Here is a 144,179-nt window from a genome sequence, read left to right as displayed (position 1 = left end):
CTCCAGCGCACGACTGCATCATTTAAGATTTTTAGTGTGGTTGTTCTGCCAGGGTTAAAGTGGTCTGGGTCGAATGCTGCGTGTGGTTAGGGGTGCTAAGGAGTCTAAGGCAGCTGACAGCGAGTTGTTATAAGCAGTAGTGGCCAGGTCAGGGCAGGATAGTGGAAGGATGCTGTCGTAAAGTTGGTCAGCTGAAGAGTGGAGAGTGGCTGGGTTCAGGTTGCGGAGGTTACGGCTGGTGATGGTTTGACGTTTGGGGGGGGTGTTTGAGGACGGGGAGACGGAGAACGTAATGAGGTTGTGGTCAAAGAGAGGGAAAGGGGTGTTTGTGAGGTTGTGGGGGGTGCAGAGATGAGGTAAAACGAGGTCCAGGTTGTTCCCGTCGATGTGGGTGGAGGACTGTGTACACTGTGTGAGTGCAAAAGAAGAGGTTAGGTGGAGGAGTTGGGATGTAGCCGGGTTGTTGACGTTGATAGGGATATTGAAGTTACCAAGGATGATGGTGGGTAGCTCAGAGGAGAGGAAGAGGGGTAGCCAGGTGGAAAAATCGCCAAGGAAGCGGGATACGGGTCCAGGAGGCCGATAGATTACTGCAATCCTCAGAGGGGTGGGAGAGAAGAGCTGGATGCAGTGGGCCTCGAAGGAGGAGAAGGATAGAGAGGGGGCTTTGGGAGGACCTGGAAGGTGCTCAGCGGTGACAAGAGCATGCCGACCCACCACCTCGGTCTGGGTGAATGGGTCCAGACGAGACCTTCATAGGAGAGTGCCGCGGGGGGGTGGAGTCAGTGGCTTGGATCCACATTTCGGTGACCGCTAGGAGGTTGAGGGAGTGGGAGATAAAGAGGTCATGGATGGCGGTGAGCTTGTTGCAAATCGATCGGGCGTTCAGGAGTGCAACCGAGAATGGAGGGGTGGATGTGGGGAGGAGGGGGACAGGTATTAGGTTGAGGGGGTTGTGGCAGTTTGTGGGAGTAGGAGGGTGCCTAGTGGGTGAGTGAAGTGGTGAGGGACCAGGGTTCGGGCAGATGTCCCCGGCGGTTAGGAGAAGAAGAAGGGTGAGAAAGGTGGCATGGGAGCGGGATGTGCAAGAGCGTGTGAGTCTGTTAGTGGTGGCGTGTGGGTCGGTGGGAGAGTGGAGTATTAGGAGGAGGTGGTGAGAGCCGTAGAGGGGAGATGGAAGTAGTGAGGGTGTGATGTATAGTTGTTTTGGGGGAGTAGAGGGAGGAGATTTTGGGAATGGAGGAGAGGAGTATGAGGAGGAGGAGTACAGGTGGCATATTAGGAGGGAGAGCGAAGTGCTGGTCAGGTTAGGGAGGTGAAAGGTTTCACCTCAGGGCATATTGATACGGAAAGTCCGTCGTGCAGTGGCGGATCACGTTAAAGTTCTAGTGAGTAGGATCTGGGTGGATAGGGGGGATATGTGCAAAGAGGAGGAATTAGGGGGGATATGTGCAAGGAGGAGGGATTGTGAGTGGCTGATATGTCCAAGGAGGAGGATTAGGGGGGATATGTGCAAGGTTGAGGGATTGGGGGGTATGTGCAAGGAGGAGGGATTGGGGGGTGATATATGCAAGGAGGAGGGATATTTTCAAGGAGGAGGGATTAGGGGGGATATGTGCAAGGAGGGGAGATGTGTGCAAGGAGGAAGGATTGGGGTGATACATGCAAGGAGGAGGAATTAGGGGGGATATCTGCAAGGAGGGATTTGGGGAGATATGTACAAGAAGGAGGGATTGGTGGGATATGTGTAAGGAGGAGGGATTGGGGGGATATGTGCAAGGAGAAGGGATTGGGGGGGATATGTGCAAGGAGGAAGGATTGGGGGGATACGTGCAAGGAGGAGGAATTAGGGGGGGTATGTGCAAGGAGAAGGGATTGGGGGGAATATGTGCAAGGAGGAAGGATTGGGGGGATACGTGCAAGGAGGAGGAATTAGGGGGGATATGTGCAAGGAGGGGGGATATGTGCAGGGAGGAGGGATTAGGGAACAAATGTGCAAGGAGGGGTGTTGGGGGAGATTTGTGTAAAGAGGAGAGATTAGGGGAGATATGTGCAAGCAAGAAGGATTAGAGGGGATATGTGCAAGGCCAGCTACATAGATAAAATAAAAATAACGGTCAGGACAAAGGTCATAACTCTTCATTACCATTTCTGCTTACTAATGTTCACAGACAGGTGACCCGGCTTGCATGCTTAGTCTGTAAATCTGTAGACAAGACATTTCGGAACAGATTGGTATCTGTACGTCTGTATGATTGTCAAACAGTTGTTAATGTTTCTGTTTTCTTATTAAAGAAGTTTTTGAAAAAAATACTGAAAGTCTTCTACAAGATCCTGGATGACGTATTCACTTATGGAGTAGCTGGGACATATAGTTCCACAGCCCGTCAGTCTTTCTCCATCCTGGACTCCTATATTGCTCTTGAGATTAATATCTGTAGCCAATTCTGATTATTGTAAATACTGACATAAATTTCCCATAGTGTTCTGTATTAGCAGAGACTTTGTAGCATGACCTTGGCTTAAGGCTCGTACACACGTTGAGAATATTGGAGGAAAAATACCGCTTTCAGAGTGATCATCCGATAATTTGATTGTTAGTACACAGCATTCGAGAGCCAATCGTGGCAGGTAATGATGCAAAATTATCTGAAGGGACAAGCACTAATATTTTTCTCATATGATACCAGAATGAACGATTTTTGTTTAATCGGTACAGTATTCGTCCATAAACAATCGAGTCACCAAGACCGTGCATGCTTGTAAACAAAAGAATAAATTGTAACACAATATTATTATTATTATATTACAGGTACTTATATAGCGCTGTCAATTTACACAGCGCTTTACATATATATTGTACATTCACATCAGTGCCTAACCCTCAAGGGGCGTACAATCTAAAGTACAATACAATACATCACTTCAGAAGTTGTACCCTGTCATAGGAGAATTTTCATAACTTTAGTAACCTCTTCATTTTCTGAGACTAGCATCCCAAAAAAATGGACAATCAATTGTCCAATATTCTCATTTTGTGCACTAGGTTTTATTCAAAAACTCATTTTCTATATGCCACATCAAAAGCACCTGATTTTTTTTTTTATTTTTTTGTCTTGCCTATATTTTTTTTTTGGCTTTTGTTCTAGTTTAATCTAAATCTTTCCACCCTGCATAGACTGTATCTGTAAAGAGGAGTAACTGTGGGAGTGTCAGGAAGAGGCTGAGATTTTGAGGAGTGGCTGAGTATTTATAACTCCCTTATACTTCTACTTTCTCATTAGACATTACTGCGCACACAATGAATTCTGCTGTGCTTCTCTTTTCCTTGTTCTTTGTGTGTGCATCAGCACAGCACAAATGTCAGCATCCTCCAAGTCAATGGTGTACTTCCTGGGAAATTGCTAAAGCCTGCCAGGTAAGCAAAAAACTTTCTTTTGGAAACTTTATTTTTTACGTTTTGTAGATATTTCCATGTTATTGACTGTTTACTGCATTAGTTGCACTTACTCTCTTGCTGTAAATAATCCACCCAGTTTGGTTTTGAAATAGATGACATTTATTAGCAGGACCTGTAATTCCAGTAAGTGTTTGTGGACTTTCTTGTCTGCTTTGTTCATTTAAAAGAAACCTGGCTCTTATTAGAGCTTTGTTTCCTTACACACATTTACACAATAGTACTTGTTTGTTTACAAAATGATTGTTTAAAATGGTACATTAAAGACATTTTCCAAATCATATAAAGTTAAAAACGACACACTGGTTCCTCAATTTATGAGGAAGTCTATGCTACAAAATTTCAGGATTTACCATTTAGACCAGTCTTTTGCAACTAGGGTGCCTTCTGGGTCCTTCAGTGGTACCTCAGCAAAATGCCTAAAAATTGTCCCATATTGCCCAAAAATTGTCAACATGCAAGTGAGAGGATCAAGCCTGCCTTTTTGATACACAAAGCCATAGGTTTGTATTGTGCAGCATCACAAACTTGGGAATTGTGCAGGCCAGGCACTGGCATCCTAACAACCAATTACGTCATTGGTTGATGTGGAAGACGTCAAGTGCCTACACAGCATCCATATTTGCCCCACACCTACCCCTCTCTATCATCACTGGGGTCACGTTAGCCAACTGAGAGAGTTTTGGTTTGATATGATCTGAGAGGTACGGACCACAACATTTCTATAAACACATAGGCAAGTAGGCCTTACCTAAAACAGTGGTGGGCAACCAGTTAGATTTTCTAAGGGTCACTAAGGGGGTACACATTATCTGCTGCTGACGTTGTTCCTCTGCGGTGCACTTCTATCACAGCACAGCTACACTGAAACCAGCAACACTAGTACTAAGGCCTCTTGCGCACTGCAGCTTGAAAAAACTCTGTACAACATTTGTTTACTGCTATAAAATGCAGCCCGAATGTGCCTAAACACACATATTTTTAAGTAAAAAAAAAATTTGCAAAGTCTGCGTTGCTGGACAGTATTTTGCACCAGTATGCACAAATGCTCACAAATACGCGCATATGAATGTACTCTGCTCACTTTTAGGCAATCTCTGAAAACCTATCTCTCCAGGGAAGTCTATCCTGCCCTTAGCTAATAATGGAATCTTCTACTCTTCCAACCAGTCCATCCCCCACAGTTACTACCTTTTGTACCACTAGCCCCTCCCTCCTAGATTGTAAGCTCCAAGGAGCAGGGCCGTCAAATCCCTCTTTTATTGAACTGTATTGTTGCTGTATTGTCTCCCTTTATATTGTAATGCGCTGAGCAAACTGTTGGCGCTATATAAATCCTGTATAATAATAATAATGTATTTACTAATGGATTTTGCATAGAGGTGTATTGTATGTGTGAATGCGCATACACACAAATACACGCAAAAAAACATCTGAAGTTACATCCAGCAATGCTGTTGCTGAAACATTAGTGCCAAGTGTAAGAGGCCTGATAAATGAGAGCCACCAAACAGAACCAACAGTGCTAATATGTACAGTCAGTCAGAAACAGTCAGAAAATGTTGTATTTGTGAAATGATACTTTTTTTAATTAGGGTGTTTAACATTTGACACACATTTATAGGTTCACTTTTATGGCCAAATGTGAAAGTGATATGATGGATGATGCAAAAGTCCATAGCCCAAAGTTGAAGGCGGATAATTTGAATAATGCTAGCATGTTACTGGTTTTAAGGTGTACCTGCCAAAAGTACTTAACACTTGTGATTTGTTTCAGTTGACATGTGAGGTACAGTGTGAGAATGGAAACTTTTGCTGTGCTACATGAGATTTTTGCACATTCCTGTCCTCCCAGCTTATAATCATGGCACACTTTTTCACTGTAGAGTATGCTGCATCAGAGTCCTGTAAGGTTTAGCCTTGGTGCATGAAGCTATGGCATTTAGCTGCGGGCGATGGGCACAGGAGCACCACCTCGCTGCCGGCAGCTTGTCAATCTCCATGAGAGGCTGACAGCTCCTGTGATTGAAGGGCTGGACTAGCCCATCTAGTGGTACTTCGGTTAGGGCAGTATACTCCCAGGTATGAACACTTGCCAACAGTCCATAAATTTACAGACAGTCCATAAATTTTAATGCATTGAAGAACTGTCTGTACTGTCTATAAATGTCCATAACGGGCGATGACCATCTGTAAAAAAAAAAATATCACCGCGGATCGACTGTGGAACTGCGCATGTGCAGTTCCAAAGCTAGCCGGAGTTATCGTACATTACAGGCTGTTGTGAATAGCCTTGTACCATGTGACCTCTGTGATCATTCACAGATGTCACAAGTGACATCTTGCTTACTATTTTGCATGTGATCACTGATTGGCCAATCAGTGATCACATGATCGGGACCTCGTACAGAGGTCCCTTCTGACGATCGGTGTTTCACTGTGTCCGGAGGACACAGCGGGCACCCGATCACGGTGTTGCGTGCTCCCAGGCAGCGCACACAGCTAGAAATGGCGGGTGCCATTTTTATGAACAGCAACCCGTCCCTGGAGTGCCACCGTCCTGCTGTTTATAAACAGCAGGCGGACGGCAAGTGGTTAATATACAGATTTTAGCCATTCAGTAAAATGTCAGTGATTGTAGCCATATTAGTGCACATGGGACAGAAACAATAGAGTACTGTCCATGATACTTTTTTAATTTGCACTAACATACAATTTTCAGAACAAGCTTTTGGGGTATGTCCCCTTTTTCAAGGTCCAAGCAGTACTACTTAACAAAGTTTTATCAGAATGTTAAAAGAAACAATTGCTGGCCATAGATGGGTCGTTTATCGGCCAAATTGTCAGCCGAAAAATGAAAAATCGGTCGTTCTGTTGCCACCAATGCTTACGAAAATTGGTTTTTCATAGATTTTCCAGCATGACCGATAAAAGAAACGAGAAGGAACCACGAAAATCGGCCGAAGACATTGCCCACTAACGGTGCGAATATTGGCCAATTATTCTTTTGGACGAAAATTCGGATGATAAACGACCCGTCTATGGCCTGCAAATCTCTGAGGGGGAGAAAAAACCCAGAAAAAAACACACACAAACAAATGTAGCAATGGTTATAAAACTAGGATTAGACTAGAGATAAGACACAGCAAAAGAAAAGACTGGGGGGAGGGGGGTTTGGGATGACACTCAGAGAGGGGGTTGTAAAACTGTTGGATAATGAGTGAGGAATCCCATGTCCAAATTAAGGCCTTTGTCTCTTGTGTCAAATAGAAATATCATTCTTATTTCAAATGTCAAGTGTTAGTCTTTGTTCAAATGTTAGTAAAGTGTTCAAATGTTAGTAAAATGGCAAGCACTCTGACTGGCCAGTTTTAGTAGCCCCTTTGATCTTCTAGGTGACAGATTAATGACTATTGGCCTTGGACAGCTGCAGTCATAAGATCTAATTCAAGTTGTCCAGATATTTCCTAAATTGCATTCTTTTACTATTAATTATATAAATAATTTACCTTTTGAAGAATGCTATTTACCATTAACCATTAGTCTACTCAATAAATACCTTAGACCCCTTTTCATGTCATTATTACATAATTAGATACTGGCCAAGTCCTTTTAAGTCTGACTGAGCAATCTGCATTTTATCACCATTGAAAGCTCTTTTGAAATGTAACAAACTGCCAGCCCAAGTGCTAAGGTGATTTTGCATAAAATTAACATAGCAAAGAGTCATTAGCTATCCTTTAGTTGTGTAAAATACATCTAGCTCAGCCAGATCCTGGCCTGGTCAATATATCAGCCCCTGACATGGATACACACTCTCTCTCTCTATATATATATACACACACACACATATATATACAGTCATGGCCGAAATTGTTGGCACCCTTGATATTTTTCCTGAAAATCATGTATTTCTCACGAAACGTATTGCATTAACACATGTTTTGCTATACACATGTTTATTCCCTTTGTGTGTATTGGGACAAAACAAAAAAAGGGAGGAAAGAAAGCAAATTCGACATAATGTCACACAAACCTCCAAAAATGGGCTGGACAAAAGTATTGGCACCCTTTCACAACTGCGGATAAATAAGAATGTTACAAGCATGTGATGCTCCTGTAAACTCACCTGGGGCAAGTAACAGGTGTGGGCAATATAGAAATCACACCTGAAAGCAGATAAAAAGGAGAGACGTTCACTTAACCTTTGCATTGTGTGTCTGTCTGTGCCACACTAAGCATGGACAACAGAAAGAGGAGACGAGAACTGTCTGAGGACCTGAGAACCAAAATTGTGGCAAAATATCAACAATCTCAAGGTTACAAGTCCATCTCCAGAGAACTAGATTTGCCTTTGTCCACAGTGCGCAACATTATCAAGAAGTTTGCAACCCATGGCACTGTAGCTAATCTCCCTGGTCGTGGACGGATGAGGAAAATTGATGAAAGATTGCAACGCAGAATAGTCCGGATGGTGGATAAGCAGCCCCAAACATGTTCCAAAGACATTCAAGCTGTCCTGCAGGCTCAGGGAGCATCAGTGTCAGCGCGAACTATCCGTCGACATTTAAATGAAATGAAACGCTATGGCAGGAGACCCAGGAGGACCCCACTGCTGACACAGAGACATAAAAAAGCAAGACTACAGTTTGCCAAAATGTACTTGAGTAAGCCAAAAGCCTTCTGGGAAAACGTCTTGTGGACAGATGAGACCAAGATAGAGCTTTTCGGTAAAGCACATCATTCTACTGTTTACCGAAAACGGAATGAGGCCTACAAAGAACAAAACACAGTACCTACGGTAAAATATGGTGGAGGTTCAATGATGTTTTGGGGTTGTTTTGCTGCCTCTGGCACTGGGTGCCTTGACTGTGTGCAAGGCATCATGAAATCTGAGGATTACCAAAGGATTTTGGGTCGCACTGTAGGGCCCAGTGTCAGAAAGCTGGGTTTGCGTCCAAGATCCTGGGTCTTCCAGCAGGACAATGACCCCAAACATACGTCAAAAAGCACTCAGAAATGGATGGCAAAGAAGCGCTGGAGAGTTCTGAAGTGGCCAGCAATGAGCCCAGATCTAAATCCCATTGAACACCTGTGGAGAGATCTTAAAATTGCTGTTGGGAAAAGGTGTCCTTCCAATAAGAGAGACCTGGAGCTGTTTGCAAAGGAAGAGTGGTCCAAAATTCCGGGTGAGAGGTGTCAGAAGCTTATTGATGGTTATAGGAAGCGACTGATTTCAGTTATGTTTTCCAAAGGGTGTGCAACCAAATATTAAGTTAAGGGTGCCAATACTTTTGTCCAGCCCATTTTTGGGGTTTTGTGTGACATTATGTCATATTTGCTTTTCTGCCTCTGTTTTATATTTGTTCCAATACATACAAAGGGAATAAACATGTGTATAGCAAAACATGTGTTAATGCAATACCTTTTTTGTGTGAAATACTTGATTTTCAGGAAAAATATCAAGGGTGCCAACAATTTCGGCCATGACTGTATATATATATATATATATATATATATATAAAATATATGTGTATGTATGTGTATATATACATATATATTTATGTGTGTGTATATATATATATATATATATATAACAAATTTTGACAGGCTGCTGGCAGTGGGACCGGAAGGTGCATTTGTGCCCTTCACCCACAGCTAAATGCCAGAGCCTCATGCACCAGATCTAAATGCCCAATGTGCATGAGGCATCAAAGTGATCCCCATGAATGCCTTTTGGGCTTAATTTTTTTCATCTAATATTAGATAACTGCACAATACTCAACTTCCTCGATTCAAACGCTATCATGTTGGCCTACAAACTTTTGGATTACCCCAAAAATTAATTTGGTAACTTCAGATATATTGCAGTGCTTTCAGACAGATGATAGAGCTTTACTAGCCCTCAGTCAGATAAATGAAAAATATCTATATGTCTGTTTGTGTCATTCTACTTTTCTGGGGGAAAAATAGTGGTTGCATTTCAAAAACATAGGTAAAGTTCATCAGCTTAAAAAAGATATTGTAGGAATTAATAAAAAGTGTCTGAGACAAGTTCTATCTCATTTGGTGCAACTGACCAGCCAATCACTTTTTATCTTTCATTTTTTCTACACATCTTGGCAAATGAAATATAAAAGCTAATTGGCTGCACTCCACTTGAGACAATTTTGTTGATATACTAAAGAAAAGTAGGTTTTTCACTTTGCAAGGGATTTTACTCCTGAGCTTGGTAAATGTTAGATTTCACTTTGCAAAGAATTCCCAATCTCATGCAAGGAAAATATAAAAAAAAAACAAATGCTAATTTGGCTTGCACATGTTTGGATGTTGGACATTCTCAGAGCTTCACCTCATTCATTACGCTCTGGGGAAAATTACCTTGCAAAGTGCAACTGCAATTGTAAAGTGGACAGCTTATTTGCCTTTAGTAAATCAACCCCAGAGTTTGTTCTAGACATTGTTTATTAATTCTTTTCATTGTTTGCAAGAGGAACTTTTCCCACCAATGGTCTACACTACAATGGGGAATAGGTTCTAAATGTACTACATCTTGCCTCTGATGAGTGATCATTGAATGAGATCCTTCCAAAAGGGTCCATGCATACTAGGAGCAAAAAAAAATGCCACAACCTCTGGCAGAAAAAAGCAGAGTAAAAATACTCATAGAACAAGAGTTTATGGGCATTTGCTTTTATAAACATTTTTCCAAAACATTCCCCTCTGCTCATTTTTCAATGTACACCTAAAAATGCTCAACGTTATGCTAAATACTGCGTTTAGGCATGTTTATGAGCGTTAAGTGTTTTTTTTATGCCCAAAATCTCTCAAAAACGTTTGAAGGGTTTTTTTTCTGCCTCTAAACCGTTAAGTGGTTTTTTTATGCCCGAAATCTCTCAAAAAAGTTTGAAGGGTTTTTTTCTGCCTCTAAACCCCCTCTGAAAATGTGCCTGTAAATTCCCTAATGTACATAGACACATAGGCTAACATAGAGCTGCTTATATAGAGCCTATAGAGGCTGAAGAAAAAAATGGAAAACATTTGTATAAGCAACATTTTTTTATGCCCAGTGTGCATGGATCCTAAACATGCACAGTTCATGTGAAAATGTATTCTCTCATTACTATACATGTTAAATAAAGAACAAACATTAAAGCTAATTTTAAATCTAATACGTGTTACTTTATCTACTTTAAGAAAAAGAAAAACAGACAAGAAATGTAACTAATATAACTATCAGAGGAAATATAAACGCAGATGGGCAATTTACAGTTATGAAGCAATAGAAAAAATCCCCAGCACTCAGTCTAGCCAACCAACATGGAGAGCCTAACTATAAATTGTTTTGCAGATTTTATAAAATACAGGTCTTTGTTGCATATATTGTAAGTATATATGAAGCCATGCCACTACATCAATGTGCCTTTGAAATGCATGATCCTACCCTAATCTGTGTGTATGTGTACACCCAAATGGTATCATACAGTACAGTATGCAATATATAGCAAATAATATCAATAGTAATTGAAATCCTTTGTAATACAGAATTAGAAAAATACACATTCCCTTTAAATTTCATTTATTCTCAGTGAAAAAAAGGTGGTTGCAGAAGAAATTGTGATCAGGCTAACATATATAGATACCAAGTAAATACAAACAATTTTTTTCAGTTCCCATTTTGAATTCCCTAAGGTGCACCAAATAAAAAAGTGCTCGGTAGGCAAGTACCACCTTCCAGTCAGATGTCCAGCAGTGCATACATTTATTAATGGGAATAAATAGAAATAGGAGTAAATTTAAACACAGTCAGTGTATGGTGTTATCAGATGAAGAATGTGATAAACTTGCTAACAGAAAAATGAATTTGTTTTTCTGTTGCAATGATTTTTTTTAGGTGCAAAAGTTATACAGACATATGTATGGTGGTTATTCAGTCATATTGCAGATTATCGTGAACTAATTCCAAGAGCCTTACCACAAATCCAGAATTCCAGTCCAAATATTAAAGGTTCCAGTATCATCAGAGTGTCAATCCTGAATGAATCAGGACAGTAAATATATAAAAAGACTTCCAAGAGAGGGGCTTTAGTAGGAAATGTAATATTATAATGCTACACCAGTGCCTGCAGCCCCTTTCCCCCTACCCTTTGAAGGTGATAGGTCCTCTGACTTCATCAAACCCTACATTGGACATGAGGAGGTCAAGAGATAGTCCACTGCTGGAGCATAGGGGAGTAGAGGAAAGCACCAGTGCCTTGGGAGCGAGGGATCAGGTAAGTAAAGATCCTTTTTCCAGTGTCCTAGACCTAACCAGTGCCCTAGACATTTTGGGGTTTATTTACTAAAGCTGGAGAGTCCAAAATCAGACTCCCTTCTGCATAGAAACCAATCAGCTTCCAGGTTTCATTGCCAAAGCTTCATTGAACAAGCTGAGGTTAGAAGCTGATTGGTTTCTATGCAGAAGGGAGTCTGATTTTGGACTCTCCAGCTTTAGTAAATAAACCCCTTTGGGTCTTGTGTTTAGATAACCTTTAATGGAGAATACAGCCAAAACTCATTTGGGTGTACTTCTCCTGTGGATCACAGGAGCGACTTTCATTCTGCACTCCTGTGACCCATTTTCAGCTGACAGTGGGCTAAAGTCCAAAATTACGAAATATGGTGCAGCGCTATAATTAACCCCTTCAGCATAATACAAAATGTGAATGTTATACAGTGTAAACATAAAGTCCTTTTTTTTATAACACCATGTTGTGCTTTTCACTTGTTACATCCAACAATTATAAAGTGACCACACCACCACCAGATGTTTGCTCACCTCCTGTAAATGACCTCACACTTAATGTTCAGTCATAAAATGCTTTTTGTCCCTTCCATGAACATAATGGATATTGCTTATGTCTAGCACTGCCACTCCTTTCCACAATCCTTCCAAGGACCACCACCAAATGTCTGCTCACCTCCTGTAAATGACCTCACACTTAATGTTTGGTCATAAAATGCTTTTTGTCCCTTCCATGAACATAATGGATGTTACTTATGTCTGGCACTGCCACTCCTTTCCACAATCCTTCCAAGGACCACCACCAAATGTCTGCTCACCTCCTGTAAATGACCTCACACTTAATGTTTGGTCATAAAATGCTTTTTGTCCCTTCAGCCATGATGTCCATGGAAGGGGCAAAAAGCATTTTATGACCAAACATTAAGTGTGAGGTCATTTACAGGAATGAGCAGACATCTGGTGGTGGTCCTTGGAAGGATTGTGGAAAGGAAGGGCAGTGTCAGATACAAACAACATCCATGATGTCCATGCAAGGGACAAAAAGCGTTTTACGACTGAACATTAAGTGTGAGGTCATTTACAGGAAGTGAGCAGACATCTGGTGGCGGTGTGGTCACTCTATAATTGTTGGATGCAGCATGGATGGTGATTTTGTAGTGAAAAGCACAACATGGTGTTATAAAAAAGGACTTTAGTTTACACTGTATAACGTTCGCATTTTGCATTGTTTTATGCTAAAGGGGTTAATTATAGTGCTGCACAGTATTTTGTAATTTAGATTTTTGTTGAATTATATGAGATTTGCATGTGTGCACAGTGGCTTTATTTTGATAATTATCTAACATTCACAGGGTAGATTAGAGTGGTAATTTTATTTTCACTAACAACATAGCATCTCACATGATTGGTTGTGTATGTGGGCTAAAGTCCGCTGTTGGCTGATGTCACAAAGCTGGTCCAGGCTGAGGAAAGGTCATAACCATATGGCCGGGATCCACCCAGGAGCCTGGACTGACACCTGGCTCAGCCTCTCAGTGAGCTGCTGAGAGCCTGCACCAGCCACTCCCGCCCCCCTCCACAGCCCAGTGCTCCAGTGAGCGCTAGGGGAGCAGAGCAGACAGCAGTAGGGAGAACTGATCGATCAGAGGGGTCTGATCACTCATTTCTCACCCTTAGTGCAAACAGGGGAAAGTATGCATGATTAAAAAAACAAAACAAAAAACACCATACTGCTCTTTTAATATTAGCTGGAAAGTTCACCATACTTCTCTTTTAATACTAGCTGGAAAGTTCCCCTTATCTGCATCCGGAAGCAAAAAATTACCCTTTACGCTGGTGTTTATTCAAAGGAATAACGTCATTCACATTGGTTTTTGATTGAAGACATATTCCATTGGCATTCATTGGAAGCAATATATTTACACTTGTGTTGAGTGTGGGAGTAAAGTGTTTGCATTGGTGTTCAGTGGGAAATATGTTATTCAATAAATGTTATTAAATAACATATTTGCATTGGTGTTTAGCAAGAAATATGTTATTGATACATAATTGATTATTATTGCACATATTTGCAGAAGAAATATGAAATAGGTTATTCATAAAATGCTATAATTCAATAACATAGTTACACATGGTTGCATTCGTGTTCAGTGGAAAATGTTATTCAGTAACATATTTGTATTGGGGTTCAGTGGAATTGTTGCTTAATTAAGAGGCCAAAGCAGCTCTACGTCATCCAGTGACTCGAATGCCAGAACTCCAAGGGTTGGCTGAGAAGGTACTGTGAAGGTCAGAATCAGGTGCCCAAACAGTAACGGCACCATTGCAGCAGATTTGAATCCACTCCATTGGTGGACAGTGGTGGAACCCTGAGGAACCTCCCAGAACCCCACTTGGGAAACCTTGATATACAATTATCTTTTTATATTGTATATAATTATTAGAGATGAGCGAATCGAAGTATCCGAAGTGGAATTCGAGTCGAATATCGGAAAAATTTCGATTCGTGCCGAATCCGAAAAACAGCCTAATTCGGACGCGCGAATCGAAATTTTTCCGAAAATGGCGGCTGACATGTGCGGCGACGGAGCGGGGATGTCGGGGAAGGCGCGCAGACAAGGCGCGCTGCCCCATAATGCATTCCTCAACAACATGTGATCGCATCAGCCAATCAGCAGCCAGCCAGCCAGCACTGTGTAATGGTCGAGGTATATATAGCGGCCATTTTGGAAATCTTCATTTGCCTGCAGTCATTGAACAGAGGCAGACCGCTCTGTACTAGGGACAGGGACAGAGTTAGGGCCACAGAAACGAGAATTGGGGACAGAGAGAAGTTACTTAGGGACAGAGAACCATTACTCAGGGACACAGACTTGTTAATGAGGGCCACAGAATCGTTATTTAGGGACAAAGAAACGCTAGTTAGGGCCACAGAATTCATACTCAGGGACAGACAGAATTGTTACTCAGTGCCAGAGAATTGTTACTTAGGGCCACAGAAACGTTATTAGGGCCACAGAATTTTTACTCAGGGACAGACAGAATTGTTACTGAGTGCCAGAGAATTGTTACTCAGGGACAGACAGAATTGTTACTGAGTGCCAGAGAATTGTTACTCAGGGACACAGAATTCATTCTCAGGGACAGACAGAATTGTTACTCAGGGACAGACAGAATTGTTACTGAGTGCCAGAGAATTGTTACTCAGGGACAGACAGAATTGTTACTGAGTGCCAGAGAATTGTTACTCAGGGACAGACAGAATTGTTACTGAGTGCCAGAGAATTGTTACTCAGGGACAGACAGAATTGTTACTGAGTGCCAGAGAATTGTTACTCAGGGACAGACAGAATTGTTACTGAGTGCCAGAGAATTGTTACTCAGGGACAGACAGAATTGTTACTGAGTGCCAGAGAATTGTTACTCAGGGACAGACAGAATTGTTACTGAGTGCCAGAGAATTGTTACTCAGGGACAGACAGAATTGTTACTGAGTGCCAGAGAATTGTTACTCAGGGACAGACAGAATTGTTACTGAGTGCCAGAGAATTGTTACTCGCACAGACACAAAATTGTTACTTGCACAGACACAGAATTGTTACTCGCACAGACACAGAATTGTTACTCAGGGCCACAAAATTCATACTCAGGGACAGACAGAATTGTTACTGAGTGCCAGAGAATTGTTACTCAGGGACAGACAGAATTGTTACTGAGTGCCAGAGAATTGTTACTCAGGGACAGACAGAATTGTTACTGAGTGCCAGAGAATTGTTACTCGCACAGACACAAAATTGTTACTTGCACAGACACAGAATTGTTACTCGCACAGACACAGAATTGTTACTCAGGGCCACAGAATTCATACTCAGGGACAGACAGAATTGTTACTGAGTGCCAGAGAATTGTTACTCAGGGACAGACAGAATTGTTACTGAGTGCCAGAGAATTGTTACTCAGGGACAGACAGAATTGTTACTGAGTGCCAGAGAATTGTTACTCGCACAGACACAAAATTGTTACTTGCACAGACACAGAATTGTTACTCGCACAGACACAGAATTGTTACTCAGGGCCACAGAATTCATACTCAGGGATAGACAGAATTGTTACTGAGTGCCAGAGAATTGTTACTCAGGGACAGACAGAATTGTTACTGAGTGCCAGAGAATTGTTACTCAGGGACAGACAGAATTGTTACTGAGTGCCAGAGAATTGTTACTCGCACAGACACAAAATTGTTACTTGCACAGACACAGAATTGTTACTCGCACAGACACAGAATTGTTACTCAGGGCCACAGAATTCATACTCAGGGACAGACAGAATTGTTACTGAGTGCCAGAGAATTGTTACTCAGGGACAGACAGAATTGTTACTGAGTGCCAGAGAATTGTTACTCAGGGACAGACAGAATTGTTACTGAGTGCCAGAGATTTGTTACTCGCACAGACACAAAATTGTTACTTGCACAGACACAGAATTGTTACTCGCACAGACACAGAATTGTTACTCAGGGCCACAGAATTCATACTCAGGGACAGACAGAATTGTTACTGAGTGCCAGAGAATTGTTACTCAGGGACAGACAGAATTGTTACTGAGTGCCAGAGAATTGTTACTCAGGGACAGACAGAATTGTTACTGAGTGCCAGAGAATTGTTACTCAGGGACAGACAGAATTGTTACTGAGTGCCAGAGAATTGTTACTCAGGGACAGACAGAATTGTTACTGAGTGCCAGAGAATTGTTACTCGCACAGACACAAAATTGTTACTTGCACAGACACAGAATTGTTACTCGCACAGACACAGAATTGTTACTCAGGGCCACAGAATTCATACTCAGGGATAGACAGAATTGTTACTGAGTGCCAGAGAATTGTTACTCAGGGACAGACAGAATTGTTACTGAGTGCCAGAGAATTGTTACTCAGGGACAGACAGAATTGTTACTGAGTGCCAGAGAATTGTTACTCGCACAGACACAAAATTGTTACTTGCACAGACACAGAATTGTTACTCGCACAGACACAGAATTGTTACTCAGGGCCACAGAATTCATACTCAGGGATAGACAGAATTGTTACTGAGTGCCAGAGAATTGTTACTCAGGGACAGACAGAATTGTTACTGAGTGCCAGAGAATTGTTACTCAGGGACAGACAGAATTGTTACTGAGTGCCAGAGAATTGTTACTCGCACAGACACAAAATTGTTACTTGCACAGACACAGAATTGTTACTCGCACAGACACAGAATTGTTACTCAGGGCCACAGAATTCATACTCAGGGACAGACAGAATTGTTACTGAGTGCCAGAGAATTGTTACTCAGGGACAGACAGAATTGTTACTGAGTGCCAGAGAATTGTTACTCAGGGACAGACAGAATTGTTACTGAGTGCCAGAGAATTGTTACTCGCACAGACACAAAATTGTTACTTGCACAGACACAGAATTGTTACTCGCACAGACACAGAATTGTTACTCAGGGCCACAGAATTCATACTCAGGGATAGACAGAATTGTTACTGAGTGCCAGAGAATTGTTACTCAGGGACAGACAGAATTGTTACTGAGTGTCAGAGAATTGTTACTCAGGGACAGACAGAATTGTTACTGAGTGCCAGAGAATTGTTACTCGCACAGACACAAAATTGTTACTTGCACAGACACAGAATTGTTACTCGCACAGACACAGAATTGTTACTCAGGGCCACAGAATTCATACTCAGGGACAGACAGAATTGTTACTGAGTGCCAGAGAATTGTTACTCAGGGACAGACAGAATTGTTACTGAGTGCCAGAGAATTGTTACTCGCACAGACACAAAATTGTTACTTGCACAGACACAGAATTGTTACTCGCACAGACACAGAATTGTTACTCAGGGCCACAGAATTCATACTCAGGGACAGACAGAATTGTTACTGAGTGCCAGAGAATTGTTACTCAGGGACAGACAGAATTGTTACTGAGTGCCAGAGAATTGTTACTCGCACAGACACAAAATTGTTACTTGCACAGACACAGAATTGTTACTCGCACAGACACAGAATTGTTACTCGCACAGACACATAATTGTTACTCAGGGCCACAGAATTCATACTCAGGGACAGACAGAATTGTTACTGAGTGCCAGAGAATTGTTACTCAGGGACACCTAATCGTTGAATTAAATAGTATGTCAGACAACATGCAGAGGAGTGGCAGAGGAGGCAATGTTTTAGGAGCGAGCAGACGTGGCAGCAGAGGAAGGGGTCGAGGCAGCAGTATTCGCAGCCAGAGGCCAGTGCTCCCGGTGTCATCCAGCGGTCGTGTCTCCACCGACAACCCTGCCGTCATTGATTGGTTGGCTCGGTCGTCTTCCTCTTCCCAGGTCACCTCTGACACCTACAGCCAACGGTCGGTGGGTACGTCAGACACAACCGTTAGTTGGCATGGCCCGGGACCAAGCCCACTGAAATCACGTGTCCTCTACCTGCCCCTGTCCTTTGCTGTTCCCTCACCAAGCGAAGTATCGCATGCTGTGGGCTCAGCCCCACTGTACAGTGAGGAAGAGCTAACAGAGGGCGGTCAGGAACGGGGGGAGACATCGGCCTTTTCAGCAGCCAAGCGAACAAGTACTGGCGAGGAGAGTGGCTCGGTAGCCGGTCTAGAGACAGGTCTGTCTCCTGACCCAGACGCAGCCGAGGGGGCTAGTAGTGAGGCGGAGACCCTACTTGATGATGAGGAGGTTGATCGCACTTGGCAGCCTCGTCGTCATCAGGCAATTTCTTCCGCATCATCAGGAGAAGAGGGTGGCAGCTTGGCAGCGAGCAAAACAGTCGGTGGGTTGCCCAGGAGACAGCAGCAGGGTCGCATCAGTGTCAGTGGAGCCAAACGTCCACGGAGTAGAGCACCAGCTCCACTGCAGCCTACCACCACGGCCAGTAGTGGTGCCGTTGCGCACGGAGGAAGTAGCAGTCAGCCAGTGAAGAGTAGCGGGGGCAAAGTTTCCTACTCGGTGGTGTGGCAATTTTTCCTCAAGCCGCCCGAGGAAGTAAACGTAGCCGTATGTCGACTATGTGGCCAGAAATGCAAGCGTGGCCAGGGGGCCCATGTTGGGACTACAGCGTTGCGTCAGCATATGCAGCGTCACCATTCGGTGGCCTGGGAAAACCGTGATAAACATACGGCGGTTCTGCCTGCCCCAGCCCCCGCTCCATCACCCGCTCCGTTACTTGCTCCGTCACCCGACGTCGTCAATCGCCCTCTATCAGCCAGTCAAGGCTCCAACACCTCTGCTGAGGGGAGTTGTCGCTCATTGGCATCTTCCGCTCGTTCAGATGCTCCTTCTCCTGCTACTCCTCTTCTCGGATTCCGTCAACAGTCTTTCTTGGAATCCGTATCCAAGAGACAACAGTTTGCGAGCACGCACCCGACGGTGCAAAAGCTGAACGTCCTCCTGTCCAAGTTGCTGGTGCTGCAGTCCCTCCCTTTCCAACTGGTGGACTCAGCACCTTTCCGAGAAATGATGGCTTGTGCCGCGCCGCGGTGGAGAGTGCCAAGCCGTCATTTCTTTGCCCAAAAGGCAGTGCCAGCCCTGCATTCACATGTAGAAGAGATGGTGGGCCAGTCTTTGAGCATGTCGGTCTCTGCCAAAGTGCACGGCAGCGCCGACGTGTGGAGCTGTAACTACGGTCAGGGACAGTACATGTCATTTACGGCCCACTGGGTGAACGTGGTGCCGGCACAGCCGCACCAGCAACTTGGACAGGTCACGACGCTTTTGCCTCCACGTTTGCACGTCCTTGGTCCAGCAAGCATGTCCGCCTCTACCACCTCTTTTTCCGCCGTGTCCTCAGCCGCCACCCCCGTGCCAAGTCCCATTACCCGACCGGCATATCACATGTGCAGGGCGCAACGGTGTCACGCTGTGCTGCACCTGGTATGCCTTGGCGAACGTAGTCACACAGGGGAGGAACTGCTGAGTGTAATGAACAGAGAAATCGACAGATGGCTGTCTCCGCGCAAACTAAAAATCGGAACCATGTTGACTGACAACGGAAAGAACATGGTGTCTGCTCTGCGTCAAGGAAGGTTGTGCCATGCGCCATGCATGGCTCACGTGTTCAATCTGGTTGTCAAGCGGTTCCTAAAATCCACCATCCCACTGCAAGACATCCTTAAAATGTCACGTAAACTGTGCATGCATTTCAGCCATTCCTACACCGCAAAGAACACCCTCATTGAGCTGCAGCGGCAGAACGGAATTCCACAGCATTGCCTGATCTGCGACGTTGCAACAAGGTGGAATTCAACCCTACACATGTTAGACCGCCTTTACGAGCAGCGAAAGGCCATCACCGATTTCCTGATGTTACAAGCGGATAAAGGTACTCCCCTGTGTAACTTAGATGTCAGCCATTGGCAGCTCATGCGTGACACCTGCCGCTTGCTCAGGCCCTTTGAGGAGGCCACGCTATTCGTGAGTCGGCAGGACTATGGGATGAACGACGTCATTCCTCTGTTGCACGTCCTGGAACAAATGCTGTTAACAATGGCTGGTCAGGGTGCGGTAGACGTGGCGCACAGATCTCAACGCCACATGACCCCTGTGGGGGCAGGACAGGAAGAAGAGGAGGAGGTAGAGGAGGACATTTGTGCTCAGGAATTATTGAGTGAAATGGGTGGTTTTTCCACTCAGCGGACAGGAGTGGAGGAGCAGGAGCATCTGGTAGAGGAGGAGGAGGAGGAGACAGAGGACCCAGACGCACCGTGGCAGTATGCTGTGGAGATGGAGGCAAGGAGTCCCTCGCATTCCTTGGCACAAATGGCCCATAGCATGCTCGGTTGCTTGCGTAGCGACAGCCGAATAATAACCATCAGACAGAGGGATGACTTTTGGCTGTCCACCTTGTTGGACCCTCGCTACCGGTCCAAAATGGTGGCCTTTTTCACACCTGCTGAGAGGGAGGCCAAAATTACGTACTATAAAAACCACCTATGTAGTCAGTTGGTCTCTGCCTTTGTGCGCCAACGTCCATCCTCAGACACTGTGGGCCCTGTGCGCTCGCGTTCCGCTGGCATGGCAGCAGGGGAGGGGTGGGGTGGTAGGAGCAGTGGCAGCTCCACCAGCAGCGGCTGCCTCAGTCTGCAGTCGATGATGAGTAGCTTTCTTCACCAGCGCAGTGAGGAAACTACTAACCAGCCGCAGCAGCAGCAGCAGCATCAGGTGGACCTGGAGCAGGAGCTCAAACAACAGGCTTGGGCCTACTTGGACAGCACCCTGCCAACCGAGGTAGACAATCCCCTTGACTACTGGGCAACGAAACTTGACCTTTGGCCCCAACTAGCTGAATTTGCCCTTGAAAGGCTGTCATGCCCGGCCAGTAGCGTGGCATCGGAGCGCGTGTTTAGTGCGGCAGGAGGTATTGTAACTCCGCGGAGGACACGACTGTCCACCCAAAGTGTGGAGAGACTCACGTTTGTGAAAATGAATCAGGCGTGGATTAGTCTGGATTTCAAACCACCAGTTCCTGACACAACTGACTAAATCCGCCATGAATCATGCCTCAAACATGTGCCACTTTCAGGTCTCCTCACACTGCTGGTGTGTTTAATTTTTTGACATAGGGTGCTGGCAGATTACGGGCCTCCTATAGCTGCTGCCAGGCCCCTAATCTGCCATAGGCCCCTATATACCGCCTCCTCATGCTGCTGCTAGGTCCAGAGTCTCTCATGGGTCCCTGTACGGCCTCCCATTGCTGCTGTCTCCATCGCCACACTCTGCTGCCATGTGCCACTTTCAGGTCTCTTCACACTGCTGGTGTGTTTAATTTTTTGACATAGGGTGCAGGCAGATTACGGGCCTCACATAGCTGCTGCCAGGCCCCTAATCTGCCATGGGCCCCTATATACCGCCTCCTCATGCTGCTGCCAAGTCTAGAGTCTGTCATGGGTCCCTGTACGGCCTCCCATTGCTGCTGTCTCCATCGCCACACTCTGCTGCCATGTGCCACTTTCAGGTCTCTTCACACTGCTGGTGTGTTAAATTTTTTGACATAGGGTGCAGGCAGATTACGGGCCTCACATAGCTGCTGCCAGACATGTAATCTGCCATGGGCCCCCGTACCGACTCCTCATGCTGTGACGTTGCAACAAGGTGGAATTCAACCCTACATATGTTAGACCGCCTTTACGAACAGCTAAAGGCCATCACAGATTTCCTGATGTTAAAAGCGGATAAAGGTACTCCCTGTGTAACTTAGATGTCAGCCATTGGCAGCTCATGTGTGACACCTGCGCTTGCTCAGGCCCTTTGAGGAGGCCACGCTATTCGTGAGTCGGCAGGACTATGGGATGAATGAGGTCAAATCGGCCATGGGCCCCCGTACCGCCTGTTCACGCTGATGCTGGTCCCACAGTGTGACCTGGGTCCCTGTACGGCCTCCCATTGCTTCCACTCTGCCATGTGCCACTTTGAAATCTCCTCACACTCCTGCGGTTGTCCATTTTGTCATAGGTTGCTGGCAGATTACAGGCCTTCCATAGGTGCCACCAAGCCCCATATCGGCCATGGGCCCCCGTACCGCCTGGTCACGCTGCTGCTGGGCCCATAGTGTGACCTGGGTCCCTGTACCGCCTCCCATTGCTCCCACTCTGCCATGTGCCACTTTCAGGTCTCCTCACGCTCCTGCTGGTTTCCATTTTGTCATAGGTTGCTGTATGGCCTCCCATTGCTGCTGCCTCCACCGCCACACTGTGGCTCCAAACGCTGGTTTTGGCCCCGTGACTGGCCAAAGGAGTGAAGTGTGCAGTGATTCTAAGATCGACGGCACTCATCTGCATGTCATACTGACAGACAGTATTATTTCTCTTCCCCAGCAGACTCCAAGGGCATTTAAATTAAAGGTACAGTGTTCTGCACTAATATTAAGTCTCTCTGAAGCCTAGAAACACCCTTTTTTAAGTTAAATTCACAGCGAATTTATTCGACTCGAATCGAATATTGTCCACGAATTCGCCGAATCAGTCGAATCGAATTTTTCATTTCTTCGCTCATCTCTAATAATTATTATAGAATTAGCTTTTTTGTAAAAAAAAAAAAAGAACACTTTGTAAAACAGTAGTGAAACTGAAGGTATAACCTTTTATTAAAGACTAGCTCACTGTCAAAGTAAAATAAGGGTGGTTATGTATGATTAAACAAAGATAGCGTAATATCTCAGGCAAGCTTTGTCCTTATCCCAAATATATTCACTGTAAATTCCCTATCATGTGTTTTATGATTCATCTCTTTTAGGTTTCACAAGAATAATGTTAACTTTTGCTGCATCAGCTTACAACACAGGAATTATTACAATATATGAGCATTTATATGAGCTTCAGGGACCTTCATGATTATTACCCTAGTTTGTTTAGCATTTGCCGGACAATTGAAGTACAGTTTTAGGAAACTATCTTTATAACTTCTTTAACCCCCTGATGCTGGCTAACAATAGGTTCTTCAGTACTAACAATACTGCATTTATGCAATAGGTGATTTAAACCCTAAATTTAGCTATTGTTTTTTAAATTGGCACAAAATTTATAATTAATGAGAAATGGTGCTTGTGCTGCTGGCTGCTTGATTAATTGAAATCCAAAGTCCACTACACCTCCCAACCTCATACACCCATAGTCTTATACTTTCAGGTTTGTGGGGTTAATACAGGCTGAATCTGTCATGGGTGCCAACTATGCCTACCCTTTCCACCCCCTCCTCCATTCATAGCAGCCTTGTTGTAGCTTCCATCAATGAAAGCTAATCTACAAATGGAGGAGGAGGACCTTTCTGTTCATCCTAAGTGGATGAAACGCATCAATGTGACCAGCCATATCAGGCGCTCCTCACCATGTTCTCTTGGCTGGATGATTTATGTATATAGGTGGACACATTCCAATTCTGAATAAACCAGGAAGTGTAAAGCCAGGAATTATATCATCATGTTGTGTTTATTACCAGTCACCAAGGTTATTCAGATGGCTATATAATCTGTTGAACTATTGGAAGATACGGATGTGAAGGAAGTACTTACATAGTTACATAATTGGTCAGGTTGAAGAAAGACACCTAGTTCAACCAATACAAAAAATAAATACATAGGAATAGAAAACCTCCATATACAGAATTCTTTACCCACAGTTTATCCAGAGCTATATTGATACACAGAACTGGGGAGGACTATTTATTTCTGGATAGGTTCTGAGAAAAGTACCTTTTTTTAAGGACTGTGGTTTGTTATACATTAAAATATTGTGACGGCTTCAGTATTTCTTTTCTCTATGCTAGCTGATTTATAATTTTGAAGGATGCATTCCACATGTTGCCAGGGAAATAAAAGTATGAAGGTAAAATCATTCATATTGGTGACCATATTCATGTGCCAGAGTGTTTTTGAAAGACAGGAGAAGAGGTGGTGTTTAAATTTAATTGAACGGTGAGATCTGGGGGATGGATTTACTAAAGGCAATTAGACAGAGTACTTTAGAAAGTGCATTTGCACTCTTCAAGTGCAGTTGCCCCACAACTTATTAAATGAGGGGGAGCTCTGCAGGGCAGCACGGGTGCACAAAATCACGTATATATACACGTGATTTTGCAGTTCTGGGTAGGGGCCACGCTGCCATTCACGGCCTTAGCTATCAATCACTGGGTTCTGGCCAGTGATTCCCCGCCAGGACCCGGTGATCGCTGTGTATTACTGATGGGGGAGAGACCTGTGTATAAACAGCACAGATCTCTCTCCTGTCAGCTCCTGCACACTGCTTTGGATGGCTCTGCAAAAAAGGATGTAAATTTAATTTGGGTGCAGCGTTGCATGACAGTGCAATTGTCAGTTAAATTAACGCAGTGCCGTAACACAAAAAAATGGCCTGGTCAGGACAGGGGGTAAATCCTCTGGAGGGCAAGTGGTTAATTTACATGCATTGGTTTTTTTTTTAGACATTTAGCAGAATACCTTTTGGCCTAAATGTGATGAAATTTGATTCTTTTAATTTTTTTTACTGGACATGTTTAATAACAAAAAGTCAAAAATATTGTTTTTTTTTCTCAAAATTGTCGGTCTTTTTTTGTTTATATTGCAAAAAATAAAATCCACACAGGTGATCAAATACCACCAAAAGAAAGCTCTATTTTTGGGGAAAAAAGGACTTAAATTTCATTTGGGTGCAGCGTTGTATGACCGCTCAATTTTCAGTTAAAATAACACTGGGCTGTATCGCAAAAAATGGCTTGGTCAGGAAAGGGGGTAAATCCTCTGGAGGGCGCACAAATAATAATAATAATACTGTGTTAAGAACTGTTCACCCATATATCATGGTATATAAAAACATCAGTGTGCAACACTTGGATCCTATGAATATAGAAATGTTACTATCTAATGTAATTATTGTGTTTTATATTCAGGTGGAGGAGCAGTGTCTGGATTACTATAACCATAAAGACGTCAAAAAGACCAATGACGAAAAAGTGAATTTGGAACTTTATTATGAGAGTCTTTGTGGGGGCTGCCGGAGCTTTATTGCTCTTCAGCTGTACCCCACATTTCTAATGTTACCTGACATTATGAATGTTACACTGGTGCCTTTCGGGAATGCACAGGTATGAGTCTACATTTACATTTAACAGACTGGCTAATTTAAATGTGGGAAGAATAGGTCAGATAGTGTGCCACAGTTTTCTGCTGAACTCACCTTAATATTCATGAGCACATCTTAATATTTTTATGACTTTCAGACAGGTGGTAATGCTTACTGTGCTCTGAGAAGTAATCTGCGGTGCAGCGCTATTCAAACCTTTTTACTGTCCTCTGAGAAATAATCTGTGGTGCAGCGCTATTCAAACCTTTTTACTGTCCTCTGAGAAATAATCTGTGGTGCAGCGCTATTCAAACCTTTTTACTGTCCTCTGAGAAGTAATCTGCGCTGCAGCGCTTTTTAAACCTTTTTACTGTCCTCTGAGAAATAATCTGTGGTGCAGCGCTATTCAAACCTTTTTACTGTCCTCTGAGAAGTAATCTGCGCTGCAGCGCTTTTTAAACCTTTTTACTGTCCTCTGAGAAGTAATCTGCGCTGCAGCGCTTTTCAAACCTTTTTACTGTCCTCTGAGAAGTAATCTGTGGTGCAGCGCTTTTTAAACCTTTTTACTGTCCTCTGAAAAGTAATCTGCGGTGCAGCGCTTTCTAAACCTTTTTACTGTCCTCTGAAAAGTAATCTGCGGTGCAGCGCTTTTTAAACCTTTTTACTGTCCTCTGAGAAGTAAACTGCGGTGCAGCGCTTTTCAAACCCTTTTACTGTCCTCTGAGAAGTAATCTGCGGTGCAGCGCTTTTCAAACCTTTTTACTGTCCTCTGAGAAGTAATCTGCGGTGCAGCGCTTTTTAAACCTTTTTACTGTCCTCTGAGAAGTAATCTGCGGTGCAGCGCTTTTTAAACCTTTTTACTGTCCTCTGAGAAGTAATCTGCGGTGCAGCGCTTTTCAAACCCTTTTACTGTCCTCTGAGAAGTAATCTGCGGTGCAGCGCTTTTTAAACCTTTTTACTGTCCTCTGAGAAGTAATCTGCGGTGCAGCGCTTTTCAAACCTTTTTACTGTCCTCTGAGAAGTAATTTGCGGTGCAGCGCTTTTCAAACCTTTTTACTGTCCTCTGAGAAGTAATCTGCGGTGCAGCGCTTTTTAAACCTTTTTACTGTCCTCTGAAAAGTAATCTGCGGTGCAGCGCTTTTCAAACCCTTTTACTGTCCTCTGCGAAGTAATCTGCGGTGCAGTGCTATTCAAACCTTTTTAGTGTCCTCTGAGAAGTAATCTGCGGTGCAGTGCTAATCAAACCTTTTTACTGTCCTCTGAGAAGTAATCTGCGGTGCAGCGCTTTTTAAACCTTTTTACTGTCCTCTGAGAAGTAATCTGCGGTGCAACGCTTTTTAAACCTTTTTACTGTCCTCTGAGAAGTAATCTGCGGTGCAGCGCTTTTTATGTTTCAATATTTTTATTGAGAAACAAGCATATTAAAGCGTAAATCAAGATGGCAAACAATACAAGAGAAAAAAAAAAGGGCCCACCCGCATGGTGGAACAAGATGTAGAATCATAATCATAACACTGGTAGGTACATAAAAAGATTAGCAGATAATAGCATTACAATTCACATAAAAAATGTCAAAGCCATCAAAACATACAGGTTTCATAGAGCAATAAACAAAAATTAAACCAAAATGAACCAAAAATAACAGAAAGAAAAAAAAATGTTTCAACAAATAGTAGAAAAAAAGAGGAAGAGAGAGACGAAAAGGAAAGTACTCTTAAGTGAAAGAAAGATAAAAAAAAAATATATATAAGAAAGGGGGGGGGGGTCAGCTGCCAGACACTCACGATACAGTAATATATTTAATCCAAGGATCCCAAGTCCTCTCAAATCTAGACACATCATCAGTGACGATACTCGTCAGTTTATCATTAACCATTATCCAGTTGAGTTTTTGTTTCACTCTTTCCAGTGGGATCAAGGATTGTTTCCAACTCCTAGCTATGGTAATGCGAGCTGCCAATATGATATATAAAATTAATTTAATCGATTTTTTGGGAACATCAGAGGGTAGTATATTAAACAAGGCCACTTCCGGTGATCTATGGATATTAATTCCTGTTACTGAGGAAAGAAAATTAAATATGCGAATCCAGAATCTACTCACGACTGGACATTTCCACCAGACGTGGAACATGGTACCCTCTGGACCACAGCGTCGGAAACAGCCAGATGAAACAGAAGGATACATTATGGCTAGGCGAGCAGGAACCAAATACCATCGAAGTAGCGTTTTGTAGTTAGATTCAACAAGATCAGTGTTAATCAAAATCTTCGATAGGGCATGGGCCGCAGTCCGCCAGGTATCCAAATCTAATGACCTATTTAAATCCCGTTCCCAGAGAATCATGTAAGATAATTTAGTTAGGGGATCAACCAACAAAGCATAAACAATGGACAAGCGACCTCGCATCATCCCACTTGCCCCACAGGAGACCTCAAGGGAAGTAAGCGCACAGGGTTCTGCGAGTAGTCTAAGTTTGCTATCAATAAAAGAGTGAAGTTGATAATAACGAAATATCTCTCCACGAGGTATCCCACAAAAATTCACAAAATAATGAAGAGACCGAGGGCGAACCCCATCCAAGTAATCCCCAATATGTAGCAACCCCTTATTAATCCACCATTGGAACCTCGCGAAAGATAAACCCAGGGCAAACTCAGGATTACCAAACACCGGAGCCAACGGGGTATGCGGAGAGAAGAATGGTTTACAAGCTCGCCATCTATCCCACACTGACAATGAATAGGATAGAGTAGGACACAAAATAGGAGGGCGCAATCTACTGGGAAGCAACATAAGAGTACCAAGAGCATATGGACGGCACGAAAGAGCCTCAATCCCAACCCATTGGGGTACATACCCCCTGGCCGTAGTACAAGATAGTTGTGCTATTTGGGCCGCCTGAAAGTATGCGAAAAGATTAGGGAGTCCCAAACCGCCATGCCTCTTCAGAGAAAACAAGGTAGATTTGTTCAGCCTAGGGCGCCTTCCCCTCCATACAAATCTGGAGACTGCAGCCTGTAATAAGACTAGTTCTCGTTTGGGAATCAGAATTGGTAACGTCCTGAAATAGTATAATAATCTAGGTAGGAAGGTCATTTTAATAGAATTAATTCTACCAAACCAGGAAAGTGAAAGATCCTGCCAGGCTAATAAGTCATTTTTAAGTCGTTTGAAAAGCGGGAGATAGTTGGCCTGGTATAGCGTCGATAAAGATTTCGTAAGGAGAATCCCCAGATAGGGGAGAGAATCAGGGGCCCACTGAAAATCAAAGTTTTCCCGGCAGTAGCGAACCTCTGAATCGGGTAACGAGATATTTAAAGCAACAGTTTTTGAGGAGTTGAGCGTAAGACCGGAGGCCTCAGAAAACCGATGAAACAGATGGAATAAACCAGGCAGAGACGTGCGAGGATTAGATATGTACATAAGAACATCGTCGGCAAATAGGGCGCATTTATGAACCCTTTGACCACAGGTAACACCCGATATAGTGGAATCAGCGCGAATAGCAATCGCAAGAGGTTCCATCCAACGCAAAGAGCAACGGAGAAAGAGGACATCCCTGTCTAGTTCCTCGTTCTATCAAAAAAGGGACTGATTTATGTCCACGAATAGAAACTTGAGCTGACGGAGTAGAGGTGCAGCGCTTTTTAAACCTTTTTACTGTCCTCTGAGAAGTAACCTGCGGTGCAGTACTTTTCAGACCTTTTTACTGTCCTTTGAGAAGTAATCTGCGGTGCAGCGCTTTTACATTTTTTAAATTGCAGAATGGCAATTTTACCTTGTGGAATCACACCACAACTGCCAGCCAAGCATTTGGCTCACAGTTGCGGTGTGGCTCTGTTGATCTCAATGGGCGAGTTCGCCTGTCAAACTTTGCAGTTGGAGTCAAGATTGCCGTGGCTGCAGCAGCCACCAGTGGGAAAGAGCTCTTAACGTTTACTCCTCCAAGCACTAAAAGCAGAATGTATTTTTTAACATCTTTAAAGGTATATAAAGATATCTCTTCCCTAAAGTCACCACAAGATACGTAAATTGAGCAAGTGCTTTACTCAACCATGCTCACTCAAGACTGAAATATCACTTTTCTGTTGACTCATCTTGCAAAACATTCCAACACGGTGTCTGATGATAAGTCTTTAAAACAGTGTATCAGCATCATTTTTGTGGTTATCTTCTAATTACAAATGAACAATTTTGCAAGAAAGTACAGAAAGCATGAAAGCATGTGAAGAATACATTAATCGTAAGGAGGAAGGATATACGATGCAATCATATGGGAGTATATAGGGTCCACCTACAGTTTACATAACCTACAGTTGCAAGAAAAAGTATGTGAACCCCTTGGGATTACGTGGAGTTTTGCATGAATTGGGCATAAAATGTGCTCTGAACGGCATCTAAGTCACAACAATAGAAGAACACAGTCTGCTGAACATAATACTACACAAACATTAGATGTTGCCATGGTTTAATTGCACATAACATGTAAACATTCACAGTGCACGGAGGAAAAAGTATGTGAAGCCCTAGCTTAATGACTTCTCCCAGAGATAATTGGAGCCAGGAGCGAGCCAACTTTGACTCCAATCAGTGTGATGATATTGGATGTGTTGCTGACACCTGTCCTGCCCTTAAAAAACACACACCTGTTTTGTGTTTACTGGTTTCAAGAAGCACTGTCTGATGTGAACCATGCCTCGCAGAAAAGAGCTATCAGAAGGCCTACGATCAAGAATTGCTGACTTGCATGAAGCTGGAAAGGGTTACAAAAGTATCTCCAAAAGCCTTGATGTTCATGTATCCACGGTAAGACAGACTGTCTACAAATGGAGAAAGTTTAGCACTGTTGCTACTCTCCCTAGGCGTGGTCGTCCTGTAAAAATGACTGCAAGAGCACAGCGCAGAATGCTGCATGAGGTAAAGAAGAATCCCAGAGTGTCAGCTAAAGACCTACAGAAATCTCTGGCACATGCTAACATTTTTGTTGACACATCTACAATAAGGAAAACATTAAACAAGAATGGAGTACATGGGAGGACACCACGGAGGAAGCCATTGCTGTCCAAAAAGAATATTGCAGTACGTTTGAAGTATGCAAAAGAGCACCTGGATGTTCCACAGCACTACTGGCAAAATATACTGTGGACAGATGAAACCAAGATTGAGTTGTTTGGGAAGAACACACAACACTATGTGTGGAGAAAAAAAGGCACAGCACACCAACATCAAAACCTCATCCCCATTGTAAAACATGGCGGAGGGAGCATCATGGTTTGGGGCTGCTTTGCTGCCTCAGGGCCTGGATGGATTGTTGTCATTGATGGGAAAATGAATTCCAGAGTTTATCAAGACATTTTGCAGGAAAACGTACGACCATCTGTCCGCCAACTGAAGCTCTGCAGAGGATGGGTGAGGCAACAGGACAATGACCCAAAGCATACAAGTAATTCAACAAAACAATGGCTGCAACAGCACAGAATACGCCTTCTGGAGTGGCCCAGTCAGAGTCCTGACCTCAACCCGATTGAAATGCTGTGGCATGACCTTAAGAGAGTGATTCACACCAGACATCCCAAGAATATTGCTACACTGAAACAGTTTTGTGAAGAGGAGTGGTCCAAAATTACTCCAGATCGTTGTGCAGGTCTGATCTGCAACTACAGGAAACGTTTGGTTGAGGTTATTGCTGCCAAAGGAGGGTCAACCAGTTATTAAGTCCAAAGGTTCACATACTTTTTCCTCCCTGCACTGTGAATGTTTACATGTTATGTGCAATTAAACCATGGCAACATGTAATGTTTGTGTAGTATTATGTTCAGCAGACAGTGTTCTTCTATTGTTGTGACTTAGATGACGTTCAGAGCACATTTTATGCCCAATTCATGCAAAACTCCACGTAATCCCAAGGGGTTCACATACTTTTTCTTGCAACTGTATGTAATTCAGGTCAATGTGTAATGTTCCTCTTCCTATCTCAAGGCTCATTTCAATCTATAACAGTATAAACAATATGTAAACTTTACCAATAGCCATAAGGGTAGTCTGCCTGGCTTTAGAGTTAAAAAGTCAAAACTGTATGACAGAATGTGAGCAAGACTAAGATTAAAGACCAGTGGCACCCTGTTATAGAAGACAGAAATAAGTTTAATACATGCTGTGGCAAATGGTGGCTGTGGTAAGATTGAGTATAACAGTTAGGGCTCATTCGCACTAGGAACCGCATGTGAACGTTGTGCGGTTCCTGTGCGATTCACATGCAGTTCTGTGCAGTGCCATTTCATCCCTATTCATCTTAAATGAGCTGAAATCGCACCACACCAAAAGTAATGCATGTACTATTTCTTGAAACGCATGACAACCGCATTGGACGATACTTTTGTACCATGCGATCTGGTGCGGCCAACTCGCATTTGGGATGTATTTAACTTTGAACTGACACCCACAGCAGATCGCAATCGGAATGCGGTGTGGGAAGCCACATGGGAATGCAGCTCTCCCATGTGGCATTCTAGTGTGAAAAGGCCCTTACAGTGGGGATGATTAGCCCTTTGCCAACCGCTCTATAGCTGAATGATGGCTACAGTGCGGTTGTCCGGTTCTGGGAGTGGGTCATATGACGTCCTCCCAGAACGTGCCCTGCCGCGCGCACCCGGCTCTCTCCATGATCGCTGTGTTCTGCGGACACAGCTGATCACATGATGAGGTAAAAGGTCAATCAAAACAGCCTTTTACCATGTGATTATCTGTGCCCAATGACACAGCAGATCACAATGTAAATACAGTTGCCAGTTATCGGCTGAGGACAGTACTACCAATAACCGGCAAATGACACAGTGCCCTGATGAGCAGTGCCTCACACCAGTGCCATCCATTAGTGCTGCCCAGCAGTTGCACCCAGCAGTGCTGCCCATCAGTGCCCAGCAGTGCTGCCAGTCAGTTCCATCAATCAGTGCTGTCAGTCAATGCCACCAGTCAACACCACCCATCAGTGCTGCCTATCAGTGTCCATCAGTGCCGCCTATCAGTGCTCATCATTGCTGCATATTAGTGCAGCATCATCAATGCCTCCTCATCAATGCCCACCAGTGCCACCTCATCAGTGCAGCCTGTCTGTGCCCATCAGTGCTGCCTATCCATGCCACCTCATCACTGCCTATCAGTGCAGCCTCATCAACGTACATCAGTGAAGGATAAAAATTACATTTTATAATAGAAACAAAGAAAAACTTTTTTTTTTTTTTGCTATTTTTTTTTTTATAGTGCAAAAAATAAAACACCCAGTGGCGATTAAATATCACCAAAAGAAAGATCTATGTGTGTGAAAATAATTATAAAAATTTCATATGGGTACAATGTTGCATGACCACGTAATTGTCATTCAAAATGCGACAGCGCTGAAAGCTGAAAATTGGCCTGGGTAGGAAGGGGGTATAAGTGGTTAAACAGAGCCTGTGCCTATTGACAGTATATACCGCACACATATGCAGCAGTCCTTGTATCCACTGCTGCACACACTAGGGATAGGGACAAATCTGCCTGTATATATGCATGCAAAATATTTACAGCTTATGGGTTTGCTAGGATTGCAACTTGATTTCACTCATGCCCCATTATATGTTAATTTCCATTGCCTAACAATGTATTTGTTTTGTAGAGTTATGTTTTTCCTTTTTTGTCAGGAAAAAAATGTTTCAGGAAAGTGGGAATATGAATGCCAGCATGGGCCTGAGGAATGTTATGGAAACACCATAGAGGTATGTAGTAATTACCACCTGAAATGTAGATATTTCATATAAGACTCTGAAAGTATCTGTGCAATTACATCAATTACTGGATCTTTTTTTCTTAAAAGGTTAAAACTCTACGAAAAGAGACTTTGTGATAAATAGGTGGGAAAAGATATAGTCTTTTTTTTCATTTTGTATTTCAATGGTTTTTATTAATTTAGTAAACATTTCAAGATGTGTCATTTTTAACACTTTCCAAGACTTTAACCCAAAGGGGACTGTGTGTGGGACCATTAAATCACAGTCCAAAATAATGTCAGTAGCTTTGTCTAGTAGCACCGTACATACAGCTACTGCTTTGATATATCTGACCTTTGATTACTGACTCCAGCTCACATAAAACATTTTACAATGACTTACTACTTTACAATTTTCTTTTGTAAGACCCCTAGCTTCATGCTCTAAGAAGACACCCTTTTCCTAAAAAAAATTATAACTTCTCTTTGTTTGCTCTTTAGTTAGTTTTAGCTAGAGAACACAACAAACACTTTAGTTTTCGTCTTATATATTTTCCTGATGTCACACCATAATGTATAATACCAATACAGTGTGCTTGTACAGAGATACCTGTAAATTCCAGTTTTCTCTTAAGGCTACCACTGTACTTTGGGGTCTGTCTCTTGCTGGATATTGGGGCTGTCTCTTGCTGGATATTGGGGCTGTCTTTTGCTGGATATTGGGGACTGTCTCTTGATGGATATTGCGAATGTCTCTTGGTGGATGTGGGAGCTGTCTCTTGCTAGATATGGGGTCTGTTTCTTGCTGGATATTGGGGCTGTCTCTTGCTGGATATGGGGACTGTCTCTTGCTGGATATGGGCTCGAAGTGCCTCTGAGCTTACTTTGTTACATGATGGATTTCTAATGTTTTCCACATTCTCTTACATTGCTTTTTATTAACAAATTCCGTACAAACACCATACTTGTATAGCCCCCAAATTATACTTGGTTCCCTGTTCTCTAAAAGGGTGGTGGTAGGAGGTATGTAGGGGTGGTGACAAGGGGCGGTCCTGGGGGACGGGAACAGGCATGACCTGGGGGGGGGGGGGGGTTGAGTTCTTGCACCTTTTCTCTGAGAAAAAAAGCCCTGCAGAGACCATACATCAAGTTTTTATCAGACCTTCAGATTTCCTTTTTGTAGAAAGACAAGTTCTCATTTATCCCATCCTTCCAGGCTCCACCTCATCTTAATCTAAAATAACCCCTTTTTACAGATTTTTCCTAATCACTTGTATTCCATTTCCTATAGACCCAAAAGTTGTATAAACCTATCACAGTCTGGCTTTCACTCACTACACTCCACTGAAACTGCCCTACTAAAACTCACTAATGATCTACTAACTGCTAAAACCAATGGCCACTACTCTGTACTCTTACTACTTGACCTCTCCGTGGCTTTTGATACTGTTGACCATCCCCTCCTCCTCAAAAAAGTCCACTCTCTTGGCCTCCGAGACTCATCTCTTCTGGTTCTCCTCCTACCTATCGCAGCGCTCCTTCAGCATTACCTATAACTCTGGCTCCTATTCTTCACTCCCTCTTTCTGTAGGGTCACTCAAGGTTCTGTCCTTGGACCCCTACTCTTCTCCATCTACACCTCCTCCCTTGATCACTTGTTAAACTCCCATGGCTTTAAGTACCATCTCTATGCTGATGACACACAAATCTATCTTTCTACTCCTCACCTCACCCCTTCAGTCTCCTCTTGCATTACTAACCTACTAAGTGACTTATCAGCATGGATGTCACTCCACTTCCTCAAGCTTTCCAAAACTGAGCTTTTAGTATTCCCCCCAGCCCGTGCCCCCTCCCCTGACTTCTCCATCAAGATCAATAACACAAACATCAGTCCCTCCCCTCATGCCAGGGTACTAGGTGTAATCCTAGACTCCCAGCTGTCTTTTCAGCCCCAAATCCAATCACTGTCCAAATCTTGTAGACTTCACCTCCACAACATCTCCAAGATACGCCCGTTATTAACCTCCGAAACTACTAAGCAACTTATTCACTCCCTTGTAATCTCTCGCCTTGACTATTGTAACTCCCTCCTCACTGGCCTACCTCATCGCAGACTATCCCGTCTTCAGTCTATCATGAATGCTGCTGCCAGACTCATCCACCTTACCAGCTGTTCCATATCTGCCACCGCTCTCTGCCAATCCCTCCACTGGCTTCCCATTGCCCAACGGATAAAATTCAAAACATTAACAATAACATATAAAGCCATTTATAACTCTGCCCCAAATTACATCACCAATCTTGTCTGCAAGTATCACCCAAACCGTACTCTCCGCTCCTTGCACGACCTCCTGCTCTCTAGCTCCCTTGTCTCCTCCTCTCATGCTAGTCTTCAGGACTTCTCCAGAGCTTCCCCGATCCTCTGGAACTCTCTACCCCAATTTATCAGACTATCGCCTACTCTGCTCACTTTTAGGTGATCTCTGAAAACCAATCTCTTCAGGGAAGCCTATCCTGCCCTCAGCTAATAATGGAATCTTCTACTCCTCCTACCAGTCCATCCCCCACAGTTACTACCTTTTGTACCACTAGCCCCTCCCTCTTAGATTGTAAGCTCCAAGGAGCAGGGCCTTCCTAACTCTTTTGTATTGAACTGTATTGTTGCTGTATTGTCTCCCGTTATATTGTAAAGCACTGAGCAAACTGTTGGCGCTATATAAATCCTGTATAATAAATCTTGTATAATAATAATATATCTATGTTTTTAAATAAATTGTCAATACCATATCAGAAATTAATACCCGAGTGATAATCTCAGCATAATTACAATCACACAGATACATCTCCTTAAAGGAGGATGCTTTACCTCATAACAACAGTTTTTCATTTTGTGACAGCTAGCAGGGAGGAGAAGCTCCCCCGCAAGCTGTCACAGCAGGGATGGGGGCGGGGGCGGATGTGTGGTGTGGGGGTCAGTCCATGGGGCAGTCAGATGGAAATGTACCGCCTGTCTGGTTCCATCCCACTGTCATCTGATCCACCAGAAGGATGGGGGACAGATCGTAAGTGAGGGGATAGCTTTGCAGTGAAGCACCCGAGAAGACCCCAAAAAGCAGAGAGAAGGTAAGCAATAAAAAGTATGTTTACCCAGGTGCCTTGTTTCTGTGATGTGAGGATTCACTGGATGGTCTGTGCAGCTGCTGGGCAATCATTTCACACTCCAGGCTTTTCTGTTAAAGCTATTAACAGAAAGTTAAAGAAAGGCCATTTCTGCTAAAGCTAAAAGCAATCTGTATATACTGTGAAAAATATATTAACCCCTTACTGTGCACGAGAGAACTCACTGCATTTGGCTGCTGCTCGAGTCCCTGTGTGAAGCGGAAGAGAAGGGAGAGGAGATTCAGCCATGCACAGTGCTGATCTCTTCTCCCCTCTCTTCCCCTTCACACAGGGAGGGGGGAGGGGGGAGGACAGAAAGACATAAAACATTTTTTAACTTAATGAAAGGAATGCATTAAGGTAAAAACATTTTTATCTTTAGAATCACTTTAAAGTATACTGTATGTATAGCAAAAACTTTTTTTCCTGTTTTTAGATAGAGTTGGGTAGGGTTAATAGCTCTGCAAGTTTGTTTTTTTCTTTGTTTTTTGCTGTCTGCATACCATTGGAGAAATTTCACTTCCTGTACCAGAGATGCAACAGTAAGTTGAAATCTCCCTAAGATAGTGGAATTTTGCTCTTGAGATGGCAATACATGAATCAAAATGCTTCCATTTGACGTCTGTACAACTGCCCTGTTGGACTTTTGCCGCAGCAGTAAGCCTTCCTTCTGTCAGAATACAATGACACAGCTGGGACGATTCTCCCATCCACCTCGAATATGTGGACTGGGAAATCAAGTCATTTTTTTTTCATTCAACCTGCTGCTTGAATTTAAAAAATGACTCATCTATTGTCTGCTTTAGACAATTGTTCCAGTAACAGGTGTTCCAATTGGAAGGCTTCCCCTTATCTCTTGTTCTTGGGACAACTCTAATTGGATTTCCCCTAAATTCCTAGTTACCATGTCCACCAGTACAAAGAGAGGGGTGATTGTCCCCAATGGAGACACAGACATCAATAAAAACTGTCTTTCCCACTCTAGGTTTTCCTAGAGAATTTAATTGATATAACCATTGCTAAAAAACCTATTGTGTGACAATCTAATGAGGTTTAAAAAACATACTATATAAGCATGATTTTTTGTACACAATAACAAATGTTCAGCAGAATTTAGCAAAAACAAAAAACAAAAGAAGAAACGGGCAAATATAATGTAAACCTTTTTTTTTACTTGGTATTGATGCATGCATGATGTTTTGTAGTGTAATTTTATTTTTCTTTTATATGCCTAGGCATGTCTTATTCACCTCCTGCCAGGTATCGCTAGCTACTTTCCTATCATTGATTGTATGGAAATGTCTCCCAACTGCACAGCAGCACTACAACCAGTAAGTCAGTGATGTGTTAAGTGATGTAACATATTCAGATAAATACATACAGAAGATATAAAAAGTCTACACTCCTTGCCGTGCCTTTTCAAACCCTGACTGATACCTTCTAACAATAAGATCCCTTTGATGTTTTGTACATACTAGAAGATCAAAGTTTTGGGATGGACCAGCCAGAACCTGAACCTCAGGCCAATTTGATTTTGCAAGGAAGAGAAGGCAACAATTCCCAAGGCAAGATGTCCAATGCTGATAGACTCTTACAAGTTTATGTAAAGTTTTTTTATTTTTATTTTTTCCCCTTTTAAAAATTATAGGCTGTTTTTAATTGAATTGCACAGATTATAAGTCACATAAAAGTTGAAAAAATTAGAATTAATTATTCTTGCTCTGGAATTTTTACAGCAGTGTGTAGACTTTTTATATTCACTGTATGTTCTTTGCAGAATATACCTAACCACTGCAAAAAGGTCTAAACATCTAGAATTATTTGAAAATGGAAATATTATTACTATTGTATTACACAGTATTTTTAAGGGTATATGCATATAGTATTTCAAAGCATTTTTTTGTTTACGGATCTGAATGCAGATGTATTGTTTACAAAGGGGCAATGCCCTGTGTTCAGATCCCTAACCAAAAATCGAAAAATCTGCACATAAGAATATGTGCGTACATGTATATACATATACATAGATGAAAATACTGCATTCTGGGATTGAAAAGAGAGCAGGAGGATAAAGATTTTGAAGTCTACACATCTAAATGCATATGTGTCTTTGCGCTTTTAAAAACATCTTAATGCAACTATTTTACTGATCATTTACTTTGGAACTTTTGCGCCAGATAAACCATGTGTATATGATCAGTAAAATTCTTATAGCCATGTGCATATAGCCTAAGGTGACAAATGATAGCAAGTTTTACCTTTAAGGAGAAAATGCTACTTGTGTAATCAAAAGCCTAGATATTTGGTCATTAATAAAATGGAATTGCAGGCTATTCCTAACTATGCCTAAACCTGCTCCCACCCACTTCTAAATCCTATTCTAACCACCCTGTAGAAGGATGATGCTTATACTTATCTATTCTGAGGGCATGTAGCTGGCCAGCTAAGACCAGTCCTAGGTTGTTAATATGGTTCACATATATGTCTATACCAAACCTGCCAATAACATCAGTATAGTATATATGTGCATATGTTAAAGCCAAAAGCAGAATCATTGCTGTGATTTATGTCTTTGATTGTTATATGACATTTGTATATTCATTGTGTTAGCAGAAGCAAAAAAGGAAAATATGTCTTTAAGATTTAGTTAAAGGTGAGCCAATCACAGACAGCCTCACACTGTACAGAGCCTTAACCAATCCCAGCCAGTTTCACATCTATGCCTGTGTAAAACTCCCTGCTAGGATTTTCTAGAGACACATGCTCACCAGACAGAAGAGGAAACAGACAGTTCCAATCAGAAAAGCTTTATGGAAGCAGAGCAGGCCAAATAGGTATTTAATGCACTTGTGTGTTCCTCTGTTGTTTAGCAGTGCAGGTAGATCTGTATGTAAAAACTGTTGTGTGTGTGTTTACTTGTAGTTCCACCGAACTTACCGAATTTACGAATTAAACGAATCAAATCACTGTAGAGTAATCATAATCGAATCCAAGCGAATTTATCAATCTATCGAAATATACAGAACAAATTTATCGAATCTATTGAACCTATTGAGATAAGCTATTGAATCAAACCACTGTAATATGAAAGAAATAAGCTACTGTATGATAAATGAAACAAGCCATTGTAAGCAGTGTTATATGAAGAAGATTGAAGTTATTAAAGAAGTTAACTAAAGTATTCGGTGTGCTCTTTAAACCTACTGCATCCATAGAGCGGCATTGGAGGAATTACAGAGTAAAGTCAGTCTAATCAAACAAAGAAACAGCAATTGCATAATTTTTCTAATGCCACAGCGCACAAGGCACCAAAGGGTGCTGCGCCTGCCACAGGGCACTCCGGTCTGATCATGAGATTGACTCCCAGCGTCGGCATTGCACTTGTCAGCAATATATTCTACAGGGTACAATAGGAGTTAGAAGGGAGGTGGGTGCAGGTTTAAAGGATAAGTTCACCTTTTAACATTAAAATAATACATGCACATTTTTTTTGCAGGTAAAAAAATGTGCATTTATTTTTTTTTGTTTGTGGAGCCTTTAAAACATTGCAGCAGATGGCTGGTGCCATGCAGGTCTCTGCTTGCTGGTACATCCTGTATGAACAAGGAAGATACTACTGACAGGAAGGCTCAATGAACAGCGCCGTGGTAGTTTATTGAAAACTACAAGCCAACAGCTGCAAAGGCTGCCAGGACTTGTAGCTTTCCCATTCACAGAATACTTTGAATGAGTGACGTGGTCCAGTGGGCGGTAACAGCTAGCAGGGAGGAGAATATCCCCCGCAAGCTGTCACAGGAGGGATGTTGGGGTGGGGGGTGGTGCGGGGGTTGGCCAGATCATAACATATTACATTTTACACCCTGAATATGGGTCTAACATGTTACGAAAGGTGAACTTATCCCTTAAGCTTAGTTATGAAAAGCCTGGAATTCCACTTTAAGAAGAACTTCTGAAGAGGAACAGCAAAGTTCAGATTGACTGATTCTGCCAAAAGTGCATGTGATCGCTTGCCTAAGCTTTTGATGACGTGAACAGCATTTGTTCCAGTAAATGTGAATATTACAGGCATTCTGTGTACTTGTTATTTATTAATCCCAGCAAGAAGGCTAACATAGCTAAAGTCAACCATTTCTTCTCTCCGAACACTATGAATTAGCAGCTGAGGGGAACACAGGCACACTACAGTAGCATACCCTCTATAGCATCTTCAGCCACCCGAACAAACAAGTCTGGGCACTTGCTAAGAAAATGTTTCTAGGGCATATCTGCTACACCAGGGGTCTCCAAACTACACAAAGAGCCAGTTTACTGTCCCTCAGATCTTAGGGGGGCTGGACTGTAGCCAGTGGGAGTAGAAAATTCCCTGGCATCAGTGCCCCATTGATTTTAAAGGGAGGGATAGTGCCCCATTTTGATGTCAGTGAGAAGAAAAGTTCTCCATTGTTGATATCAGTGAGAACTATAATGCCCCATTGATGGTGTCAGTAGGGTGAATGGTGCTCCATTATTGGTGACAGTTGGTGGAATAGTGCCCCGAGGGCCAGATAAGCTCAAGCGAGGGGCCACATCCGGCCCCCGGGCAGCAGTTTGGAGACCACTGTCCTACACCATTCTCATACCTGTTGCTGCCATTCTCTTGACACTGTAATAAACCATTGGCAGCTCTCAAAATGACAGCCAAGAACTGATTTGTATTACAGAAGAATGAACAGCTGTCAAAATGCAGGCACTTCTTTGTAGAAAAAAAGAAACAAAAAAAAAACTTGCAGTTAACATTTAGGGTGGGTTTACACTACACAAGTGGAGAATGGTGCCCTGTGTTTTTATGATCCAAGGTACTGTTTCCCCTTTTCGCCACCTAAACTTTAAAGGAATGTCATTAATTTCTATGCAAGGCAGTTCATAGCTGTAGAAACACAAGATTGCACAGAGATCTGCAGAGTGGTGAGGAAAAATGCACCACCCTGCCCCACAGTGTGGAAGTGCAAATGGGGCAAACAGAAAAACATTGTTTTCTGTATGCCCTTGCTGAGAACTGCATTTTTCAATAGTGTGAACCTGCCCATACACTTTTTATTGTTTTGTTTTCATTCAGTTTATTTTTTTCAGCTTTGCATAAACAAAGTGAACATTTTTTGCAAAACAACATTATCAAGAAATACAAGGCTTCTTCTGATTGGATGGGGTGAAGAGGTGGACCGTTGGTGTCTTAATCTCCACTTCAGCCAATCAGAGGAAGACTTGTATTGACTGATATATATACAAGGCTCCCTGGAAATGGCTGAGAAGCACTTAGCCTGACTCAGTTTGTTTTAGGACATATTCACACTTGGTGATTTTCAATCATGGTAAAACACACCATGCATGTTTGGGCGCCATTCATTCTTAATGGCACCTCAAACGCTGTGTGATTTTGCCATACAACAGAATTGCGTTGCAATCATGGCAAAACACATAGGGGTTGATTTGCAAATAGGCTGTGCACTCCAAGTATATTTCGATGTGTACTGCTAGTGCACTGAAATTGCAATTGCTCTAGATCTGAGGGGAACATTCAAGGAAAATAAAAAACAGCCTTTTTGGTTGCACATGATTGAATGAAAGAAATCGCCTCATTTCAGAGCTTTCAGAGCTTCCCCTCGGATATAAAGCAACTGCACTTGCAGTAAACTTGCAGTGCACAGTATACTTGCCTTTAGTAAATCAACCCCATAGTGTGAAGTTTGTCGCCCATAAAGGAGCAGGAGCTTCTTTGGGGAGACCACATAGTGCAATGCATATTGCTGCAATTGCAGCATGATCCTGTCACATGACAATCGTGGCAAAATCGCACCGCGATTAAGAATGAATGGCTCCCAAACATGCTAGGTGCATTTTACTATGATTGCAGTGCAATTTGGAATTGTGGGCAGAATTGCAGAGATTCTGCGTGCAATTCACAATCGCAAATTGTGAATGCAGCCTTAACAGCAGGCGGGAAGTCCCTGTACTGCTGCTGGAACATATCACTGCATTCTATATGTAGCTGATGCTGCATACAGCATGGTATAATGCTTATACCAGCTGCATCACCTAGTAAAGAAAATGGTTCATTTGTGCCAGCTTGGATTTAGGCTTTAACGTATACCTATCTTAATGGACACTGGACAATATAGAAAATGATACTGTTTTTCATGTTTTATATCTTTTTGTCTTTAGATTATGTACAAAATAAAATAATTTTTATTTTTCTAAAATATTTACCAGATATTACCAAATGAAAGCCTGGCCCCTAAAAATAATGTATGTGTTACTATGTGTTAAACAGGCTCATAACAAAATGTAAAAATTGTTTAAAGTAGTTGTAAACCTCAGACATGAAATATCAAAACATATCAAACTATAGTGTGTACTTATCTCTATTCAGAGCACTAGGTGTCATTTCTGCCTGCTGCTTTGTTCCTCTACCAGCATGAATAATTTCTGAAAAGTATTCCTGACACCAAGAGAAATATGGTGATGGGAGCCCAGCTGATTGACAGTCTCAGCCTGTTCCTGTGTACTGTGTGGAAGGTAGTGTGTCTATTCCATCCAATCAACTCTCAGAACTCTCCTCACTGAGCTCTGCAGAGTGTAATTTCAGTTCTCCTCCCCCTTTTTTCTGAATTGTAAGACAAACCTAATAAATTCAGCACTTTGGATGCAAAGAACATAATACTTCAAATATACAGGTACACCTTATGTAGGAGAGTTTGTTTAATATCTATGTATCTTCTGAGGCCAATCACTTCACTTGTAAAGTAGTTCACTGGCAAATGTAAAGGTTTACAACCACTTTAAGAGGTATAAAAGTACAAGAGCTGAAGTGGTTAAGGTTAGTAAATGAATAGCAGTGAATGTGGTCTATGTTCAATTCATTTTTATGTCTTTTGTTTATTCTTTGGCAGTGCCTCCAAGCTCTTAAGCCGGACCTCCCAGTCAAAACAGTATTGGACTGTGTGAATGGGGACCTGGGTAACAAACTTATGCACGCTAATGCTCAGCAAACCCAGGCACTTGACCCTCCACATCAATATGTGCCATGGCTAGTCATCAATGGAGTGAGTACATGCTATAAAACAAACATATGTTGCCATCTTGTTTGTATTGAGTATTGCTTGCATGATTACATTTTCCTCATGTCCTTAGACTAAGAGTTATGAAGCAAACGATTTAACAAGAGGTCATGATCATTTCTGTTTTTTTTTTTCCTACGGAGCTCCGCAGGTGTGAAGCTAAGTCAGTTGCCTGTATACGAAAAAAAAAATGAACCCGTGAAATCACAGCACAAACAAAATTGAACAAAGGGTACAGAATAGGACCATCCTCCAAAGAGGAAGTGCCTCAACCCCTAAACCATCAGAATGCAAGGCTCCTGACAGGAGCAAGGCATACCATGATCTATCTAGGCCAAAGCCAGGTGAACCCTGATCCTTAAGGACGTAACGTGGTTGGTTTTCCAAGTTCTTGGTGAGGACTCTCCTGAAGAGACACCCCCAGTTGGAAAGAGCAAGAAGAACAAAGGGGCACAGATCCTCTCCCTGACATCAGGGCAGGCCCCGACAAACCTTCATCCTACATTTCTGTGCAAAAAAAAAAACAAACAAACATGCGTGCCATGCTAGTGACCATGATAAATGGTGAAAAATATATAAAAAGTGCCAAGTGCAGTTACACAAGACAGGCCTTACGGCCTGTATAAAATTTCTCCTGGACTAGCCATAAAGCCTCGTCTTAAGAGGTGAGTGCAAGGAAACAATAAGTGACATGACTAAGTGCCACTGATACTCAGTGGTATCCCAAACCCAAAGTGTTTTTCTGGCACCCCTGGGATGCTGCCTCCAAGAGCTCCTTGTTCCTCCCAGGGTCATTATTATTATTATAGGTATTTATAGAATCAACAATTTACACAGTGCTCCAGGAGTATAAAAGGCTCTCATGTAGCCTTTAGAGGGAGAAGAGATGGCTCTTATTGCTGGCAAAATAAACATATAGATCGGGATAAAAGGTGTCCATCAAAGAACTTGGGAGGAATTTCAGTTTCCCGTTAAATTGCACCTTTCAATAAATTAATTTCCCCTCCTGTCCTCCCCATTACATAGCTTCATGGAATTTTTTTTGTTAGTAAAGCAAGTACCTTATTTTTGGTGGTGCTTCCATCCACTTCCTCATTCCTTGACTTGGTGAGGATTGTGTAACCATCAGGGACTCTCAGCCTTCTAGGATATCTATATTACATATCCCCGGAGGCTTCACTACAGTCGGTACATAATCTCCTGATCTCGCACATGTGAAGAGGCGATTTAACAAGGGGCCAGCTCTGAAAAATATTAAGGGATAGCCAGATACTAAATCCAACATGACAGGGCAGATGAAAACACATTGGATGCAAAGTCAACAATGCTGGACTCCATGGACTGGTAAGTATATGTTTTTTTTAATTAACTTGGAGCTTCTGGCTTTGGTTTTGGATAGCCAGCTGGAAGGTTCTCTTTAAGAGGACATCAGATACTCTGTGATATGGATACATAGGTGTCATCTGCCTGTGAGACAGTTTAATCGGCCATACAGGGTTGCAGAAAGTATGAAGGAGCACACCACTGATTGTCTAGCAACAGGAGGCAATGAAAAGAGTTGTGGAGACATTAAAACAATGGTGACAGGTGTTGGTGCTACTTACTTTGAAAGGGATTATTATTAATATTATTCATGATAATTCATGATGAGATCCCCAGTGTCAAGCTTCCTCCTCTAACCAACATACCAGGCTCAACACCAAACTCTACACTCTCCTCCTTTGACCCTGTTACCACCAAGGAAGGTACCAAACTCCTTTCCAAGGCCCACTTCACCACCTGTCCCCTGGATCCTGTCCCCTCACGACTGTTGCAGCCTCCTTCCTGCTCTATCCTAAACTCTCTAACCCACATCTTCAACCTCTCACTCTCCATGGGCACCTTTCCCTCCCCACTCAAACATGCACTGGTTACCCCCATCCTCAAAAAACCCTCGCTGGACCCCACCTGTTTGAATAACTTAAGACCCATCTCCCTGCTCCTGTTTGCCTCCAAGCTTCTCGAGCGCCTTGTTCACAACCGTATGAACTGCTACCTCACCGACAACAACCTTCTTGATCCCCAATAGTCTGGCTTCCGCCCACAACATTCCACAGAAACTGCCCTACAAAAACTCACTAATGACCTACTAACTGCTAAAACCAACGGCCATTACTCCATACTCATACTCCTTGACCTTTCCGCTGCCTTTGACACAGTCGACCACCCGCTCCTCCTCAGTAAACTCCACTCCATCGGCCTCCGTGACTCTGCTCTCTCCTGGTTCTCCTCTTACCTTTCTCAGTGCACTTTCAGTGTCACATACAACTCCTCCTCCTCCGCTCCGCTTCCTCTTTCTGTTGGGGTACCCCAAGGTTCTGTTCTTGAGCCCCTCCTTTTCTTTCTCTATACCTCCTCCCTGGGCCAACTGATAACCTCCCATGGCTTCCAATACCACCTCTATGCTGATAACACCCAGATCTATCTCTCCACTCCCCAGCCCACCCCCTCAATCTCTTCACGTATCACAAATCTACTAAGTAACATATCAGCATGGATGTCACATCACTACCTTAAACTCAATCTTTCAAAAACTGAGCTTGTAATATTTCCTCCTCCCCGATCCCCCACTCATGACTTTACCATTAAGATCAACAGCACTACCATTGGTCCTTCCCCTCATGCCAGGGTGCTAGGTGTAATCCTAGACTCTGACCTCTCCTCTGGGGCCCCACATCCACTCACTGGCTAAATCCTGCCGCCTCAACCTCCGGAACATTTCCAAAATCTGCCCCTTCCTGACCAATGACACCACAAAACAACTCATCCATGCCTTGGTTATATCCCACCTCGATTACTGCAACTCCCTCCTCACTGGTCTACCATTACACAGGCTATCCCCCCTTCAGTCTACTATGAATGCTGCTGCTAGACTCATACACCTTACCAACCGATCAGCGACTGCTGCCCCTCTCTGCCAATCCCTCCACTGGCTTCCACTAACCCAACCTATAAAATTCAAAATACTAACCACAGCTTACAAAGCCATCCACAACACTGCCCCTAGCTACATCACCAACCTCATCCACAGATACCGCCCAAATCGCCCACTCCGCTCCTCCCATGATATCCTCCTCTCTAGCTCCCTCATCACCTCTTCCCATGCTCACCTCCAGGACTTCTCCAGAGCCTCTCCCATCCTCTGGAACTCCCTACCACAGCATGTCCGGTCAGCCCCCACCCTGTCTGCCTTTAGGTGATCTTTGAAAACTCATTTCTTCACGGAAGTCTTCCCTACCTCCGCCTAAGAACTGTACTTGAATCACCTCCGCCAGATCATCCCCCGCAGTTATCACCTTTTGTATCATCTCCCCCTTCCTTTAGATTGTAAGCTCCACGAGCAGGGCCCTCCTATTCCTTCTGTACTGAAATGTATTGTAATTGTACTGTCTCCCGTTATATTGTAAAGCGCTGCGCAAACTGTTGGCGCTATATAAATCCTGTATAATAATAATAATAATATCAATGTTCACAGTGAGTCTGAATGGGAATGGCTAATTTATTATTAATCAACCAATGTACTCGCTGTGTTCTAATAAGGATAGTTGCAGGGTCTGAATCCCTTTAGTCAAAATCTGACTTGTATATTGATGCAGACGTCTGGGAAAATCAACCAATCACACACCAGTTTTGTACAAAAGTCCCCCAGGTTGCCAAATTACATTGAAGTTTACAGAAAATTACAATGCTGCAAACTGGTAAAGAAAGCTACAGTACAGTGCATCAGTCTGGTGGGGTAGCAAAATCCCTGAGCATCTGGAAGCACTAGGGTGATATTATGCTGATAATATTACTGAAATGTAATAACAATGACCTTTATTCCTGCTACTCCATACCTTTTAACTACTATACAAGTTTCAATAAGTTCTATTTGAAATGATTGATTGCAAGATAAAGTGACAATAAACCTTAATGACAAAAAACACATTTTGTTGTAGACCATAGCACTTTCCTTGCTGGTGTGTCCATTCCCCTTGGAATGCTGTGTTTGCTTTGAAGTTCTTGGGTATAATTTCCCCCATTTCTGGATTCTTTCTTTGGGTGACTCCATCCCCTCATAGGGAACTCTGGAGTGTCCCATACCTGCACCCACCCATCTGGCTACTTGGATTAGCCTCCTTCTCCCTCTAGCTGCTGATTGACAGCGGATGGAGTCTGCTGTTCTGCTTTAGACCTCATTTCACTAGCATTTGGGATCGGTAAAACCACACAGATGAGCCATGGTTTTGCCGTCCCCACCCTTCCCCTCAACAATCACCAACCCCTTTTAGCTGCAAAGGCAGTAAAGGGGCATGTATATAAGATGCAGTGATGAAGCTTTGCAATTATCCCCGCTGTTGCATCCAGTGGGCAGTACTGCCCACTGATCGCAACCAATTCAACTGAATAGAGGAACCTCACAACTGCCTGCAATGCTCAAGGTTGAGGTGTAGGGTTCAAGGGGTTAAAGCAGGCAGTGAGGAGGCAATACAATGCCTCATCACAGCCTGTCAAATGCTCTCTGAAGAGTGAGCCAAACACAGATTTCTTTTCTGAGAGCAACACTAGTGTAAACTAGCCCTTACTGGGTATTTGAATGACACAGGGGCACATTCCATTGCCCAGCAGTTTGGAGCAGCTAGTGGTTTTACGCAGGTAGGGAAAGTCTGTTTGCGTACACATATTTTAAAAAAATATTATATTGAACTGCTCGATATTACCCAGTACATTTGAAAAAACTGAAGGTTTAGTACTGCTTTGGCCTCATGCACTTGGGCATATTGAAATACTGTTATTTACGCTGGATCTTTCTGCCAGGAGATGGCAGAAAAATCAAGCATAAAAAAATGCTCATTTTGATGTGTAATTATGTGTGTTTATGCACATTTACAAGTATGTGGCGTTGAGCGCAACATCATTCTATTGGCCACAATATTAATTTATTCTGGCCACTGGAATAAATTTGCCTGCATGTTTAATGTGCATTTAGTTACATACACTCATAAGTTATGCTCCTCTTTGAACACAACATTGGGGCCTTTTTTATGCCTCTAAATGCTGCTCTCAAAATACAGATCTACATGCGTAATATGCTTGACCACATAGGCTAACACTGAACTGCGTTTAAAGGTTGAAAGGCATAAAAAAAATGCTGGGCGGCTGTAAACACAGCAGTTTTTTTTTATGCCCAATTGCATGAGTCCTAAAGCACAGTTGCAGACTGAAGCATATCCATATGGATTCATAAATGATATAGAGCCACATCTAAAACAATATAATTCTATAAAAAAAAATCACATTATTCTAATTAGTGCTCACTGTTTTTTAGTGTAACTTTCTGAAAGTTTATATCATTAATATTTTTTAGACAGTTACCGTATATTCTTTTTTTTGACCATTCATATTAATGTTACCCTTTAAAGTCATTCTTTTATTGTGTTGACAATAAGACAATTGTTACCCAATTGTTGCCCATGCGGTAGGCAAGTGATAATTTATGACTACACTGCATTCAATTCAGATTCACCTTCCTTAACAAACAGGATAGAAAAATCAATTAATGGAATTGGCTTTTAATTACTGATCAGAGGTGAAAGCACAGATCACAATACAGAAATATACTATGTGCAGTTGCTCAGTGTGAGAATTCATATTATATCACGGTCATTCTAAAGAGTTCATTATCCTATCAAATGGAGCCCTTTTTTTAAATTAACTTTTTAAAATTATTTTTCAGAAACATGATGATGATCTGCAGACTCGAGCTCAAAAGGCATTATTTAATCTTGTCTGTGAACTTTACAAGGTAAGTGCTGTATGTACCAATGTCACTTTACTTATATATTAGGCTGGATTGATTTGACATAGTTCAAAAGGGTTCCCAATGTGTTGATAATTACACTTCATTATTTACTTCGAATTTGACACAATATTTAAAAGGGCAGGTAAAGGCTTTGTTGTATTCCATTGCTTTATCAGTTGATTGCTGTTCCATATGAAGAACGTTAAACTTTAAATACTATACCAAAAGGGTTTGACACCACAAAGTATATTTAAGTCAGTTCAACAGGACAGATTGGGAGAAGAGGAGAATGGATACATTTATTTTTTCTTTAACAACAAGCCTCACATGTTCAGATTTGCAAATTCATTAGTCAGATGACCCTTCAAATTACTTCATTCTTCACATCTTCAGAAGATTTCATTACCACAGCTAAACATTCCTAAAAAACAGCATGAACAACATAGGAAAGATATCTGGGATTAACAAGACAGTTCTATGTTATTCACAAATATTTGGTGTTTTAAAAGAGTAGTATAGCCAAAGCTTTTTCGCCCGTACTTCTCTTCTTGGTCACAGGAGTGCAATTATTTGTGCTTACCTGTGACCCAGAATCAGTCAACGGCAAGCTGTCAGCTAATATCACAGAGCCGCTCCAGGTTCTGGAAGAATCCTGACCATATTGTCCTGATCCCCTCAAATGCCCGATCAGCAGCTGGCTCAGCTTCTTAGCATTCCACTCAGTGGCTCAGCAGGATGCTCCTTTCTTTCCCCCCAGCCCAGCACTCCAATGAGCGCTGGAGGGGCAGAGCAGAGAGCAGTGACTGACAGTCACTGCTCTTTGCTCTGGGAAGACCGAGAACTGAGCAATCAGTGGTTATGTGATTGCTCAGTTCTCGGGTATAGAGCTGGCAGGGGACAGATGCAGCAGAATGGAGGTGAGCATATATGTTTGTATTTTTTAAAACCCCATACATCTTAAATATTTTTGATGCACTTTAGTAGATGTATAGGCATTATTCTTTTATGTGGTTGCATACAACATACATTTCTGTTTTCTGCAATTTATAGCTTTGTGAGAGGTTACTGTTTGCCCTTTGCTTTGTCATTTTACAGACTCAAGTAGAAACATATATCACTACCACACCATAAATCTTCAAAATAGTGTCCAACATCACAGCAGTATATTGCAATGTTTTAGTGCCACATAGGATCCCTTCATCAAGCATGCCTGATAAAAGGATCCTGCGTGGCCTCCATATGTCACATTTACTACTGTGATGTGATCCCTGTAATAAATCTTTGGACAAGATTTTGAAGATCCACAATGCGCTGTGATATATGCTTTGATTTGAGTTGACATTTGTTTCAAACTGGTAGTTACTAAAGCACCCACTTGCTTGGAGCCATCTCCAGGAACACTTGAGATAGGAATATCCTATTTGTTTTATCTTACAGACTCAAACACATGATCACCAAGGAGCTCCCTACAGACTAGTGTGCACAGGTGTACTGATCCTTGTAGTACAGTATATCCAGGAATGTAGAAAAGTATACACAATATGCTGTGTTGCCATCAGTAAAATGAAATCTGTAGAATCAGTGCTCACTGACGATCCTCATTTTTCAGAATGGCACCCAGTAGGACCCCCTAATCATAAAGCAAGTGATGCAAAATGTCCTTTGTACATGAGCTAGCACTCAGCATGCCTGTTTGCAAATACAAACTTTCCTAATGGTACCAGCTGAGAAATAAACTCATTGTGAATATTCTTTCTAAACAGGGAGAAAAGCCAGAAGCTTGTACAGGAAAAGGTGTGACACCTTTGAAAAAGGAATCTGTATGTTTAAATTAAATCAGCAACTACTGTGAAGAAAAAAAAAACGTTCAAGATGGTAAATGTGGAAATGATAATAATTCTCTGAACATGATTTTTCTAACAATAAAGTTTAAATTGTGAATAAAAATGTTGGTGCTAATTACTTGATTCAGTAAAAAGTATGATGATCAACTAATTTATATGAGTAAAAATGTTTGAGAATGAAGGTAGTCTGAAACAGGACTATGACTGGACATTACTAAAGGGGTGATCCAGAGACAAAACAACGAAGATACAGCACACCAAAATACAAAGTAACAATATTTTTTATAGCAATATTAGGTATTGTGCATTTTGTTATTTGTAGCACAACATATTTTCATTGATATAATTAAATATTTTTTAGAGATATTGCTGGTTGTTGTCTGGACTTGTCATACGACAAACATGGGAGTTGCCATTGATCACCTCTGAAAATGCAAAAACCCCTGATGTTATATTTGGATACTGGCTTTAGTGCTTAAAAATGAAACAAAAGTCCTTATCAACACACATTTTCTGAATCAACATACTGAAGCAAGAGGGTTAGCAGGACAACCAGGAGAGGTCAGCAATGGTGTCCTTTTATGTTTCTATCTTGACTTTAAATGCTGAACTCCATGCAAGAAGCTACATACACATTTTAAATACATATAGGGGCCATAATATCTGCCAAAGGATTTGTAATTGTGTGCAGCGAGGATTGTGAACTAGATACAAGATAACCCTATCGGACAGGACAGCCACATCCTTGACTTCCATTGCAGCATCAGCAGAGCATAGTCAAGGGCACCAACCTTGGCCTCCAGATTGAGAAACAAAGGAGCAGCAGCACACTGCAGAGGCTATCTATACACTTTTCTTTGTTTTGCTTACATTAAATGTAATTTGTTGGGAACTTTATGAATGCTACGTTTAGCTCACACATGTACATAAAGATGCATACACCCACAGGAGGAGCTCACAGCTAACTTTCTCTTTTTTTCTAATGCTAGTTACACACAGGTTGATTTCTCAAGAATATTAGGCAAGGAGATAATTTTATGATCAAAAGTTTGTGGCCACCTGACCATCACACCTAGATGAGCTTGTTGGACATCCCATTCTAAAACCATGACCATAGGGTGTTTGCCTCCCAACCTTTATGGCTATAAAAATCCTCTACACTTCTGTGATGGCCTTCCACAAGACTTTGGATTGTGTCAGTGGGAATGTGTACCTATTCAGCCAAAAGAGCATTTGAACCTACTTGTGAGCAGGTGATGTGGGTTTCCCTAAAACAGGGGTCTCCAACTTTTTAAACAAAGGGCTAGTTTACTGTCCTTCAGGTTTTAGGGGGGCCGAACTGAGGTCATCGGGAATAAAAATTGCCCTAGCATCAGAGGGAGTAAACAATCTTTGGAATTAGAGGGAGGAATAGCACCCCATCATTGGTGTCACTGGGAGGAATAGTGCCCTATCGTTGGTATTAGTGGGAGGAATAGTGCCCCATAGTTGGCGTCAGTTACAGGAATAGTGCCCAATAATTTGTGTCAGCAGAAGGAATAGTGCCCTTTCATTAGAGTCTGTGGGAGGAATATTGCTCTATTGATGGTGTCAGTGGAAGGAATAGTGCTCTATGATTAGTGTCAATGGGAGGAATACAGCCCCATGATTGGTGTCAGTGGGAGGAATAGTGTCCCTTTGTTGGTGTCAGTGGGAGGAATAGTGTCCCATTGTTGGTGTCAGTGGGAGGAATAGTGCCCTATCATTGGTGTCACTGGAAGGAATAGTGGCCTACCATTGGTGTCAGTGGGAGGAATAGGGGCCTACCATTGGTGTCAGTGGGAGGAATAGTGCCCTATCATTGGTGTCAGTGGAAGGAATAGAGCTCTATTGTTGGTGCCAATGGGAGGAATAGTGCCCCATCATTGTTGTCAGTGGGAGGAATAGTGCCCCATCATTGCTGTCAGTGGGAGGAATAGTGCTCCATGATTGGTGTCAGTGGGAGGAATAGTGCCCTATCATTGGTGTCAGTGGGAGGAATAGTGCTCTATTGTTGGTGCCAATGGGAGGAATAGTGCCCCATCATTGTTGTCAGTGGGAGGAATAGTGCCCCATCATTGGTGTCAGTGGGAGGAATAGTGCTCCATAATTGGTGCCAATGGGAGGAATAGTGCTCCATGATTGGTGTCAGTGGGAGGAATAGTGCCCCATCATTGGTGTCAGTGGTAGGAATAGTGCTCCATGATTGGTGTCAGTGGGAGGAATAGTGCCTTATCATTGGTGTCAGTGGGAGGAATAGTGCTCTATTGTTGGTGCCAATGGGAGGAATAGTGCCCCATCATTGTTGTCAGTAGGAGGAATAGTGTCCCATCATTGTTGTCAGTGGGAGGAATAGAGCCCCATCATTGTCAGTGGGAGGAATAGTGCCCCATCATTGGTGTCAGTGGGAGGAAAAGTGCCTCATCGATGGTGTCAATGAGATGAATAGTGCCCGGTTGTTGATGTCAGTTGCAGGAATTATGCCCCATTGTCGGTATCAATGAGAGGAATAGTGTCTTGTATCAGTGGGGGGAAAAGTGCCCTAGGGGCCAGATAAAAGCAAGCAAATCCGGCCCCCGGGCCGCAGCTTGGAGACCACTGCCCTAGAACATAGATTATAAGGACCAACAGGTGTTCCATCAGGGACCCCATCAAAAAGGTTTGGACTTAGCTGTGTGCTTACCCCAGGTTGTGACCCACAAATTCACCCTGCTCTACATGTACAGACTAAGCCAGATGCAGGAAACTAGTACTTTCAAAATAGAATGAGTAATTGCAGCCCCCATAGTTTTCTCATGACGTCAGTCACTTTGATTGTAACATCATCATGACTCACACACACTTAGGTTAAATTCAGTGTAGCCATCCCTGAAAAAAAAAACACAGAGAAGGGCAGCTAAGCATGCACCCTATGTGTTCAGGATGTGACCCAGCTGCCTCCTTGAATGTCTGTTTTTTTGTTGCTTTTATTCTTTGCTGAGCAGTAATTTAAAATCCACAAGACAAGCATTTGGCTCTTGATTTGCACAGCCCTGTTAACTTGAATAGACAAGGCGGTGTCTCCTGTCAACTCCACAAGCCATGTTAAATTTGTCACAGTTGCAAGGTGAAGCATCGCATCCTCCACTTGGTATAAAATGTATAACAGTACATTTGCAGCGGGCGACACGGGCAGGCTGGACATGTACGCCACCAGCTCATGGATGTGCAGCATGCAGCTCCCATGACTGCTGTGTCCCCTGGGTTTCATTCATAACAGCTGCACTAAATATTATGATTCTGTAATTGGCCCACAGCTTTCACATGGTGCCTAGGCCAATCACATCACCCTGTACCATGTGATAGCTATGGGCCAATCACAGCACACAATAGCAATCACAGCTGTTATGAATGTAACCCATTCATGACAGTTCAAAACATTGCTATTACAGTGATTATCACTGTAACACCAATCAAAGTGAAAAAATAAATAAATCCCTGATTACCCCCCTCGAGTAGTACAGCACTATTCTGATGAACGTGTGTGAAAAAAACTGTGAAAATTAAACAAGATAAACACACAGGGCTGCCACGCCTCACCATATCATCAGCCATGATATGTGTAAAAGCAACATCTGATAAACACACCAACTATGTTCGCTAAACATCTAGATTGCTACCATATCATAACATTTCAAATCTATTAGTGGCACATTAGATACAATTCAAGTTGTACATTAATACATTTAGGAGTTGTTTAACCACTTCCCAACCGGCCATTGTATATAAACGGCCGGATGGTGGCACTGCAGGGTCGGGTGGCCGTTTATAAATGGCCTCCCCGCACCCTGCTTGTGCGTGCTCCCTGGGAGTGCGCAGCACCGCGATCCGGTGCCCGCTGTGTCCTCCGGACACATTGAAACACCGATCATCGGACGGACTGTCACGATCGCACAATGGCCGCCACCAACATGCGACAATCGCACGACCGCGACCAACAATAATACGTCACGTCCGCAGCGTCAGACCCCAGACCTTCTCTCCAAACTCGTGACCGAAGGACCGGCCGATCTAAAACCGCGGTGTGACGCGCGTAACAAGGCCACACCCAGCTGCTCCCTGCACAGCGATTGTCCAGCTAATGGGCTACAATCTGTACCTGCAGCCTGAATGCGCTTGTTACTGGGTCGGGTTAATTACGGAACTAACCCTCTACTGCCACCACCACTTTTGTCGGAGACTGGGAAACTCCCATTATCAAATATACACTATAATGATTGAAATATTGATCTATATAACACGGTCCGCAGGCCTGTTATACAGAGATTATAACAAACAATAGCGTCTCTTCAAAGGCAGGAATTCGTGAATTGCAAGTAAGCGCTTAAAAACAGTTTAACACTTTCAGAAAGAAAGATTTATTACTAAAAGAGTCAAACAGGGGCAATAAAATATGTACAAAGAGATGTCACTAGGATATATATATATATATATATATATATATATATATATATATATATATATGTATATAAAGATCCACAACACAGCAAAGAGATAATAAGGAGGGAGTTAAAGGGTTTAGTTACTTGCCAATACGCCTTGGTTTGTAAGCAGATCCAAGTTGCAGAGCAGGAAGGAACTTTGATCTCCTCCATTACGATGTTAAGATCAGGAGATGTGTTTTGCTTAAACTTTAGGCTTGCCAGCCTGTCTGTTTTTAAAATCCCCCAGCAAGGGGGGTGGCTCTGAATACTGTCCACTACGCTATTTTGGGAGGGGTCAGTCGGGAGAACTCTGAATTAGAACTAACATCTGTCATAATCCATCACATGAAACATAGGGGAAAAAACCTGACTTGTCATCTTTAACTGTTAGATTACAATCTCTTTCAATTCCGGGGAGAAGCTGCCTTATCTGTTTTATGATGGGTGAGCCTACACAAGTTCTGGGGCAGTGCTTCCCAATGCTCTGATGAGCTGGCCTTATCATGACTTAGGTGAGGAAGGCTACACTTTCGCAGACTGCTCGGCACCGGACTAAGGATGCCTTAACCTGCGGCTGACCCACACCATCTGTCACTGTGCCTCTCAGGAAGGGAGGGGGTAGGGAATGAAGGATTGAGGAATACTTCTTAAAAAAAAAAAAAAAAGGGAACTCCGCGTCCAACTCTGATGAGCAAGTTTGCTACAGGGACCTCTGTACGAGGTCCCAATCATGTGATCACTGATTTGCCAATCAGTGATCACACGCAAAGTAATAAGCAAGATGTCACTTCTGACATCATTGCTTACTACGTGTGAAATCTGTGAATGATCACAGAGGTCACATGGTACAAGGCTATTCACAACAGCTTTGTACCATATGACAAGCTGTGACCAATCACAGCTCACTCAGTAGTTCTCAATGGTTGCAAGAATGCAGAGAGAGAGAAAGAGAAATTATTGCTTTTACTTTCTATATGGGTGTAAAAGCAATCAGTGTAAAAAAAGAAAAATCTTCATCACCCCCCACAAGTAGTACAGTGTCCCTATGGTGACACTGTCCTGCTAGGGTGACAGTATATATACAAAAAAAAAACAAAATAAATAATAATATAAAAAAAAAATGTAAAAAAAAATGATTAAAAATTATAATTTTTGATTAGAAACTAATTTGGCTTATTTTTTTTTTACTAAAAAGATAACGGAATAAATAATGGCCAATATTTATGATGAAATATTATTTATTTGCAAAATTTTATAAGAAAAACACTTTTTTTTCAAAATTTGTGGACATTTTCATTTACATAGCAAAAAAAATAAAAATCCCAACAGTGAATAAATACCACCAAAATAAAGTTTTATCTGTCTCAAAAAAATGGTAAAACATTCACATGGGTACAGTGTTGCATGACCGCGCAATTGTCATTCAAAGTGTGATAGCGCTGAAAGCTGAAAATTGCCCTGGTCAGGAAGGGGGTAAAAGTGTCCGGACTGGAAGTGGTTAATAATGAAAGCATGCATAGCTTCCTTGGACAGAAACAAATACATGAGCTGGACAGAAACACATCTAAATTAATGCAATTAAAGTACATCCAAGAATATGTTTAGGCTGGAGTTTCACAGTATCAATAATGATGGGCATAGCTTCATACGGAGGCATTGGCGGATTTTTTTCGTTTTTAGCATGTCCATTAACGTTACTAGAGACTATTAAAAACGGTCTGTGTTACAAGAGACATCATGACATTTTGTTAGATGCTAAAATAGACTGCGGCCATCATGGTGTTGGTTGCTGACATATTTTTATAAACTACTTCAAACCTTTGACACATTATTAAAAACTTACTGTAATATTAGGCTGCTGTCTCCCTGATATGGATGGATGAGGTGACAACTTGCCTTGAAGGGAATCTGCACATGCGCTGTTTTCCATTAATGGTAGGATCGCTGTATTTACAATGATCCCTTCATCCTCTGCAGTTAGGCAGGTGGCTTAGAACATAGGCATTCTGCCTATAGAGCATGTCTGATCTGTCCGGTCAGTGGTGCTAAGGAGTGGTGTTTCGACCCTATGATCACTAAATCACTTCCTCTTTCTTCATCATTACATGTCCACAGTTTAATGGAGGTGCTAGGGGGAGCCCTGCATTGGATTAATTTATTTTCTGCTTTGGGTTCCAGGAGCTTTCTTGGACACCTGGGGGATTTGGGCAACCATTGGATGCAGGAGGGCTATATAAAGCACATTCTGCATCACAGATGCACCCTTTGTTAGAGAGTACAAGAGGCAAGGACAGGAATGTCTTGTCAGTTAGGTCTCAGTTGGGAGCGTTTTTGCAGCCCTGGATCTGACATCAGTCAGAGTGATAAACATTAATTCCAAATGCATAATTAGGCACTTATATTATATTGATGGCAAACTTGCAAAATATTTGTTTTTTATGATTAATCATAAGTTAATATTAAAATGTGTGATTGGCCTTGAACAAGTGATAGTGTTAAATCCTTTAGTTATAGCTGAGACAGAAAAATATACTTGGAGTTAAGCTAACTGGCTGGAAGCAGAGTATGCTATAGAAGGGCATAGCTGGTTAAAAGGTCTTTGATATAGAATGTCATGGGAGTGAACCAAAATAGAATTAGTATGAAATAATATATATTCTAGTAGTATCTGTGTGTATTTAGTTTATGTTTTATAAGTTGGTAATATGTGTCACATAAGTACGTTTTTGGTTATACAAGATTATTGAGATATTATGTTGTAAAGATAGATTCTTAGTTTATACTATCATTTAAACAGAGAAACTGGTCACATGAGTAGGCTTATGCAAGATTGCCAGCTTATGGAGCCACTACATATGGGCTTGTCAATCAAAAGACCATATATGTAGTGTCCCCTCCCTTTAATGAAATTGCTCTACTAAGCAGTATTGTTTGCCATATAAGGCTCTAAGATCATGAATTATGATGTATACAAGCATCATAAAAAGGCATCCTAAGAGATACGAATAGGGCTTTACACACACGCATGGCATGAAGACATTATGGTTATTCACAGAAATGACAGACTGGAACAGGTGCATTCTCTAAAAGCACGTCACTTCCTTCTTCTTGCTAAAACACAAGACAAGAAGCACCACATGGAAGAATGGCCATGCAAATAAGGGTGACACATCTTTATAAATTCTGTTTTGATATTTCCGTTTTACCTACACAGAACTGTTATTTATGTTACGTTTTACATTGTTATTTTAAGCCATTGTGATAAAAATAAAATCACACTTTATTTTTTACGTCGCCAGCTCTTTAATTATTCCAAAATCGCCTATAGACACTAAAGAATTATTATATGTATCTGAGAAAATTCTACACAGAGATGTTTTCTGCCAGCTATTGGTTGGGAGCTGCCCTGTAGAAGAGAGGTCCATTGTAGTGTGGGGTTCCTACAAGCAAAGGAACCCTTTATTTCAGCAGCTTAAAGGATAAGTTCACCTTTTAAAAAAAAATTAAATGCACATCTTTTTGCAGGTAAAAAAAAAAGTGCTTTTTTTTCCCTTAGAGCCTGTAAAGCATTGCACCTGCAATAAGCAGATTATGTGTGCCATGCAGGACTCCTGCAGACTTGTCAGTGTATCTGTCTGCTTGTACCTTAAACTACCATGGCTCAACAGCACTGTGGCAGTTCATTGAGAACTACAAGCCAGCCAGTCACAAAGGTTGGTACTTATAGTTTTCTATTCACAGAATTCTGTGAATGAATGACACAGCCGGGTGGGCGGAGTTGGAACAAAGTCAAGAAAAATAGTGACAGCTAGAGGGGAGAGGGTGCTAGGGCTCAGTAACGTATATATTCTCATGCACATTTGGTGGTGTCCGCCAAAAAACTCATATGATTTAAAATCATATATCAAAAATGAAAAATGATAAACAAAATTCTCTGTACCGACAAATATCTTTGATTAATACCGAATTTTATTGATTAATTAAAAACAAATGCACATTGAACTCATAGATGCACATATTAAAAAAATGTCAAGGGTCATGTCTACAGATCAATAAGATATCTTGAATCAAAGTGATACATATATAAGGTAAATATCGTATCTTTATATTTATATAGATAAAATACCAATCAAAGCTGAGAGCTCTCAAACCAAAGGGACAATCATAGAGGACAGATAGGTATAGTGCCCACTAAGTTTTTTTTTTTTAAATTGCACAGCATGCTGGACTAATATAAATCCCTGGTCAGTCCCATACACAGTTGACAAAAAATTATATAATGGGTAAATTCCTGAATCTCCAGATTTGGCATATCGTCGATAAAGATGAATGAACATAATCCCAATATATTTTACTGGAGATTATATCAAGTATGGTTCCATTGGCAATCCTGTATTGTATACAGTAATGGTTGTGCATGATGTAGCCATAAGGTTTCCAAGCCAGGTGTTAACCATATGTGGTCCAAAGGAGGAAAAGAATATTAGTGTAGGGTTATTTTGTAGATACAATTCAACCCAAAAAGCAACCTCTGTGGATGCCAACCTCCTTCACACCAGTGGCCGCTACTTTGTAGCCTGAATATACTTTGAGTTTATAGTCTGGTGTTGGTATCCTGTGCATGTATCGGCTCCAACCCAAAGGATTGATCCTAGGTAAAATGGCAGTGCAAAAGCTGAGGCCTTCTACAAACTAGACAATGTATAAATAGATAATGTCCCTTTAAGTTATATATTGGATTGGTATACTTATCAGTCCATTTTTAATCGATTGTAGATCCAGACATTTCCAGTGACTTGCCTGACCAGTTTCGCCAGTCCCTCCCGACTGCTTCAGAGGTTTGTATAACACAAAAATAAAAAGCCCTCTTATAAGCTTCAAGATGGCAGTCCCTGATGAACTGCGCATGTGGGGTGCGCCGTGATGTCATGATGCACGCACACACAACGTGTTTGACGTCACAACGCAGCGGCATTGCCGCCATCTTGAGAAGAAAAGGAAGGAAGGGAAAGATGAAACAAATGGATGGAAAAACCACACAATAGTATTGGAAAGCCCAAATATCACCAAACAGATCATCTATATTTGATAGAGGAACCACATCATGGAGGCACTCATTGAGTTTCTTTATAATTGAAACAAACACTTTGGACAACTCTTGTGGTGCCGACTCTAGACCACAAGATGGTCCCAAAGAGGAACCAACCCCGATCCATCAAAATGCATGATGGTTTTGGCTACCTTCACACTGATCCGCATAAGCGTTTTTGCCATGCTTTGAGCGTTTTTAAAGGACACGTGACTTAAAAATTGCACCAAAAAATGCTTCACAGAGGCGCTTTTTAGGCCATTTTTTTGTTTTCTGTTATTTTTAAAGTGTAAATGATGGAAATAAAATCTAACTTTTGTTGACATATTATAAGAATGTCTAATCTGTAATTTGATGCCTTTTTGGAGATTTTTCCATCTTTCCTTGGCTTCTTTATGCACATTAATACAAATTTTTAGCTGGGGTGCCCAAACTTTCAATCCCCACTGTACATTGTTCTTGAGCTTTTTAGGTGTTTTTTTTTTAACACAAAAATGCTCCTCATTGTGAAAGTATCCTAATTTAAACAATATATATTGTGACAGTAGGCAGGTGAAATCACCTGGTTGCGTCCTGGATGGACGATATACTGTATATAAGTTGACTGTTATGGACTTAGCAAGTCCATTATGACAATGTCATTATCACAATAAGTGAAAAACGGAGGAAGCAAAGAGAACATCTTAATGCATCCTTTTCAACATCCCAGCACCATCTCCAAATCCAAACCGTTCCTGTCCCTACATGCAACTACTATAAACACTTAAAATCCACAAAAAAAGATATCTGTCAGACAATCAAATATACAATAATAGATAGATGAACATTTGTCTCTCCGTATTTATATACAACTATATAGTCTATCTTGTGGTGTACAGATGATACATTACAAGAGAAGAGTGCCCAGATGTTCAAAAACAGTAATATTCTAGGAACATAGAAGAGTGACGACAGAAACAAAAACAAGTGATCCATCAAATCAACCCCAAATTGTTTTTACTGTTTTGGCTGAGTATAGATCTATGTTTATCTCAAGCATGCTTGAGGTCATGTTCCCATGTTCTTGTTATTATTTTTTTATATCACTTTAGTAATGACGGCAAAAGATGATTTCAGGGGAGGGAAGATAGGGTGACAGAAAATTAATTTCACTTTCTATGGTGCCAGGTGAGTAGATACTCATAAAGTTCCAGATTTTCTGGTGGTATCACTTTATATGTGACACTAGTCTACACTGTAGGGTTTCTAATAACTTTCCACATACTGTAACTACATTTTTTATCAAAGTAATTTCTTCCTGTGAAAAAATCAAACAAAAAACTAGCTTCAAAGCCAAGTTGTAGGCTGCTTTTAAATATACCCATGCTGTGGATATCCCCCTCCCTCCAGCCTTTCAAGTGCTGCATGGGTAATATTTTAATTTAACTGGGGGGGAGGAATAAGTACAAATACATTCATCTTATTCTTTGCTCTCAGGCTTCCTTCTCTTCACATGACTGGTTCCCTGAAGCGCTTGGCTGATCACAGCTTTTTAAAGTCATCCAATACAATGGAAACCTGCGCATGTGCAATTATGCCACACACAGGGCTCATTCTGGACCCCAAAGTCCTGCAGCACATCTACGCATGTGCTGGGGGTAATAATATCATTCTCTTCTAGGTGATTAATGAGGAAGTACAGCACAAATAAAAGGCTATGAACAAAACTTTTTTTTCCATTTTTTTTTATAGAGCGAGGTTAGATTTTTTTATTTTTTTTGCTATCTGTAGCTGGGCACAGATGGTTTGAATCTTGGCTGGTTCAGCAGGGACTGGCCATGATTCGACCATCTATGGGCAGGCTGATTGTACCCAATTCGATTGTTGTACGTCTTGGGTACAACCAGCCTGTTGGATTTTTTCATGCAATTATTGCCAGCAGCTATAACCGCTAGCAATAATCACTGTGTTGTTCTGGCAGAGACAGCACCCCGCGTCCCCTGCCGAGAGAACACAATTGCTCCACAGGAGGAATTTCCCACCAATACTGACTACTATGTTGATAGGGGAATTGAGAATTTTTGCTAAATCACATTGTCTATAGCCTGCTTTAGTTTCATTGTTTTAATCCCTCCCCACTCTATCCAAAGCTAAAGAAATGTTTTGCCTTTAGTTTTCTTGTGTAGGGCTGGCGGGGATAGCTGTAGCATCGGATCGATACTGCAGCCAGGCCTGGACTGGCCATAGGGCACACCACAGATTTGCTCAGTGAGCCAGGGTCAACAAGCCGCATGTCCTGATTGAATGTCTCGGTCCGGTGGTGGCGGGAACTTGGCAGTGAAAGCCTCAGATCCCACGGATTTAAATCTATTACTGGCAGCAGCGTCCTTAGAGTGCGGGCAGGCTGAAAATGTCTTGCCCCACATATCATGTGTATGTAGCAAGCAGGCCGCACCGGAGACGGAGGCCGCAGGGAAGGTGGGCAGCTAGGACCAAGAGCCCGCAAGGGAGAAGACCTTCACTGCCTCTCTAACCTCCGAAGAGGCAAGTAGCAGCAAACTACTTCAAACCTTTGACACATTATTAAAAACTTACTCTAATATTAGGCTGCTGTCTTCCTGATATGGATGGATAGGGTGGTAACTTGCCTTGAAGGGCATCTGCGCATGTGCTGTTTTACACTTATTTGTCTCATTGCCATTAATGGTAGGATCGCTGTATTTACAATGACCCCTTCATCCTCTGCAATTAGGCAGGTGGCTTAGAACATAGGCACTCTGCCTATAGAGCATGTCTGATCTGTGCGGTCAGTGGTGCTGAGGAGTGGTGTTGTGACCCTATGATCACTAAATCACTTCCCCTTTCTTCACCATCACATGTCTGCAGTTTACTGGAGGTGCTAGGGGGAGCCCTGCATTGGATTAATTTATTTTCTGCTTTGGGTTCCAGGAGCTTTCTTGGACACCTGGGGGATTTGGGCAACCATTGGATGCAGGAGGGCTATATAAAGCACATTCTGCATCACAGATGCACCCTTCGTTAGAGAGTACAAGAGGCAAGGACAGGAATTTGTCTTGTCAGGTCTCAGTTGGGAGCGTGTTGGAGCCCTGGATCCAAAATCAGTCAGAGCTGAGTTTTCTGCCAGCTATTGGTTAGGAGCTGCCCTGTAGAAGAGCAGTCCACTGTAGTGTGGGGTTCCTACAAGCAAAGGAACCCTTTGTTTCAGCAACTTAAAGGATAAGTTCACCTTTTTAAAAAAAAATAAATGCACATCTTTTTGCAGGTCCTTTTTTTCCCCCTTAGAGCCTGTAAAGCATTGCACCTGTAATAAGCAGATTATGTGTGTCATGCAGGACTCCTGCAGACGTGTCAGTGTATCTGTCTGCTTGTACCTCAAACTACCATAGCTCAACAGCGCTGTGGTAGTTCATTGAGAACTACAAGCCAGCCAGTCACAAAGGTTGTTGGTACTTGTAGGTTTCTATTCACAGAATTCCGTGAATGAATGACATGGCCAGGTGGGTGGAGTAGGGACAAAGTCAGGAAAAATAGTAATGACAGCTAGCGGGGGGAGAAGATCGGAGCATTCAGTGGTTCTGGGAGTGAGAACCTGTTACATGTTCCCAAAGGTGAACTTATCCTTTAAGGAAGGCATGCTCATTGGTGAGAACTAGGCAGCGAAAGCCTCAGATCCCATGGATCTAAATCTATTACTGACAGCAGTGTCCTCAGAGTGCGGGCAGGCTGAAAGCGTCTTGCTATCATATCATGTGTATGCAGCAAGCGGGCCGCTCCGGAGATGGAGGCCGCAGGGAAGGCGGGCAGCTAGGACCTAGAGCCTGGAAGGGAGAAGACCTCCACTGCCTTTCTAACCTCCGAAGAGGCAAGTAGCAGCAGGTGCAGCATCCCTCACGTCTCCCAGAGCCTGGATTCCTTCTCCAACCTCCTCTCTGGTCAGCAATGGCAGCCCGGAGGACAGGACTGGCAGGAGGCGCAAGCAGCCAGGGAACGCTACCTGGGACAGTCCATCTATATGTCTAATGCTTGCATGGAAGGTACCAGGCATCACACACACACACCTACCCACAGACAGGGACTGGGACAGGGGGTACAGGAGGGACTGCAGACAGGGCTAGTGGTCTCTTTCTAATCCTCCCCGCTCTCTCTCTCTCTCATCCCCTTCTCTGTCTCTCATCCTCCCCCCTCTCTCATGGTTTATTGGCCCAAGAGAATGATTGTCCAGGGTCTAATCAATATTAAAGACAGTCCTGAATATATTATACATATTATGCACCTGGGTTCCACCTGCAAATCTCTGTCTGCCGCAAGCCATGTGGGCCTCTAGGTAATGACACAGACCAAGCAAGACTGAGTCCTCCCGGTGGACTCAATGCAGAACACGATGCCGGAGCTCAGTGGTAGCTGTCTTTAAAAACCTGGCATTTATTCTTTCATTTATTATCATACATTTCCATAATTCCAAATGATTGATAGATTACAGTGACTGAAGCAGACTAAATACATATAACTAACAGACATCGAGTAACTGGCAGTTGTCATTAATTGTAATTTGGTTTAAAAAAAAAATGGGTTGCTCAATCTAAAATGCCTGGGTCTATTTTTTTGTCCCAGTCCAGGCCTGCAGCCATCTAGGTTAGTAAGTAGGATTGTTTACTTATTCATTTTTTTTTTATTCCCGCACTTCTCTTTTAAAAATGAAAATGTTGTAATGTGATAACAAGCACTGTGGTGCACTGAAGAAGGTTTTTCACTTCTCAATTGCTTTGGCAGCCAATACAAAATGAATGGGATGTGTTTACACAATGCACTAGAGCAGAGGGGTGTAAATGGCCCCTTATTTAATGTTACTAAGATCACAAGGGTATAGGCAGGTGCCTCAAATGGTAAGTATGTGTTTGTCAAGTAAGGGTTAACGTATGTTGTTGCAAGGCTTCCTATTTGGTGCCATGGTGTGCCTTCCCCTGCTTGTGTCACTTCCGCTTCCAAAGTGATATATGCAGGAGGACACTGGGCCTCATGGGTCAGTCAACTGGTCTGTCTGTCTGGGGATGGTAAGCAACCACTGTAAAAATGTACAGTGGAGTTCCCCCTTAGCAGGACCCCAGGATGGGTTCTGAGGACTGGGCTATTGATGCTACTTTGTAGGGATGGGACCAAGTTATAAAAAGGTATGGATCGCACCACACAGCACGGCATAGCACAACCAAAGCCTGGTACAGCGTGTATAGTGAGGAGGAGTGAAATGTAAAGTGATTGCAGGATGTTGCACTACATGTACTTCTGAGGGAAATGTAAGGAGCTGTAAATACTTTAATCAGTACATTAAATTGCTGGTTAAGTGCGTCATCTTGTCTGTGTTACTTTAGGAAGACCGAATGCATGCTTCCACAGTGTATTGAAATACTGGGGAATGAAGAGTACAAAATGAATTAATCCTTGAGGTTATGAAGTGAAGTGTGATGCAAAGGAGGAGCAGCCATTCCAGTAGAGGGAACAGTGGTGGCTGGTGATGGAGGTTCCGTAAGGGTCGCCTGGCACTTGGCACACCCTACTGGGCAGCAGTGTCCCTAACTTTGGGCCCGCTGTGAAACAGAACCCTTCTAGGTACTGGGCCTGGAACCATGTGTGTGCGAAGCCTTGCAAAGTAAGTGCAATGGTTCTACTCTTTGCCTCAGGGCTGGACATGATTAGGGAGCAAAGTGTTGTGAATAGTTGGTGGAGGACAATCAGCACCCAGTGCTACTCCCCTCAAAAGGTCTCCGTTGTCAGTGCCAGGACAGGTGTCACTGGCAGGTGAGAAGACATGATCCTTCTGTGTATAGGGGCCTGGTGAAGTAGTTTGACCTCCGGCCATCAAGTGGCACTGACCCACATGTGAGATAAGATAAATGCATGCTGCATACAAGAGGGCTGGCAAACATTGTAGCTGCCTCACATACTGCAATAGTCCAAAGAAAGATGTGAGCTTGTTTTACCTTTTGACTACTATAATATGGGATGTCACTGGCCAGGTAGGAGAATGATATCCGTGGCATTTAGAGTATGTTATTGGCTGCCAAAGGGTTAATGTGGCGTTACCGTGTAACCTTAGACTGCTTCATAAACAGCCTTTAACCGCTTTCCTGCCACCCTGTAGCAAAAATACTGCTACAGGGAGGCAGGGCTGTGCAAAATCACACATACAGTTGTAAGAAAAAGTATGTGAACCCCTTGGGATTACGTGGAGTTTTGCATGAATTGGGCATAAAATGTGCTCTGAACGTCATCTAAGTCACAATAGAAAAACACAGTCTGCTGAACATAATACTACACAAACATTAGATGTTGCCATGGTTTAATTGCACATAACATGTAAACATTCACAGTGCAGGGAGGAAAAAGTATGTGAGGCCCTAGCCTAATGACTTCTCCCAGAGCTAATTGGAGCCAGGAGTGAGCCAACCTTGACTCCAATCAGTGTGATGATATTGGATGTGTTGCTGACAGCTGTCCTGCCCTTAAAAAACACACACCTGTTTTGGGTTTACTGGTTTCAAGAAGCACTGTCTGATGTGAACCATGCCTCGCAGAAAAGAGCTCTCAGAAGACCTACGATCAAGACTTGTTGACTTGCATGAAGCTGCAAAGGGTTACAAAAGTATCTCCAAAAGTCATGTGTCCACGGTAAGACAGACTGTCTACAAATGGAGAAAGTTTAGCACTGTTGCTACTCTCGCTAGGCGTGGTCGTCCTGTAAAAATGACTGCAAGAGCACAGCTCAGAATGCTGCATGAAGTAAAGAAGAATCCCAGAGTGTCAGTTAAAGACCTACAGAAATCTCTGGCACATGGTAACATTTTTGTTGACACATCTACAATAAGGAAAACATTAAACAAGAATGGAGTACATGGGAGGACACCACGGAGGAAGCCATTGCTGTCCAAAAAGAATATTGCAGCACGTTTGAAGTTTGCAAAAGAGCACCTGGAGGTTCCACAGCACTACTGGCAGAATATACTGTAGACAGATGAAACCAAGATTGAGTTGTTTGGGAAGAACACACAACACTATGTGTGGAGAAAAAAAGGCACAGCACACCAACATCAAAACCTCATCCCCACTGTAAAACATGGCGGAGGGAGCATCATGGTTTGGGGCTGCTTTGCTGCCTCAGGGCCTGGACAGATTGTTGTCATTGATGGGAAAATGAATTCCAGAGTTTATCAAGACATTTTGCAGGAAAACGTACGACCATCTGTCCGCCAACTGAAGCTCCGCAGAGAATGGGTGATGCAACAGGACAATGACCCAAAGCATACAAGTAATTCAACAAAACAATGGCTGTAACAGCACAGAATACGCCTTCTGGAGTGGCCCAGTCAGAGTCCTGACCGCAACCCGATTGAAATGCTGTGGCATGACCTTAAGAGAGCGACTCACACCAGACATCCCAAGAATATTGCTACACTGAAACAGTTTTGTGAAGAGGAGTGGTCCAAAATGACTCCAGATCGTTGTACAGGTCTGATCTGCAACTACAGGAAACGTTTGGTTGAGGTTATTGCTGCCAAAGGAGGGTCAACCAGTTATTAAGTCCAAAGGTTCACATACTTTTTCCTCCCTGCACTGTGAATGTTTACATGTTATGTGCAATTAAGCCATGGCAACATCTAATGTTTGTGTAGTATTATGTTCAGCAGACTGTGTTCTTCTATTCTTGTGACGTAGATGACGTTCAGAGCACATTTTATACCCAATTCATGCAAAACTCCACGTAATCCCAAGGGGTTCACATACTTTTTCTTGCAACTGTATATACTTGATTTTGCATTTCCAGGTAGGGGACGTGCATGTCCTACCTGCTTCACCATTGGCGGCTTCAGCTGTCGATCACCGGGTGACGGCCGATGATTCCCCATAGGCATCTGACAATCGTTGAGTATCACTGATGGGGGAGAGACCTGTATGTACACAATACAGATTTCTCCCCCCCCCCCCCCCCGCATAACAGAGCAATACAAAGCAATGTGCTGTCACAGTGAATCACCCACACAGCACACAGTTAACCCTTTGATCATCCTAGATGTGAAGCCATTCCTGCCCAGTGTCATTAGTACAGTGTCAGTGCTTTTTATTAGTACTGATCACTGTATTGGTGTCACTGGGGATGTCAGTGACAGTCAGTTTCCCCCCAGTGTCAGAATGCCCACCGCAGTCCCCCAATAAATCGCTGATTGCTGCCATTAATAGTATAAAAAAAAAGAAAATCCAGTATATACACCGCCATTTGTAAATGCTATAATGTTCAAGTAAACCAATAAATTTACATGTATTGGGATTTAAAAAAAAAAAACTTGTTGCAGAATACATTTTAGCCTAAATTTATGATGAAATTGATTTTTTCAAATTTTTTACTGGACATATTTAATAGCTAAAAGTCCAAAAATATTGTTTTTTTCTTAAAATTGTGTTTTTTGTTTATAGCACAAAAAATTAAAAATGCACAGACGATCAAATACCACCAAAAGAAAGCTCCATTTGTGGGGGAAAAAAAAGGATATACATTTCATTTGGGTGCAGCGTTGCATAACTGCGCAATTGTCAGTTAAAGTAACGCAGCGCCGTATAGCGAAAAATGGCCTGGTCAGGAAGGAGGGTAAATCCTCTGGAAGGCAAGTGGTTAACAAGTACAGCAATGGTATAAATGAAAAAAAAAAAAATCACACAGATGACGCATCCTGCAAGCTCTACAGTGCACTAAGTAAAGATGGCTGAAATGGTTCATAGGATTGTACAGTTTTACACCATTCTTCATATTATACAGTGACCTAAGTAAAGATGGCTGAATTGTTTTTGCAGTAACACGCCTTTCCAATAACCCCTTCATTACTGCAAGTGTGTCCATGCTGGTCGTGAAATGCGTCTCCTGTGAGAAGAGGCTACCCTGGATTGTGGAGCTTCTTGGGGAAGCTGGAGAGTTTTGGGGGGTTGTTGGGCAGCAACCAGTTCTTGGCTGTTTGTGAATTGTCATATGATTGGGAAGGGTAGGATGCAGATGTAGAGTGTTTAATTACATTTAAAGGATAAGTTCACCTTTGGGGAAAATGTTCCACCTGTTTTTAGGATCAAACATGTAACATGTTCCTACTCCAGCTGCCCGATCCACTGCCTCTAGTGACAGCAACCCGGGGATCTTCTCCCCCTGCTAGCTGCCACTATTTAAAAAAAAAAGCGTGGCCGTGCGGGGCTCCACCCGCTTGGCCACGTCATTCATTCACAAAGCTCTGTGAATAAAAAACTACAAGTACCAACAGCCTTTGTGGTTGTTGGCCTGTAGTTCTCAATTAACTACCAGGGCGCTGTTGAATGCTGTGGTAGTTCAGTGATCTTCCTGTCAGACTGTATATACCTGCCCATGGAAGGTATAAGCACACAAATACACTGACAAGTCTGCAGGAGTCCTGCATGGCACCCGCGATCAGCAGATCAGTAAAAAAAAAAATAGTAAAAATAGTACATTTATTTTTTTACCTGCAAAAAGATGTGTATTTATATACCTCCCAACTTTTTGAGAAGGGAACAAGGGACACCTATAAGCAAATGATTGTACGCATAGGACACGCCCCCTTAAGGAGAATTATACATAAAAAAGATTAGTTAACCACTTGCCCTCCTGAGGATTTACCCCCCTTCCTGACCAGGCCATTTTTTGTGTTACGGCGCTACGTTACTTTAACTGACAACTGCGCGGTAATGCAATGCTGCACCCAAATGAAATTTACGTCCTTAATTCCCCATGAATTTAGCTTTTTTTTGGTGGTATTTGATTGCCTGTGCGTTTTTTATTTTTTGCGCTATAAACAAAAAAAGACAATTTTGAGGAAAAAAACTATATTTTGAACTTTTTGCTATTAAACATGTCCAGTAAAAAAATTTAACAAATCAAATTTCATCATAAATTTAGGCCAAAATGTATTCTGCTACATGTCTTTGCTAAAAAAAATTCCAATATGTGTAAATTAATTGGTTTATGTGAAAGTTATAGCATTTACAAATGGCGGTATAGATAATGGGAATTTTTTTTCTACTAGTAGTGTCGGCGATCAGTGACTTTTAGCGAAAGTGCAGCGGACATTCTGATACTGGGGAGGAACTAACTTGGTGTCACTGATATCTCCAGTGACACCAATACAGTGATCAGTGCTAAAAAAAAAAAGCACTGACACTGTACTAATGGCACTAGGCAGGAAGGGGTTAATGTGAGGGGCGATCAAAGGGTTAACTGTGTGCTGGGAGTGTTTTACTAGATGGTGGGGGTGTGTTCTTCACTGTAAGCACACTGATCAGGATGGCTGTACTGTGCACAGCAGTGTGCCCGAGCTGACAGGGAGGAAGATTGTAAACAAAACAATCTTCCTCCCCGTCAGAGATGCTTGGTAATCACCCGGTGACTGACATCCACAGATGTGAATGGCAGCGCGGTGTGCGCCCCCTGCCCGGAAATGCAAAATCACACACACACATACAGTATATATGTGATTTTGCGCACAGGTGCCGCCCTGTACCAGCATATCTGCTATAGGGCGGTCCTTAAAAGGTTAAACCTACTTTTTTTTTTATTACTGCTATTCTTTTTGATTGGCTTTTGAACTTTACAAATGCAACAATTTAAAAGCTGAATGAAAGGTTTAGCACTGGGAAACACTTTTTGAAAGACAAATAATGCATTTCATATACAACTGTATAGATCAGACCAAAATGAGGGATAAATGAGGAGAAAAGAGGGACAGAGGGACTTTGTTGCAAATCATGGACAGTCCCTCGAAATCAGGGACATTTGGGATTATTCATTTATTTATTTCTTTTTTTAAAGGTGAATTTATCCTTTAAATATACTAAGTGTACATTGTGCCCTCTAGTGGCAATACTGAAGAAGTAAAATCAAACCCTCAGAGTTTTTAGTTTAACCACCTCCCGCCCGCCATATAAAGTAATGACGGGCGCAAGGCGGTTCTCTCATTCTGGGAGGACGTCATATGATGTCTTCCATCTCTAACCACGCATGCGTGGCTCTGGGGGCGCGCAGAGCGGTGATCGGTGGTGTGCTGTGTCCCTCGGAAAGAGCCGAAGATGTTGGCTTGGTCATGTGATTAGCTGTGTCCAATCACAGCTGATCGCATGTAAATAGAAAAATGCCGGTTATCGGCATTTCTTTCCTCACGAGCTGTCAGGCTGTAATCGGTAATTGGCATTCCTCAGAGGGGACATGTACACTGATCACCAGGGCGTTGATGATCAGTGTGCCCTGATGATCAGCGTAGCCCCAGCAGTGCCACCTGTCAGTGTCCATCAATGCCAGCTGTCAGTGCCCCTCAGTGTCACATCAATGCCACATATCAGTGCCTACCAGTGTACATAAATACCACATATCAGTGCCCATTTGAGCTGCCTTTCAGTGCCACCTATCAATGCCAGTCAGTGCTGCCAATCAGTGCCATATATGGGTGCTGCCTTTCAGTGCCCACCAGTGATTTCCCGATCATGTGACCGCCGGTTTACGAAATATATAGAGCACTGCGTAAATTGACAGCTTTTTCCGGAGGTCAAGTGGAATAAAAGATAAAGAAGCTGCTAAATAAAATGAGGGTTTATTATCACCTCGTGCTGTTAGTGAACACAGTGAGTAGGAACCAGAAGCTGTTAGTAATGGAGGGATTAATAGAATGATAGAAATAGAAGAGGTTAACAGAACACGACGTTACTACAATGACATTTAGAAGAGGAAAGGAATAAAGGATGTGTGCATGCTCAGTGAAGACTGTGGGCGTTGCTGTGTCCTCCCCCGTAGACGATACCAGGAAGATAGGCACCCACGTGACAGCATGGTTCACGTCCACCGGAGCAATGCTGTGCAGCGCCATGTCTCATTAGGGGAAGATGCCAGTGTGCTGGACTTGTCATAGAGACACAGCCTGAGTCCACAGAGACAGGGTAGGTTGGTGGTCATTGCTCAGGACGTCCTGCATGGCATTTTGGGATTTCTGTTGTATTTTAATATTGATTCACTCGAATATACTTTTCAGATGTCTAGTGAAAGTGCTTTCCCAGTGTCGTTTGATTAGTATTCAGCCGATTGAATGGGGACTTGCTGATGCAACTGGTAGGCAAGCTTCTACTGGGCTTGTATTGCTGGATGTTAAAGAGGAATTGAGCTGCACCCTAGGATTTTCTATTACAAGGTTACATCAAGGTAAGACCATTATCGATCGCTGTACACTGTATTGTTTGTACATTTTTGGTGATCATTTATATTTTCAAGAAGGACATTTGTGACAACGTGCCTACAAACTGGGGACCATCATTTTATAATGGTGGAAGGCCACATGTACACTGCTGCCTCTAAGACCCTGGTCACACCAGTTGCGACTTGACACGTGATATGCCATGCAACTTGCAAATCGCACTGTATTGTCTGCAATTACAGCAGTCATATCCGTGTGATTCCGACTTGGTCGGAGCCACACTGATTTCTAAAGTAGTGCATGCACTACATTCGGTGCGAATTGCATAGACATCTGTCTTGAATACCATCCGACTTTTAAATCCTGTGACTTCAATGGAAGTCGCACGATTTCAAAGTCAGATCGGTGTGACTGGGGTGTAAATGTGAGTTTAGGAGCTTTTGGTGTTTTTGTTTTTTTTTTCTTTGTCAAAGCCCCTGAACGCAACTCGATAAAAACCTATGTGTCCATGTACACATAGGCTTTTAGCAGAGTTTAGGGTAAAAAGAATCCTGTTCAGAGGAGGAACATTTTCACCAAAAAAAGCTAAACACATCTAAGCACTAGGTGTGTTTAGTGCTTGGGCGTTTATCCATGTCAGTGGAAAGTACTCTGGTCAATCAAATGAATAAATGGCCAAGCATTAAACGCGATACTGCGTTCACACGCATTTTTCTGCTGCTAGGAGAGCGTAACGTCTAGGGAAGTTCAAGTGTACATGAGGCCTAAAGCTTAGTACACACATGCCAAACCGATCCTACAATCTCAGTTAATCACCAGTCACACCGTGCGATTTAAAATCACACAATTTGTGTGCAATTTCAGGTGCTATTTCTGAAGACTTTGTTACTTGTGAAGATTTTTAATAATTTCTTGCAATTTGTAGTGCAATGTATGTGAAATCGCAACAAAAGTGCAGAAAAAGTAATGCAAGAACTACTTGAGAAATTACAAGACACTGACATTCATTAGATGCGATTTTCAGTTTGCAAATTGCACCGGTGTGAATGGACACTTATAGTGGCCTTACACTCTGATACTAGATTATATAATCTAGTTGGTCTCTTCTGTAATTGATCTGTAGTCAAGAACCCATTCAGTTTGATCAATTGGTAAAGTGGAACTAAAGTCCCACTGTGACTCACTGTGAGCAGGCAGGCCTTTTTTATTGCAGAAGAGATCTCCATCATGTAAACTGTGCTGCACATGTGCCCAGTCCCTGTGCTTCTGGATGGCTAGCTCTTGTGCATGGCCAATGAAGATGGCTGAAAACCAAGCCCTGGTTCACACTGGATTAGACTTTGAAATTACCTGACTTCACTTGAAGTTGCACAATTTCAAAGCCGCATATAAGTGCAATTTTCAGGTGCGACTTGGATGATATCTGTGTGATTTCATGTACAGATGGCTATGCACACCTGAAATCACAAAAAAATAGTACAGGAACCTTTTTTTTTTTAAATTGGTGTGGCACCGCAAGGTCAGAGTTCCACCAATTTGAACAGTTCCATTGCTGACACAAGGGTACGACTTGTCTTACAATTTGAAACTGTCAAATCACATGAGGGCCCTGCTCCTTAGAGCTTACAATCTGGGCAGAGGGTCAAGAGATTAAAAAAGAAAGGTAATAAAATGCTCCATCCCCCTCCTATCACTTATTCTAACCTGTATAATAATGATCTGTACATTTACCTATTTTCAGGTTAGTCCATCCTCCTCACATGATCTGGCTCACTCGTGTCAGCCTGCAGGGGAAAGGAGGGAGCATTTGGAATCTGGAATTCTATTTTAAGCTCTAACAAAATGTAAACTCCAGAGAGTGGCTTAGCTGTAGGCTTGTAACTGTCCCTATTTGAGACTACCCTATTCTTTCAAATCACATTCTTTCAAATAACATGTAATCACCCACGCGGTGGTTACATGTGAGAACCCCGGTGGGTGTTCCCATGATTAGCTGCATTGAATGCAGCACAGCCCCATTCACTTGAAGAGATTGCATTTGGTGGGCAGGAGTGCAAGCTGAAGTGCAACAGGGGGTGTAATGGCATGCCTATCCAGCTTAAGAATAGTAGTTGAGGGGCAGTAAAAACATGGCTCAACTGTGTGGTTTTTTTTTTTTTCTCTTCCCACCCCTCCCAAACCCACTACACTCTATTCTAAACTTAAAAAAAAAAAAGTGTCTTTAGTTCTATTTTAAGCAGTAATTTTCAGTCCTGCTCTGTGGGTTAGTAATAGAAAAATCTGAATATATATATTATAATATAATTTTTTATTTTTTTTTTTCATTTACATTGACTTCAGTTTTCATATTCTGTAAGCCTCCACCTAATGCTAATTTTGAGCTGTATATGCAGGTTTTATTTAAATCTTAGATTCTAAGCTCTAACGAGAAGGGCCCTCTGATCCCTCCTGTATTCATTTGTATTGTAATTGTACTGTCTGCCCTTATGTTGTATGCGCTACATAAACTGTTAGTGCTTTATAAATCCTGCATTATTATAATAAAAAATAGAAACATCAGTTTTATGTTTCTTTATTTTAAACATCTGTTTTATTTTTATTTATTTATTTTTAATGTTCCAGGTCAATGCTGCAGTGTTTCTTGTGGTCTGTGACATTTGGGCAAGATGCTTCCCCAGGGTAGATTATTGTTGGCTCGAATGTCTGGCTATTGGAAGCCTCTCTTTACGGGTCGTATTTTGTTAGTCACCAACACGGTTAGTTGTGGAGCCCTGCTGGGCATTGGTGATATGATCCAGCAAACAAGAGAACATCGAAAAAACCCAGAAAAACAACGAGACTGGCTAAGAACAGGTAAATGTATCATTGCCACAGCCTGTAATAACAAATAAGGAATCTTTTATGTTGGATGGTTTGTTGGATTTCACATTCTCTCCCTTTTCCTTCCAAGCATCCTACATTTTTATGGGAGTTGGTCATTGCTTGTGTTTGTGAAGGTGCAGACTCTTGGGCTGCCATCTCTTTGTACTTTGCTTTTGACACCTGAAAAGCACACTTGCTGTAGGTCAAGTTGTTAAAAGGAAAAGAATGACAGGCTTAGCACATGCACCTTCAAAACAAATCTGCAATGGCAGCTCATATACATCTATCCTTTCATTTCCTCTTAAAGCAGAACTTTAATGTATTTTTTTAAACCGGTATTAAATTAAATATTGAATAAAAAAAAAACAAACTGATCTTAAAGGTTCAGCAGGCCCACAGGGAAATCTGTGCTGAAACTGCTGCAATTTAACACTAAAGTCATGAGCTAAATAAATTAGCTCCTGGGCTTCCAATCCTGCTTCAAAAATGCTATGTAACAGCATCTGCAGCAAAACACAGCAGGCTACATAAAATCACATTTGTGATTCTTGTACTGTGTTTACCTGAAAATAAGACAATGTCTTATTTTTTTTGGGCTAAAAAAACTCTTATTTTCGGGGTAGGCCTTATTGTTTTAATGTCCAGGTGTGGACAGGGGTTGCAGAGGTGAGCTGCAGGCAGTTGTGGAATAGGGTTACTATAGACGGTCGACTGATGACAGTTGTGAGCTGCAGTCAAGTGTTGCAGGGTGAATTGACAGGTGAGTTGCAGACAGGGTGCAGGGATGAGTTGCAGACGTGGGATGCAGAGGTCAGCTGTGGTTGGGGGGTGCAGAGGTGGGTTGCAACTCAGCTCACCTCTGTACCCTCCCAACTGCAGCCTGTCTGCAACTCACTTGTCAATTTACCTCTGCAACAGCTTACTTCAGCTCACTTTTGCTCATCCCCCCTCCTCCTCCACTGCCCTCATATGGTTATCTAGCTTTGCAAAACACAGCTGTCAGCAGCAGGCCCCTCTCTACAGTAACTCCTGTTCCGGTCCTATCTTCCCACACAGTGCACTCACCGCTCCTCCTCTTCCCCACTGGCCAGCGATCACCCCTGGGACATCGGCTTCAATACGTTAGGCTGCAGGGCTAGATGCCCCTCCCCTAAACACACTGCGCCCATAGATATCTGTTCCTTCTCTGTCCCACAGTGAGTACAAAGGTAGGGAGGTTCTGTGGGAGCGGATGGTGCTGTCATGTTACAAGAGGGACTGTCCCTTGCAAACACAAAAGCCGCTCTTCTGTGTTTATAAGAGACCGTTGATATTGGTGTGCACAGGGCCAGTGTTGGAGGTGGCGGAACAAAAACCCTGATCACAACTAGGTCTTATTTTTGGGGTAGGTCTTATACTTTAGCAATTCCCAAAAATAGTTCTAGGTCTTCGGGGAAACAGGGTAGTTTTTGGGGTGCGTATTTAATTACGCATGAAATACAGAGGAGTTACCTTGGAAAAAATTACAGGAAAAATAATTCTAATTTGTCCAAATTCCTTTCCAACTTGTATTTCTTGTATAACTAAAATGTATTTCCACTTTTGCAGTCAAATTTGAGAAAACCCCACTGTATGTATGTGTTCCCCTTCACACAGCATATATGTGTGAAGGAAATTTCCTGGACAGTTCAGTGTCTTCGTCCCCACACAGACTAAGCTATCACTGATTAACATACAACCCATGATGGTGGTTATTTTCATTATCATATATTCTATATATTATTATTTTCCTTTTTACAAACAAGTCCTGTTATTCTGGATGTACCTTACCTTTCTTTCCTATACTGACTGGTTCCCACTCGTGACAGTGTTGCCTGGTTAATGTCTTATGGGATGGCTGTTTTGTATTGCTCTGCCGAATTTTATGACTAAAGAATTAAAAAATAAATAACCTAGTTACAGTTGATAAAGACGAACTGTAAACACTGTACAGACAGGGTTAGTTATGTTAAACATTACTCCACGGCCCCCTCCTAAACATTACAAAGTAGAGAGAGCATGCACTGATTTCTAAGCAAGAAAAAATAATTTGAAAAAGGGAACCTGCTATGTTAATGGAAACATGTGATAAATATAAAGGAGTTATCCCAATTTGGCTGAAAAGTAGAAATACACTTTAAGAGTCAGTTTACACCATAGAAACGCAGTCCGGATGCGTGTTTTTGATGCACTTTCCTTATTTTCCCACCTTTAAATAAGGTCATGTGCGTTCTGGTGCTTTTTTTTTTTTTTTTTTTTTTTCCCCCCCCTCCCCTTGATCTGGAACGCACTGGAACTGACCACATGTGAAATATGCCATTGGAAACCATATAACCTACTATATGTAAAAATATTGCTACAAACTCAAAACCCGAATTGGCCCCAGAAAAGTTAAATCAATGTATAATGTTGGGGTAGACTACAAAAGGCATATAGTGTGGAACTAAGCAGGCTCCAAAATGGGAGGGAACACTCCAACTCAAGGGGGTATAGGGATCATAGGGCTCTGGAACTTGAGTTAAAGCTGAACTCTTTCTTTTACTGTTTCACAGGCTCATTTCCTGTATTGACATTTTCTACTGATGTCACTGCTCACTGTAGGCTTCTCACAGTATGTATTAGAACCTGCAGGAATTTTGAGCCTGCAAAAAAAGTGGGTGGGGGTGGGGGGGGGGGTAAAAAGGAATTCACAAGAAAAGCGGTTACATCATGGACAGAAAGCGATACCCAAAGATTTCTCAGAAATTATGCTTTATTGCAAACAATGCATATATTAGACATTTAGGTAAATACCTCAGGTAGCCATCACCACAAGATGAGACAATACAAAAAAGTATGACCTAAAACCAAAAATTATTAAAAGCAAGACGTCATGAATATAATTAGTGCTATAAATGTAATGACACTGAGTCTAGTACATATGCAGCACATATCAAAAAATCATCACCACAATAGGCTATACATCAAATATGCAATAGTGTGGACATTGGTACCAGTATAATGTGGGTTAAGGAACCCAATTTAAATACTAATAGTGAAAAAATCCAGCTCAGGGCAAGGTTCCAAGAGAGACATATGCAGCACAAAAATTAGATTGCTTGTAAAAGCACCAGAACCTGATGCTATAGTGTGTTACCACACACTTTAGTAGAAAAATATAATCTAAATAATAGCACTTATAACCGGGATGATTGGTTGTTAACTGGTGGATAGAGTGTCATGCCCAAAGAATAGTATTGTGAAATAGACTTAGTGACAGTAGTGATTTCTCCATATGACGTCATCTGTAGTTGAAATGTCAGGGACCTGCCAATATAATGTAGGGATTCTTCACCGCCAGCATGTGGACTAGATGTCTCCCTTATTATATATCTGTTGTGTAGATTGTAGGAGTGTCCATGCTGTATAATGAAAGTAGGGTGCTGTGCACCTTTCAAGAAGTGTAGCATGATGTCCCATCCACCCGTTCAATAAATAAAGGACGACGAAGCATAATTTCTCTCATAGTTGGATTCAGGCCCGGAGGCAGCTGCCAGCATCGAGACTGTGGACAAACTGGCTCCGCTTCTATCCCGGTACACGTGCAGCTTGATGAACGCCCAGCACAGGCCTCTGTATCCGTGTCCCCTGCAGGACTGGGTGTATGGCGCCAATGCGTCTGACTGGTTGTGATGTCAGTGCGTTTCGCTGATGAGCGCATATCTTACTCAGCTTCATCAGGACCAATGGAATGCATAGCTCACAGCTGCATTTATATCAGGCGGATCCCCACCCATATACAATGGGGATCGAAAGTTTGGGCACCCCAGCTAAAAATTTGTATTATTGTGCATAAAGAAGCCAGGGAAAGATGGAAAAATCTCCAAAAGGCATCAAATTACAGATTAGACATTCTTATGTCAACAAAAGTTAGATTTTATTTCCATCATTTATACTTTCAAAATAACAGAAAACAAAAAATGGTGTCTGCAAAAGTTTGGGCACCCTGCAGAATTTATAGCATGCACTGCCCCCTTTGCAAAGCTGAGACGTGCCAGTGTCATGGATTGTTCTCAATCATCGTCTGGGAAGACCAGGTGATGTCAATCTCAAAGGTTTTAAATGCCCAGACTCATCTGACCTTACCCCAACAATCAGCACCATGGGTTCTTCTAAGCAGTTGTCTAGAAAACTGAAACTGAAAATAGTTTATGCTCACAAAGCTGGAGAAGGCTATGAGAAGATAGCAAAGCGTTTTCAGATGTCAATATCCTCTGTTCGGAATGTAATTAAGAAATGACCGTCATCAGGAACAGTGGAAGTTAAAGCAAGATCTGGAAGACCAAAAAAAATATCAGAACAGCTCGCAGGATTGTGAGAAAAACAATTCAAAACCCACGTTTAACTGCACGATCCCTCCAGAAAGATCTGGCAGACACTGGGGTTGTGGTACACTATTCCACTATAAAGAGATACTTGTACAAATATGGTCTTCATGGAAGAGTCATCAGAAGAAAACCTCTTCTACGTCCTCACCACAAAAATCATCGTTTGAACTTTGCAAATGAACATATAGACAAGCCTGATGCATTTTGGAAACAAGTTCTGTGGACCGATGAGGTTAAAATTGAACTTTTTGGCCGGAATGAGCAAAGGTACGTTTGGAGAAGAAGGGGCACAGAATTTAATGAAAAGAACCTCTGTCCAACTGTTAAGCATGGGGTTGGATCAATCATGCTTTGGGGTTGTGTTGCAGCCAGTGGCACAGGGAACATCTCACGAGTAGAAGGAAAAATGGATTCAATAAAATTTCAGCAAATTTTGGATGGTAACTTGATGCCATCTGTGAAAAAGCTGAAGTTAAAGAGAGGATGGCTTCTACAAATGGATAATGATCCTAAACACACCTCGAAATCCACGGGGGATTACATCAAGAGGCGTAAACTGAAGGTTTTGCCATGGCCTTCACAATCTCCTGACCTCAACATAATTGAAAATCTATGGATAGACATTAAAAGAGCAGTGCGTGACAGACAGCCCAGAAATCTCAAAGAACTGGAAGACTTTTGTAAGGAAGAATGGGCAAAGATACCTCAAACAAGAATTGAAAGACTCTTGGCTGGCTACAAAAAGCGTTTACAAGCTGTGATACTTGCCAAAGGGGGCAGTACAAGATATTAACTGTGCAGGGTGACCAAACTTTTGCAGATGCCATTTTTGTGTGTTCTGTTATTTTGAAAGTGTAAATGATGGAAATAAAATCTAACTTTTGTTGACATATTATAAGAATGTCTAATCTGTAATTTGATGCCTTTTTGGAGATTTTTCCATCTTTCCTTGGCTTCTTTATGCACATTTATTATTATTATTATTATTATTATTATTATACAGTATTTATAAAGCACCAATAGTTCGCTCAGCGCTGTACATTACAGAGGGGGACAGAACATGTGACAGAACAATACCAATACAATGCAAAACATGAGGGGATCAAGGGCCCTGCTCTTTCGAGCTTACACATTAATACAAATTTTTAGCTGTGGTGCCCAAACTTTCAATCCCCACTGTATGTAAATAAACTGCAGGCAAAGCATCTCATTGGGAAATAAAGCGGTCATTATGGAAAAATTTAAGAATACCTGGCAATCACAATGGGAAACATAATTCTATACCTCAGCAGTACCAGTAAAGGAAACTGATTCAGGAGTACCCTATTCACAGAAGGGAAAGTAGCATATGATCAATGTAATTTCTCATACTTCCCTATTTATGCAAAAACACTTGGAGATCAAGTTTAACATTTAACCCCTAAGGGTTTTTTGTATTGTCTCAACTTGTGGTGATGCCTACCTGAGGTATTTACGTAAATGTCTAATGTATGCATTGTGTGCAATAAAGCATAATTTTTGAGACATCTTTGGGTATTGCTTTCTGTCCATGATGTAACCAGTTTTCTTGTGAATTCCTTTTCATCCCCCCCCTTTTTTTTTTTTTTTTTTTTTTTTTTGCTGTCTGGTTTTTGCTTACTTGGCAGATAATATACGTTCAGCGATACGGTAAACATACATGGCCTCATGTTCTCCTGTTATTAGTTCAAAGGAATTTAGAGCCCACCTAATTATCTGGCTAGTGAACATCCAGCATCATCTAGCTTCTCCCTCCACCGTGCTGTCCCTGGCCAACCATTTCATTCATTGGATTTCATTTTTTTTTCACTCAGAGGCTCATCAGCATATGTACAACACCCTGCCAGCCCCACACCATAGCCACAGTCTACCTGAATTGCATAGAGAAACACAAAATTGCTCTTCAGAAAGCATTTGACAGGCCGCTTTAATTTTTGTGGCACTTGAACGGCTGTTGCAACCATTGGTCCATTTGAAGCAGCAGGAATTTGTGCAAGGTGAGAAGGTCTTGGCCGCAAAAATGCAAAAGCCGTGTGATGCAGCCTAACTTGCCTAAGGTCATTTTCAATAAAAGTGAAATGATGTGAAGAAAAGCAAAGCTGGGTTAATCTGCAGCAAACTAGAATAGGAGTAATAGGAAATGGCACCATTCACATGGTTAGAAACTTTATCTTCATTGTACAAAGTACATGCATTTAAGGTCAGTTTACTTTGTAGGAAATGCATGTAAACTGATACAAGTGCACACTGAAGCTGAAAATGCATAAGAAAAAGGTTACAACATCTATCAACATACTGCTGAAAATTGCAGATAAAAGCTACTAGTGTTTATGAAACCTTACAACCCTACCCAGTGTCTAACATTTGAATAGCTGACTGAATTTAGCATCTAGGTCTGCTGTAATTTCACAGCATCAGTAAATGTTGACAAGTGTTGGTCTTTCTAATCCATGATTTACTTTTTCACTATTGATTGTTGCCTACTCTTTTCTTCCAGGCCATATGTTTGCCATAGGTTGCTCAATGGGCCCAATTATGCATTTCTGGTACTCGTGGCTGGATCGATCCTTTCCTGGCCGGGGAATTAAAATTGTATTGAAAAAGGTTTTAACCGACCAGCTAGTGGCTTCCCCATTCTTTGGCGTGTGGTACTTTTTAGGTAAGATTTTGGGATATTTTAAAGTGACTCTGTAATAAAAATCCTCATCACCTTATTAAACATTTCAGCAGTTGCATAGTCTTATGTAAGTTTGTTAAAAAGAACTGCACAAAACACTTTTGCAGGGAGGGTAACGAGAGTAAAATCTGTAAGAAAAGTATGCTGTTTTTTGACCAGCCATGTGCAGAGTGTACAAGATTTTCCTGTTCATCTCCATGAGCAAATTACTGGCACTGCTTAGTCAAATTTATCTTTAGAATTTTCGGGTGTGTGTGTGTGTGTGTGTACGTGTACACTATCTCTGTCCTCCATCTACCTAAAGGTGTGCGTCTGCTACACTGGGGGCTAGAGGGCTGTGGTGTTCCTTGTTCAAAGGGGCTTGCCATGTTAGCACCCTTTTTGCCTTTTTATATACCTTAGTTGGAATAGGCTGGCCATTGGGTATTTTTTGACAAACTATGTAAGGTTCTTAGATCTTTAACCCTTTTCTTCTCCATTCTGCTACTGACTACCTCTATGGCCAAAATCTTTCTGTCCTAACCTGGCCTCCTCTGTCTAAAATAGTTCACTTTCATCTGCACTGGATGCACTTGCTCCTCTAACTACAGGAAGAATCAGGCCCCGACTGTTACAAACTGACAACGCCAGAAATCTCAAGATATGTTGTGCTCTTGAACAGTTGTTCAAATCCCTGCAAAAACCAAATCCCTGCAGGACTGCCCTCTTAAAATACAGTTCCTGCCTCCATGCTGCCAAACAAACCTACTTTGTGTCTTAATACCTTGTCATTCAGTCCTTCTCGGCTCTTCGCTACCTCTAACTCTGCTTTTTTCCCCCACCCCCTTTACCCACTAACTCGCTCACTGCCCAAGAGATTGCCAGTCACTTCAAAGACAAGATTGCTGCAATACGTGAGGACACATCCACTATACAGATATCATCCACTTAATGTACCTTGCACAATCTACACTTTCCTCTCTTGAACTGGCTGTCACGATCGCCGCCACCAACATGCGACAATCGCATGACCGCGACCAACAAAACGTCACGCCTGTGGCGTCGGACCCCAGACCTTCTCACCAAACTCGTGACAAAAGGACCAGCCGATCTAAAAACCGTGGTGTGACGCGCGTAACAAGGCCACACCCAGCTGCACCCTGCACAGCTATTGTCCAGCTAATGGGCTACAATCGGTGCCTGCAGCCTGAATGCGCTTGTTACTGGGTCGGGTTAATTACGCAACTAACCCTCTACTGCCACCACCACTTTTGTCAGAGACTGGGAAACTCCTGTTATCAAATATACACTATAATGATTGAAATGTTGATCTATACAACACGGTCCGCAGGCCTGTTATACAGAGATTATAACAAACAGCGTCTCTTCAAAGGCAGGAATTCGTGAATTGCAAGTAACGCTTAGAAACAGTTCAACACTTTCAGAAAGAGAGGTTTATTACTAAAAGAGTCAAACAGGTGCAACAAGATATTTACAAAAAGATGTAACTAAGAGATATATATATACCCACAACACAGCAAAGAGGTAATAGGAAGGAAGTTAAAGGGTTAAGTTACTTGCCAATACGCCTTGGTTTGTAAGCAGATCCAAGTTGCAGAGCGGAAAGGGTCTTTGATCTCCTGCTGTTACAATGTTAAGATCAGGAGATGTCTTTAGCTTAAACTTTTGGCTTGCCAGCCTGTCTTTTTTAAAAATCCCCCTGCAAAGGGGGGTGGCTCTAAATACTGGCCACTACGCTGTTTTGGGAGGGGTCAGTCGGGGAACTCTGAATTAGAACCAACATCTGTCATAATCCATGACATGAAACATAGGGGAAAAAACCTGACTTGAGCAATGTTCAATTAACTTCTGTCACCTGGCTGGTAGGTTTTATGAGGTTCCGACTTCTTTCAAGTCCAGGGAAAAGCTATCTTATCTTGATTAGGAGGGGTGAGATTTCACAGGCCTTGGGACAACCAGGCTCTGGCTTCATGGGGGAGCTTTGTAGCTCTGGGCCCCCCCTGCTGTTCTAGCCTGCCCGCAACTTTTAACACGCACATCTGTCCCTGTGCCTCTCGGGAAGGGAGGGGGTAGGGAATGAAGGATTGAGGGAGAAATGTATGCTCTTATCAAATTGGATGTGCTTTGACAAAATGGTGGCACGGCGTCCATATCTGAGTACAAGATTGCTACACTGGCTACTACTGAAGAGGTTACCAAACTTTTCTCAGATGCCCACCTAACCAATTGTCCCCTGTATCCTGTTTCATTGCAACTACTATGGTCACCCATTTCTTCTATCCTATGCTCTCTCACATCTACAATCTCTCCCTTTCTACTGGCACCTTTCCCTTACCCCTAAACCATGCACAGATCACTCCCATACTTAAAAAGCCCTCACTGGACCCCACCAACCTGAACAACTTAATACCCATCCTGCTGCTCCCATTCACCTCTAAAAGTTTTGGAAAGCTTATTCGTCAACCGTCTTAGCTCCTACCTCACTGAAACAACCTTCTTGACTCCCCAGAGTCTGGCTTTCACTTACAGCACTCCACAGAAACTGGCCTACTAAAACTCACGAATTTACTAACTGCTAAAAGCAATGGCCACTACTCCATACTCTTGCTGCTAGACCTCTCTGCAGCCTTAGATACTGTTGACCACCCACTCCTTCTCAATAAACTTCACTGCCTTGGTCTCCCGAGAGTCAGCTCTTTCCTGGTTGTCGTCCTACCTATCACAGCGCTTCTTCAGTGTTACCTATAACTCGGTCTCCTCCTTTCCACTTTCTCTTTCTGTAGGGGTCCCCCAAGTCTCTGTTCTTGGACTCCTTCTCTTCTCTATTATTATTATTATTATTATACAGGATTTATATAGCGCCAACAGTTTGCTCAGCGCTTTACAATATAAAGGGAGACAATACAGTTCAATACAAGAGGGATTTGAGGGCCCTGCTCCTTGGAGCTTACAATCTAGGAGGGAGGGGCTAGTGGTACAAAAGGAAGTAACTGTGGGGGATGGACTGGTTGGAAGAGTAGAAGATTCCAGTATTAGCTGAGGGCAGGATAGGTTTCCCTGGAGAAGTTTTTAGAGATCGCTTAAAAGTGTGCAGAGTAGGCGATAGTCTGATAAATTGGGGTAGAGAGTTCCAGAGGATGGGGGAAGCTCTGGAGAAGTCCTGGAGATGAGCATGGGAAGAAGAGACAAGGGTGCTAGAGAGTAGGAGGTCTTGCGAGGAGCGGAGAGTACGGTTTGGGTGATATTTAGAGACAAGATCGGTGATGTAATTTGTGGCAGAGTTATAAATGGCTTTATACGTTGTTAGTGTTTTGAATTTTATCCGTTGGGCAACGGAAAGCCAGTGGAGGGATTGGCAGAGAGGGGTGGCAGATACAGAACGGTTAGTAAGGTGGATGATCCTGGCAGCAGCATTCATGATAGACTGAAGAGGGGATAGCCTGCGATGAGGTAGGCCAATGAGGAGGGAGTTACAATAGTCAGGCGAGATATAACAAGGGAGTGGATAAGTTGCTTAGTGGTTTCCAAGGTTAGGAATGGGCATATCTTGGAGATGTTGCGGAGGTGAAGTCTACAAGATTTGGACAGTGATTGGATTTGGGGCTGAAAGGACAGATGGGAGTCTAGGATTACACCTAGTACCCTGGCATGAGGGGAGGGACTGATGATTGTGTTGTTGATCTTGATGGAGAAGTCAGGGGAGGGGGCACGGGCTGGGGGGAATACTAAGAGCTCCGTTTTGGAAAGCTTGAGTTTGAGGAGGTGGAGTGACATCCATGCCGATATGTCACTTAGTAGGTTAGTGATGCGAGAGGAGACTGAAGAGGTGAGGGGTAGAAAGATAGATTTGTGTGTCATCAGCATAGAGATGGTATTTAAAGCCATGGGAGTTTATCAAGTAACCAAGGGAGGTGGTGTAGATGGAGAAGAGAAGGGGTCCAAGGACAGAACCTTGAGGGATGCCTACAGAAAGAGGGAGTGAAGAGGAGGAGACAGCATTATAGGTAACACTGAAGGAGCGCTGCGATAGGAGGAGAACCAGGAGAGAGCAGAGTCTGAGGCCAAGAGAGTGGCGTTTTTTGAGGAGGAGGGGATGATCAACCGTATCAAAAGCTGCAGAGAGGTCAAGTAGTAAGAGTACGCAGTAGTGGCCATTGGTTTTAGCAGTTAGATCATTCGTGAGTTTTTTAGTAGGGCAGTTTCAGTGGAGTGTAGTGAGCGAAAGCCAGACTGTAAAGGGTCAAGAAGGTTGTTGTCGGTGAGGTGGGAGCTCAGGCGATTGTAGACTAAGCGTTCTAGGAGTTTAGAGGTAAATGGCAGCAGGGAGATATGTCTTAAGTTGTTCAGGTTGGTGGTGTCCAGGGAGGGCTTTTTAAGTATGGGAGTGATGTGCACATGCTTTAGAGGGGAGGGGAAGGGAAGGCACCAGTAGAGAGGGAAAGATTGAAGATATGAGTAAGGGAGCATAGGATGGAAGAAGAGGGTGACCGTAGTAGTTGTGAGGGGACAGGACAGGAACTACACCTTTTTCTCTTGGTCACCTGATAACCTCCCACGGCTTCCAATACCATCCATATGCCAATAACATCCAAATATATTTCTCTATTCCTCATCTTACTCCTTCAGTCTCCTTTCGCATTACTAACTGACATATCGGCATGGATGTCGCACCACTCCCTAAACTAAATCTCTCTCAAACTCATCTCTCACCAGTTTGTGCCCTTCTCCATGACTTCACGCCCTTCTCCATCACCAATCTTGTCTCCAAATATCACCCAAACGGTCCTCTCTGCTCCTGTCATGATCTCTTGCTCTCAAGCTCCCTTGTCTCCTCCTCCCATGCTCATCTCCAGGACTTCGCCAGAGCCTCTCTCATCCTCTGAAACTCTCTACCTCAATCTGTCTGGCTGTCCCCTTCTCTGGCTGTCTTTAGACTATCCCTGAAAACTCATCCCTTCAGGGAGAGCCTGTCACGCCTCCAAGTAAACATTTTATCACTTCCATCAGCTCATCCCCTACAGTTATAACCTTTTGTAACACTTGTCCCACCCTATTAGATTGTAAGCTCTTATGAGCAGGACCCTCTTAATTCTCTTGTTTATTGTATTTTTACTGTGCTGTCTCCCTTTATATTGTAAAGCACTGCACAAACTGTTGGCACTATATAAATCTGGTATAATAATAATAATCTACAACAGCAACGGATGCCCATAACAGGTCTAAGGTGGGAGGATATACTGCGCAGGATTCAAATCCTTTTCTGTTATACCCACAGTGAGATCAGGAACATCAGGCACCTATAGCTGTGTGTGTGTGTGTGTGTGTGTGTGTGTGTGTGTGTGTGTGTGTGTGTGTGTAAAATGCTGTATATTAAGAATGCTTTCAGAAATATAAATGTTTACTAGTATATTTTTTTCAGTTAACAAAATGGAAAGTAAATGAACAGAAGAGAAATCCAAATCAATATTTGGGGTGACCACCCTTTGTCTTCAAAACGGCATCAGTTATTCTAGGTACACCTGCACACAGTTTTTGCAGGAATTTGGCAGGTATAGTGCTTTGAAAAAGTATTCATACCCCTTGAAATTTTCCACTTTGTCATGTTACAACCAAAAATGTAAATGTGTTGGTCTATCACATAAAATCCCAATGAAATACAAAGTGGCACATGATTGTGAAGTGGAAGGAAAATGATCAATGGTTTTCAAAATCTTTTACAAATATCTGAAAAGTGTGGCATGCATTTGTATTCAACCCTCTACTCTGATACCCCTAACTAAAATCTAGTGAAACCAATTGCTTTCAGAAGTCACGTAATTGGCAAATAGAGTCCACCTGTATGTAATTTAATCTCAGTATAAATACAGCTGTTCTGTGAAGCCCTCAGAGGTTTGTTAGAGAACATTAGTGAAAAAACAGCATCATGAAGGTCAAGGAACACACCGGAGAAGTTTAACCACATGCCGCTCAGCCACTGTAGAAATATGGCGGCAGGGTGGCATGGCTGGGCAAAATCACGGTTTAAAACGTGTGTTTTCAAAACAGGGTAGGGTGCGCACACGGTCGTTACCGGCTATGTCCCGGCGATTAGCGTCAATCAGTGACAGAGAGCACCCTACCTGTCCCGCCGATCACGACCGCGGATGTCAGTCGCCGGGCTGTGTCCCGCTGATTAGCGGCAATCACTGACAGAGAGCAGGGCTGCAGTAGCTCTGCTTTCTGTCAGTTCCCTGACCGCTCCTGACATGCTGAGCGGAGAGAATAGTTTCTCTCTCCCGATCAGCGTGTCCCCATGCAGTACACACCCCTGCCCCCTAGTAAAACACTCCCCTCACACAGTTAACCCTTTCAGTAAATAAAGTTAACCCCTTCCTCCCCAGTGCCAGTAGTACAGTGTCAGTGGTTTTTTTTGCACTGATCACTGTATTGGTGTCACTGGGGATGTCAGTGACCCCAAGTCAGTTCCCCCCCCAGTGTCAGAATGTCCGCCTCAGTCCTGCCATAAGTCGCGGATCGCCGCCATTATTAGTATAAAAAAAATTAAAAATCCCAGTATCTTTCCCGCCATTTGTAAACTCTATAACTTTCACGTAAACCAATTAATTTACACGTATTGGGTTTTTTTTTTTTAGCAAAGACATGTCGCAGAATGCATTTTGGCTGAAATTTATAATGAAATTCGATTTTTAAATATTTTTTTTTACTGGACATGTTTTATAGCAAAAAGTCCAAAATATTATTTTTTTTTTCTCAAAATTGTCAGCTTTTTTTTTTTTTTTTTTTTTTTTTTTTTTAATAGCGCAAAAAAAACAATGCACAGGCGATCAAATACCACTGAAAGAAAGCTCTATTTGTGTGAAAAAAAGGACATAAATTTTATTTATGTACCGTATTGCATGACCGCGCAATTGTCTAGCACAGCGCTGTATAGCAAAAAAAGGCGTAAATTGCAGTATCTATACTATAGTTTGTAGACTCTAACTTTCACACAAAGCAATCAATATCCACTTATTGGGATTTTTTTTAAAACGTAGCAGAATACATTTTGGCCTAAATTTATAACTAACTTTGAGTTTACTATATATTTTTTTTATAGCTGAAATTAAAAAATATTATTTTTCTTCAAAATGTTTGGTCTTTTTTTGTTTATAGCGCAAAAAATAAATGCACAGGTGATCAAATGGAACCGAAAGAAAGCTCTATTTGTGTGAAAAAAAGGACGTAAATTTTGTTTGGGTGCAGCATTGCATGACCGCGCAATTATCAGTTGAATTAGTGCAGCGCCGAGTAGCAAAAAGAGGCTGGTCATTAAGGGGGGTAAATCCTAAGGAGTGCAAGTGGTTAAAGCAGGGTTGGGTTATAAAAAAAATATTCCACGCTTTGAACATCTCACAAAACACTGTTCAATCCATCATCCGAAAATGGAAAGAGTATGGCACAACTGCAAACTTACAAAGACATGGCCGTCCATCTAAACTGACAGGCCAGGCAAGGAGAGCATTAATCAGAGAAGCAGCCAAGAGGCCCATGATAACTCTGGAGGAGCTGCAGAGATCCACATCTCAGGTGGGAGAATCTGTCCACAGGACAACAATTAGTTGTGCACTCCACAAATCCGACCTTTATGGAAGAGTGGCAAGCAGAAAGCCTTAAGAAGTACTGTTTGCAGTTTGTGAGAAGCCATGTGAGGGACACAGCAAACATGTGGAAGAAGGTGCTCTGGTCACATGAGACCAAAATAGAACTTTGTCCTAAAAGCAAAATGCTATGTGTGGCGGAAAACTAAGACTGCAAATCACTCTGAACACACCATCCCCACCGTGAAATGTGGTGGTAGTATCTTGTTGTGGGGGTGCTTTTCTTCAGCAGGGATAGGGAAGCTGGTCAGACTTGATGGGAAGATGGATGGAGCCAAATACAGGGCAATCTTAAAAGAAAACCTGTTAGTCTGCAAAAGACTTGAGATTGAGGTGGAGGTTTACCTTCCAGCAGGACAACGACCCTAAACATACAGCCAGAGCTACAATGGAATGGTTTAGTTCAAAGCATATTCATGTGTTAGACTGGCCCAGTCAAAGTTTAGACCTAAATCCAATTGAAAATCTGTGGCAAGACTTGAAAATTGCTTTCAGATGCTCTCCATCCAATCTGACAGAGCTTGAGCTATTTTGCAAAGAAGAATGGGCAAAAATGTCACTCTAGATGTGCAAAGCTGGTAGAGACCTCCCCAAAAAGACTTGTAATTGCAGCGAAAGGTGGTTCTACAAAGTATTGACTCAGGGGGGCTGAATACAAATACACTTTCAGATATTTATTTGTAAAAAATTTTGAAAACCATTTATAATTTTTCTTCCACTTCACAACGTTGTGCCACTTTGTGTTTTGGTCTATCACATAAAATCCCTATAAAATTCATTTACATATTTCTGGTTGTAACATGACAAAAATGTGGAAAATTTCAAGGGGTATGAATACTTTTTCAAAGCACTGTAGGTTGTTCCATACATCTTGGAGAACTAACCACAGATCTTCTGTAGATGTAGTCTGCCTCAAATCCAAACTTGGCTTTATGTTTAGGATCTTTGTCCTGCTGCAGAATAAATTTGGGGCCAGTCACAGGCCTCCCTGACGATATGGCATGATGGGTAAGTATCTACCTGTATTTCTCCGCATTGAGGACACCATTGATCCTGAGCAAATATACAACTCCATTTGCAGAAATGCAGTCCCAAACTTGCAAGGAACCTCCTCCATGCTTCACTGCTACCTGCGGATACTCATTGTACTGCTCTCTAGCCCTGTGGCGAAGAAAGTGCCTTTTGCTACAGCCAAACATTTCAACCCATCAGTCCAAAGCATTTGTTGCCATTTTTCTACACCCAAGTTCCTATGTTTTGTTCCTATGAGTTGCTTAGCCTTGTTTCCACGGGGGAGGTATGGCTTTTTGGCCTCTACCATGAAGACCACTTCTGGCCAGACTTCTCTGGACAGTAGATGGGTGTACCTGGGTCCCATAGGTTTCATCCAGTTCTGTGCTGATGGTACTGATGGACATCTTTCTGTGTTGAAGTGAAATATGATGTCTTTCATCTTCTGCATTACATTTCCATGGCCCAACCACTGTATATGGTCCTCAATTGCCTGTATCTTTGTGCCTCTTCAAAGGAGCTTGAACAGAACATCTTGAAATCATTGCCAGGGAGAGACCTTGCTGATGCAGTATAACTACCTCTTATCTTGTTGCTGTGCTTAGTCTTGCCATGTACCAAGACTTAGTAGCAGAGTTTGGCTGCTCCTCACCCAGTTTTAAGACTCCTACACAGCTGTTTCAGTTAATGACTGCGTTTCAGCCTACATATGAAACTGATGATCATTAACGCTTGGTATAAATGGTTAACCATACACCTAACTCAGCTTCCAGTTTTTTTTAATCAGAGCTTAATTGAACAAGCTGAAGTTAGAAGCTGATTGACTACCATGCACAGCTGCACCAGATCTTTCACTCTAGTTTTAGTAAATCAACCCTATTGAGTTGATTTAGATTTTTCTTCTATTCGATCACTTTGCATTTTGTAAATTGATAAAAATAAAGAATTAAAATATATATTTTTGAAAGCCGTCTTTTACAGCATTACTGAACACCTGCCTAAAACGTGTGTGTGTGTGTGTGTGTGTGTGTGTGTGTGTGTGTGTGTGTGTGTGTGTGTGTGTGTGTGTGTGTGTGTGTGTGTGTGTGTGTGTGTGTGTGTGTGTGTGTGTGTGTGTGTGTGTGTGTGTGTGTGTGTGTGTGTGTGTGTGTGTGTGTGTGTGTGTGTGTGTGTGTGTGTGTGTGTGTGTGTGTGTGTGTGATTTTGTAATGGAAAGCTGACTTTCACGTAGAGCTTAGGAACATTCTTTGATGGTAACCAGAGGCATATATTAATGAACAAATGGTAAACAGTCTGCTGGGCTGTCATAAGATTTCATGTTTGTTTAAACACAGCTACTACTGTTCTAATTTAAGTGACAATTTTATGAAAAGCAATAACTATATTCTTACACAGGTATGGGTTCCATGGAGGGGCAAAGCTTGAATGAAAGTTGGATAGAATTTAAAGACAAATTTTGGGAGTTCTATAAGGTAAGAAAATAGTAAAATAAACTTATATATAAAAATATATATATAAAATCGAGCGCACAGTAGGATGTAGATATGGTAGCTGCTGGCACAAAAGGCACCTCGTGAACCTCCAGAGTAAATAATAAAGCATAAAAGTGCAGCGCTAATTAAACAATAGTTACACAATAATAGATCACATATGATTGTGGATCAGTAAAATGACTGCGTAAGTTCATCAGATGTGCTGAATAAGCATACAGTCTCCAACAAGTGAGGAACCAGAAATAGTGAATATCAGAAAATAGCCAAGTAATGCACTAACCAGATAGCGCATGTTAAAGCGCATGGGACATTTAAGACCTGTCCCTGGTACTCAGCCACTGTATCACTGGAACAAGGCGGTGTCATCTATAGGGTGACCACTAGATGTCATCTGTCCGGGTGTATCCAGCCACTGTATTAATGGATCAGGAGGGTGTCATCTATAGGGTGACCACTAGATGTCATCGGTTCCAGGGGAAGCTGTATCACGGATCCAGGGATGTCACTTGCAGATGTGTTCTTGCTAGGCACAGCACCAGGACCTTCTGGATTCAGGCTCCCCACAAATAAAGAGCCAGTGGAAAAAGGCCTCTGATGATGTGTACTTACACGATACGCGTTAGGGAAGTGCCAAGCTATGTTTATCCTATGTACATGTACCTCCGGGTCTGGCCGTTTATGAGCAGCTGAACCTTTGTTAGTAAGTCCTTTTTTGATTGCTTATTGACCTAATAAACGATATCACACTATTTGAGGCCTTTTTCCACGGGCTCTTTATTTGTGGGGAGCCTGAATCCAGAAGGTCCTGGTGCTGTGCCTAGCAAGAACACATCTGCAAGTGACATCCCTGGATCCGTGATACAGCTTCCCCTGGAACCGATGACATCTAGTGGTCACCCTATAGATGACACCCTCCTGATCCATTAATACAGTGGCTGGATACACCCGGACAGATGACATCTAGTGGTCACCCTATAGATGACACCGCCTTGTTCCAGTGATACAGTGGCTGAGTACCAGGGACAGGTCTTAAATGTCCCATGCGCTTTAACATGCGCTATCTGGTTAGTACATTACTTGGCTATTTTCTGATATTCACTATTTCTGGTTCCTCACTTGTTGGAGACTGTATGCTTATTCAGCACATCTGATGAACTTACGCAGTCATTTTTACTGATCCACAATCATATGTGATCTATTATTGTGTAACTATTGTTTAATTAGCACTGCACTTTTATGCTTTATTAATAAAATAGTAAGTCATGTGCTTGGTATAGTAAAAATACAGACAATAATTAGCTAATAAGCTTAAAACCTGACTCAAGGCTTGTTACTTGTAAATCAAACCCACTATAGCGGTTTCCCCCCCCCCCCCCTCCCCACCACTATGCAAAAAGACAGACTTATTACACTGTCCACACCTCTTTATAATAACTTTTTTTTTTTCCCATACATCTAGATGGAATTTTTTAAGTTATGGTGTGTTTGGTAATTTTAATGTGTTTTTATATAAGATATACTTTTGATAAATAATTGCACAACTGTCAAAGCACCTTCAAAATCAGTAGCACCATCTTTTTAGTCTTATCAGTCCTGTGCTTTCAGAAAATGTGTGGCTTTTAAAAACTGATAGCTGTAAGTGAAAACTGATAAAATGAAAAATTGCAAAAAAAGGTTTGGTACCAAGATGTGAAAAATGGAGAGCAGGGCGTGGCAGAGGATTAATTTGTGTAAACTACAAATAGTTTTGCCTGCAATAAATGTTTTCCATTACATCTTCTGCTTTTGACATTTTTGTTCTTAATACATTTTATTTTTTTTTATGTACAGTTGCAAGAAAAAGTATGTGAACCCCTTGGGATTACGTGGAGTTTTGCATGAATTGGGCATAAAATGTGCTCTGAACGTCATCTAAGTCACAATAGAAGAACACAGTCTGCTGAACATAATACTACACAAACATTAGATGTTGCCATGGTTTAATTGCACATAACATGTTTGTGTAGTATTTTATGTTCAGCAGACTGTGTTCTTCTATTGTTGTGACTTAGATGACGTTCAGAGCACATTTTATGCCAAATTCATGCAAAACTCCACGTAATCCCATGGGGTTCACATACTTTTTCTTGCAACTGTACTTGTTAATTTACATGGTGTTTAACTCTACACTTATGTTTTTCTTTTAGGCTGATTGGACTGTATGGCCTGCTGCTCAAATGATCAATTTCTACTTCCTGCCTCCAAAGTTTCGTGTCATTTATATCAATGTGATCACATTAGGATGGGATACTTACCTTTCTTACCTTAAACACAGGGTAGGTAATTTAAATGAACTATAAACAAAGTGTTCTGCTCCAAATACTGACTATACATATTTTTATTTTGCTGACAACTTTGTTTTCTGTCAGCTTTCGTCCATAATCATTGTTTGTAGTTAACCAGTTGCAAGTGACAAAATAATTAGGTTTAAGCTTAATAAATAGAAAATGCCTTTTGAAGTTGCACTGTAGTGGTTTGATTGGATTCAAAGTGCAGTTTTGATTGTTTAAATTGAACCTTGGTCTTGAGAAGGATAGAAACTGCAAAAGAAACTGTATTGCCAGCATATGCGATCTTTGTATAGCTGCAATTTTTTTAACAAATGGGATTAAGAACAGATAAGACATAAATGGATTTGAGCGCAAGTTCGTTGACTCTTAGACTGGGTTTGTACTGATGCGGTGCGGAATATGCAGCGTTTTGTGTTCGAAATCCACACCGCATCAGAATCGCACCCCGTTTATGCGAACCGCTGCGGATGTGTGTTAACACCCCGGAATTGAATCGCAAAACGCGGCGCACTGTGCAGAATCGGATTGCATAGGTGTAAATACCCATGTGATCCGATTCTATTGCTGACCCAAGAAAGGGTCCTGCACTTTTTTTGATGCGGTGTGATTTGAGCCATACATAATGTATGACTCAAATTGCACCACACAGAATTCGCATGTGATCCGCACAGGAATGCGGTGCAGTTCCTGTGCGAATCACATGCGATGTACTGCACCGCACTAGTGTGAACCCAGCCTTAAGGGGGCTCGTTCACACCAATGTGCAGAGACATCCATTTTTCTGCACACAATTTGCAATCAATTGTGGCTTATGTGCCCTTTAACACCACAACACTAGTATCACGTGCAGATTTTTTTCTGCGCAGGAATCTGCAACATGTATAAAAGTCATTGCAGCGACTATGAAAACTGATGTGTCTACAAGTGAAATCGAAGTGTCAGTTTCCATCAGTTTTTCTGCATTTATGGTGTGAACGAGGCCTAAAGCAAGTGTTTGCCACTGCACATGGGTACTTTGACACATACCAGATGAAGCCAGTTGGATACGTCATGTTAACCTGTGATCAGCACCAATGCACAAATTTCTTTTGGTATTAATTTAACTTTTTTTTTTTTTTTGTCTGTCTGTCTTGTTCTATGTAAAATGAAATTTTATATGATGGCTAGGAGTCCACAAAAAAGCACCTGAGTAAATTCTACTGCAATCAACTGGTTTTTATGTGAATTAAAACTTTAAATTTATAGGCTGCTGCAAACACCCTAGTAGTAGTATTCTTTCATTCTGGGCAAATTCTATGTGACCAATGCCTTGACTTGGAGGAGGTACTAATTCAGGTGATTACAGGGCCAGATTTTAGTTTAAGTCCCATACAGTGCCTTGAAAAAGTATTCATACCCCTTGAAATTTTCCACATTTTTGTCATGTTACAACCAAAAATGTAAATGTATTTTATTGGGATTTTATGTGATAGACCAACACAAAGTGGCACATAATTGTGAAGTGGAAGGAAAATGATAAATGGTTTTCAAAATTTTTTACAAATGCATATCTGAAAAGTGTGGTGTGCATTTGTATTTGGCACCCCTGAGTCAATACTTTATAGAACCACCTTTCGCTGCAGTTACAGCTGCAAGTCTTTTTGGGGATGTCTCTACCAGCTTTTCACATCTAGAGTGACATTTTTGCCCATTCTTCTTTGCAAAATAGCTTAAGCTCTGTCAGATTGGATGGAGAGCATCTGAACAATAATTTTCAAGTCTTGCCACAGATTCTCAATTGGATTTAGGTCTGAACTTTGACTGGGCCATTCTAACACATAAATATGCTTTAATCTAAACCATTCCATTGTAGATCTGGCTGTATGTTTTAGGGTCGTTGTCCTGCTGGAAGGTAAACCTCCACCTCAGTCAAGTCTTTTGCAGACTATAACAGGTTTTCTTTTAGGATTGCCTTGTATTTGGCTCCATCAATCTTCCCATCAACTCTGACCAGCTTACCTGTCCCTGCTGAAGAAAAGCATCCCCACAACATGATGCTTTCACCACGTTTCACAGTGGGGGTGGTGTGTTCAGGGTGATGTGCAGTGTTCGTTTTTTTGCTACACATAGCATTTTGCTTTTAGGCCAAAAACGTAAATTTTGTTCTCCTCTGACCAGAACACCTTCTTGCACATGTTTGCTGTGTCCCCCACATGGCTTCTGGCAAAATGCAAGCAGGACTTCTTATGGCTTTCTTTTAACAATGGCTTTCTTCTTGCCACTCTTCCATAAAGGCCAGATTTGTGGATTGCACAACTAATTTGTTGTCCTGTGGACAGATTCTCCCACCTGAGTTGTGGATCTCTGCAGCTCCCCCTGGCTGCTTCTCTGATTTTATGTTGTCCTTGTCTGGCCTGTCAGATCAGGCGGACTGCCATGTCTTGGTTGGTTTGCAGTTGTGCCATACTCTTTCCATTTTCAGATGATGGATTGAACAATGCTCAATGAGGTGTTCAAAGCTTGGGATATTTTTTATAATCTAACCCTGCTTTAACCTTCTCCACAACTTTATCCCTGTACACACAGGTGGACTCTATTTACTAATTAGATGACTTATGAAGGCAATTGGTTCCACTAGATTTTAGTTGGGGGTATCAGAGTAAAGGGGGCTGAATACAAATGCATGCCACGCTTTTCAGATATTTATTTGTAAAACAATTTTGAAAACCATTTATCATTTTCTTTCCACTTCACAATTATGTGCTACTTTGTGTTGGTCTATCACATAAAATCCCAATAAAATTAATTTACCTTGACAAAATGTGGAAAATTTCAAGGGGTATGAACACTTTTTTCAAGGCATTGTAGACCATGGTCTTATGGTACTAGGGCAGTACAAATAAATGGGGAGGGGTTACTGTAGATATTAGGTTTTTTTATTGCTGACTTTGTGTCATTAGAAAAGGAACTGATGGGAAAGCAAGAACAGGAAAACAGGCAGCAACGTGAAACTGGATTTTAGCCAAATAATTACTGTTTTGTTAAAGCCATTTCTATGTATAAAAATTTACCATTTTAAAATGAAATGTATTTGCATTTAAAGTATTAAACTCCAGTAAGTAAACTTTATTTGTGTTTTTTATCACATGCAGCCTGAAGAATCGACTGAAGAACCAAAGAGGCAGGTTCCAGAAGAATGTGTGCCTGCCACCACTCATTTGCCAAAAACCCTAGATAAGAATGTCTAAGGGAAATATACTAGCTGTCTGTGCATAAGTCTGACATATAATTTTATATCTATATCTTTGATGCCATAGCACCGCCCAACTGCCATTTTTATTTCAAAGTAAGATTGAGCATGTGATTGCTTGATTTTTAAGTGCCAACACATTTTGCCATTTCTGTTTTTATATCTACATTCAAAGGTGTGCTTTAAGATACAGTTACCTACTAAGCTGTAAAAATTATGTTGCTGTATATTTCTGAATTTTCAAAACAGGCTGGTATTCTTGTGTACTGATATGTAAGATTCCTGGGATACTAAATACCTATGTTTAATAATTGGTGCTTATATTTTTTATATTTTTTTGTAAATGATCTATATAATGAAAATTAATTTATTGTGTTCATCATTGCCATTTTTATTTTGTTCATCTAGAACTTGACAGACTGTTTGTTTTGTCTCTAGAGTGTAATCAAAGCATTTGTGATTTAGCTTTGGCTCACATTTTTGTGCGAGTGTGAAGTGTGACTTTCATGCCACTTGATGCGACTTTAGAGTCTATATGACTCAAGTCACATTAAAGCTGCATCAAAGTAATGCAGGAACTTGTTTTAAAAGTTGCTGCGACTTGAGGTGCATTGATTGGAACAGCCACCTTTGTAATTTAACCACTTGCCCTCCTGAGGATTTACCCCCCCTTAATGAATGACCAGGCCTCTTTTTGCTACTCGGCTCTGCACTAATTCAACTGATAATTGCGCGGTCATGCAATGCTGCACCCAAATGAAATTTACGTCCTTTTTTTCACACAAATAGCTTTCTTTTGGTGGGATTTGATCACCTGTGCACTTTTATTTTTCACGCTATAAACAAAAGACCAAAAATTTTGAAGAAAAACGATATTTTTTACTTTCAGCTATAAAAAATATATCGTAAACTCAAAGTTAGTTATAAATTTAGGCCAAAATGTATTCTGCTACATGTTTTTAGTACAAAAAAAATCCCAATAAGTGTAGACGCTATAACTTTCACACAAAGCAATCAATATACAAACTATGGTATAGATACTGCAATTTACGCCATTTTTTTTTTTTTGCTATACTGCATTAGTTTAATGGACAATTGCGCTGTCATGCAATACGGTACATAAATGAAATTTAATTTTTTTTTTCCCCCACAAATTGAGCTTTTTTTTGGTGGTATTTGATCGCCTGTGCGGTGGTTTCTTTTTTTTTTTTTTTTTTGCGCTATAAAAAAAAGCTGACAATTTTGAGGGAAAAAAAACAATATTTTGGACTTTTTGCTATAAAACATGTCCAGTAAAAAATTTAAAAATCATATTTAGTCATAAATTTCTGCCAAAGTGCATTCTGCGACATGTCTTTGCTACAAAAAACCCAATACGTGTAAATTAATTGGTTTACGTGAAAGTTATAGCGTTTACAAATGGCGGGAAAGATACTGGGATTTTAAATTTTTTTTTTTATACTAATAATGGCGGCAATCAGCGACTTATGGCGGGACTGCGGCGGACATTCTGACACTGGGGGGGGAACTGACTTGGGGTCACTGACATCCCAGTAACACCAATACAGTGGTCAGTGTAAAAAAACAAAACAAAACACGGACACTGTACTAATGGCACTGGGGAGGAAGGGGTTAACTTTATTATTCAGTGAAAGGGTTAACTGTGTGAGGGGAGTGTTTTTTACTAGGGGGCGGGGGTGTGTACTGCAGGGAACACTCCTGATCGGGACAGAAACTCTTCTGTCCCGAGCAGCGTGTCAGGAGCTGTCAGGGAACTGACAAAGCACAGCTACTGCAGCTGTGCTCTGTCACTGATTGCCACTAATCTGTTTTAAAAACGTGGTTTTGCCCAGCCGTGCAGCTCTGCCGCCGTATTTCTACAGTGGCTGGGCGGCATGTGGTTAATGGGGTTTTCACTTGTCATGCTATCTCACTATCTGTTGCAAGCCGCACCAGAGTGAACTGGGGCTGAAAGTTAGAGAAAAAGCCAGTTGCATAATTAGATTAAAACTTGTTATACACAGATGGTCACAGTAAATAAAGCAATCTACAACACTAGCCGCATGCCGCCCAGCCACTGTACATATACGGTGGCAGGGCGGCACTCACAGGCAAAACCACAATTTAAAACGTGTGTTTTGTAAACAAATAGGGGGCGCGCGAGGCGCGCTGCCGCCCTATTTGTCCTGTGGATCACCGCCGCAGATGTCAGTTGCCGGGTCACAGCCGCTCATTAGCGGCTATGTCCCGGCGATCGGCGGTAAACGGTGACAGAGAGCACAGCTGCAGTAGCTGTGCTGTCTGTCACCTCTCTGTGAGCTCGAGGATGAGCTGATCGAGAGAATAGTTTCACTTTCTCGATCAGCCTTGTTCCGCCCAGTACACACCCCCGCCCCCTAGTAAAACATTCCCCTCACTCCTATAACCCTTCCCTGCTAAATAAAGTTAACCCCTTCATCCCCACTGCCATTAGTACAGTGTCAGTTTTTTTTTTTGCACTGATCACTGTATTAGTGTATTTGGGGATGTCAGTGACCCCAAGTCAGTACCCCCCCAATGTCAAAATTCCGCCGCAGTCCCGCCATAAGTCGCTGGTCGCCGCCATAAGTCCCTGATCACCGCCATAATTCGCTGATCGCTGCCATTATTAGTATAAAAAAAACCCTAAAAATCCCAGTATCTTTCCCGCCATTTGTAAATGCTATAACTTTCACGTAAACCAATTATTTTACACGTATTGGGTTTTTTTTTTTAGCAGACATGTCGCAGAATGCATTTTGGCAGAAATTTATGACTAAATTTGATTTTTGCATTTTTTTTTTTTTTTTTTTTTTTTACTGGACATGTTTTATAGCAAAAAGTCCAAAATATTTTTTTTTTTTCCTCAAAATTGTCAGCTTTTTTTTTCTTTTTTTTTTTATAGCGCAAAAAATAAAAACTGCACAGGCGATCAAATACCACCGAAAGAAAGCTCAATTTGTGGGGGAAAAAAAGGATGTAAATTTCATTTATGTACCATATTGCATGACCGCGCAATTGTCCATTAAACTAGCGCAGCGCTGTATAGCAGAAAAATGGCGTAAATTGCAGTATCTATACCATAGTTTGTAGACGCTATAACTTCCACACAAAGCAATCAATATACACTTACTGGGATTTTTTTTTACCAAAAACATGTAGCAGAATACATTTTGGCCTAAATTTATAACCAACTTTGAGTTTACTATATATTTTTTTATAGCTGAAAATAAAAAATATTTTCTTCAAAATTTTTCGTGTTTTTTTGTTTATAGCGTGAAAAATAAAAAGCGCACAGGTGATCAAATTACACCGAAAGAAAGCTCTATTTGTGTGAAAAAAAAGGATGTAAATTGTTTGGGTGCAGCATTGCATGACCGCGCAATTATCAGTTGAATTAGTGCAGCGCCAAGTAGCAAAAAGAGGCCTGGTCATTAAGGGGGGGGGGGGGGGGGTTAAATCCTCAGGAGCTCAAGTGGCTAGTCTTGCAAAAAAAATGCTAAAAAAAATTCATATGGGTACAGTGTTGCATGGCCGTACAATTGTCAAAGTGTGAGCGTTGAAAGCTGAAAATTGGCCTGGACAGGAAGGGGGTAAGTGTCTGGACTGGAAGTGATTAAAGGTAAATGAACAAAAAAAAAAAAGCCAGAGCTGTTTGTGTAGAGGTTGTGCCCATTCACACTTTTCACATTTTTTTTTTTTCTGCATCAAAAACACTTGGGAAATAGGTTATATGGATTCCAATGGCATAGTTCATACAAGTGCAGTTAGTTCCAGTGCGTTTCAGTTTCAAAAAAAAAAAAAAAATAGAACATGCTGCATTTTTCCAGCACAGAACTGTACTGCAACACTGTAAAATATATCAAAAATGCACTAGACTCCAGTACAGTTAACAAAAACAGGAAAAAAGCATCTGAAATGCATTAAAAAAAAAAAGTCAAATTTGCATGTAGCAACGCATCCGGAACAGATCTGGAAAATGTTTTTAATGGTGAGAACAGCCCAAAGGGTGGGAGTGGTGAAGAGGAAGGAAGATTACTTTCAGGGTGATACAATGCCTGTGGTTTTTATTATTTTGCCCCTGACAGACACTTTAAAGTGGAATAACACTGCACTAAAAAAAAAACACATTATGACAGAGTTGCTTGCCAAATGATCCTCTGTCCTGCTGATCACAGGCATATCCCTCTTCTAGTCTTCCTTCCAGGTTCAGATTCTTCGGCCTCTTGGTTGGCAGGGCTGGGATGATGTCACGTCTGTGCATGCTCACGGGAGTCACATTATCACGGCACAGTGAGCTGAAGTAAATGTATGCTGGCAGGCACATGTCCATTTCAAATGCTGAAAGGCAGTGAGAAGCCTTTTTGACAGGAGACCAATAAGATCTCTTCTGTCATAAAAATCCCAACAATCAGTGTTTGTTTTTTTTTTTTTTTGTATTTCAGTTTTCCTTGTGACCAAAACATTTTTTTGTTTTACATAGAGCAGGGAAGGATTGAAACCCCTGCACGGTTATTTTTTATAATAGCTGTGTACCATTGGGGACATTTCCCTACACTTCCTGTCCAATAAACACAACAAAGTTAGAGGGAATGGGAAAATTCACACTTGAACATTTCCTGAAGTACTTGGACACCTAACATTAAGATTCCCGTTATATTCAATATGCTCATTCACATCTAAGCGTTATGTCACTTGAAGATTTTTTGCTCAAAATATACTACAGCTTCTTTGGGCAGTTGTGTTTTTTGTTGCCTCTCCTAGTAACAAGTTTTCATTAGCAAAAAGATTAAAATAAAATGCGCAAGCCTGGAAATAGCCAAACAATGTGCATTCACACATTGAAAAAAAAAAATATAAAAGCTGCAATATGAAAACACTCAAGCTCAAATGTGAATGGGGGCTTAGGCAGTAGTAACACAACAACTGTCTCCATTGAAAGATTTCCCCCTCCCTCTTTTACAGGAGACGACTCTTAAGATTTTGAATTTCCCCTTTCTCAGGGGCAATGACCAGTAGCAAGTGTCAGTCGTGTCACCTGGAGTGGTAAAACATAGTGTCACCTCCCCTGACTCCATGTTTTACCACATTGGTGTGGCAACCCCCCCTTTGTCTGATATGGAGGGTGCAGTAAGAAGTGTCAGAGGGATAGAGGATGCAAGATCAGCAGTGCAGTGTATGAGAGTTGGTAGGGCAGTGTACAAGGTGTCAGAAGGGCAGAGGATAGGGTCAACAGTTAGTAGGGCAGTGTACAGGGGCCATTAGTTTGTAGGGCAATGCACAGTGGTTTATCAAGGCAGTGGTCAGGAGTCAACAGTGCAGAAGATAAGAGTCAGCAGGGCAATGGACATGGGATCAACAGGGCAGCGTACAGTGGGTCAACAAGGCAACAGACACAGGGCAGTGTACGGTACAATGGTCAGCAGAGAAGAGGATGGGGTCAGTGTTGGCAGGGCACTTAGCGGATCTCCTCCTCCCCACACAGCACATACAGTTGGGTTCAAAATAATAGCAGTCAGACATCACTAACCTGATCAATCACTGTTTTTGGTAGAAATGATATTTCTATATGGCAAATAATTTACTAGCAGGTGTAGTAGAGTAATAGAAATTCAACAGACCCAACAGTCATGACATGCATGCTGCTGATTCTGTGTAATTGAATCACTAATTGAAAGGGGCATGTTCAAAATAATAGCAGTGTGCAGTTCTAATAGTGAGGTCATTCATTCTTTGAAAAACAGGTGGCATTTATTGCCCTTATTTAAGGAAGGAAGGCAGCAAATGTTGTACATGCTGGTTACAGTGCATTTCTCTCTGAAATTCTGAGGAAAATGGAGTTGTTCCAGACATTGTTCAGAAGAACAGCGTACCTTGATTAAAAAGTTGATTGGAGAGGGGAAAACATATAAAGAAGTGCAGAAAATGATAGAGGAAGAAAGCGAAAAACTACCATTTGAATGGATAGAAGAATAGCCAAAATGGCAAGGACTCAGCCAACAATCAGCTCCAGGAAGATCAAAGAAGGTCTAAAGTCACCTGTGGGTACTGTTACAACTAGAAGACGCCTATGTGAGGCCAAGCTATCTGCAAGAAGCCCCCGCAAAGTTCCACTGTTGAAAAAAAAGACGTGCTGAAGAGGCTACAATTTGCCAAAGAGCACATTGACTGGCCTAAAGAGAAATGGCGCAACATTTTGTGGACTGATGAAAGTAAGATTGTTCTTTTTGGGTCTAGTGGCCGGAGACAGTTTGTCAGACGGCCCCCAAACACTGAATTCAAGCCACAGTACACTGTGAAGACAGTGAAGCATGGTTGCGCAAGCATCATGATATGAGGATGTTTCTCATACTACGGTGTTGGGCCTATTTATCGCATACCAGGGATCATGGATCAGTTTGAATACATCAGAATACTTGAAGAGGTCATGCTGCCTTATGCTGAAGAGCAAATGCCTTTGAAATGGGTGTTCCAACAAGACATCGACCCCAAACACACCAGACAAAGGTGCAACATCTTGGTTCCAGACCAACAAGATTGACGTTATGGAGTGGACAGCCCAATCCCCGGATCTTAATCCAATAGAAAACTTGTGGGGTGACATCAAAAATGCAGTTTCTGAGGCAAAACCAAGAAATAGAGAAGAACTGTGGAATGTAGTCCAATCATCCTGGGCTGGAATACCTGTTCACAGGTGCCAGAAGTTGGTTGACTCCATGCAACACAGATGTACAGCAGTTCTCAGAAACAGTGCTTATACAACTAAATATTGATTCAAAGGAAAGCAAAATCCTCAAACATTTTTCAGTTTATATAGTGAATGTTTGAGTTTGTAAAGAAGAATACAAACACTGCTATTTTTTTTGAACAGTCTAATATTCAAATGTAATATTTAAATATGATATATTTTTCTTCATGTTTTGATTTGGAATAGAATGTGTAGTGTTCCCAATGCATTTGGGTGTATGGAAATAAAAGCTATTAGAAGTATTTTGAGCTTTATTCACTTTTTCAACACACTGCTATTATTTTGAACACAACTGTAGATGAAATTGAATTCCCCCCACACAGTGTGTAGCTGTATTGGGGTATTTCACACAAAGCAAACAATACAAAGAGAACAGGATACATTTTAACACAAATACATGGCACAGCAGGCATATATGTGGGGTAACAAACACTTTAGGAGGGGATAGGATTACAATGTACAAATATATCAAAGGTGACCTCAATAACTGTGAGAAACTGTTTACTCTAAAGGTCTCTATAGAGGACAGGCAGCCATGATTTTAGGGTTTATCTCTAAATTGAGGAAAGGGTTTTTTGCTGTCAGGGCAGTTAAAAGGTGGAGTTCCCTCCCCTAGGAAGTGATACTAGCTGAGAGTGTTGACAACTTCTCAGGAAGCAGAATATGCACCCATGCGTCCTACCGTAACCAGTTGCATCCAAGACTGATGAAACCTGCTTCTTGACCTGGGGAGTCGGCCAGGCCATAACTGCCCCATTCCCAGACCTCTGGGGGTCTCTTCCTACCGGTGGTTCCCAAAGCTGAACCACTGACATATCCCTCTGACAGTTACCACTCTCCTGACTAGTGACAGGGGCCCAAGTTGCTCTTCCCAGATGGCCAAACACCACAAGGCCCCTAAAGTGGGCAACTGCACCCAGTTCCATTCCACATTGTAGGCCATTCCTGACCCCTGGGGAGGTGGTTTCTCAACCCCAAGTCCATCACTGGAAACTTGGCGGCTGTGCCCACGGCCAGAGTGGCGTCCCTGTGCTCTAGGGACCCGAGGTCCTGACCCTGTCGCTGCTGCTGCTGGAGCCTTGTCATCTCCAGCTCGTGCCGACGATCAGCTTCCCTCTGCACCACCCCTCTCTCAGCCCGGCGCTCCGCAGCTTCTCTGTCAGCCTGGCGTTCTGCAGCTTCTCTGTCAGCCTGGCATTCTGCAGCTTCTCTGTCGGCCTGGCATTCCGCAGCCTCTTTGTCAGCCTGGCATTCCATGAACCGCAGGTATGCCTCAGGATCTGATAAAGAATGAGAGTGCAGCGCTAACCCAAATAGCGATTAAACATATGATAGACCACATATGATAGTGGATCAGTAAAATGTCAGTGTAAGTTCATCAGATGTGCTGAAAATGCATACAGTCTCCAATATGTAAAAAACCAAAAGTAGTGACTTTCAGAAATGATAATAGCCAAATAATGCACTAACCAGATAGCGCATATTAAAGCGCATGGAGCATTTAAGACCTGCCCCTGGTGCTCAGCCACTGTATCACTGGAGCCAGGAGATGTCATCTATAGGGTGACCACTAGATGTCATCTATCCGGATGGAAGCTGAGTCCAGCCACTGTATTAGAGGATCAGGCGGATGTCATCTATAGGGCGACCACTAGATGTCATCCGTTCCAGGAGGAGCTGTGTCATGGATCCAGGGATGTCACTTGCAGATGTGTCCTTTGCTCAGCACAGCCCCAGGACCTTCAGAATTACAGGCTCCCCAGGAATAAAGAGCCCGTGGAAAAAGGTCTCAAATAGTGTGATATCGTTTATTAAAGTAGGTAAATAATCAGAAAAGAACTTACTTAACAACGGTTCAGCTGCTCATAAACGGCCAGACCAGAGGTACATGTACACAGGATATAAATAGCTTGGCACTTCCCTAACGCGTATCGTGTGAGTACACATCATCAGAGGGACCCTATAGATGACATCTCCTGGCTCCAGTGATACAGTGGCTGAGCACCAGGGGCAGGTCTTAAATGCTCCATGCGCTTTAATATGCGCTATCTGGTTAGTGCATTATTTGGCTATTATCATTTCTGAAAGTCACTACTTTTGGTTTTTTACATATTGGAGACTGTATGCATTTTCAGCACATCTGATGAACTTACACTGACATTTTACTGATCCACTATCATATGTGGTCTATCATATGTTTAATCGCTATTTGGGTTAGCGCTGCACTCTCATTCTTTATCAATTACTTTGGAGGTTCCCGAGGTGCCTTTTTGTGCAAGCAGCTACCGTACTTACACCTATACACTGCGCTCGATTTTATATATAGATTTTATATATAAGTTTATTTTATTCGTTTAATGCCTCAGGATCTGTCTCCTTGATGCGTTTTAGGGCTTCCTGCATCTGAGAAGAGTCTCTACTGGTTACCGGCACACCGGTGCTGGCCCGCTCGGGCGGTGGTGTGACAATAACGTTCAGTGATCTTCTAGTGTCAGTCTCTGTGTGCCCATCCTGCGAGGTCGTCTCTGAGCCACTGGAAATGTGGGTAGCGGGAACCCCTTCATGTTCAAGTTCCCCCGAGTTCTGATCTGCTTGGATATCATACTCCACTAGATCACTAATAAAATCTTCACAATTTTTGCGACCGACGTCCAATCCTCGTGAGGTACACTCTGCCTTCAAATTACCTTTGCTCATTTTCTCGTATTCTGCTACACCAGGCATAATTGCAAGCAAAAATAGAATAGAAAGTAGGAAAAGGAAGGAGCTGTTGCTATATGTCTCTCTATATATATCTATATATATATAGAGATATATATATAAAAAATATGCACCACTTGTTTCTAAGGACTGTTTCCACAAAGGTTACAATCCTTCAGTGCAGAGCCAATTTTTAACACTGCCCTGATGCTCTTAATATAATTATCCCACCGCTGCCACCAATATGTCACGGGCGCGGCGTCAGACCCCAGCCTTTCTCACCAAACTCGTGACCGAAGGACTGGCTGATCTAAAACCGCAATGTGCATGCGTAACAATACCACGCCCAGCTGCACCCTGCACAAAGATTTTCCAGCTAATGGACTACAATCTATGTGCCTGCAGCCTGGACGCTATTGTTACTGGGTCAGGTTAATTACACAATTAAACCTTCACACTGCCACCACCTCCTTTTTGATCAGAGAAAGAGGAAACTCAGCAATACACTAGGATGATTGGTTAACCGTCATTATTTCGCTATCTCTACAGACCGGTTATACCGAGGGTTAAATACTCATAGTAGCGTTCTCTTTAAAGGCAGGGATTCGTAAATTGCAATACAGAGCCATAGAAACAGTTCAACACTTTTAGAAAGTAAGATTTATTACCAAAAGGTTAAAAGGGTGCAGTACGAATATTTACAGAAATAAGATGTAACCGACATATATATAAATATACAGAGCATAACAGCACAGCAAACAGATAACAGGAAGAAGTTTAGGGAAATAAATACTTGCCAAATAAATGCCTGGGGTTAAGCAGCTTCAAGTTTCATGAGCTCCAGGATGATTGGCTTTCTTGTCTCTCTGCTAATTCCATTGACTCATCGCAGGAGACTTTGCTTTCTGTCTGCAGATCTTGTATTGCAGACCGTTCTCTCTAACTGCTCTCAAGAAGAGAGAAAGCTCTTCTTATCTAAGACAATCGCACTGGAAGTTTCCTTTCACGGCCAAACCAATACCTTATTTGGCAAAAGGATTGTTAGGCAGGCTCAGCGTCATATGCTGCTTGCATTCCTGAGGGAGGGGAAGGAGGAGATACATGAAACCTCCAGGTGTTTGCATAGGAGTTTAAGAGAAATACCCAAAATGTATAAGTTTGGAGCAGAATGGATGACCTGCACCTCTCCCTGTGTGCATGATTGTGACAAGGCTCTCTCCTTTTATTGTTTTTGTTTTATCATGTGTATTGATTTGTGTTTTACTGCAATTAAAGATTTATACATTTTTCTTATTACAAGCCGCAGTTTGACCTCTTTTGGACCTGCTTGATTTAGGCATCTTGTGCCTCTGTCACTGTTTTCCCTTCTTTTCCCTCAGTTATATTTGGGTCCTGAGGACACCACATGGCTATTTCCATGTGAGTAGGCATATTCTCTCTATATATGGGGGCCACTATTTAGTCTATTATATAACTTTTGACCCCCCTTTTTCCTGGGTATTCTCACTATAGTCCATAGTTGGCAGTGTCCTGGTTACCCCTTTTTTCTACATGTCACAAGCATCCCCACCCCTTTATGCAAGTGCAGCTGTGGGGCAGTGAATCCCCTGTTTGCAATTGATTGAGTGGCACGGGGTAGGAGGATTCAGTCCAAACCCAGGCTCATCCTTAGTAGAGATTAGCTCAGGTGTGTTTGGATGCTCTGCTGAACCCACATCACTAAGCCCACTAGGAAACCGTTACCTGTAACGGGCCATCCTTCTGTAGTGGGGATCAGGGCTGTGGATAAGGGGTACCACCAGTCCTCCTGTATGGGGCTCAGGCAGATGGATGAATCAGATGTGGGCAGGCAGGGTGATCAGCACAGTGGGGGGTCAATTACTAGAACCGATCCCCTATATAGTTCTCTCTGGCTTTCAGCTGCTATAGAGAAAGGCATGCAGGGGATCAGTTTCAGTAATTGCCCCCCCACCACACCCATCACCCTCCCTGTGCACCAGACATTTTCTCCTGCTGCCTGGGGCCCCCACCCCTGCAGTTCGGCCAACTTCCCTCCTCTTCATCCCACTGGCAGCTGCAAGCACACAAAAAGATCCTTCAGGATGGAGAGTGGGGGAAGGGTCTGATAAACTTGTCACATTTACCAGCCCCTTCCTTTCCTGAATGAACACAATAAGTGATCGGTACCAATCACTCACTGTGTTCCTTCATAACTGTGCTTTTGTTTTTTTTGTCTTTTTTATGAGTGGGGAGGGCCCAGTCAGGTTGGCTGTATGGGGCCTCATGGTTTCCTAACAGCAACCCTGGTGGGGATATTCCCTGCCCTGCAGCAGAAGAATGTATACTTTTGTCTGCAGGGCATGCTTCCACCACAAACGAACCAATGAACATTTCACTACGTTTACGGACTTGTGGTTTCCATGGATAGAATATTCTGATTCCCCAAAGCTGTTGCCATTTCTAAGACATTATGTCCTGGTACTTACTTTTTGGTAATACATTCAGCTGACCCCCCTCTGGCTGTCTTTTCCCCCTTCAATGCCTCATTCCTCTATTCTTACATATATTATTGTTCTATTTCCCCACTTAGGGGATGGAAAAAGCAATCCAATTAATAAACTAGACTTGACAGAATCTAGGGGAATGTAGGATTTCATGACAGTAAGTGTGGATTCACACTTGTGCAATGCGAATCGAAGCTCCGTTTTCAAAGTGAATTGACAAAATAGTTGTTCAGCAGTTCAGGACAGGTTTAAATCAGGTCAAGATTATATTGGGATTGGAACAGGTTTAGATCAGCTTCAGCACAGGTTGAGATCAGTTTCAGGACAGGTTTAGAAAAGATTCAAAACAGGTTTAGATCAGATTCAAGACAGGTTTAGAAAGCTTAAGAAAAAGTTTATATCAGGTTCAGGACAGGTTTAGATCAAATTCAAAACATGTTTAGATCAGATTCAAGACAGGTTTAGATCAGGTTCAGGATAGGTTTAGATTAGGTTCAGGGTAGGTTTAAATCAGCTTCAGGGCAGGTTTAGATCAGCTTCAGTACAGGTTTAAATTACAGTAGATTCAGGACAGTTTGCGATCAGATTCAGTACAGGTTTAGATCAGATTCAGGATAGGTTTAGGTCAGGTTCAGGACAGGTTTAGATCAGTTTCAGGACAAGTTTAGATCAGCTTCAGAACAGGTTTAGACCAGCTTCAGGACAAGTTTACATCAGATTCAGGAGAGGTTTAGATCTGGTTCAGGACAGTTTTAGATCTGGTTCAGGATAGGTTTAGATCAGATTTAGGACAGGTTTAGGTCAGTTTCAGGGCAGGTTTAGATCAGTTTCAGGACAAGTTTAGATCAGATTCAGAAAAGGCTTAGATAAGACTCAAGACAGGTTTAGATCAGGCTCAGGACAGGTTAAGTTCAGCTTCAGGACAAGTTTAGATCAGGTTCGGGACAGCTTTAGATCAGATTCAGGATAGGTTGAGATCTTAGATCTGGTTCAGGATAGGTTTAGATCAGATTTAGAACAGATTTAGGACAGGTTTAGGTCAGGTTCAGGACAGGTTTAGATCAGTTTCAGGACAAGTTTAGATCAGATTCAGAACAGGTTTAGATCAGATTCAAGACAGGTTTAGATCAGGCTCTGGACAGGCTTAGATCAGATTCAGGACAGGTTTAGATCAGATTCAGAAAAGGCTTATATAAGACTCCAGACAGGTTTAGATCAGGCTCAGGACAGGTTAAGATCAGATTCAGAAAAGGCTTAGATAAGACTCAAGACAGGTTTAGATCAGGCTCAGGACAGGTTAAGATCAGCTTCAGGACAAGTTTAGATCAGGTTCGGGGCAGCTTTAGATCAGATTCAAGACAGGTTTAGATCAGATTCAAGACAGGTTTAGATCAGGTTCAGGACAGGTTTAGACCAGATTCAGGACAGGTTTAGATCAGTTTCAGAGCAGGCGGAGATCAGATTCAGGGCAGGTTTAGATCAGATTCAGGACAGATTTAGACCAGATTCAGGACAGGTTTAGATCAGGTTTAGGATAGGTTTAGATCAGCTTTAGGACAGGTTTAGATCAGCTTCAGGACAGGTTTAGATCAGATTCAGGAGAGGTTTAGATCAATTTTAGGACAGGTTTAGATCAGTTTAAGACCAGGTTCAGGACAGGTTTAGATCAGATTCAGGACAGGTTTAGATCAGATTCAGACCAGGTTCAGGACAGGTTTAGACCAGGTTCAGGACAGGTTTATACCAGATTCAGAACAGGTTTAGATCAGATTCAGGAGAGGTTTAAATCAGTTTCAGGACAGGTTTAGACCAGGTTCAGGACAGGTTTTGATCAGATTCAGGACAGGTTTTGATTAGGTTCAGGACAGTTTTAGATCAGATTCTGAACAGGTTTAGATCAGATTCAGAACAGGTTCAGATCAGATTCGGAACAGGTTTAGATCAGATTCAGGACAGGTTTACATCAGGTTCAGGACAGGATTTTTGATACAGCTGTGAATTCTGTGACTGTGTAAACTGTGCTGAAATCCTATTCACAACTGACGTGCGGTTTAGAAGTCAATGGGACTGTAATCCGCACCTGAATCGAACTGCACTGCTCAGAAATTGGACAGGACTCTTTTTGAATTCACACTGAATCCATACTGATGGTACACCACATATATGTGAACAGGCACAATAGAAACCAATATTATTTCACGTCATGCAAATTGGATGCGATTCAAAACACATCCAATTTGAATATATGCGAGCTGGCCCTAACTGGTCTTATTTAGCGCAGTCAGCTAAGTAGACGCTTTAGCTCACACCGGATGGGAGTTCATAGTCATTGTTGCGTCCTTTCCCCTGAGCCGTATTTACAATGATTGTAGTTGTTGGGCTCAGACATTGAATGTGTTATCACCGTTACAGTATAATGCTCAAGCGTCTTGCTTTGTTTTACTGTCAATGTGCCACATCTCTCAATAAAACTTTATTCTTAAAAAAAAAAGATTTCAGCAAAGCTTGGAGTCAGACTGTAATACCACACACATTTCTGTTTTGTACAACACACAGAACGTCTAAAACATCCCAGCCATGCTGGGAGTGACCCCAGCAATAAACTTGCCTCAGTGCTCCTCAGGGCACCATGTGCTTGGTCATATGACGGTGACGTCACCAAAGGTCCTCTCTCCTCGGCTGATCTGTGCTTCCGGCTGGAGGTACGACGTGTGGGGCTCGGTTGGAGGTTATTACATTTGATAATGAAATAGATTTATACACTGTCGTTTGGGTGTAAGGCAGCAGTTACTATGAAGTACCCTTCCTTTGCTTCCCTAGTATTAGAACTGCGGACGTTTGTGCTGATAATATATTCCTCAAGTTTAGCAAACACCATGTACGAGTTGTGTAGAAATTCCAGACGTGACCAGTAGGTGGAGCTGCAGGTAGCTCTGAGCGTTCCTATTTCTCCTATGTAAGGTCAGACATGAGGCTCTATAGACAAGGTCAGGGTAGGGGATTATTAGAGCCTGTTAGGTGTGTGGGGGAGAAGAGAGCTCTGCATTATGAAAGATAATTCATCCATACATTAGCACACACAGTTCTGTGCATTGTGTTTATATCGAGAAGCTTTTGAAAAATCGCACTCCGGGGAACAGGAGGGTCTAACGACATGACATGCTGTGTGAAAAATCACAATAAATCATAATTTAACCCATTCATACTTGTACGACTTGTCATGTGACTTTATGCTCCAAAGTCGCATGACAAGCCACCCCCTGTGTTCCCAATGTTTACCATTTTTTAAAAATCGTACTCCAGGGAACGGGCGAGGCTAACGGCATCACATGTGAGAAAAATCACAATAATTCATAATTTAACCCATTCACAATTGTGCAACTTGTCATGCGACCTTGGAAGTCACCGCCTGTGTTTCCCAATGTTTACCATTTTTGAAAAATCATACTCCAGGGAAGGGGAGGGGCTAACGGCATCACATGTTGAGAGAAAAATCACAATAAATCATAATTTAACCCATTCACAATTGTGCGACTTGTCATGCGACTTTGTCCTCCAAAGTCGCATGACAAGCCACCCCCTGTGTTTCCCATTTTTAAAAAATCGTACTCCAGGGAATGGGCGGGGCTAACGGCATCACATGTGAGAAAAATCACAATAAATCATAATTTAACCCATTCACACTTGTGCGACTTGTCGTGTGACTTTGTGCTCCAAATTCGCATGACAAGCCACCCCCTGTGTTTCCCAATGTTTACCATTTTTGAAAAATCATACTCCAGAGAATGGGCGGGGCTAACGGCATCACATGTTGTGAGAAAAATCACAATAAATCATAATTTAACCCATTCACAATTGTGCGACTTGTCATATGACTTTGTCCTCCAAAGTTGCATGACAAGTCACCCCCCCATGTTTCCAAGTGGGTACCATTCATTAATGTGTAACTTCAAAGTAGTTCATGCCCTACTTTGGACCGACTTTCATGCAACTTGAGTGCCATAGACTGCAATGAAAACCCTCAAAAGTCGTATGAAAGTTGCACCTGAATGTTATATATGCAACAGTTGTGCATTGTCATTAATAAAAGCCAGAGTCGTATCCCAGTTTCACTCATCCAAAGTTGCATCAAATTTGCCTTAAAGTTGCACTCCGAAGTCATGCAACTTTGGAGTCATACAAGTGTCTAAAAAAGACTAAAACTTGTTAACCCTTTCGCTGCCTGAGCCGTGTTTACATTTTTTGCACACATGTTTAAAAAATAATTTTAGGCTTGAAGATTACACAAAACCCCCAAACGTGATATATTTTCTGAAAGCAGACACCCTAGAGCAGTGATCTTCAAAATGTGACCCGTTGGCCGGATGTGGCCCTTTGCTTGCTTCTATCCGGCCATTTGGTCACTTTTCCTACCACTGACATCAACAACAGGGCATAATCCCTGTCACTGATACCAACAATAAGGCACTATTCCTACCAATGGCAGAGCACTATTCTTCCCATTGACCCCAACAATGGGACACTATTTCTCCCAATGACACCAATGGCAGGGCACTATTCCTTCCCCTGGTCCCAACAGTGAGGCAATATTACTCCCACTAATGTCAATGATGGGCAATTTTTTCTTCCATTGAAGCCAGGGCATTTTCTGCTTTCACTAGCCACAATCCGGCCCCTCAAAGTCTTAAGGACACTAAACTGGCCCTTTGTTTAGAAACTTTGGAGACCCCCGCCCTAGAGAATAAAATAGTGGTAGTTACAAATGAATAGGCCACATGATATTACACACTACAGTGAATTTTAAGGCAAACAAATGCAATAGATTACCCACGTTTTTGGTAAAATATAAAAGATGAGGTTGTGCCAAGTAAATAGAAGCCCAACATGCCAAACCTTAAATTTGTGTGCACCTGTGAAATGGCGACAAACTTCAGTACCCTATATTTGTTTATAGGTGACACTTCAAAAAAACCCTATAGGTCATCAGTTTAGCATTACGGAGGAGGTCTTGTGCTAGAATTATTGCTCTCCTGTGTGCGCGGCGATATGTCACATGTGCATCACAATCAACATTTTCACTCATAGGCACCCCGACGTGTGTGTTTACCTTCATACGTGCATATATGTGGGGGGTCCTCAAAATATTTTTGGGGGGATATTATATGCTTGGGTGTAACTTTATTTTTTGCAATAAAAGATAATAAATTTACTTCTTTTTTTCAAAGTCCCCTATGTGATGATTTTTAGGTGACAGGTTCTCTTTATTGAGACATGCAGGGTCTAAAAGACCCTGCATGTCTTCTCTGGGCTGCACTTGATGTATTACAATGCAGATCGCATTGCAATACATCTCTCTTTCTATTCTAGCTGGGGAAAGTGACAGCCGTGAACTGGAAGTGACATCATACACATCGCCTTCCCAGTCACAGAAAGAAGAAGAGGAGAGAGGAGGTTGGACTGCTCTCCTCTCTTCCCTCCACCTGCTGGCACCCGCCATGGCACTCCCCAGGCCCGCAGATAGGCCAGCGGGGCCCGAATACATGACAGGAGTGTGCGGGGGGAAGGGGGGAGGCACCAGTACCTGGGGCTGTGGAAGTAAAAGGGCAGCAGCGCAGACAGACAGGAGTATGCCTGTCAGTTATATACACAATCCCAGTGGCTGCAGCCCCTGGATTTTGTATAAACCCCCCTGCTGTCAGATCCGTACGACGTATGGACCTGGCTGTGAAAGGGTTAAAGGGCATGTCCATTTTTGCAGTTAAAATACTGTTGTTGTTATACAGGGTTTATATAGTGCCAACAGTTCTGCATTATGAATGGAAACAGTACAGTTACAATACAAGTCAATACAAGAGGTTTAGGAGGGTCCTCATCCTAAGTGCTTACAATCTAATTTGAAATAAACCACTGTACACTTTGTGTTCCCATTCACACAACATATCCCACAAAAAAAATGAAAAAATATTCTTCTCACCTTTTAGATATTTCTGAGGAGAAGGTGTCATGGCTGACTGCAAGAATTTTCCAACTAAGATCAGCATGATCTGTCCTAACAGGCTGAGGACTGGCTTAAGCTGGCCATTGATGGATCGAATCTCAACAGTTTCCGTCGGGACCAGGTGAGATTCAGTCCATCTATGGGTACTATCTATTGTACTGAAGTCAATCCATCAAACAACATCAGTACAACCAACCTGTCAGGTTTTTTTCATGCAATCACTGCCGCCAGCAGTGATCATTGTGTTGTGCCAGTGGGGAGAGCTCCCTGGCGCTGTAGGAGAGATTCTCCCATCAACACTGACTTTGTTGCTGGGGAAATCTAGCAATTTTCTTTCCTGCATCCCATGGTGGAAGGAAGGAAATTGAATAATCTATGGGCTGCTTTAATTCAGTTCTCATTACCATACAATGGAGGAGCCAAGTTTATAAACCGTAACTCTTTGGTAGGGCAGAGTGTTCAAATGTAGTGCAACTGATGAGATAATATCTACCTGTACAGTACAGACAAGTTTAGTTACTGCAAACACAGCCTCCTCCTAACTAGGGATGAGCACAGGAGTGTTTAGATCCTAGTCTGAACCCACGTAAGTGATCAGACCAGGAAGCTGTCTCTGCACTGGTCCAATTATAAGTGGCTGTGGCATTCTGCCCCCCCCCCCCCCCAAAACGACACATATACACTCCTATTGTGTAAGTGTGAGTGCAGGGTGGGAAATTCCCTGTCCAGGGAGGAGCGGAAGAGCCCTAGAACCATGGAGTTGGGGTGGGGGGTGGTTCACCACCCATGAGTATCGTAAAAGTGATCAAGCCCAAATGCCCAAATCACAGCTTTTTTTAAAGTGATAAACATTTTTTTTTTCACTAGCAAACATGTTATACTTACCTGCTTTTTGCAGTGGTTTTGCACAGAGCGGCCCCAACCCTCCTCTTGTTGGGACCTCTGCCGGCACTCCTGCCTCCTCCCCCCTTAACCAGTTACCCCCCAGTAGCAAGCCACTTGCTATGCGGGCACTTGTGCATGCTTGCTCCCTGACCCTGCTCTATGCGTCCATAAGACACGCAGGGAGAAATTCACTAAAACTGGTTCACTCAGAATCTGGTGCACTTGTGCATGGAAGACAATCAGCTTCTAACTTCAGCTTGTTCTGTTAAGCTTTGGCAATAAAACATCTGATTTCTATGCAGAAGTGCACTTGATTTTGCACTCTCCAGCTTTAGTAAATAAACCCCGCAGAGCCACGGCTCAGCCCTACCCACCCCTCTCTTCTTACTTGCTATAACTGACAGCAGTGGAAGCCAATGGCTCCCACAGCTGTGTCTCAGCTAATGGGGAAAGAGAGACCCAGGACAGCCAAGGCTCTTGTGCACATCCCTGGATCGACAGGGGGCTCAGTTATATATTGGGGGTGCAGCACACATAGACTGCAAGAAGGTGAGAAACCACTTTAACCTCTTTAGACTCTGCATTGACTTAACACATCCAAAGAGCTATAGGAGTTAAATAATCAGGCATGATCACGGTCTCCCTGTGTGTTTATGGATAGTGGCGTTACATAGGTTAAAAAACCATAAAAAATAATGTCTGTTTAGTTTAATAATGGACACAATCCTATACCCACAGTTGATCGAGAGGAAAGCAAATAAGAGTAAAGTAAAGCATGATCCATTTTCATCCAGCGGGTAAAGAAATTCTGATCCCCAGGAGGCAATCAGATATTTCCTGGATCAACTATTTCTGGTGTTATTACTTATAAATCTTTATATTAAGTTATATTTTGTGCATTTAGGAATGCATCCAGTTCTTTTTAAAATCCATCTACTGAGCTGGACATTTTCACAGCTCTTACTGTGAAGAAGCCTTTCTGAATGTGGAGGTTAAATCTCTTTCTCCAGATGTAAAGATTGTCCCCTTGTCCTTTACAATGATCCTAAAGTGTATAACTCTACACCAAGTTCACTATATGGAACACTTATGTATTTATACATGGTCATCATAACCCTCCCTAATCGCCTCCTCCCAAGAGAGAATAAATTTAGTTCAGCTAATCTTTCAGCTGAGGTCCTCCATGCAGAGTGCTAGACCACTGTCCCCTATAAATTTAGATGCGGTGGGTGCATTTTCAATTTATTTATTTTGACCAATGACAGGGTAAGCATTCAGTCATACATAAAAGATACAATATGTTTTAGTATAACATAAATTCAAAGCAGGTTGTAATTCATTTTAAATGCAGAATGAAACATTCAGTCAGTACAGCTACCAGGTAAATGATATGGTTTAAAGTTGTAAGTGGGAGTTACTGATAACCTCCCCGCCATGGTCTTAATTTTCAGTTTTGGTAGGGTAGATGATAGGGGTGTCCATGTAAGAAGAGAAGAAAAGAAAAAGGTGGGGGGGGGGCAAAAAAGGGGGATAGGTACTAGGGAATGGGGCATAGAAGTCACAAGACTGCCCTAACTGCTGATGAGAAACTGTATTTAGCAGTTTATATTTACTAAAATAATTGCACTTCCATGTTCTGTGTACTGTTAGAGACCAGATATAGTGGATGCAGGGTCCTAGGTTTAGTAACACTTTAAATTCTTTTAGTGTTTGAATGATATTTGCGTATCATATAGGAAATAAGTGGTCTTGATGGAATTTTTAACCCCCAACCAAACGTTGGTCAACGCTGGGCAGTCTCAGAAAATGTGTAAAAGCAATCCCTCCATTTTCTGACATCGCAAACATAGAGGTGGAACCTGGGGATTTGCCAGAAGAGAGGAATAAGCCAAGCTGTAGACTGTGCATAATCTAAATCACAACCAGAAGTGTAACTGATGTGTACGTCACTTTAGGTTTGTTTTGAGTTGTAAAATGGCACAACCTGAAGATACCTTTTGAGCTAAGGCTACTGAGTTGAGGGTCTGTGAGGCTATGCAGGAAATGTGGTAAACCTAGGATGGGTAGTGTCTTTAAAATGGACTTGACAGGACTAGGAAGGCCATAGATTATGCAAATTTCTTTCCTTCCAACACAGGTGAAAGGAAAGAAAATCACTTGATTTCCCCATCAACAGAGTCAGTGTTCTGCCAGTGGGAGCCTTCTCCACTAGCAGAACATAATGATTAGTATTGCCTCCTATAGGCCTCAGTTCTAATTCTTTGGGAAAAACCTGTGTACAATCAGGGTGCCCACACATGAATCAAAATAAGGCTGGTCCTGTTGAACCTGCTGAATTTCAGTCCATGTATGGCTGGATTAAGAATAGGACCTATTAAGGGTGAGGTGTTATCTGTTGTGTTAGTGCAGGTGGGGTTTCACCCATGCTGGTCCCTGGAGTGGAAAGGGAAAGGATGCTTGTTCTCGTTCTATCCAGGCTTTTCCAGAATTACTGGTTGGGTCAACAAGTATAAGTAAAGGGAAAAAAAACCTGCTGGGAAATGTTTATATATATACATGCATGACTTCAGTCATCTGAGTAACACACACTTCAGTGCCTGCCAGATTCTGGTTACACTGGCCATTCATGGAGTGATGGTAAACTGGACTAAATTTGCTCCACAGATGGCCCTGTCATCCCCCTCCTGCCAGACATCATTCCAATGAAAACCAAATCAAAGGAGCTGGGCAGTAAATTTTCAGACACACAGTGACTGCAGCCAGTCGGATACAGGCACTGTTTGGGTATTTTGACAGCCAGCGGCTGTCAATAATGAGAGCTTTAGAGATCTGCAGGAACAACGTCTTTATTTTGCATTTAAACTATGTAAAGGGTTCTTTACTTTTGAGCGGTATGGATGTGGAACTCCCTTTCACACAGTTGGTGGTATCAGTGGGGAGTATAGATAAATAAAAAAAGCGAGTTGTTTTTCTTGGTGAACTCAATGTACAGGGAGGATATGAACACATATATCCCTTTACATTGCTACGCTATGTTGCCTGGGGGAACGGAAGGGAGTGTTGGCTTTTTGAGGAGCTTCAAATCAGATATTCTACTAGCGAACATGATTGGATCACACATTCGAGAAGCACAAAAACGGAGATTGCAGTACAAGTGCAGGTCCTCCAACCCCCAGGGCTAGGTGAGAAGAAATGGATAGTTGTGGGGAGGTAACTGGTGTGAGCAGGAGAAGGTGGGGTGCACTACAGTCATAGGAGATTTTAAGAAATTAGATTACAGGGAAAAGTGATCAGAACAAACTTCATTCCGCACTGCAGGGTATTTATAGGGGACAGTGGTCCAGTACTTTGCATGGAGGACCTCATCTATGAGGAATGATCAGCTGAACTGAATTTATTTTCTTTTGAGAAGAGACAATTAAGGAGGAATATAATTACCATGTATTAATATATAGGTAGTCCATATAGTAAACTTGGTTGTTCAGATTAGGATCATTACAAAAGACCAGGGGGCACTCTGGAAGAATAGAGATTTAACCTCTACATACAGAAAGGCTTCTCCCAGTTAGAGCTGTGAAAACGTGGAATGGACTCCCTAAAAAACTAGTTCTGGCCAGCTCTGTAGATTGTTTAAAAAAGAGCTGGCTGCATTCCTAAAATGCACATAATATAACTGGATATTAATATTTATGGGTAATAACACCAGATGTTGTTTGTCCAGGGAATATCCAATTGCCTACTTGGAGATCAAGAAGGAGATTTTCCCCTCCTGGAGTAAATTGGACCATGCTTTATTTTTTTGCCTTCCCCTGGATCAACTGTGGGTATACAATTGTGTATATGGAGGTTTTATATATATATATATTTTTTTTCTGTTGGTTGAACTAGATGGACTATTTTCAAGCACAGTGGCTAAATGGTTAGCACTTCCTCCTGGCAGTACTAGGGTCGTTGGTTTGAATCCCAACCACAGCACCACCTGCCTGGAGTTTGCATGTTCTCCCTGTGCCTGCGTGGGTTTTCTCCGGGTACTCCGGTTTCCTCCCACACTCCAAAGACATGCTGGTAGGTGAAATGGCTGCTGTCTAAACTGGCCCTAGTATGCGTATGTATGAATGTGAGTTAGGAACCTTAGAGTGTATGCCCCTTGAGGGTTAAGGACTGATGTGAATGTAAAATATATATGTAAAGCGCGTAAAATTGACGGCGCTATAAAAGTACCTGAAATAATAATAATCTGACTGACTATGTAATCTATTCACGAACCCCTTACTCCATCTAGGTGCTTACCGTCCTCTTTTGAAGCCAGTGGTGTCCAATAAAGTTTGCCGCCTGGGTTCTCAACAACTGCCTACACCCATAACTTAACTCTCCCGGGACTTAAATGTCCTCCTATGGTAAATATTCTAGAAGTATGGCACTGTTCAAGTATAGGGATGGTTATTGTGCAGGTGTGGGCAGAGCCACTTGTGGGTGTGTGAGGGATTCTAGCTAAGATTTGGGTCTTGTATTTTTATGGTGAATTTGTGAAAGGGCTTGTCTGTTTTGATAGCAAATCAGAACTGTGTTTTTTTTTAATGTACTTCTGTTTTCTGAAAATTTGCCCTCTCAAGTGTAATTATACCCTATTATAAGATAATTTATTTTGAGGTTTATGTGATTTTGTATCTTTCTTTAGGTGTACAGTCTGATCTCTGCCTGCTCAATGCCTATTTGCTGGCTACAGATTTGTAAAAGCAATGACTCCCCAGGGTAGGGTATTACTGAAACGATTTATGGGCTGTTGGCACAAAATGTTTAAAGGGCAAAATTTGCTTGTGACAAACACAGTGAGCTCTGGGATACTTTTCGCTGTTGCAGATTCTATTCAACAGGCACGGGAGATCAAGAAAGATTCTGAGAAAAGTCGAGACTGGTGGAGGACAGGTAAAAAATAAATACTCTGTTCTTGCTTGCATCTGTCTGCAGAGGTGGTAAAAAAACCCCAAAAAACTACCCATCCACACCCCAATTAATAGCTATATATATTTTTTTTCTATTTAGTCACTTATCTCTACTATGTGGTAGCAAATTCGTGTTTTCATAACCTATGCTACAGCATACAGTACATCATTGGTTTGCCAGGGATGCCTTGTGTTCGCAGCTAGCTTGCCATATGGGGAGCTGCTGCCTTGCAACGAGATGTCAGTCACTGTTTAACAAAAAACAACTCTCACATGGCTCAAAAGGAAAAATGAAGAGAAAGAAGACGACTGTGTCTAAACTATAATAAAACTAATGTTGTAGGTACTGCTGTGCTGAGTACCTATGGAAGCCTTCATGGCGATTTCTAAATAGGTGATTTTCTTTCCCATATAAAAGAACTATGTGCTAGGCCTTATTTATTTTGCTTACAAAGCTTTAGCTTAATGTATCACATTAATCTACAGCCCTCATCTCTAACTTGAACCCATTGAATGTAATTGAATATAACATGATAATTATTTCCATTTAAGAATTAGCAGATTAGTTATTTGAGTTAATTTAATTTTTTGAGTTAATATTTTTCTGCTTAAAACATTTTTACAGGTAGGATGTTTGTCATTGGCACTTGCTTGGCTCCAGTGGATCACTATTGGTATATCTGGCTGGATCGGGTACTACCAGGGGCATCAATTCAAACAGTAATGCAGAAGATTCTCGTGGAACAAATTCTGGCATCACCCATCCTTTCGGTTATATTTTTCTTGGGTAAGAATTTATATGTTTTAAACAAAGCAGCAAAGCTCATTGTAGTAAATACAGGTACTAGTGTTGGAGTCATTTGGAATAGGCTTCTGTTCTTTTCAGAAATGCTTCTAACCCAATATAATTCTTTAGGGATGCAGAAGCAGCTGAAGCTGGTAAAATGCAGGTCAACTGCACCTGTAATGTGTTCTAAATTATCTCAGAAGTGTCTCAAACTGTTGTAAATACATGCTGCATTTGCCCATCAAAGTCCATCATGTAATCATAAATAGACTGATGAGCTAAGAAAACAAAACATTGGGGTTGATTTACTAAAACTGGTGCACACAGAATCTGGTGCAGAATTTCATAGTAACAATTAGCTTCTAACTCCAGCTTGTTCAGTTAAGCTTTGACAATAAAACCTGGAAGCTGATTGGTTACTATGCACATCTGCACCAGATTTTGTGTGCTTCAGTTTTAGTGATTCTCCCCCATTATGTTGTAGACATCTGAAATCTAATAAGTATATGATACTGGAAAATATAATAGTTGAGAACAAAGAAGAAACACGGGAAATAGGAAGAGAGGAAAAGACTAGTTTCAGAATACCCATTATGTTTCCTAAATCTCCAAGCCTGCAAGAATACTGCCATAAAAGTCTGCATTTGTGTATTACAATTGTATATCTAGACAAAACTTTCTTTTTTTAGTTTTAGATTGGTGAAGGATTAGAACTGATATCAGGTTTTACTGCTATCCAGGGTTCAGTAAGAGATATTTTATCCCACTTAAGGTGACAATGGTTTCACCCGACAGAGCATGAGGGGTCTGAAACAGTAAAACAGAAAGCTGTTCAAGTACGTCTCCAGTGTGTCAGTCAGTCTAGCTTCTATATTTTCTTTGAAGCATGACTGAGTTGACCCTTGACTTGGTTTCAGCCATGGAAAGAGTGGTTAATTTCCTGGCTTTGGTCAGAACATGAAATAGTCATTTGAATTGGGCCTTAAAAAGGCCTGGAGGTTTAAGGTTAAAAATTGCGTGCTGAGCTCAAAAGGGGAAAATGGAGTTCATCTAGAGATCATCTGAAATATTTCTTCCCAGAATTGTTGTGCTACAGGACAAATCCACCACATGTGAAGCTACAGGACAAATCCACCACATGTGAAGCAATTGACCACAACCTCTAAAACAAATAAGTGAGCATTCAGTTAAATAGCGGGCAATTTGGGTCGGTACTAAATACTGTGTCAGGACTTTATAGTTGGTCTCAACCACTAGTGTAATGCAAGAACAGGATTTGGTTGTTTCCCATTTTTGGGACCAATCTTATGCATCCAAGTCCAATGCCATTTGGGAGTTCTTTCTCACATTGTAGAATTGAAAAGGGCTTGACCCCTTTATTTAGAAGTGTCGCACTGTGATTTAGTGTCACACTTTGGTAAGTACTCTAGTTATCTATTCAATATAGGCCATAAGGGTATAAAGTCCTAGGCGGAGCCCTTGGTTATAGTTGATAGCCATGAGGGGCTTGTAAAAGGATTGAAGGTTTGCTGAGTATTTAACTGTGTATCAGACTTGCATTGTAAGCTTAGGGTTAGACAAGGACTGTCTTATCAAGGTAGTTGAGCCAAAAGAAGTTGTTGACTCCTAAAGGGTCACATTTTATAGTCTCGAGGACCACCCTCATGACATAGAACTTGGGGAGACCCCTGTGAGCATTTACTACACTTAAGGGTGACCATAATCATGCAGGAGGTTAACTTGCTGCTCATGTGGAACAAGGCTCCCCTTCAGTGGATACCCAGAAGTGTGCATACACCACAAGCACCAGACTGGTGATGGAAAGAGCTAAAATTGCTTTATTTTTTCCTAAAATGATCATACAAAATAACCAAAATGTGCTCCCCCTTCGTTAAGACTACAAGATAATTACAATTATTTTGTTTGTATTTTATCTTGTGGCCTGGTGAACAGGGAGCTTGTTTGCCCCTGAAGTGTGCTGGATATTTTTATATGATCTCTTTTTATGCTGAATCAATGTATTTTTGCACTCTTTCACTATTAGTCTGGAGCTTGTTGTGTATGTACATACTTTAAGCAGTAAAAACCTGACCGGTGTTCCAATCCTAAACTAGAAAAAAAAGTTTTGACTAAACATATACTTTAATGCACATCTCCAGGCTGAAAGAAGAGGCTTCCTGAACTGCAAGGAAATGCTCATATCTAGGGAAACAGGCAGGATTATTTACCCTATTCTCCTGTTCGGCACTACTTCAGTGCCAATCACATACAGTACAGGGCTATAAACCTTTCATTGTACATATGAGAGGCAGGAGTGCAACAGCAGCCGGGAGCACTGCTGGAGTGAGAAATAAGTTATATATTACACTTTATTCCTTTATCCCTAGACAAAAATGAGCATTTAACCCTTGCAACCCACAGCAAGGGTAGCTTTTTTGTGTTTGCAGTTGGACTTTAATTCTGAACTTCAGGCTAAATACAAAGTTTAACCACTTGCCCTTCAGAAGATTTACCCCCCCCCCCCTTCCTGACAAGATCATTTTTTGCAATACGACGCTGCGTTACTTTAACTGACAATTGCACAGTAATGCACAACTACCAAATGAAATTTATGTCCTTTTTTTTCACAAACAGAGCTTTCTTTTGATGGTATCTGATCACCCCTGCGGTTTTTGCTTTTTGAATAATAAACAAAAAAAGACAGACAATTTTGAAAAAAAAACATTTTTTATTTTCTACTAAAATATATCCAATAAAAAATTTCAAAATCAAGTTTCTTAATACATTTAGGCCAAAATGTATTCTGCTACATCATTTTGGTAAAGAAAAAATCCCAATAAGTGTATATTGATTAGTTTGCACAAAAGTTAGAGCATCTACAAACTGTGTTACATATACTGGAATTTAAAAAAATATATATACTTTGCCAGAACCAGTGACACTAATACGCACTGGTCACTATACTAATGACACTGGTTGGGAAGGGGTTAACATCTAGGGTGATCAAAGGGTTAAGTGTGTGCCTAGCTACGTGCTTGGTGTGCACTAGATGGCGCTGGTACAAAGGGAAGTGATGGATCGTGTTCCCAGCTCTGCAGGGACACACGATCCATCATTTTCCCTTGTCAGAACACAGCCTTGTAAACATAGGCACAGCTGTATTCTTCCTCCCTGCCTGGCGATCTGCGGGTGCCAGCAAAGATCCGTGTGTCGGAACTTGCAGATCGGCTCCTGCTGTGACAGTCCACAGCAGAAGCAATCCACCTGCGACGCACACTTGCTCCCGTGAGGCAGAAGTGCAAAATCACATATATATTAGTATTATTATAATACAGGATTTATATAGCGCCAACAGTTTGCACAGCGCTTTACAATATAAGAGAGACATTTCAGTACAAAAGGAATAGGAGGGCCCTGCTCGTGGAGCTTACAATCTAAAGGAAGGGGGAGGTGATATAAAAGGTGATAGCCGCGGAGGATGATCTGGCGCAGGTGATTAAAGTACTGTTCTTAGGTGGAGGTGGGGTAGGCTTCCCTGAAGAAGCGAGTTTTCAAAGATCGCCTAAAGACAGACAGGGTGGGGGCTGACCGGACATGCTGTGGTAGGGAGTTCCAGAGGACGGGAGAGGCTCTGGAGAAGTCCTGGAGGCGAGCGTGGGAGGAGATGATGAGGGAGCTAGAGAGGAGGATATCATGGGAGGAGTGGAGTGGGCGATTTGGGCAGTATCTGTGGATGAGGTTGGTGATGTAGCTAGGGGCAGTGTTGTGGATGGCTTTGTAAGCTGTGGTTAGTATTTTGAATTTTATATGTTGGGTTAGTGGAAGCCAGTGGAGGGATTGGTAGAGAGGGGCAGCAGTCGCTGATCGGTTGGTAAGGTGTATGAGTCTAGCAGCAGCATTCATAATAGACTGAAGGTGGGATAGTCTGTGTAACGGTAGACCAGTGAGGAGGGAGTTGCAGTAATCGAGGTGGGATATAACCAAGGCGTGGATAAGTTGTTTTGTGGTGTCATTGGTCAGGCAGGGGCGGATTTTGGAAATGTTCTGGAGGTTAAGGTGGCAGGATTTAGCCAGTGAGTGGATGTGGGGCCCAAAGGAGAGGTCAGAGTCTACGATTATGCCTAGCACCCTGGCATGAGGGGAAGGACCAATGGTAGTGCTGTTGATCTTAATGGTAAAGTCATGAGTGGGGGATCGGGGAGGAGGAAATATTACAAGCTCAGTTTTTGAAAGATTGAGTTTAAGGTAGTGATGTGACATCCATGCTGATATGTCGCTTAGTAAATTTATGATACGTGAGGAGATTGAGGGGGTGAGCTGGGGAGTGGAGAGATAGATCTGGGTGTCATCAGCATAGAGGTGGTATTGGAAGCCATGGAAGGTTATCAGTTAGCCCAGGGAGGAGGTATAGAAAGAGAAAAGAAAGGGCCCAAGAACAGAACCTTGGGTTACCCCAACAGAAAGAGGAAGCAGAGTGGAGGAGGAGGAGTTGTATGTGACACTGAAAGTGTGCTGAGAAAGGTAAGAGGAGAACCAGGAGAGAGCAGAGTCACGGAGGCTGATGGAGTGGAGTTTACTGAGCAGGAGCGGGTGGTCAACTGTGTCAAAGGCAGCGGAAAGGTCAAGGAGTATGAGTATGGAGTAATGGCTGTTGGTTTTTAGCAGTTAGTAGGTCATTAGTGAGTTTTAGTAGGGCAGTTTCTGTGGAATATTGTGGGCGGAAGCCAGACTGTCGGGGATCAAGAAGGTTGTTGTCGGTGAGGTAGCAGTTCATACGGTTGTGAACAAGCGTGGAGGCAAACAGGAGCAGGGAGATGGGTCTTAAGTTATTCAAACAGGTGGGGTCCAGCGAGGGTTTTTTGACGATGGGGGTAACCAGTGCATTTTGAGTGGGGAGGGAAAGGTGCCCATGGAGAGCCAGAGGTTGAATATGTGGGTTAGAGAGTTTAGGATAGAGCAGGAAGGAGGCTGCAACAGTCCAGGGGACAGGTGGTGAAGTGGGCCTTGGAAAGGAGTTCGATAACTTCCTTGGTGGTAACAGGGTCGAAGGAGGAGAGTGCAGAGTTTGGTGTTGGGCCTGGTATGTTGGATAGAGGAGGAAGCTTGATACTGGAGATCTCATCACGAATTGTCGATCTTCTTCTTGAAGTGACTGGCAATCTCCTGTGCAGTAAGTAGGTTGGTGGGTGGAGGCAGTGGTGGGTGAAGTAAGGAATTAAGGGTAGAGAAGAGTTGACGAGGATTGGATGAGAGGGTCTTGATGCGAGTGTTATACTAGGTTTACTTAGCAGCGTGGAGGCTGGAGTTGTATTTGAGAAGAGCGTATTTGTAGAGGGTAAAGTTTGTACGTGATTTTGCAAAGGAAAGCAACCCTGTAGCAGTAGAATTGCTATAGGGCAGAGGGAAAGTGGTTAAAGTTATACAAAAAAATAATTTCACCTCTCAAAGGACTTGTATTCCTGGTTATCCAGTCCTATTTCCACAGCTTTGCTAGAGCTGTACTAGCTGGGATGTTTACCTGACATTTCTCTTTTGAAAAAGAAAAATAATAAAAACAGGTCCCTGCCCCCAACCTTTGACTGAACAGTAAAAGAGTAGTCCACCCATCTGTCTTTCTACTCTCTTCTCCTGTCTGAATATATGCATGAAGCACAACTGATTGACTCCAAGTTCTACCACTCTCTCTCCCAATTTGAATGTTGTGCAGGGGATTGAACAAGGGTGCTGTAGATTTTAGCCCTTAGGAGCAAATGAAAAAGGGAAATAAGGCTATATTAACACATGTAACAGTTGACACTTGGTTTTAAAACTAACTCTATAGACAGTACTTTTATTTAGTGTTAGCTGATCTGGGAAAGGGTTAAAATCTCTAATTGACAACTGTAATACAACAAAAAGTCTTAAAAACTCTCCCCACATCCTGCCTATTTTATGCATGTGGAGAGGCAGGGGAAAGGTTTAGAATACCTTTTGCTATCTTCGGTGAAAGAGATTTCCTGCTTCCTGTCTAAGTGACTGGTGGCATAACAGGAAGAGAAGGAAAATCACCTCTATGGAAACATTGCATTTAAAATCTAACACAAAAATATCCTCATCATGAACACAGCAATAAAAAAAAACTTAATAAAGGTCCTTATCTTTCTCTCACTATATCCAAAGCTAAAATAAATGTTTACAAATCCTAATAAGACTGGTAGAGACATTTGTCCCCTGAATCTTTTTTTAATAGAATTAATTTGACAGCTATCGAACAGCTGTCAGATGTAACAAAAATAGGCAGTAGGCTGTCAAATCGACTCAAGAGCTAATCAGCCCAGCACAGCGGGCACAGGGGCTGGTATCTCCATAGCAAGGGGATAGAGAGTGTGCAGCCCCTTTCATATTGATACCAGCCTGCATACCCATAGGTATCCCAAAAACAGTGTACCCCTTTTCGACAGCCACTGGGGTCTGCAGTGCAGAGGCAAAGTTGCCAGCAAGTAGGTGTTCGCCCTAACTCTGGTCCCTCCTCCACACATACACTATATTGCCAAAAGTATTGGGACGCTCTTCCAAATCATTGGATTCAGGTGTTCCAATCACCCCCATGGCCACAGGTGTATAAAATCAAGCACCTAGGCATGCAGATTGCTTCTACAAACATTTGTAAAAGAATGGGTCGCTCTCAGGAGCTCAGTGAATTCAAGCATGATACTGTGATAGGGTGCCATCTGTGCAATAAGTCCATGACTCAGATTTTCTTGCTACTTAACCACTTGCCTACCGGACACTTATACCCCCTTCTTTACCAGGCCAATTTTCAGCTTTCAGCACTGTCGCACTTTGACAATTGCGCGGTTATGCAAGATTGTAAAATATGGGTGAATACTTGTGAGCTACTATGACTGAGGTGTAACTATAAATATTTATAGTAGTAAACTGCCTAGGTGTAATACTGGGTGCGCTGACACATTCACAAACTCACTTGGTATTGTGTCTAATGATCAGTAAATATATATTTATAGTGCCGCGCTCCTATTACAGGTTTTTTATCACATATAGTGTGTCACTCATCTAAATAAATAAATAAATAAAATAATGATAATTAATAATAAGTGGTTGATGTGACATATAAATCAATATTGGAATTATACCAATAAAAGTGCTAACTTATGTGCTCGGTCAATAATAATATTACAATAAATAGTGCAAGTATAATTCATATAGTGCATAAATAAATAAAAAAGTCTTTTTTATATATAAATTGGTGCAATATGCAATGTGCAGGTGAACTCCTTAATCCCACTTTCCAGGTGCCGTGTGATCTCAATATGCGCTCACCTTTATATTTGCCCAAATGAATTTAGGCAAATAAACTTTTTGTCCTTCCAGGACTGGTGGGATGATGCTCCTATATACGGTATTCCAAATGAGAGTGAAGGTCTGCTCAGATCCTCTTTTTATCTCCTCTCACTCCATATACATAGCCACTCATGGATGAATCTTTGGATCATATGTGAATCTCTCCTATTTCCCCTCCTGGGGACACCTCCTCCTCTTATCCACCTTTCCTCAGAGTTGGTGATGCAAATCAAATGAAGAAAAGAAAAACCATGGTGTCTTATCCTTTTGTATGAAAGTAGTTTATTGCTGCCAGAAGCGGTGATATAGCAGATTATGGCACTTATCTGTTACAGATATATAGGAGCTGATAATGCTCTCTGCCTCTCTGTCTGCCTCTGCTGGAATCGCCGATCCTCTCCAATGCAACGTCGTGACGTCAGAGCCCCTCCCCTACGCGTTGCGTCACAGGGTCACGTGACTTCATCAGGGGGAATATGATTGGACATCACAACTCGCCTGTATTAGTATATATACACATCAGCCGCCATTTTATTGAAGCCCGCATGTGCGCGGCCATTTTCTAAGTGATTTTCCTTATGTATAATTTAGCCCAGTATTTACCCAGCTGTATGTAAATTTTCTGTCTGTCAGACGTTGCTGGTCAGATCGGCTGCATTCCATCTCCTATACATCAGATCACATATCCATATAAAGTGCAATATATCTGTGCCTCATAGACTACTCTGTATTTATCTAACATATCAGAATAATTTAACAATCTTTAATATGCTATTTGGTCATTAAAAATATGCTTAACAAATAAATTTTAAAAATTATGTTTAAAAAACAATTCATATAAAACAATATATAAAATCATGTGAATATACAAAATAATTACATTAATTCTAAACTCCACCAGATTTATGCCCAATTTGTCTAATTCCTTAAAGTCTTGATCTTTCTGTATATTGTCCCCTTGTTACAATAATTAATTTTTTATTAAAATAATAAAATATTTAAAATTGAATATTTATTTAAAACATTTTTACCAACATGTATGCGTGCATGTAAAAACCAAAAACTTTTTTTGAAAAATATATATTAGCAGTCAATTAAAAATTTATTTCTTTTTTGGGGCATTTATTTATTACTAATAAAGCATGTAAGATCAAACTCCTTATTTAGCCCATGAGGAGCAAGGCAACCCATCTCATAAATCCACTTTGACTCCTTTTTGCTGATTTCCCTCACTCTATTGTCACCCCTCCAATGGTGTACATGTTTTTCGATGCCCCAGAACTCTAATTTGCTGGCATCTTTATTGTGATATCTCCTGAAGTGCTGTGATAGATGATGGTACTTGTATCCCCTATTAATATTATAGACATGTTCCTTTATGCGTTCTCTAAGCATCCTTTTGGTGCGACCAATGTATAACAAATTACACGGGCATTTCAAAGCATAGACAACCCCTTTAGTGTCACAGGTTATAAATTGTCGAATTTTATATTCTTTTCCACCATTGGGGTTATTAAATGTGAATCTTCTTCTAGGGTTATGTGTCAGTCTGCTGCAACTGTAGCATCTGCCACAAGCGTAAAATCCTTTTCCCTGAAAAAAACTTAAACTCTGATTCTTAATCGGGGGTTCTAGTGAAAAATATATTAGAACCCCCGATTAAGAATCAGAAATGCCCGTGTAATTTGTTATACATAGGGGATACAAGTACCATCATCTATCACAGCACTTCAGGAGATATCACATCTAAGACGCCAGCAAATTAGAGTTCTGGGGCATCGAAAGACATGTACACCATTGGAGGGGTGACAATAGAGTGAGGGAAATCAGCAAAAAGGAGTCAAAGTGGATTTATGAGATGGGTTGCCTTGCTCCTCATGGGCTAAATAAGGAGTTTGATCTTACATGCTTTATTAGTAATAAATAAATGCCCCAAAAAAGAAATACATTTTTAATTGACTGCTAATATATATTTTTCAAAAAAAGTTTTTGGTTTTTACATGCACGCATACATGTTGGTAAAAATGTTTTAAATAAATATTCAATTTTAAATATTTTATTATTTTAATAAAAAATTAATTATTATAACAAGGGGACAATATACAGAAAGATCAAGACTTTAAGGAATTAGACAAATTGGGCGTAAATCTGGTGGAGTTTAGAATTAATGTAATTATTTTGTATATTCACATGATTTTATATATTGTTTTATATGAATTGTTTTTTAAACATAATTTTTAAAATTTATTTGTTAAGCATATTTTTAATGACCAAATAGCATATTAAAGATTGTTAAATTATTCTGATATGTTAGATAAATACAGAGTAGTCTATGAGGCACAGATATATTGCACTTTATATGGATATGTGATCTGATGTATAGGAGATGGAATGCAGCCGATCTGACCAGCAACGTCTGACAGACAGAAAATTTACATACAGCTGGGTAAATACTGGGCTAAATTATACATAAGGAAAATCACTTAGAAAATGGCCGCGCACATGCGGGCTTCAATAAAATGGCGGCCGATGTGTATATATACTAATACAGGCGAGTTGTGATGTCCAATCATATTCCCCCTGATGAAGTCACGTGACCCTGTGACGCAACGCGTAGGGGAGGGGCTCTGACGTCACGACGTTGCATTGGAGAGGATCGGCGATTCCAGCAGAGGCAGACAGAGAGGCAGAGAGCATTATCAGCTCCTATATATCTGTAACAGATAAGTGCCATAATCTGCTATATCACCGCTTCTGGCAGCAATAAACTACTTTCATACAAAAGGATAAGACACCATGGTTTTTCTTTTCTTCATTTGATTTGCATCACCAACTCTGAGGAAAGGTGGATAAGAGGAGGAGGTGTCCCCAGGAGGGGAAATAGGAGAGATTCACATATGATCCAAAGATTCATCCATGAGTGGCTATGTATATGGAGTGAGAGGAGATAAAAAGAGGATCTGAGCAGACCTTCACTCTCATTTGGAATACCGTATATAGGAGCATCATCCCACCAGTCCTGGAAGGACAAAAAGTTTATTTGCCTAAATTCATTTGGGCAAATATAAAGGTGAGCGCATATTGAGATCACACGGCACCTGGAAAGTGGGATTAAGGAGTTCACCTGCACATTGCATATTGCACCAATTTATATATAAAAAAGACTTTTTTATTTATTTATGCACTATATGAATTATACTTGCACTATTTATTGTAATATTATTATTGACCGAGCACATAAGTTAGCACTTTTATTGGTATAATTCCAATATTGATTTATATGTCACATCAACCACTTATTATTAATTATCATTATTTTATTTATTTATTTATTTATTTAGATGAGTGACACACTATATGTGATAAAAAACCTGTAATAGGAGCGCGGCACTATAAATATATATTTACTATGCAAGGTTGTACCCATATGAAATTTCTATCATTTTTTTTCTCACAAATAGAGCTTTCTTTTGGTGGTATTTACTTGTCGCTGGGTGTTTTACTTTTTGCGCTATAAACAAAAAAAGTGAAAAAAAAAAAAAGTTTCTTTGTTTCTATTATAAATTTTTGCAAACAGGTAATTTTTCTCCTTCACTGATGTGCGTTGATGAGGCAGCACTGATGGGCACTGATAGACAGCACTGATAGGCGGCACTGATAGGCAGCACTAATGAGGTGGCACGGATAGGCGGCACTGATAGGCGGCACTGATGATGGGTACTGATAGACAGCACTGATAGGTGGCACTGACCAGAATCACTGCTGGGCACTGACTGGCGGCATTGTTAGGTCTTGACTGGCGGCATTGTTAGGCATTGACTGGCGCAACTGCTGGGCACTGACTGGCACAACTGCTGGGCACTGACTGGCAGCATTGGTGGGCTGCACTGATGGGCACAGGTGGGTGGCACTGGTGGGCACAGGTGGGTGGCACTGGTGGGCACAGGTGGGTGGCACTTCTGGATGACACTGCTGGGCACAGGTGTGTGGCACTGCTGGGCACAGGTGGTTGCACTGCTGGGCACAGGTGGGTGCACTGCTGGGCACAAGTGGGCGGAACTGGTGGGTGGCACTGCTGGGCACTGATCATCAGTGCCCTGATGATCGGTGCCGATCCCTGCTCTAACAACTGCCGGTTCTCAGCAGTACTTTCCTCACGATCTGACAGCGTGAGGAAAGTGCAGCTGAGAACCGGCAATTGCATTTCCCTGTGATCAGCGTGTCATTGGACACGGCTGATCACGTGGTAAAAGACCGCTGTGATTGGCCTTTTACCACATCACGTGATCAGCTGTGTCCGTAGGACACAACGATCATGGAGATCGCCAGGTGCGCGCCCCGGGGGCGCGCAGGAGAGTGTGTTCTGGGAGGACGTCATATGACGCCTTCCCAGAACTGGCCGGCCGCAGTGTAGCCGTCATTTGGCTATCTGCGGTCGGCAACTGGTTAATATTCCACGGTCAATTGTTAGTGGTATTATAACAAAGTGGAAGCAACTGGGAACAACAGTAAATCAGCCACGAAGTGGTAGGCCACGTAAAATGACAGAGCAGGGTCAGTGTATGCGGAAGCACACAGTACGCATAATTTGCCACCTGTCTGCAGAGTCAATAGCTAAAGACCTCCAAACTTCATGTGGCCTTCAGATTAGCACAACAACAATGCGTAGAGAGTTTCATGGAATAGGTTTCCATGGCCGAGCAGCTGCATCTAAGCCTTACATCACCAAGAGCAGTGCAAAGTGTCGGATGCAGTGGTGTAAAGTATGCCACCACTGGAGAAGTGGAGATGTGTTCTCTGGAATGATGAATCACATTTCTCTGTTTCGAAATCTGATAGATGTGTCTGGGTTAGGCGGTTGCCAGGAGAACGGTACTTGCCTGACTGCATTGAGCCAAGTGTAAAGTATGGTGGAGGAGGGATTATGGTGCGGAGTTGTTTTTCAGGGGTTGGGCTTTCCAACCCCTGAAAAAGGGGGAATTCTTATGGCGTCACCGTACCAGGACATTTTGTACAATTTCATGCTCCCAACTTTGTGGGAACAGTTTAGGGATGATTCCTTCTGATTCCAACATGACTGCGCTCCAGTGCACAAAGCAAGGTCCATAAAGACATGGATGAGTGAGTTTGGGGTGGAGGAACTTGACTGGCCTGCACAGAGCCCTGACCTCAACCTGATAGAACACCTTTGGAATGAATTAGAGCAGAGACTGCAAGCTAGGCCTTCATATCCGACATCAGTGCCTGACCTGCACTTCTGGTATGGTCAAACAGTCCCATAGACACACTCCTAAACCTTGTGGACAGCCTTCACAGAAGAGTTGAAGCTTTTATAGCTGCAAAGGGTGGGCCAACACAATATTGAACACTACGGACTAAGACTGGGATGCCATTAACGTTCATGTGCATGTAAAGGCTGGCGTCCCAAAACTTTTGGCAATATAGTGTAGATTATAATACTTCAATATGCTCACCCTATAGCCAAAGCAAACAAGTGCTAAACTAAATAAACTATGCATAAAGGTATAAATCAATTGAATCAAGTACATATAATAATATAAACGTGTCAAAAAAAAAAAAATTAATAATATAAACGCAGTGTTCCAAAATAAATATAAACGCAGTGTCCAAAATACCAAGGTATAAATTGAATCAAGTACAAAAATTAATAATATAAACGCAGTGTCCAAAAATAAATATTATAAACACAGTGTTCAAAATACCAAGTGTCCAAAAATATTAAAGTCACACACTAAAGATGCAAATCCAAGTCCTTTCTGCACACACTTTCCCAAAAAGACTCCAAACTCCAAAGTGATACTCAAAAAAAAAGAAACTAAAATAGTGTATTATCCCTAAAACAATAATGTACAATCATATACAACACAAGTGTCACTCCACATCAAACGTGACCATATATGTGAATCAAGTGCTCGACGTGAAAAAATGTGCTAGTGAAACACTCTGGTGATCCAACAAATCAAAAAATCAAAGTGCTAGTAGTAGTGCACACTTCTATAGTGTAATGACTGAATACCCTTACCAGATGGCAAAAGAAACAGCACTTTAATACCACTAAGGGTATACACCATCCAAGGAAAGCTAATCCAGCCTGGATATGTTCATTGAGATGTCCTCATAGCCTCATGGATAATGCTCCTAGCTGTCATCAGGACCTTGAGCAGGATTACTCCATAGTATTCATAGTACCCATCATATATAAAAAGGATATTTAGTGTAATTCTGTATGGTAGAAATAAATAACACTTTATTATGCTCTTACTTTTAAAAACAGATAAATAGCACCATAGCTCTCATAACCCAAACTTCTTGCAGAGCTCAGCAGCTATAAGAAGCATCTGGATGTGATTTCTTATCTCCAAACCTAAATGCAGAGTCTCAGCAGTAGACTTACTGCTTAGCATCTGGATAAGATCTCCTAATCCAAAAAACCCCATGCAGAGTCTTAACAGCTAGCAGAAGTGTCTGAATAAGATAACACTACTTGCCAAACCTCTTGCAGAGTCTCAGCAGCTAGCAGAAGTGTCTGGGTCAAATTTTCCAATTTCCAAAATGGCCAATTTGCCACTTGCGGTTCCTTCATTGTGTCTGACGTCACTTCCTTGACTTGTTTCGTCTCAGGGACTTACTCATAAGGGTCCTTGAAAATAATTTGTATTGATGTCAAATCAAGTGCCACGGGAACAGACTACAAGCCCCATTGTGCAGGTGGAAAGTTTTCTTGGAAGTGGGTGGGATTATGGGTTATCACAGTATATCTTCAGGTTTCTGCCCACATCATCCGTCAGTAACTGTCATACAGGGTAGGACAGACCAGGAGTCTGAGAAGCCCAGGTTCTCCCACTGTTTATTTAAGTCACCATTCATATCCTAAAATTACACAGGGGCTGTTACCTGACTGGTGGAACAGGGAAATAGTGGGCAAAGCAGCTACCAGCCTTGCAAACAGGAAACCGGAGTCAGCGAGCACTGTAAATTCAAGGATCATACAGAAATTTCTCTGTGACAGCTAAAAGTAATGAAACAGAAGCACCACATATCTATAAAAGGTTTGCATCATCTATCAATAAAATGGTTTTAAATTTGTGCTAGGAGTTCAGGTTTAAGTGATGGGTGGTAATATGCCTATAGGGGCCTACAGGAGGGAGAGAGCTCTGAGCTGGCAAAATCACTGTGTTGTTGGTAGTGTAAAGAGCAGAAAGGAGTTAGTGGTACAGATTCTGCAGAATCACAGAAATCTGAAAAAGCTTTTCTTCCCTATTTATGCTGTGCATTTTTATGACACAGCAGTACAGGGACTTTGCCAACCATTTGGCAGGTGGCAGCAACTCCTTTTCCTCACTTAGCATGTGCACAAATGTCTAATAAATTAGACAATTTTCAGTGCCAGAATGGTTGGTTTGAGCAGTTGCAAGATATGATTTATGCTTTAAATATTTAGAGTGAATGGATCAGAACACAAGATCGGTTCAGTGAATCCCTGTTCAAATCACAAAATTACCTTGTCTTGCGCAGGAAAATTCACCTTTGGTCAGTGTCATTGTTAGGAAGATTCAGGCTGTCCATTTGTCCTAGTGACCATTGTCCCAGAGACAGAAAGTGATAGAAAATTTATTTTACTGTTGTCAGCAGAACATGATGTGAGGGTAAAACATTCCATTTCCCTCACATTGCAAATATTTCATCCCTTTTTCTGTTGCATCTCCAGGACAGAAATTTCCCCAACGAGACTCAGACATCACTAAATATGAAATGGCAGGCATGTTAAACCTTCCCTATTCTATGCAAAACTGAAAATAAGTTTTGGCTATACATACACTTTTAAATGCATCATCCCCACATTAACGGCTAACAGTTATATGAGTGGCTGTCTGTGAAGCTGGATTTAACATCCTGCTCTTTTAAGGATAGCATACCTGTGCCAATTTTATTTTTTATATTTTCAAGCTCCTTTAAATTTACAGCCGAGGGCGTGGTAAAATCATGCAGTTGTCATGGTTTTACTTCTCCCTGACTGCCCACCTTAACCTTATATGTTGGTTGGACAGACTTGTACATATGTCACAGCAAAAATTATACCTCATGCTGCATGTGCTTGGCAGTACTGCTGCCAAAATATGACTCATTGAAGGTAATGGGGCTGTCCTGCAACTGTGTTATGGACATGGTTGTGGCACGGTGCTGCAGGCTTTCAAAGGTTAAAACAGGCATCCAGGAGGCAACAAATCACTTCCCAGCCACAAATCAACTTCCTTTCTGAAAAGCGATCCACTGTGGATCTCTTTTCAGAGAGGCAGCAATCACAGCTGCAAGTGTAAACAAGCCCTTACAACGGTATTACAATGTTTTTTGTTTAAGAACTGCATAAAGCAGTGTAAAGCTATTTTTCCATTTTAGCTTGCATTTGTGGCTAATAAGCAAAAATTGTATACCAAGAAATTTTGTTTTTAAGATAATTTTCTGTGTTTTTAATTACAGGTATGGGCTCCTTGGAGGGACAAACTCTGAATGGAAGCTGGAATGAATTTCAAAGCAAATTTTGGGAATTGTATAAGGTGGGTTATGTAAGGATGGATACATTAACCCTAAATCAATCGAACCAGCAAACAATCTGCATACTTAAGACCAGAAGTTGTTGAAACTAACAACTTAATCAGTTCATACACCTTCCTACCTACCTATAATGCAGAAGAACTAAACCTTTCTGGCTGTGATGAAATAGAATGTTGTTGTGTAGTAGTAGCAACCCCCCCCCCCCCATAAAAAAAATACAGCTATTTCCTGAGAGCAATACGAAGGCTGACATTCCTATTTCACATTCTGCTAGCTGCCTGTTATACTGACACTCTTGCATCTATGCTTTTAATTACTTATCTGGAACATATATGCACATGAGGAGTGTTTTTGTTCTGATATCCCTGAATATTTGTTTAGGTCAGGGAAGCTTTTTCAACCAGTAACAGTCAGGCAACTAGCATCTTCAGAAAGTGATAATGGCAGCCTCCATTTTTTTCATCAGAAAAATGTTGCTCTAAACACAGATTGTAATGGGAGATAGGGCTAGTACTTTAAATCACAAGTATCCCTAGATGTTTATAACTGTAATGCAGTAAGGCTGGAGTGCTCTATTTCCCTAAACAGCACCGATTAGAGCAGTGTTTGGGGTGGGTATTTTAAACCTACACTGCCTTAGATGCTTGGGATAGCAATACGAAGTATCCTACAATATATAATATAATTTTTAAATATAATCTTAAAGTGTTTGTAAAAGCTCAAGGTTTTTTACCTTTATGCATTCTAAGCATGAAGGTAAAAAACCTTTTCTGTGTAGCAGCCCCCCCTAATACTCACCAAAGCCCCCTCTCGATCCAGCGATGTGCGCTGGGGTCTCAGCTATTGGACTACCTCTCCTCATTGGCTCCCCCTGCTGTCAATCACACCCAGTGAGTCAGTGAGAAGAGAAGGGGCAGGGCCAAGCTACAGCTCCATATGTGAATGGATACATGGAGCAGCAGCTTGGGAAAGCACCTGCTGGGGTGCCCCCTTAGCAAGCACCTGACAGGAGGGAGGGGCCAGGAGTGCTGGCAGGGGACCTGAGAAGAGGAGGATCCGGGCTGCTCTGTGCAAAACCACTACACAGTGCGGGTAAGTATAACATGATATATATATATATATATATATATATAATAAGCATTTAGTATTACTTTAATGTAAAATGGCAGAATATGTTGCGTGGTCAAGATTTTTTTTTTGCTTTTTGGATGGGGAAGGCTGATGTATTGTGTAATTTAAACATATTTTTAAAAATATTTGTATTCTATTACTTGCAGGCAGAATGGTGTGTGTGGCCACCAGCCCAATTAATCAACTTTTATTTCTTACCTACTAAGTACCGTGTATTGTATGTTAATTTCATATCCCTGGGCTGGGATATCTACTTGTCCTATCTGAAACACAGGGTAAGTCACTTTTTGGCAATATTTATGCAAATTATGAAACCCTGGGTATTTTGGTAACTGCATCTAACTTTGTGTTTATGTATTCAGGTATCAGAGGATGAAAAAGTATGAAGCAGCTGCTAAACCTAAATTGGAAGAGTTACGCCAAGTGCTGTAAATGAAGCTGAAAAGCCCGTTCGTATCTGTTCAATGAAACGTGTAGGTCTAATTAACCTGCATTTGTTAGGTATATGTCAGGAATTAGTGAAATTAATGCTTTTATTGCCTTACAGTGGCATGCTCACATTTCTGTATGCATCTTTCTGCCTTCAATACACCACACATCATGGAAAGAATGGGCAATAATGTTTAATTTGATTCTGAAATGAGTGCTTACTCAAATCATTGAGGTGATTAGAGACTTTAATCACGTGAGTCCCTAATGCCATTTTAAAACGGTTCAGGGATAGTGGTATTCTTCTCAGAGCTGCCCCAGTGTGATTTTAAAATGGTGACTAGTCTCAGTGGTTTCTGCTGGTCCTATCCAGCAGTTCCAGCATTAAACCATTATCTGTGGCAGCTGGGACCCAGTACTAAGCTCAGGGGCTGAAATTACTGGCTAGATCACTGCATCACTGGATCTGTTTCTCACTCTGGTTACTGCACAAACATCAGATGATTACGTGAGTGCACATAAATGTCATTTGACCTGTAAATAAGTTGCTGTTGCACTAATCTGTGCTCTCGTTTACCCGAGTTAATTTTATCTTATACTTTACCTAGAAATTAATGCAGACTTTTTTTATGCTGTGGAAGTCACAATGTAGTGTTGAAAGCTCTCCTAAAGTAAAACACATACGTGCATATCAATATGCAAAGTTAAAATTTTACCATTCTGCAACATTACATAACAGTCACACTAATGTGATATAATTTTAATTAGCAGACTTTGTTGAATATATTTTGGAGCAAATACAGGGGGGAGCACAGATAATGTAAATACTAATTTTATGTTGTATACTCACAATAAAAAAAAACAAGAAAATACAAATATATGTATCAAAATCTACTGTCAAATTAAAGCCCTATCTAAAAAAAAAAAAAAAAGTGTTAGGGTAGACTGTCTCTAATACGTAATATGTGCAGAACCAAGACTTGCCACAAATGAGAAAACCCTCTGGGACCCAAGGGGGAAAAAAAGGCCTGGGGACTCAAGTGGTTAAATTGCATTTTGTAGCCTTTGGCACAACACATGATAAAGAATGAGCAATCACTTTTAATTGGATTGATAAAAATACACTGGGGTGATGGGGGCCCTTAAACTTATCAGAAACCCTTTTTTTATTTCTTTGTGGTGTTTTAAACTGTCAGCAGTGCTGAAACATGAGCCCCACTAATTTAAACACAAAGAAGGAAAAGCTGGGTCAAGATTCCTGATTTGCATCTAGGGTCACTTGTCAGGGAAGTAGGTCTGACTGGGTGAGTTTATGGACAAGATGGCACTTTTCCTGCCACCCTGACCTGGATTTGCAACCTGTTACAAGATCTTAAAGTTCAATTACTGAGTACAGCCGTAGTTGTCACAGCACTGAAGTTTGAGGCCCAATTCCTCTATTGTCATTTTGCATAGCCTAACTGACTTCTTGGATTTCTATCCGTTTCTTTGTGATGTTTCCATTGCAACATATAGCCATTAACTTATAAATACCCTAATATGCAAAAAACGTATTATCATACACATAAATTGTGAAACAATTAAATACCCATATAAATAATAAAAATTGTGAACAAATATCAAAAATTCAAATTATCAAATGAGTCACTAGTGTCCAAAATTAAAGTCCTTCCAATCTCTAATTCCAATGTGAAAATGTGACACCCCTTATGACTAAGTCCTGGAAGTGACGAAACGTGTCAAGGGAAGCGACGTCGGATGCACAGAGAGGAACCGGAAGTGGCAGATCGCCCATCTTGGACACTGGAAAATACATGCCAAACAATCTAGGAAGCTGCTCGGCGACCGGAGAGGTTTGAGGGTATGGGAATAAGGCGAGTTTGATACTGTTTTCATGTACCCATGTAATAAAAGTATATTTTGATAATCACATATGGTATTACACTATATATTTTCTCATATACCATTCACATATCGATTGGAGCATGGGTACTATGAGTAATATGCAGTACCTCCAAATAAGCCATGATGACATCTAGGAGAAGGTGGTTTATGACATCATAAAGAGCAAGATTCAGGCTTGGAAGGATTTCATTTGAAGTGTCACATATGCTATCAGTGATAATTAAGGTGTGTTTATAGTTGTTTTTTGGTAAGGTTGTTTATGCCTTACACCTAGAAGTGTACACGGAAGGGACACTTGGATTGATATTCACAGAGTAACGCACAATCACGGTTGTTACACTGTGTTCACTTTTCACTGATAAGGTCATGTGTTGTTTTTTTGATTTTCTGTGTTGGAAATTGCACAGTGCATAGTGTTGTTGTATTGGATATTTATTTTTTAAAAAAAGGTAATGCACTATATGAGTTTTTTTTTTTTTGAGGTTCTTATTTTCTTTGGGAGCCAATAGGAGGGTTCGCTGTTACGGAACCGGAGATTTTCTCATTGGAATTAGAGATTGGAAGGACTTTAATTTTGGACACTATTGACTCATGTGATTATTTGAATTTTTGATAATTGTTCACAATTTTTATTATTTATATGGGTATTTAATTTTTTCACAATTTATGTGTATGATAATATGTTCTTATTGGGGTATTTATAAGTTATTTACACTTTCAAGGGTGAAAGTTAAACCTTTTATATGCTAGAGGGTTTAAAATATATATACAATTTTTTTATTTACATTGTGGATACCGTAGTTCCATATATAATTTATAGCCATTGACACACTTTAAGGGAATGATAATGGTTTGGGGTAATTTAAGTTTCTGAATTGACATTTTATATGTTTTTAGAGTTTATGTAAAATGTTATTTTACAAATAAACATTTAATGCAGGTTGTTTTGGTGACACAGGGTTTTCACAGTATTCTGGATTTTATGAAAAAAGCACATCAGTACATTTCTATAATTTAAATCCTCCAAGAAAGGGATATAAAGCATTCTATTCAGCTCTGTGTTATTTGGGTTGCAGCAATTGGCTCTGTTTTTTTTTCAGGAAAGCACTTATAGAGGAGCTAAAGTAAAAAGTACCTCTCTGTTCCCAATTGTCTTTATAATTTACAATAGGCTGTGCGTGTGCAGCTCGGTGTACATTCTTGGGACACCTTGGTGTGGAACTCACATGCACGGGAGTTGCATCATTTCCCCTCTGGACAACCAAGATGGCTAAAGTCCCCACACACGGAAGAACCTTTGAAAACAGTATTGATGATGGCTAGGGAACCGTTTGGATTTCTCATTCCTGTAGATGAGTATTTGCAGACTTCAAAGTGCTACTAAACCCAAACAGTAAAATCAGTCTTTACAGTTGTGTTCAAAATAATAGCAGTGTGTTGAAAAAAGTGAATAAAGCTCAAAATCCTTCTAATAGCTTTTATTTCCATACACACAAATGCATTGGGAACACTACACATTCTATTCCAAATCAAAGCATGAAGAAAAATATATAAAATTTGTGTTATGCCTTCAAAAAAATTGAAGAAAAGTGAATATTAGACTGTTCAAAAAAATAGCAGTGTTTGTATTCTTTACAAACTCAAACATTCACTATATAAACTGAAAAATGTTTGAAGATTTTGCTTTCCTTTGAATCAATTAATATTTAGTTGTATAAGCACTGTTTCTGAGAACTGCTGTACATCTGTGTTGCATGGAGTCAACC

General features: G+C 41.8%; 3 protein-coding genes across 14 annotated transcripts; all 3 read left to right on the top strand.

Annotated features, from left to right (window-relative positions):
- The first annotated feature begins 3,262 nt into the window (after positions 1-3,262).
- IFI30 (IFI30 lysosomal thiol reductase) lies at positions 3,263-51,383 on the top strand. Its single transcript, XM_089670044.1, has 7 exons — positions 3,263-3,418; positions 25,179-25,373; positions 33,035-33,109; positions 37,494-37,589; positions 43,185-43,337; positions 49,108-49,176; positions 50,937-51,383. Exons 1-7 carry the CDS (start codon positions 3,302-3,304, stop codon positions 51,006-51,008), a joined length of 777 nt encoding a protein of 258 aa, XP_089526170.1. The 5' UTR covers positions 3,263-3,301; the 3' UTR covers positions 51,009-51,383.
- Positions 51,384-72,412: 21,029 nt separating this feature from the next.
- Positions 72,413-98,829, top strand: LOC149468520 (mpv17-like protein 2). The gene is made up of 7 exons (XM_089670043.1): positions 72,413-72,557; positions 72,650-72,816; positions 75,431-75,661; positions 82,571-82,732; positions 92,794-92,870; positions 95,078-95,206; positions 98,353-98,829. Exons 3-7 carry the CDS (start codon positions 75,475-75,477, stop codon positions 98,446-98,448), a joined length of 651 nt encoding a protein of 216 aa, XP_089526169.1. The 5' UTR covers positions 72,413-72,557; positions 72,650-72,816; positions 75,431-75,474; the 3' UTR covers positions 98,449-98,829.
- Positions 98,830-113,073: 14,244 nt separating this feature from the next.
- Positions 113,074-143,885, top strand: LOC149468519 (mpv17-like protein 2). Of its 12 annotated transcripts, none has more exons than XM_089670038.1 (8): positions 113,095-113,122; positions 121,586-121,700; positions 121,982-122,055; positions 122,164-122,229; positions 122,872-123,033; positions 138,874-138,950; positions 140,226-140,354; positions 140,442-143,366. In XM_089670038.1, exons 3-8 carry the CDS (start codon positions 122,043-122,045, stop codon positions 140,463-140,465), a joined length of 471 nt encoding a protein of 156 aa, XP_089526164.1. In that variant the 5' UTR covers positions 113,095-113,122; positions 121,586-121,700; positions 121,982-122,042; the 3' UTR covers positions 140,466-143,366. The 12 variants fall into 12 exon arrangements, 10 of the variants coding, with proteins under 10 accessions (XP_089526165.1, XP_089526164.1, XP_089526157.1 ...); XM_089670040.1 differs by lacking the exon at positions 121,586-121,700 and adding an exon at positions 116,402-116,539 and having other exon boundaries at positions 113,108-113,122; XR_016311700.1 differs by lacking the exon at positions 121,586-121,700 and adding an exon at positions 143,585-143,885 and having other exon boundaries at positions 113,074-113,122; positions 121,982-122,229; positions 140,442-140,552.
- Positions 143,886-144,179: the final 294 nt, after the last annotated feature.

This window comes from Staurois parvus, unplaced genomic scaffold (assembly GCF_062004578.1).
Source record: "Staurois parvus isolate SC_StPar_1 unplaced genomic scaffold, SC_StPar_1.0 ptg000086l, whole genome shotgun sequence".
Taxonomy (NCBI): Eukaryota; Metazoa; Chordata; class Amphibia; order Anura; family Ranidae; genus Staurois; species Staurois parvus.
The sequence above is the reverse complement of the archived record's forward strand: the minus strand, read 5'-3'. Positions and strand labels throughout refer to the sequence as shown.

Coding starts and splice junctions, on each gene's coding strand:
- IFI30 (XM_089670044.1), top strand. CDS start 3,302: ATGAATTCTGCTGTGCTTCTCTTTTCCTTGTTCTTTGTGTGTGCATCA. Junction 37,590..43,184: donor GCACAGCAGCACTACAACCA/GTAAGTCAGTGA, acceptor ATTCTTTGGCAG/TGCCTCCAAGCTCTTAAGCC. Junction 49,177..50,936: donor TTGTCTGTGAACTTTACAAG/GTAAGTGCTGTA, acceptor CTTTCTAAACAG/GGAGAAAAGCCAGAAGCTTG.
- LOC149468520 (XM_089670043.1), top strand. CDS start 75,475: ATGCTTCCCCAGGGTAGATTATTGTTGGCTCGAATGTCTGGCTATTGG. Junction 82,733..92,793: donor TGGCGTGTGGTACTTTTTAG/GTAAGATTTTGG, acceptor ATTCTTACACAG/GTATGGGTTCCATGGAGGGG. Junction 95,207..98,352: donor TTTCTTACCTTAAACACAGG/GTAGGTAATTTA, acceptor TATCACATGCAG/CCTGAAGAATCGACTGAAGA.
- LOC149468519 (XM_089670031.1), top strand. CDS start 122,043: ATGACTCCCCAGGGTAGGGTATTACTGAAACGATTTATGGGCTGTTGG. Junction 122,230..122,871: donor TCGAGACTGGTGGAGGACAG/GTAAAAAATAAA, acceptor ACATTTTTACAG/GTAGGATGTTTGTCATTGGC. Junction 138,951..140,225: donor AATTTTGGGAATTGTATAAG/GTGGGTTATGTA, acceptor TATTACTTGCAG/GCAGAATGGTGTGTGTGGCC.